This window comes from Silene latifolia, chromosome 2, assembly GCF_048544455.1.
Source record: "Silene latifolia isolate original U9 population chromosome 2, ASM4854445v1, whole genome shotgun sequence".
Taxonomy (NCBI): Eukaryota; Viridiplantae; Streptophyta; class Magnoliopsida; order Caryophyllales; family Caryophyllaceae; genus Silene; species Silene latifolia.
This window is the reverse complement of record NC_133527.1, coordinates 93413323-93557501: the sequence shown is the minus strand read 5'-3', so window position 1 is coordinate 93557501 and position 144179 is coordinate 93413323. Positions and strand designations below refer to the sequence as shown.

The 144179-nt window shown below is 38.9% G+C and overlaps 3 protein-coding genes, 2 long non-coding RNA genes and 1 pseudogene across 5 annotated transcripts; 2 read left to right on the top strand and 4 right to left on the bottom strand.

The window, feature by feature from the left end:
- The first annotated feature begins 36892 nt into the window (after positions 1 to 36892).
- LOC141644941 (small nucleolar RNA R71) lies at positions 36893 to 36991 on the top strand (annotated as a pseudogene).
- Positions 36992 to 37636: 645 nt separating this feature from the next.
- Positions 37637 to 39786, top strand: LOC141629943 (uncharacterized). Its single transcript, XR_012537389.1, has 2 exons — positions 37637 to 37920; positions 39600 to 39786. It is a non-coding gene; the product is annotated as an uncharacterized LOC141629943 (long non-coding RNA).
- Positions 39787 to 75459: 35673 nt separating this feature from the next.
- LOC141642850 (uncharacterized) lies at positions 75460 to 80990 on the bottom strand. Its single transcript, XR_012543475.1, has 2 exons — positions 76553 to 80990; positions 75460 to 75935 (listed from the first exon to the last, which is right to left on the bottom strand). It is a non-coding gene; the product is annotated as an uncharacterized LOC141642850 (long non-coding RNA).
- A 4261-nt stretch (positions 80991 to 85251) lies between these two features.
- LOC141629933 (uncharacterized) lies at positions 85252 to 86476 on the bottom strand. The gene is made up of 2 exons (XM_074442847.1): positions 85784 to 86476; positions 85252 to 85487 (listed from the first exon to the last, which is right to left on the bottom strand). Exons 1-2 carry the CDS (start codon positions 86247 to 86249, stop codon positions 85453 to 85455), a joined length of 501 nt encoding a protein of 166 aa, XP_074298948.1. The 5' UTR covers positions 86250 to 86476; the 3' UTR covers positions 85252 to 85452.
- Positions 86477 to 91850: 5374 nt separating this feature from the next.
- On the bottom strand, positions 91851 to 93459 carry LOC141641095 (uncharacterized). The gene is made up of 2 exons (XM_074449772.1): positions 92848 to 93459; positions 91851 to 92753 (listed from the first exon to the last, which is right to left on the bottom strand). Exons 1-2 carry the CDS (start codon positions 93457 to 93459, stop codon positions 91851 to 91853), a joined length of 1515 nt encoding a protein of 504 aa, XP_074305873.1.
- Positions 93460 to 115843: 22384 nt separating this feature from the next.
- LOC141641094 (uncharacterized) lies at positions 115844 to 118281 on the bottom strand. The gene is made up of 3 exons (XM_074449771.1): positions 117785 to 118281; positions 116721 to 117655; positions 115844 to 116625 (listed from the first exon to the last, which is right to left on the bottom strand). The coding sequence occupies exons 1-3, from the start codon at positions 118279 to 118281 to the stop codon at positions 115844 to 115846; spliced, it is 2214 nt and encodes a 737-aa protein (XP_074305872.1).
- Positions 118282 to 144179: the final 25898 nt, after the last annotated feature.

Here is a 144179-nt window from a genome sequence, read left to right as displayed (position 1 = left end):
ATCTCAATATTCACATCAAAAGACACACCCTCATACTCGCAAAGGCTAAGAGTAATTGGCGTACTCAACCTCGTGTCTTATTTATTGAATACCACACTTTCATACTCACAAGAGCTCAAGAAGATTGGCTCTTCCCACTTATCTTATATATCAAAGGTTACCCCTTCAAGCTCGCATTCATGGACAATGTTGAAGGATTGGTGGGGAGAGGCTACTTTGGTTTCTTTCATTTGCGCAATTTGATTTGCTAACTCCCCGGCAACGGCGCCATTTTGACGTGGTGAGTGTCGTCGTATCTCCCAGTCAAACACATTTATATTCTCAACAAACAACTAGCTAGTGGTTAAGTCGAGGTCAATCCATGGGACGGTGTGCTTTGGGTTCTAAGTCTATCTATCTCAAGTTATGCTAGTGTCACAATTGATTTGGGTTTGTAGTTGGTGAATCTAAGCTAATGCAAGCAATGAAGTAAAACAAACAATAAATTAAGAGTTGTAAACAAGTGACTAAAAGTGCTAGGATATCATAGGTTCATAGGGAATTTATGGGAGTTGATCATACAAACATATTCTCAATTTATAAATCAAGCACATATTGTTGTGATGGGATCGAGTTAGTGTATATCTTACAATCCCTAGGAAGATTTAGGTCCCGGAGCCGAATCGATTAGATTGTACAACACCTACAAGTCGACTTAGTCTCCTCCTATTCAACTTTATGCATGGTCTAATGAGGCTCGAGTTGGTTTATGTCTTACAAGCCTCATTGAAGAGATGGGTGATGGGTAAAAATGCAAGGATTCATAGGCTCACATTTCATCAAACATAACATGTGCATAAGTTACAACCACAACAAGCAAGCAATTTAATTATGAAAACATATTAGATTAAGCATGAATCATTCCCCATGTTTGTTTCCCCTAATTGCCCATTAATCCTAGCTAAAAGACTACTCACTTATTATCAAGTTCAACATGCTAATAAGGTTGTCAATCATATTAACAAAGCAAAACATGATGAATAAATGAAAGTGGTTAACAATAATTAAAAACAAGAGTAAAAGGGAATTATACCTATGAAGATGATTCCATATAATAAAGCAAAGAATAAAAGAAGAGAACTAGATTGATGGAGAGTAGTCAATTCTCAAATAATAACCAAATAATCTTTAATTATCCAATAATAACAATACTTGAACAATGATTAAGGAAAGATTAAAGTGGAATGGTTGAGATTAAACTATCCTAATCTACTCCTAGTCTAATGGTTGTCTCATTGGGATCTCCCTTTGATTATTACAAATGGGGTATATATAGTAGTACATCATTAGGTTAAGGATAGATTAGTAAATAACAATGCTAGGTTTTAAAATAGGGAAATGCAAGTCTTGCGAGGAGATGAGCATATCACGCTAGTGCTGCCACGAGACGCTCGGACCAGGAGGGGAGAAGACGCTCGTCCTCTACAAAGGACGGTCGGATCATAAGGGGAGGATCTGCTCGTTTTGTGCCTAAGCCGCTCGGATTGTTGCACAGTGTGATCCTTGCATCACGGCCTTTAGTCTTGCATATTCTTTATTCTTACTTTGTCGGTCGTCGTTCTTGTCTCTTCTTCATACTAGTCCATCTAAGGTCGTCATCAACTTTCCAATTATGCACGGGAGACGGAAATTCCGCCTCATTGTCCTCTTTCCTACAAGTCATACAAAATGCACTAGGAAAGCAAAATAGAAAGCATTTTACGGATAAAATGGCCATGAAATGTTATAATAGTATGCAAAATAAGTTCAATTAGGGGACTAAATGTGCGCAAATAAGAGTCACATCAGTACCTTACCAAAATGACCCTTAATCATGCGCCTACTTTATTTCTCAAGCCGAAACTCAACATACCTTCGAGTTTCTACCTTATACTCCTTTAAAGAGCTAATGAACTCCAAAGTAAGAGAGGGGTAAGTCAATTCTTCCATCTCAAACAAGGTAGATAACCCCATAGACTCGAAGAATGCTCTAGTTTGATCAAGCACTCTCAACTTTCCTAAAGTCTCTTGGCAAACAAATTTGGTGGCAATGACTTTCTTTTTGCTAAAGGATTCGAATGCATTTTTATGATCATTAGTAAGGAAAGTTACCTCCGGATAGTCTTTGAGTTGCTAGACCTTCGGTGTTGTAGTGGCAACCCCCTAAATGGCCTCAATAGGCTCCCTTGCTTGCTCTCTTGCTTGTTCAACTACCACCAATGCCTTGGATGCTAGAGCTTTTTATCTCTTTGAAAGATTTTGGAACTTTGATGCTTGAGTGTTTCCCTTGGTTCTTTCCATGTTTACTTCTCCTTTGAATTGGTGTCAAGAAACCATTAATATGCTTGATTGCCCTTCATTTCTTCCACTTTCAATCAAATTCTCAATTAATTTGGGGATTTGATAATGTGCTAACCCTAGAAATTTTTGATTGCTTTGGGAAGATTTTGATGTTTGAAGGTCTGATTGTTGACAAAGGAGTGATCTGATTTGAATTTGAGCAAGTTTGAAATGATTGTTGATTAATTTAGTGAGTAGTGTAGGTTTTTGATGATTTGGTTGAGTGTTGCAGTGAGGGAAGGGTGTTTCTGTTTGTAAATAAGGAAAATAGAAATGAGGAATGAAGGAAAGAATCCCATGTTTTAACTGATTAACAGGTAGGGACGGGCGGATCATGCTTTAGAGTTTTTCACTTGTTCTTTGGGGACGCCCGACCTGGCTCTGGCTCGAGCGGGCTGAACACTGGGACACCCGTCCCGGTTCCAGCTCAAGCGGGCTGTAGTGTAGTCCTTGACTTCTTTGTTCTAAACCCCACGAGCTAAGGTCAACTCGTGGGCATCCCTTTTCAGGTATTTTTTATCCTTCATTTCCCATCTTTCCATCATTGGGTTGTGTAGATACGCAGTATCTGCTGAGACTCCAACAAACACCCGATGATTATCGGACTACAACATGTTTTGGGATCGTAGCGTTTGATCGACAGTTTGTGTACAACTTTACGTCGGAAAATTTAAAACGATTTCGAAAACAAAACATTTCTAAACATTTCAAAAATACCTGGAGTGTTTAATGCACGGCGACGGGGTCACGATGACACTAATTAGAGTCAAAACCGACACCGGACCAAAAACCGACTCAAAAAATCAAAATCCCGACTTCAACAACGAGTCAAACCGAGTCAACCACAAAAACAAAATATCTTCAAGCCTTCTATACTAAGTTTTCCCGGATTCATGAATGGTCAAGTACCAAACATGTGACTACAAAACCTAGGATAGAACAAATCATGATTGCGTTTGTTGTGAAAGCGACAACAAAACTCGAAGACCCGCGGCATGGCTCGCGCCTCTTTGAGCAGCCCAGGTGGCCACGTCGCTCAAAACTCACACAACCACTCATTCTCCTATAAATACCCCTCAAATGTCGCCCATTTGAGACTTACGCGAGTGTCCGCCCCCTCTTTTCTCCCTTAAAATTCTCGACTCGACTTCTAAAGTCACAACCCGACGCGTATTTACGACCTACCGACCGTAAATACGAGCCTTACACATTGTTTGGTACCGTCATCGTGCATTAAATCACTTGTCCGACCACTTTGAGCACTACACCATCACTAAACTTCTAAAACACTCTTTTACTTACCAAAACGGTTTTAAACCGAGTTTTTTTTTCGATCAAACAAGTTGTTACACTTACGTCGGTCACTCGCCACAACCAAACATTTAAGTATGAGGGTGTAAAAATCCTCTTTTATTATGTTATCAATTGTTTCATGACTTTAACATGCTAAAACATGCATAACATGAACCAAAACATGGAATAAACGAGCCAAAACTGATTTTTGGTCTGAGGCAGAAGCCCCTTAAGTCGCCAACAGGCTCGCGCCTAAATGGGGTACTCAGACCAGAGATCAACCATGTTTGCTCTCGTCATTTCCCTTAATCCATTTTTCTTATTTGTAATCGGTTTTTACCATTTCAAGTATTTTCGAAACCTTTTTGTTTCATTTCACATGTTTTAACCATAAAGCATTTTTCACCCTTGGTTCTTCATACCATGACGGCTAAATCCGTGTTTCGGTGATAATATTTGGTTAATGACATTTAAGAGGTATTTTAAAACCTTTTATTTCATTTCTTTACATTTTCAAACAAACATATTAGTCACCAACACAAAGTCATCCTTGGTTATACGTACCATGCCGGATTTTAACCCGGGTACGATGATGAGTATCGACTAATTACATTCAAAATGGACTTAAAACAATTAGTCCATAACCATTTTTCAAAACTATTCATGTCAAGCTTGTCAAAACCGAACCCGACACCGAATATTATCAAATAATGATGATTATTCGAGTCTAGTTCTTCAAATCGACAAATGCGGTCTAAACGGCCCTTTCAAAATCAAACCGGGTTCAAATACCCATTTTCAACACATTTCATAATGTTTTCTAAACAGTCAGAACACGGTATACAGCCGTTGGCTAACCCGCGCCTCAAGCAGGCCTTTTCTTTCTCATTTTCAAAACCAGAGGGAGGCCCCTTACACCGCCGGCTGGCTCGCGCCTCTTATAGCCGTCTGGTACATGGCCATTCCCTTCCAGCATTAGTCCAGGACGATCCCGACTCCGGCAAACCCAGATATAGGACGGATCAGACGATTATTCGATTATTCAAAACCATATTTGCAAAATGCCTTACTAAGACAAATGGATCATGTTATGCACCCTAAACCTAATACGGTAAATGGATGTTTAATTTCCGTCTTGCATGCAAATCAATCATTAATCCAACTCGACATCTTATACTTGATACTTGGATTAAATCAACCGACTTAGAAAGCTCTCACATGTTACGTTTAAATCATTGGATGCGCATTCATGCATTTAAACCGTTTTATCAACTTTTGCATTCAACCAACCAAGATCGATCAGTAGAGGCCGCTAAACGCGGGCGGGATTGGGTGTCTGATTAAAGGGCTTCCCAATACGTACCTTCACCTCTTACTCAGAAACTTTGGATAGTGGACGACCTTATCCAGGGTGTACGAGAGTCATTCTAGAGATAGTGTGACACCCCTCGATGAGGTAACTAAATGTGACTAGTAAATCGTGGCGGAAACACGAGATTTTTAAAATTTTTAAGGCTTCTAATGAAGTCCAACGCGAGGCATCACCAACACGATAAATAAGTTTAGTTAGTTAAGTTTAAGTTTACAACACAAGTCTATTTATTGGGGAAAAGATATCCCACGAATCAACATAAGTTAAAAAGTAGGTGAGTCTATTAAATGATAGCTAAATAAGGTCCAAGGTAAGAACTCGCTAGCTCACACGGTCTTGCCCACTTAAGCTTCATCACCAACCTGTCATTCATAATAAATATGAAAGCCACAGTCAGTGGGGAGTAACTCAGGGTTCTCCCAGCCACAATATGTCAAAATACAAGTAATTAAGAATTTAATTAAATAAATAAGCATGAGAGTGAAATACTTACGGTGACGAGAGGTTCATGATTAGTATACAAAATACAATAAGAGTAGTTACGCATAAATGAGAGAAGAATTATTAGATCAAACTGTCACGTATCAACCCGACTCAATTGTAAGACAATTTACAAAGTATAGACTCAAACAAGGCAACCCTCTAGACTCCAACCTCTTGGTAGGACGACGATCATAATACGGTCCTAGTCTAAACCTGGCCAGACTCTCGGGATGGACGACACCCGATTCGACAAACGATACCAAATCGTATCCAAGACTCGAAATATGGTACACCTAACCGTGCCCGAAACTCGAGTAACCTCAAGCGGAACCTTGTCACCTAACCGTGACCCCCGGTCCGAAAAAGGCGGAAGGAAAAGTAGCCCAACTCGGAAACAATGGCACCTAACCGTGACCCAATGTCCGAGGGCAAATAAATAGGGAATGTCGAGTAGTCCCACAATGTAAAACGTCACACTCGGGTCCGAACAAGAACCATAACCATTATGCATGATCATGACATTAATGAGTCTTAAAGTAACCAATTATCGATAGGAAAGAAGATGCATGCATAGCTCAATCATTAATAGAAGTCGCAAGTGAAATAGAACAAGCAGGGGACTCCCAGCAGGGTGGGGCACCACGCCGGGCCACCGGGCCGGGACAAAGATAATACATGTTGAAATTTAATAAAAGACACAGTGATCTCCCAGTAGGTTGGTGACCGCCGCCGGGCCACCGGCTGGGAATACATGCAAACTTGAATTTTCACAAAAACTTACAGGAAACTCCCAGCCGGTCAGTAGACCGGCCGCCGGTCCACCGGCTGGGAATACAGCCAATTTTCAAAAACACCAAAAAACCATCAGTGTACTCCCAGCCGGTTGGCAGACCGGCCGCCGGTCGACCGGCTGGGACTACCTGCTTACGAAATTAAGTCCAAAACTCACAGGAATCTCCCAGCCGGTCAGTAGACCGGCTGCCGGTCCACCGGCTGGGACTACAAACACGCGGGTTTAATGCAAAAACACTTCCAAACCATTTGAAACCAACAAAAATCGTTCCCCATCAATTGTTTACGTATCCTAGCATGCTTCTAACTCGGAAAAACAACATATTTGAGCATGTGAAAGGGTAATTTCGGATTCAAGAGATGTAGCATGAGATTTTCAACCAAACATGTGAGAATTGCAAACAAGCATGATATTCAACATCCAAATTAGCACCAATCATGAAAGATACAACTTTTAACATTCATATGAGATTATAACTACATAAAACCACACAATTTTAACATAAAAGTCGAGTAACCCATCACCGTTACCTTTTTGCACTTCAATCTTCCAAAGACTCGTCAATGATGTAGCTATCCTCCTCCGGGTTGTCCAAGTTCTCCCCTAAACACAAAAATAGAGATATTAAGTCAAGAATTTACATCCTTGAAAGATGATAATTTCGAAATAGAGAGAAAGATGACAACTTTCTTACTTAGAAAGAAGGGAAATGAGAAAAGGAAGAGAATGGCGCGAAAAGGAACGAGATTGGTGAAGAATTGAGTGAGATATGGTGATTTTAGGGTTAGTAAGGGAAGGTTCAACAATGGTGGGGTGGTTGTTGGGAAATTTCAGAAATTACAAGTGAGGGAGATGAAGTTGTGAGGGTTTAGTTGAGGTTTTGTGTAGAGAAAAGAGGGGAAAAAGGCCCATGAGTCAAGTTAAGCCCAATAACTCAAAATGAGTCGGTATCCACTAGAATTTTCGTCCCAAGTCTACTATAACTCGAGTCGGAGAATAATATTATTAAAAATCTACACTATTATTACCGTTACGATATTTTATGAAAATAAGCTTTGAATAATAATTATTTAATAAAAATTACTTAAAAGTTTATTTAAAAATATTAAGAAAGTGCGGGGTGTTACAATCATCCCACCTTTTAAAAAGTTTCGCCCTCGAAACTTGAAACGAAAAGGTATTACCTTACGAAAACAAACTAGGGTACTTGACACGCATGGAAGCTTCCGGCTCCCAAGTCTCTTCTTCTACATCACCACACTTCCACAAGACCTTCACCAAGGGCACCACTTTGCTCCTTAGCTTCTTCTCCTTCTTATCCAAAATACGAATCGGTCTCTCCTCGAAAGAAAGACTAGGCTCAAGCTCGGAAATCTCATTTTGCAACACATGACTAGGGTCGCTAATGTATTTCCTAAGTTGAGAAACATGAAAGACATCATGAACTTTACCCAAACTCGGGGGCAAATCCAACTTATAAGCCACGGCACCAATCCTCTTTGTCACTTCATACGGTCCAATGTACTTCGGACTCAACTTCCCTTTAACTCCGAATCTCTTTACTCCTTTCATCGGGGACACTTTCAAGAACACTTTATCTCCAACTTCAAATTCCAAGGGTCGACGGCGAACATCGGCATAGGATTTCTGGCGATCTTGGGCGGCTTTCATTCTTTCACGGATGAGCTTCACTTGATCAATCGTCTCGGCTAACTTGTCGGGTCCTAGATCACGAACATCACTTGCTTGGTCCCAACAAATTGGACTACGGCATTTCCTTCCATAAAGGGCTTCATAAGGGGCCATCTTGATAGAAGCATGATAACTATTGTTGTAAGAAAATTCCACCAAAGGTAAGCTCTTCTCCCAACTAGAATGAAAATCAAGGGCACAAGCACGCAACAAGTCTTCTAGAGTTTGAATTGTCCTCTCGGATTGTCCATCGGTAGCGGCATGAAAAGCGGTACTCATCAACAACTTACTACCCATAGCATCTTGCAAAGCTTTCCAAAATCTTGAACAAAACCTCGGGTCACGATCCGAAACGATCTCCTTAGGAACACCATGGTAACGAACGATCTCTTCAACATAAGCACTAGCAAGACGGTCTAAACTCCAAGTCTCTTTGATAGGAATGAACCTAGCACACTTGGTCAACCTATCCACAACAACCCATACGGCATCCTTTCCACCAACGGTCTTAGGCAAGGCCATCACAAAATCCATGGAAATGGACTCCCACTTCCACAAAGGAACATCCAACGGTTGTAGCAAACCACCGGGTCTCTTATGCTCAATCTTCACTTGTTGACAAGTAAGACATCTTCCAACGTATGACACAATGTCATTCTTCATGTTAGGCCACCAAAACTGAAGCTTCAAATCTTTATACATCTTGTCTCCTCCGGGGTGAATCGAATAAGGGGATAGATGGGCTTCATCTAGAACTTTCTTCCTCAAGTCAACGGCATCGGGCACAAACATGCGTCCTCGGTAACGAAGGTAACCTCTAGCATCAATCTCACAATCCTTTGCTTTCCCTTCAAGAAGCTTGGCTTGAAAACTTTTAAAGGTAGCATCGTCCACAAGGCTATCTAGAATCTCACGGTGAAGAACGGGCTCGGCAACCATAGCACCAAGATAATCAAAACCACTCTCTACAAGTTGCAAACCTAACTTACGAAACTCGGCACAAAGGTCATCGGGGAGCACACGAATAACACTCAAGGAATGAGTAGACTTCCTGCTAAGGGCATCGGCAACCACATTTGCCTTTCCTTCATGATACAACAACTCCATGTCGTAATCATTCACCAATTCCAACCATCGTCGTTGTCTCATATTCAAATCCTTTTGGGTGAAGATATACTTCAAACTCTTATGATCGGTGTAGATACGGCAATGGACTCCAATGAGGTAGTGTCTCCACATCTTCAAGGCATGAACAATGGCGGCCAACTCCAAATCATGAGTGGGATAGTTCACCTCATGAACTCTCAATTGTCGCGAAGCATAGGCAACAACTCTTCTACTTTGCATGAGAACACAACCCAAACCCATCTTAGAAGCATCACAAAACACATCAAAATCAACTCCATCCTCGGGCAAGGTCAACACAGGGGCGGTAGTCAACCTCTTCTTCAACTCTTGGAATGCACTTTCACAAGCTTCGGTCCACACAAACTTGGTCTCTTTCTTCAAAAGTTGAGTCATCGGTCTAGCAAGCTTGGAGAAATCCTTCACAAAGCGACGGTAGTAACCCGCCAAACCCAAGAAACTACGGATCTCACCAACATCGGTTGGACTCTTCCACTCAATCACGGCTTCAATCTTCGAAGGATCTACCATGACACCATCCTTAGATATCACATGGCCTAGGAAAGACACCTTAGACAACCAAAATTCACATTTGGAGAATTTGGCAAACCACCTTTGACGACGGAGGATTCCCAAAATGATACGGAGGTGATCGGCATGCTCTTCTTCGGACTTGGAAAAGATGAGGATATCGTCGATGAAGACCACAACACACTTGTCTAAGAACTCACTAAAGGTCCGGTTCATTTGGTCCATGAAGATAGAAGGGGCATTGGTTAAACCAAAGGGCATCACCTTAAACTCGAAATGTCCATATCTCGTGCTAAAGGCGGTCTTAGGGATATCGGACTCACGAACGGGGATTTGGTGATAACCGGATCTCAAATCAATCTTGGAGAAAGTAGAAGCACCTTTGAGTTGATCAAACAAATCTTCAATTCTTGGTAGAGGATACTTGTTCTTGATGGTAACACGGTTAAGCTCACGATAGTCAATGCAAAGTCTCATGGATCCATCTTTCTTCTTCACAAAGAGAACGGGAGCACCCCAAGGCGAGGCACTAGGTCTAATGAATCCTTTCTCAATCATCTCATCAAGTTGCTTTCTCAACTCCTTCAACTCGGTTGGCGCCATACGGTACGGGGCTTTAGCAATCGGTCCGGTTCCAGGTACAAGGTCGATAGAAAACTCAACATCTCGCTCGGGAGGAATTAGGGCAATTCTTGGGAAAGACATCGGGGAACTCACAAACCACGGGCACTTCTTCGATCTTTGGTAAGGAAGGGGAGGTAGAAGTCACCACACAAAGAAAGATTTGGTAACCTTTCCTCCTCATACTCATCAACTTCAAAGCGGAAATCAACTTCACACCTTCTTGGGAACGGACTCCTCTATAGGACACACGAGTGCCTTGCGGACTCTTGAGGCGAATCTTTTGGTCTCTACACTCGAATCTTGCATCATACTTTGACAACCAATCCATACCCAAAATTACATCGAATTCCTCAAGGGGAAAACGAAGTAGGTTAGCGGGGAATACGGTTCCCGAAATAGAGATAGGAATGTCGGAGAAAGTGAGGGAACAAGAGAACATTTCTCCGGAAGGTAAGGATATAGAAGTTTCCTCACTAGGAATTGGTTCAATGGCTAGCTTTTCGGAGAATTTGGAAGATATAAAAGATAAAGATGCGCCGGTATCAAATAAAATGAGGCAAGGTTGATCAAAAATTGAGAACATACCCGTAATGATATCGGGATGAGCGGCGGCTTCGGCTCGACTCATGACAAAGATGGTTCCTCTTGGCCTAGCATTTGGAGTAGGGGCATTCTTCTTCTCGGGGCAATCGGCAACGCGATGTCCGGGCTTCTTACAATGAAAGCAAGTCAAGGGCTTGCCGTAGCATCCAACTCCGGGGTGTAGAGCTTGTCTACAATGGTAGCACTTACGGTCCTTCTCAAGTTCATTAGTTGGTGTGGGAACTTGTCCTCTAGGTTCTTGAACTCTTGGTCCTTGTCCTCCATGGTCTTGCATCCTTGGCACAAACCTTCTCTTGTTGGCATAGTTTGGAGTAGAAGGCACAAATGGTCTCTTGCCATGAAAGTTAGAACGATAAGAATGAGAAGAGGAGTGGATTTTGGAATCTTCTTCAATGGCCTTCAAAGAGCTTTCGGCCCAAATAGCATCATCATAGACTTCCACAAAGGTAGTTGAGCTTCTTCTCACCATACCTTCCACCTTAGGATTCAACTTGTTCTTGTAGAAGTAGACACGATCCTCTTCATCTTTCACGAACTTGGAGGCATAATGAGCAAGTTCATTAAACTTGTCGGTGTAGGCTTGAATTGATAGCTTCCCTTGCTTGAATTCCATGAATTCCTTCAATCTTTGTTGTTTGAGCTCCTTAGGGTAGAAGCGAGTCTCCACAAGTGACTTGAAGCGGCTCCAATCAAAGTTGGGGTCTTGAGTAGCGGTAGGACCGGTCAAAGTCCACCACCTATCGGCTTCCTTCACAAGAAAGTGAGAGGCTAATCTCACCTTGTCTTCCTCTCGGGCATCAAAGAGAGAGAAGTTCTTCTCCATATCACGAAACCACTCCGAGAGAGCAACGGGATCCACTTCACCACCATAGGTCTTAGCCTTGTTCCTTGCTAGTTGACTTGCAATCCAAGCATAACTTCCTTGACGGTTAGCTTCGGGTGCAAGGGGAGCGGGTTGAGCATTTTGTTGATTAGCAAGTACTTGAGTGAGGGCTTGCATGATAGCATTTTCCACTTGGGTTGGTCGTGCCATCTTGCACAAGAGCAAACAAGTTAGAACCTAACACAAAACATACACAGAAAGGCTACCAACTTAGGTCCTTAATTCTACCCATCTCTCATTCATTATTTAAGGTCAAGTGAGAATTTTAAGTTGGGGTACACGTGTGTGCGTCGGGAGCAATATATGCTCTGATACCAACTGTGACACCCCTCGATGAGGTAACTAAATGTGACTAGTAAATCGTGGCGGAAACACGAGATTTTTAAAATTTTTAAGGCTTCTAATGAAGTCCAACGCGAGGCATCACCAACACGATAAATAAGTTTAGTTAGTTAAGTTTAAGTTTACAACACAAGTCTATTTATTGGGGAAAAGATATCCCACGAATCAACATAAGTTCAAAAGTAGGTGAGTCTATTAAATGATAGCTAAATAAGGTCCAAGGTAAGAACTCGCTAGCTCACACGGTCTTGCCCACTTAAGCTTCATCACCAACCTGTCATTCATAATAAATATGAAAGCCACAGTCAGTGGGGAGTAACTCAGGGTTCTCCCAGCCACAATATGTCAAAATACAAGTAATTAAGAATTTAATTAAATAAACAAGCATGAGAGTGAAATACTTACGGTGACGAGAGGTTCATGATTAGTATACAAAATACAATAAGAGTAGTTACGCATAAATGAGAGAAGAATTATTAGATCAAACTGTCACGTATCAACCCGACTCAATTGTAAGACAATTTACAAAGTATAGACTCAAACAAGGCAACCCTCTAGACTCCAACCTCTTGGTAGGACGACGATCATAATACGGTCCTAGTCTAAACCTGGCCAGACTCTCGGGATGGACGACACCCGATTCGACAAACGATACCAAATCATATCCAAGACTCGAAATATGGTACACCTAACCGTGCCCGAAACTCGAGTAACCTCAAGCGGAACCTTGTCACCTAACCGTGACCCCCGGTCCGAAAAAGGCGGAAGGAAAAGTAGCCCAACTCGGAAACAATGGCACCTAACCGTGACCCAATGTCCGAGGGCAAATAAATAGGGAATGTCGAGTAGTCCCACAATGTAAAACGTCACACTCGGGTCCGAACAAGAACCATAACCATTATGCATGATCATGACATTAATGAGTCTTAAAGTAACCAATTATCGATAGGAAAGAAGATGCATGCATAGCTCAATCATTAATAGAAGTCGCAAGTGAAATAGAACAAGCAGGGGACTCCCAGCCGGGTGGGGCACCGGCCGCCGGGCCACCGGCTGGGACAGCATAATACATGTTGAAATTTAATAAAAGACACAGTGATCTCCCCGGTAGGTTGGTGACGGCCGCCGGGCCACCGGCTGGGAATACATGCAAACTTGAATTTTCACAAAAACTTACAGGAAACTCCCAGCCGGTCAGTAGACCGGCCGCCGGTCCACCGGCTGGGAATACAGCCAATTTTCAAAAACACCAAAAAACCATCGTGTACTCCCGGCCCGGTTGGTTATAGGACGCCGCCGGTCGACCATTTGGGACTATCTCGCTACGAAATTAAGTCCAAAACTCACAGGAATCTCCCAGCCGGTCAGTAGACCGGCTGCCGGTCCACCGGCTGGGACTACAAACACGCGGGTTTAATGCAAAAACACTTCCAAACCATTTGAAACCAACAAAAATCGTTCCCCATCAATTGTTTACGTATCCTAGCATGCTTCTAACTCGGAAAAACAACATATTTGAGCATGTGAAAGGGTAATTTCGGATTCAAGAGATGTAGCATGAGATTTTCAACCAAACATGTGAGAATTGCAAACAAGCATGATATTCAACATCCAAATTAGCACCAATCATGAAAGATACAACTTTTAACATTCATATGAGATTATAACTACATAAAACCACACAATTTTAACATAAAAGTCGAGTAACCCATCACCGTTACCTTTTTGCACTTCAATCTTCCAAAGACTCGTCAATGATGTAGCTATCCTCCTCCGGGTTGTCCAAGTTCTCCCCTAAACACAAAAATAGAGATATTAAGTCAAGAATTCACATCCTTGAAAGATGATAATTTCGAAATAGAGAGAAAGATGACAACTTTCTTACTTAGAAAGAAGGGAAATGAGAAAAGGAAGAGAATGGCGCGAAAAGGAACGAGATTGGTGAAGAATTGAGTGAGATATGGTGATTTTAGGGTTAGTAAGGGAAGGTTCAACAATGGTGGGGTGGTTGTTGGGAAATTTCAGAAATTACAAGTGAGGGAGATGAAGTTGTGAGGGTTTAGTTGAGGTTTTGTGTAGAGAAAAGAGGGGAAAAAGGCCCATGAGTCAAGTTAAGCCCAATAACTCAAAATGAGTCGGTATCCACTAGAATTTTCGTCCCAAGTCTACTATAACTCGAGTCGGAGAATAATATTATTAAAAATCTACACTATTATTACCGTTACGATATTTTATGAAAATAAGCTTTGAATAATAATTATTTAATAAAAATTACTTAAAAGTTTATTTAAAAATATTAAGAAAGTGCGGGGTGTTACAGATAGGATGCTAAAGAGGGACGATTTCCTTATCTTTAGTACCTATGTCAAAACGCTGCTTTGTGCTTTGATTTGACCGAGGTATAAAGTGGAATTCGAACGGGTTCCAAGCATCCCACAAATGCTTGGTGGCGACTCTGAACATCTCTAATCGTTTCGAGACCCTTACCGAGACGAAACCGACCGATCTAAAAACGATCCGGTCGAAAGCATCTTTACGCCGCCGAGCGTGGCTTTCAAAAAGACCGCTGTATGTCCGCAGATCGAACCGGACCTGCAGGTGGGCCATGTCCACAGATTGGCGACTCCGCTGGGGAAAACTAGGACACTTACGTCTTTGTGATCCCTAGATGGTGAGACTCGAACGAGGTCTTGGTTGGAATGCATTAATTGATATTACGGTCACGGTCGGGTCCCTTGTCTGGGCCCACAACCTAACCCTTTTCGACCAATTGGCTCGTCCCGTCGGCGTGAGTTTTCTCATCCCCGCGTTTCGAATCCCGATTGAGTCAAGCATACCATTGACGTTACACATTTCTGTTTCGTCAAAGAGCTTTTATCACTTTCGAGCACGAGGCTAGGGCACCCTCCTTACACATTTTGTTTGGATTGGTATCCCTCTCGCAATACGGGGTTTGATTGCTTGGTGTGTAACCCATCCTTTTAAGACAAAACCCGTGTCAGCATGATGCATAATATACTGAAACTGTGAGTGCTTATGTGCTACTTGATCCTAAGTCCTTCCGTGTCATTTGCAAACTTTCAAAAACACCATTTTGCGCTGTTATAATGGCCATTTCAAACATCGGTCTTTCGCCGACTGATGCACGCCTTTCTAGGCCGTCGTAATGACGATTTTCAAATCCGTTTTTGTATAACCATTTCAACAAGCCTTTCTAGGCCGTCGTAATGACGATTTTTAAACCCGGTTTTGTATAACCATTTCAACACGCCTTTCTAGGCCGTCGTAATGACGATTTTCAAATCCGGTTTTGTATAACCATTTCAACACGCCTTTCTAGGCCGTCGTAATGACGATTTTCAAACCCAGTTTTGTATAACCATTTCAACACGCCTTTCTAGGCCGTCGTAATGACGATTTTCAAACCCGGTTTTGTATAACCATTTCAAAATCACCCTTTTACGCCGTTATAATCGCCGCGTCTAGACACGGATTTTAACCCGTTTCGCGCCGACAATGGCTCTTTCAAAACCCGAGAAAAGCACACACCCTTTTCTCGAAACACTTTCGGGATCCCGAGGACCGTACACCGTCCCCGAGACCTCTTCAAACATTTCAAACTCGATTTTTAAAACATACAATTTTGAATTTCAAAACCGTCTTGGGAAACAATACACTGTTTTCCGAGCCGACTCAAACTCAAACCGTCTTTTGCAAATAAACATAAGACGACCCCTTTCAACTGATCGACTTGCGGAGATTTCTATCTTCGGAAGCCGCCCACTAAAGCGACAAATGAATCTTTTGAAAATTTCTATTTTCGAAAACTTCAGTCCACCATTCCAATTCCGCCTCGTGTTTATCGAGTCAAAGCAAACGTACTTATGGGTCTTTAATTATGAGTCGTATCACCATGAGACCCGTCCAATGGCGTCGCGCCGTCATGTTGGACTCGTGTCAAAAGTTCGGTCAAACACCGTCACGTCATAAATCGAGTCGGCACCGAGGTACCACACACGGTCACCCCGTCTTGTTGAGTCGATCTTGGTCTCGCCCTCTATGTTGTCTGCGTTCAGTCTTGGAACCGTGTCGGATTGAGTTGTAATGTGAGCCGTTTTTCTGCCTCAGAGCCATGGCCCCGTCTTCAGTTTCGTCCAACAACAACAATGGTAACAATAGAGATGTCACAACTGATCAGCTAGCCAGCCTGCTTACCGCTCTTAAGGTCACCCTGGATCGCGTCGAGACCCGTATCGACGCCCTGGAGAACAAGGAAATTGGGGAACATAATACCCCACCTCTGACTGAGACTGAAAAGAGGCTGAAACGCTTGGAAGAACAACTCCTAGCCCGGGGTAACAACATCGACCTTGAAAATAACCGAAGGTTCGAACCTGTTGGGGACCAGTTACCTGACAGCTTCACCCATACTGATGTGCCTAACTTCAAGGGACTAGAGGACCCACTCAACCACATCCGTGTTTTCAAAGACTACATGGCCATTAAGGGGGTCAAACAAGAACTTTTTACCAGGATCTTCCCATCCTCTTTGGAGCCAATTCCTCGCCAATGGTACTACTCCTTGGACCCGAAAAACCTTACCACCTGGGATGAGATCGCAGTTGAGTTTGCCAAACAGTATGCCGACAATGTCGAGATCTAGGCCAACACCCGTACTCTCGAGGTGTTAACCCAAAACGACAAGGAGGGGTTCACTGAGTTCCTAACCCATTGGAGGAGGGTGAGTACTCAGTTGGTCAGTAAGCCGAGTGAATCAACTCTGGTGGAAAAATTTGTCAACAACCTCCGCCCAGTTTATGCCAACCTGCTGAGGTATCAAAACATCAAAACTTTTCAAGATCTGCAGATTCTGGGGACACGTATTGAGGACGACCTCCGAAAGGGTGTCTTAGCAAATACCACAGGCAGGGGTTATCAAGGATCCACCTCAACCGGATCTCGCCCTTACGGTCAGACAAACAAGATTGATGAGGTTAACCTCGTCGAAACATCTGCCAAGAAAATTGAACGCCCCCAGAGAGTGTTCACCAACATAGGGTCAACTTATGCAAGTGCCCTAAAGAGGCTCATGGACCAAGGGAAGCTACAATCGATCGGGCCCTCCCCGGACCCGGCTGATGCCAAGAAATCCCGATTTTGGAACCCCAATGCCTACTGCCAGTATCATCGAGGGAAAGGGCATGATACCGAAAATTGCTTCAAACTCAAGCACCTCATTCAAGACATGATTGAGAAGGGATATTTGCCTATACCCCCACCAACTAAGCCAAACAACAAGACGAATCCTCTGGGAATTCACGCCATCTCTGACGATGAGCCGACCCTAGACTGCTCTCATCTCATCTTACCAATTGACGACGAGGTGAATGTTCTGGAAAGGGATCCTTCAGACGGGGTGTTCGTATTCAGTGCTGACACTATGCTCACTATGTTTCAGCAAGTTTAGGAGGCCATTGCCAGCCTTTCTGAGAGAATCACCCGACTCGACGACGCCTACTGTCGACTCATCTTCAATCCCCCGGCACCACGTCCGAGGGAGAATTCCCCAAGCATTCAAAACTATCCACCCCAGGACGGATTGCTCCCGCGACCATTCTGGCATAGACCCAACGAAAATCACCTTCAAAATAACCACCTTCACAATAATTACCCTCAAAATAACTACCCCCAAAATAACTAGCCCCAAAAGAATCGCCCTCAAAAAAATATTCCCCACCAGAACTACCCACCGAGGAATGCCCCTCCAAGGTATCCTCGAGACCTTGAAATTAACGGCATATGGCGGGATGATGTTGAGGATGTCTATGTCATCCCAGGAAAGGAGAAGCGGACGAAGGAAATCGGACATCTCACCTGATCCGGACGTCCCTATTAAAATCCGAGCAACCCAACGGTCGTTCCAACAACGAATGACCAAATCGTCCCAGAGGTGGACACTCAACCAAAGGCTCCTGAGAACTCAATACTGAAACAACTTCAGAAAGCAAAGGCCGAGATCTCAATTTGGCAACTGATCGCAACGTCTTTTGAGCATCGGCAGGCCCTGCTGCAGGCCTTGGGGAAATTAACCGTGCCCTCCACCTCTTCTCCAGAAGAAATAGTGGCACACATGACGAGAGACGCCCCTGATCTGAGCAACCCGGTCGTCTTCTCCGACGAGGATATCCCCCTGTTCGGAGCCAACCATAACCCGGCCCTGTACATCACCGTGCAATGCCTCCAAAAGAATCTACCAATGGTCCTCGTGGATGTCGGTTCTGCCGTGAATGTCATTCCTCTCAAAACTGCCCACAGGCTGGGTATTAAGGAATCTGATTTAATCCCAACAAATCAAGGAGTACGCGCCTACGACGGCACTCGTCACAAGGTCACTGGGCTAGTCACTTTAACCGTCGCAACCGGGCCATTAGAAAGACAAACCAGTTTTCAGGTGGTCGACATCGACGCGTCCTTCAACATGCTCCTAGGACGTCCCTGGATTCACGCCGTCAAGGCAGTCACCTCAACGCTCCACCAAAAGATCAGGGTCCCCTTCAACGGGAAAACGATCACGATCCCTGCTTCCCCAATCAAAGCAGTTATGAGAAGAGGGGTACCCTCCCAAGCCATTGAGGAGGACGACAATGAAATGTGGGGTTTCCAAGCCGTGAACGCCATAACTGATGAGTCAACACCCTTCGAGTGTGACCCGTTCACCAACCTCACGATCAACCGTATCATGATGCGTCAGGGTTATTTTCCGGGTTTGCCGCTCAATCCACTAAAGGACCCATTGCCTCCCTTGAAACAGGCTAAGGTCCCCAACATTCCCTTTGGGCTGGGATACGAACCTACCAATGAAGATATCTAGGAGATGAACCTCCTTATCCGAAAACGCAAAAAACACGGAGTTATCCTCCGTCCCTACCACCTGACTCTCAACGGATACTTTGTCCCTGAGGGGGAGTCTGAACTTTACCACGGCTTTCCGGAGCCAATCTATGACTCTGTGGCCAGGGCTAGATACCCGGGAGTGAAAGTCTTCCAAGACTGCTACTTTATCCCCGACACCATCGAAGCTGCATCAACTGAGTCCAAACCGTCACCGTGCCTCGACGGACAAGCTGTCACACTACTCTTTGGGGAAGATAACATCAAACGCCTCGACTATGAGGACATCATCAACATCGCCCTGAAAGACAATCAATTTAATCCAACCGCCTTAATCTCCGATCATCGACCGGAGAAAGCCACCTGTGGTCGGAGGAAAACCATCAAGTGGACCGATCGCCAAGGCCGCATTCTCAAGATAACAACTGGAGAAGGCCCTATGTTCAAGGAGGGAAGTGATGAAGGATCCGAGTCTGAGTCCGAGTCGGAGTCAGAGTCCGTCATAGCTCCTAACACTCCTGAGGTCCCAGTCAAGGTCCCCTTCCCACTGTTTTATCACAAGGTCGTGGCTGATTCAGAGCCTGAGTCTACTAAGGTCACCCCCACTCCCATGAAAGGTGACAACCTGGATCCTGTTCCAGGGGCCACTTCCTCTGTTGTGTTGCCTCTGACTGACCACGAGATGTCTGTCCTTTCCGAGCTTTTCGCTCGTGTCAACTTAATGAACGCTAAGTTTGCTTATAACTCGTCTCAATTTAACTGCAATGCAATTCTGAATGATTATGAGGAATTTGACTTGAGTAACTACCCACCTCACTTAGCCAAAGAACTTGACAAACGGGAAACCAGAACCCCCATCATTGAGGAAACCGAGCCTATTAACGTAGGAACCGACAATACACCTCAAGAACTTAGGATAGGGACAACTCTGGACCGCTCGGAAAGACAACAGTTCATTGACCTCCTCCACGAATACAAGGACGTATTCGCCTGGTCTTACAGAGACATGCCTGGGATTGACAGAGAAATTGCAGAGCACCGGATACCCATCAAACCCGGGGCTAAACCTGTGAAACAGAAGCTACGCCGGATGCATCCTGAGTGGGCCCTAAAAATCAAAGAAGAGGTGGACAAACAGTTCAAAGCTGGGTTCATCAAAGTATCTGAATACTCGGATTGGGTGGCCAACATTGTGCCGGTACCAAAGAAAGACGGACGAATTCGGGTTTGCGTCGACTTCAGGGATCTGAACAAGGCGAGTCCAAAGGACGACTTCCCTTTACCACATGTTGACGTTCTGGTGGACAACACTGCCAAACATGCTCTCCTATCATTCATGGACGGGTATGCCGGGTACAACCAGATTAAAATGGCTGAGGAAGACATGCACAAAACTGCGTTCACTACGCAATGGGGTACATATTGCTACACGGTCATGCCTTTCGGCCACATCAACGTCGGAGCAACCTATCAGAGAACCGCTACCACTCTCCTACATGATATGATGCACAAGGAGGTAGAGGTATATGTCGATGACATGATCGTCAAATCGAAAGAACGGGACGGCCACATCAGTGCCCTCCGGAAATTCTTCGCTTGTCTGTGGAAATATAACATGATACTAAATCCTCAGAAGTGTGCATTCGGGGTCACCTCCGGAAAACTCTTGGGACATGTCGTTAGCAATAGAGGCATTGAGTTTGATCCAACCAAAATTAAAGCCCTTCAACAAATGCCTCGGCCTAAGAACGAGAAGGAGATTCGGGGATTTCTCGGTCAGGTCCAATACATCAGCCGGTTCATTGCCAAGCTCACTATGATTTGTGAACCGATATTTAAGAAGCTTCGCGCCTTCGATCACACCGATTGGGACGACGACTGTCAGAAGGCATTCGACAGGATAAAGGAAATCCTATCCAAACCTCCTGTCCTCATGCCACCTCAACCGGGGATTCCTCTATCCATATACCTGACTGTAACCAACACAGCCATGGGAGAAATGCTAGCACAAACAGTTGGCAACGAAGAGCGAGCCATCTACTACATCAGCAAAAAGTTCATTAAGTACGAGACGAGGTATACCCAACTGGAAAAGACATGCCTTGCCCTAGTATGGTCAACAAAGAAGCTGCGGCATTACATGCTTAACTACTCGGTCCACATCTACTTCAAGATGGACCCATTCAAATACATCTTCGAAAAACCCATACTAAACGGAAGGCTGTCTAGGTGGACACTGATGCTGTCCGAGTTTGACCTCAAGTTCGTACGCCTCAAGGTCATCAAGGGAAGAGCAGTTGCCGATTTCCTAGCAAAAAATCCCGTCAGCGAGGATCCAACGACCGACATATGGTCACTTCCTGACGAAGACATCCTTTGTGCCGACTCTGACGCATGGGACCTATACTTTGATGGTGCATCTAATCTGAGAGCCTTCGGGGTAGGAATCCTTCTAATATCACCAGAGGGAGAACATGTTCCGATCTCGGTCAAGCTGGACTTCGCCGTCACCAACAATGCCGCTGAATATGAGGCATGTCTCATCGGCCTACAAGCAGTCATCACACTTGGCATCAAGAGATTGAGGGTCCATGGCGATTCCTCACTCATCATCAATCAGGTATCCGGATCATGGAAAATCCGATCTGTCAGCCTAGCTCCTTAGCAAGCGAAGATCAGTCAAGAGGCCGAGTTCTTCGACCAATTCGACTACTTCCACTTGCCGCGAGAGGAAAATCAATTTGCTGATGCCCTGGAAAAACTTGTCGCGCTCGTCAACATACCTGACGACATGACATCGATGCCCCTTTGTGTCGAGAGAAGGAGCGAGCCAGCTCACATTTGTGCCATTATCGACGACGAGGAAAGCCATGATGAACCTTGGTACCAAGCCATCCTCAAATACAAAACCAAAAATGAATTCCCTCCCAACTCTGATCAAAGAGAACAAAGAGCCATCCGTTTACTTGCATCACAATTCGTGATAAACCAAAATCAGCTCTACAAAAGAACACCCCAAGGAATTCTCCTCCTTTGCATTGACCATCACAAAGCCAAAAAAGTCATGGGAGAGGTTCACGACGGAGAATGTGGCCCTCACATGAGTGCAATGATGCTTACACGGAAAATCATGCAGCTAGGTTACTACTGGACAACCATGGAAGCCGATTGTCGTAACTACGTCAAACATTGCCACAATTGCCAAATTTTCGCCAACATACAACATATACCACCATCCCTTTTATACACCATGACATCACCCTGGCCATTCTCGACCTGGGGCATCGACATCATCGGGAAAGTCAACCCGATAGGCACCAAGGGGCATTGTTTCGTCCTCGTCGCCATCGACTACTTCACCAAATGGGTGGAAGCACAGTCATATCCAGTCTTGACCGCCAAACAAGTGGCCAAGTTCGTTGAAAACAACATCATCTGCCGATATGGGGTACCCCATGAAATCATCAGCGATCAAGGCTCTAACTTCCGGGCGGAAACTCAAGCCTTGCTGGACAAATACAAGATCAAACGACATCGACCATCCCCCCTACCGTCCCCAAACCAACGGAGCGGTGGAGGCAGCGAACAAAACTCTTGTTACTATTGTCAAGAAAATGCAAGACAACTACCGCGATTGGCCGAGCAAACTCCCATTCGCACTCTGAGGATACCGAACCTCCATTCGAACACCGACAGGCGCCACACCCTTCTACCTAGCATATGGTATGGAGGCGGTTCAACCGGTGGAGTTAGATGTCCCTTCTCTATGCATCCTACTGGAGAGTCAAGTCCCTGAGGCGGAATGGACCCGTCGAAGGTACGAACAACTCACTCTTCTAGACGAACGACGGCTCAACGCGTTGCACAACGTCCAGCTATACCAACGACGTATACAACGGGCATTCAGCAAAAAGGTTAAACCCAGAAACATCCAGGAGGGCGACTTGGTCCTTAAGTCAGTTCGAGCACCATTACCCGTCGATCCGAGGGGAAAATTCAAACCCAACTGGGTCGGGCCATACCTGGTCAAGAAAATACTTTCGGGGGGGCGCAGTGAGACTGAGTGACCTTGATGGGGAGGACTTTACAAACCCGACCAACCTAGACCAACTCAAGAAATACTACCCTTGAACCCTATCAACCAACAACCTAGCCTAGTTTTTGCAACTAGCACCGACCTCAACCCTTTTCAAGTCAAGTTCCTCAATATGTTCTGATTTGAAATTGCATGTTTTATCGAGTCTAAGCTGCGGCACCTTGCCCGTTTCGAATGTCCTTTGATCCGTCAAAGGCAACGTCCATTTGCACTACAAAAACAAAACCTCCTGAACTACGAGCATGGTTTGATTTCACCTCTTCAGGTGAATACGTAGGTAGTCCCTCATATGCCTGAGGGATACAACCACAAAACCCAATTCAAATTCACAAAACATTTCGAACTACGATCATGGTTTGATTTCACCTCTTCAGGTGCATACGTAGGCAGTCCTCTCTTACACAAGAAGGATGCAACCATTCCCACAATCAAAAAATATCCCCAAAAAAAGAGAAAGGGAAAACCATTCCCTTTCCCACCAAATACAAAAACGAGCCTTTCTCCCTTTCCACAAAATACCACTTTCCCAAGTGCAATTGTTTATGACGATTCAAATCGAATTGCCTTCGCAAAATGGATGGAGGGAAGAAGCGTTCACAATTTTCGACACGAGCAATCCTCTTATTTAATTAATAATGGGAGGGATTACAATTTCAACAACAAATAAAGCTCGACGAGTCTACAACTTGTCAAAGCTACAGTGTCAACTAACACACCTCACATAATAAAACTAGCACAAAACACACAATAACTAGCTAGTACAACATAATAAAAACTCACAACAATAATACAACATAATAATAAAGTGGGTAATGGAGGTCTTCACTCTTCTATTCTACCCTTGACTTTTCCTTCGGGGTACATCTTCCCCTTGTTCTTCTTGTTGGCCCGCCTAGCATGGACTTCTTCCTCGGAACGGATCCTCAACGGATCTAAGACGGCGATGGCTTCCGGTCTAGCACAAGACCCCATTTTTGAACCAAGACGAGCCAATGCACGGCCCACCATATTCTTGGGGCCGGAACTCCTCCTCTTCGGTGGTCTCATCACATCGGGGGTAGCTCCATCAACATACTCCTTGAAGAAGGCACGGTTGGCCTTGCCAACCTCTCGATACTTCAAGTCGACAACCTCGTCCTTACGGAATTTGGATCTCTCTTCCAAGGACGGAGCTCATGACCATTTGACATAAGCGGGAGTCACCCATGTCGTGGCGACAGGGTTTGGTACCTCCCAAAGCGGCCAAGTGGCCCACTACCTTTCAAAGAACTCCACAAAATCGGAGTTCCGGAAAACATTCTCTTGGACAAGAGTATCTTGAGCGGGCACCTTTTGTTGACGCCCCATTTGCCTCATGAGCATTTCGGGATAAATGAAGGAAACAACCTTCAAACCCACCACCATAAAAAAACGAGGACTAGCACCCGAAGCGGGCAACCCCGTGAAGGACCTCAAGTGCCACCACGGCACCACCCAACAGATATGAGGACCACCCTCCTCCGCCAATCTTGCAGCCTAATAGGCCTCGGTGGAAGCAAAACTATCCGGGTACAACTTCTTCCTCATGGTAAGGTGACGGAAGGAATAAGAAGAAGAATCAACCGGAGGCTCTACATACCTTAGCCTCTCCAATAGCCACACTTGGAGGATCCTTGGCGATCCGAAAGAGGGAGCTTCTCCACAAGAGTCTTCCTTGTCCAAAGCTTGGATAATCTCTCCAAGCACCAACCATGATGGATCTCTACCATGCTCCATTTGCTCAATCACATGGATAAGGGTCATGCTACCATGACATCTTGGCCCCTCCTTCTTCAAGACATCAACAAAGAGGTACACATGGATAAGGCAAAATGCAAGAGCCCTTCTCCTAGCAACCTCCGAGACATTAGCATCTAACCGATTCGAGAAGATGTTGATAAGAGCCAACATATCCACACCATGTGGAGCAAGAAGAAAGTTGACTTGGCTTGTTGACAAGCCCAACATGAAATGGAATTTCTCCTTGTAGCACAAGCGAGTTGGAGGAAGCACCGGAGCACAACCCGGCCACCCACCAATGGCTCCAACTTCTTCGGCAAGAGGACAAAGCTCACCTTTCGGGAAAACGAAAACATGATGTTTCGAATCCCAAAACCGAGAACATGCTTCAAGAAACGAAGGTTGCACCTTGACTTGACGAAGCACCAACAATTGACCAACTCCCATGCAATCGAGTTGATACTTCTCGGGGGGCGACAAATCCCGGCACCATTGTCGCAATGCGTTCTCGAAAGCATCCATGAAATATTTTTGTGGAAGAAGAAGAGGTTTTGTAGAGATGTTTTTGTGTTTCGGATGCTGAAACAATGAAGCGCAAACGTCCCTATTTACACAAAATGATCAGCGCATTTTTCAGAAAAAGAGGAGAGACGGCTTCCATCGCCAAGATGTCGCGCCTCTTTGAGGCTTCTCCAGGATTCCCGTTGTTGACTTGTCTCTTTCATCATGTGTTTTCTCGTGACACCTCAAACCTCCCGCCGGGCTGCTCGCGCCTCTTCGGGATAATTTTGTGTTTCTTCACACTCACATTTCCTTGTTTTCGCGTTTTACAAAATCCGACACGGTTTCCATGACGCAGCTTTTAACATACGGATTTTTCTTTCTTTTTTTTAAGGGGGGAAGGGCTAGTCGCCCCGATCCGCGACGGATCGTTTCCATGTCAGTCGAAATTCCCAAAATTTTTCGCTTTTTCGCAAAACAAAAATCAAAATCGAATATTGATAACACGACATCAATTTTCCTCAAAATTCAAGCACTCACATATTCGAGTCTTGACCTCAAAAAATCAAACATACTCGCAAAAATCATTTTCTAAAAATTCTTTCCTGACGGTTTGAGTTTTATATTTTTCGAGTCAATTTTCAAAAATTTCGATGTAATTTAATTCACGACACGAGTTAATTGCTCAAATTTTCAAATCAATTCCTTTTGAATTCCAAACGTGACGATTTTGTCACGGAATTTTCAAAATTCGTTTCAAAATTTCAATTTTAATTTCAAGTCATCTTGGTTAATTTTGATTTTCAAAGGCTTTACGTGATTTTCAATCAAATGCTTTTACGTGTTTACGTTTATGCGTATGTGCTATATGTTGCCTGTTTTTCTACACTAACGATGCAGGAACTGGTGCAAAGCAAAAGGAGAATCAACAGCCGACAAGCGCTCCTCCGAAACACAACACAAAAAGCCAAAAATCACAAAACAAACCACAATCCAAAAACACATATATACAAACCGCCTCACGCAAAATGTAAATATGTACAGGCAAGAGTCCAAGACATGGACAAGCTACAACAACTACTCGACGTCTCCCGTCGGACCAGTCCTGGTCTCACTAGGAGTCGCCGCCAACGCAGACACCACCACCAGCTCAGACTCCCTCTTCGGGCAACTCTCCAGCGTCTCACGCTCCATCTCGACGTGAAGCTCCTCCGCTGCAGCCAACTGATCCTTCAGAGAGGCAATCTCCGCGTCTCGACTCCGCAGCTCGTCCTCATGACGCCTCAAGTCCTGGTCCCGACGGAGGATCCCCAGCTCCTGGCCTGCGATCGTCGACCTGGCTGCCTCCAACTCAGCACGGACCCGAGCGAGCTCCACCGGATCCGCTGTGCCCTGCCAAACACAATAATAGATCCTCAAAATCTAAAAACGTGAAATACAACACCAAATATACAAAAAAAAACACACAAAACGTACCTGAGAAAGCCGAGCCTCCCTCGTAGCGGGTCACTAGCGGCGCCCTCGGCGGTTAGCCATCCGCCACAAGTTCGTGGCTACGATCGTCACCTACAAAATAAAAATGTCCTTCAATACAGGCAAAGTATAATTGGAGAAAGTGTTCGTGTCGGGAACTCACCCTCGAACAGTCAACCTCCGGTCCATGCCAAAGATCGGCCACCTCGGCCACCGCGGGCTCGGTAAGCGCAATCGAAGCTCTTTACCACCCCCCCCGAAAAGTGGTCTCCGTCGGGAAAGCTGGGGGCTGAGTCCTCATCAGTGGGTCGACTCCCTGCCATTTTGATCCACATCAAAAATGACAAACCCTCCTATCAAGGGAGGCAATGAAAACAAAGAAAAGAGGAAAACATACCTCGATCGGGTACCAAGCAAGCCTCGACAACCGGAAGGTGTCGTAGTCGGCGTCCCGCAGGAACAACTCCTCACCTCCTCGACCGTGAAGGTGCTCCCCAACCTCATCAGGAGTCGACTCCTGGAACAACACCCCAGGCGGGTCAACCGGCACGACGAAAGTCTCGGTAAAGCACTGGCGAACTAGGCGCTCGCCCAAGTACCAAACCGGCTCAATCGCCGTCTCCAAGTACAGGCGCAGAGAGCTGCGAGGTCGCAAACGCTCCGTGACGGCAGCCGGCACACCCGTGTAGTGCTCCCAAGGCCGTCCGACAAACTGCACTCGAAACAAAGCTATTCAGCTAGCTGGGGGCTCCCTGAGCTACCTAATCATCCTATCTCTAGCTACTGCTATAAAGGAGAAGGGAAAGCAGAAACTTACATCAGCAACCCGAAACTTGTTCACGCGACGCCTGCAGTCCTTGTAAGTCGACTTAGTCGACTTCTTCCGACCAACCGTCCAACCCCTCACAGTAGGGTAAGCCAAGGGAACACCGTCTGTAGTCCCCGGACGCAGAGGAGTGAAGTAAGCATACAACCAAGCCTGTAATCAAACACAGCAAACACAAATTAGCCAATTTCTCAAAAATTGCCAAAATCAAAATAAAAAAAACTACCAAAAAAAAACACACGCTCGTACCTCAAAGATAAGGCTGGGACCAACCAGAGCAGGAGCACTACCCGCTCCCACTGTCTCCGGACGCACCGCCGCGTGCAAGTACAGGGTAAAACTCTCCAAAGCCGGCGTAACCCAGTCAAACCGACCCAAAGCGTCAAGGTCGGCAAGAAGAGGAAGCACCTTGGTCGACAAGAGCTCGCCCTTGTCGCCAAAGTACGTGGCACCCAAGAAGTAACACAACCAGAGCCGCGCCTCCTTCGCGTCGGTCTCAACCTCTGCCTCCGGGCTCGCCAACGGCGCTGGAACAACACCTGCCACCCTCTCAGTGAAGTGGTCATTTACGTAAGAACTCGCAATCAGGTACGGAGTGACGTCGGAAGGCTCCGGCAAAGCAGTACCAATCAAAGCAGTGACCGCAGGAGAGGACACTCTCTCCGGAGTCGCGGTAAACCTAATGGGCAGCTCACCACAGGGAAGGCCGGACACCATGGCAAAGTCCTCTAGAGTCAAGCCGACCTCCCCAAACTCCATGTGGAACGACGACGTCGTGTCCCAGTATCGATCCAACATGGCGCGGATCAAACACAGGTTCGACCTAATCGAGGACCTGTGAATGTCCCGCCAAGCGGCCACCAACGGCCCGAACGCCGACCTCTCTATCAACGCCCTCGACCCAACTCGAAGAACGTCGTAGAGGCCCAAGCAGGTAGAGTAGCCAAAGAAAGTCCTCATGGTGCCGATCTCCTGAAATCAAAAACAGACAACGTCAGAATGCCTATTTAGGCTCGACACTTCAAAAATGAATGACAAATTTCAACCGGGGAATGCGACTCACCATGCCCTCGTGAGCATGGTAGGAAAGGTGTTGGTCCAGTCGAAGCAACAACTGGCTACCGTCAAAGCCCTCAGCCCACTCTGGCGCCGCCCGTAAAAGCAACCCCCGCGGGGCCGTAACTCGCCTGGCTCTGAAACTCGCGACGCCAGCATCATCCTGGGCTGTCTCTGCTCTCCGCCTCTTATGACCGCGAGACTCGACGTGGTGGACAGGGCCCAAGTCAACGACCCTGTTGACGTCGCGCAACGTCCGCCTATTCCCCCGAGGACATCGCTCCCTCGAAGAAACCCTCCTCCCGTAGGTACCCGCCTCAGCCCCAGTCTGAGCTCTACCAGCACTAACAGCCCCAACAACGGGCTCTGCACGCTCCTCGACGGCCCCGGAGGCCCCAGCAGTCTGCTCGGGAGGTCTCTCCTCCTCAGTAACGTCCTCCACAACCACGACGGGCGTGCTAACCGGAGTACTACCCGGGCCCGGCCCGAACAACTCCTCAAAAGTCGCAGCCATGAACCCGGCCTGCTCCGAACACTCTCCTACAACAAAAAAACGTCAGCCGAAATTTCGGCATTACGACGGCATGAAATGGATAAATCCAAAAAAAAACAACCTGCAATACAAAAAACAAGGGGCAATCCCGCCCCGAACCATTCACAACAAACAAACAAAACAACTCGCCCCTCTTTTCAAGCAAAAGACGAGTCAAAACCACAAAAAACGGCATTTCAAGACCCCTACAAGGTCTGCCAACAACCCAAAATACATTCCCGACACAATGGGGATTTTTCTACGGTTCAAAAAGGCAATTCATACGCTAATTTGAGCCCCAAACCGGTCAAAATCCAAAAACGACCGCAAAAAGGCAAACGTGATTTTATCACGCCCCAAGGTGACCTAAAATGCCAATAAGGTCCATTTCAAGGCAAACTGACTCAATTCAAACCCAGACAGGCGCTTATTTGGTCAGACGTAAGACCGTCGCAAAAGGCAAAAATCCAATTTTGCCCACAAACACCCAACGAATGTCCTTAAATGGCAAACACGGGTTTTCCCAACTACAATGAAACCTAGTGGGACCCACTACCCAAGAAAATAAACTTGGCATTGTGAAATGAGATGGTTTCTCGCCTCACTCACGTTTCTCGAGCATAGGGAGCGAGAACGGGAACCAAAATGCAAACTAAAAGCACCCCTATACTCCTAAACAGGTTTCTAACCTAATGCAAACATCAATTTCACTCGAAATTGGCTCAATCAAAACTGCCCAATTCGATTTTTAGGGCAAAATCCGTCCTAATTCGACTAAGCTAAAATCAACAAATTTGAATGGATTCAAGAGGAAATACTTACCTTGAGATGACATTTGTTGACAATGGCACGAGCAAAAGCAAGCTAGAAGGTCCGTTAATGGCGATTTTGGCGAGATTTTGAGGTTGAAGATGAATATTCATCCGCGGCTCAACCTCGCGTCTTTTTAACAGAAAATAGGGAAGCCGGCTTACATCGCTAGGTGGCTCGCGACTAAACCAGGCCTCCCCTTTTCTTTTTCAGCGAAATTTGGGCTTTGGCCCAATTTCCCATGACAAATTCGAGTTTCCATTGACGATATTTGAATGTCGTCATTTCCTCAAAAAAAAGCAAACAAAACCAAATAGTGAAAATTCAAATTCGCTATTTTCAAAAATTTCAAAGCAAACGGCGATCAAAACCGCCAACTTCAAAAAAAATGGCGAAATCAAAATTCGCCATTTTCCACAATAATGGCGAAAAATTCAAAAACCGTTATTTCAAGCAAGGGCGGTCAAAACCGTCAATTTCAAAATAATAGTTGGAAATTGAATTCCACTATTTTCACCACACATGTCAACGGCGGCACATAAACCGTCACTTCAATCAATGGTGAAGATTCCAAATTCACTATTTCCATCAAATGTCAACGGCGGCACATAAACCGTCACTTCAATCAATAGTGAAGATTCCAAATTCACTATTTTCATCAAATGTCAATGGCGGCACATAAACCGTCACTTCAAACGCTATAGCAAACTCAAATTTGCTATTTTCCCTTTCAAAATTAAGACAAACGGTGATCAAGACCGCCACTGCAAATTCAAACCGAATGGTGAAAATTCCAAATTCACTATTCCTTCAAATGCCAGCAGGGGGCTTCCTCGCGAAACCCGCTCATTCCAAAAATAGTGATAGTGAGAATCCATACTCACTATTTCCCCAGCGACATCACGAGTTCGCTACTTTCAAAACAAGCCCATTCGACGCGGCTATTTCCATGGTCCATTAACCGACCCTCACCATTGGCTGGCGAGCCTTTGTCCGCAAGCTTTCAAGGATACATCCCGAAGATGCCTCGGGTACATTTCCTTATCATTGGCTGGCGAACCTTTGTCCGCAAACATTCAAGGATACATCCCGAAGATGCCTCGGGTACATTTCCTTATCATTGGCTGGCGAGCCTTTGTCCGCAAACATTCAAGGATACATCCCGAAGATGCCCCGGGTACATTTCTTTATCATTGGCTGGCGAGCCTTTGTCCGCAACACATCAAGGATACATCCCAAAGATGCGTCGGGTACATTTCCTTATCATTGGCCGGCGAGCCTTTGTCCGCAAACATTCAAGGATACATCCCGAAAATGCCTCGGGTACATTTCCTTGTCTCGGTTGGCGAGCCTTACAATGCACCACGGCTGGCGAGCCCTCCTCACATACGCACCAGAGCTGGCGAGCTTTTGTCCGCAACCTTTCAAGGACATATCCCGAAGATGCCTCGGGTACATTTCCTTGTCTCGGCTGGCGAACCTTACAACGCATCGTGGCTGGCGAGCCCTCCTCGCATACGCACCGCAGCTGGCGAGCATTTATCCGCAACCATGCAATGACATATCCAAAGATGCCTCAGGTATGACTCCTTCTTATGGCTGGCGAGCCTTCGTACGTTGTCTAACGGACTTCAAACGACCCGCACGGATAGTCGACAGACTCTAAACTGTTCCTGTTGGCAGGTCCTTGACTCGTACCCTCGAGTCGCCTTGGCGTTGCCCTTCCCGAAGTCAGGTCCTTGGCCCAAATTCTTTCGAGCCGCCTCGACGTCGCTTGGGTCTCCAGGTTGTAATCTTCGATTGACCTGGGGGCTCTACTTTGACTTTTGCCCTGTCTAAGCCTCAGTCAAAGTGGGGGCTCTTTAGATACCCAGTATTTGCTGAGACTCCAACAAACACCCGATGATTATCGGACTACAACATGTTTTGGGATCGCATCGTTTGATTGACAGTTTGTGTACAACTTTACGTCGGAAAATTTTAAACGATTTCGAAAACAAAACATTTCTAAACATTTCAAAAATACCTGGAGTGTTTAATGCACGGCGACGGGGTCACGATGACACTAACTAGAGTCAAAACCGACACCGGACCAAAAACCGACTCAAAAATTCAAAATCCCGACTCCAACAACGAGTAAAACCGAGTCAATCACAAAAACAAAATATCTTCAAGCCTTCTATACTAAGTTTCCCGGATTCATGAATGGTCAAGTACCAAACATGTGACTATAAAACCTAGGATAGAACAAATCATGATTGCGTTTGTTGTGAAAGCGACAACACAACTCGAAGACCCGCGACATGGCTCGCGCCTCTTTGAGCAGCCCAGGTGGCCACGTCGCTCAAAACTCACACAACCACTCATTCTCCTATAAATACCCCTCAAATGTCGGCCATTTGAGACTTACGCGAGTGTCCGCCCCCTCTTTTCTCCCTTAAAATTCTCGACTCGACTTCTAAAGTCACAACCCGACGCGTATTTACGACCTACCGATCGTAAATACGAGCCTTACACATTGTTTAGTACCGTCATCGTCCATTAAATCACTTGTCCGACCACTTTGACCACTACACCATCACTAAACTTCTAAAACACTCTTTTACTTACCAAAATGGTTTTAAATCGAGTTTTTTTCGATCAAACAAGTTGTTACACTTACGTCGGTCACTCGCCACAACCAAACATGTAAGTATGAGGGTGTAAAAATCCTCTTTTATTATGTTTTCATTTGTTTCATGACTTTAACATGCTAAAACATGCATAACATGAACCAAAACATGGAATAAACGAGCCAAAACTGATTTTTGGTCTGAGGCAGAAGCCCCTTAGGTCGCCAACAGGCTCGCGCCTAAATGGGGTACTCAGACCAGAGATCAACCGTGTTTGCTCTCGTCATTTCCCTTAATCCATTTTTCATATTTGTAATCGGTTTTTACCATTTCAAGTATTTTCGAAACCTTTTTGTTTCATTTCACATATTTTAACCATAAAGCATTTTTCACCCTTGGTTCTTCATACCATGACGGTTAATCCGTGTTTCGGTGATAATATTTGGTTAATGACATTTAAGAGGTATTTTAAAGCATTTTATTTCATTTCTTTACATTTTCAAACAAACATATTAGTCACCAACACAAAGTCATCCTTGGTTATACGTACCATGCCGGATTTTAACCCGGGTACAATGATGAGTATCGACTAATTACATTCAAAATGGACTTAAAACAATTAGTCCATAACCATTTTTCAAAACTATTCATGTCAAGCTTGTCAAAACCGAACCCGACACCGAATATTATCAAATAATGATGATTATTCGAGTCTAGTCCTTCAAATCGACAAATGCGGTCTAAACGGCCCTTTCAAAATCAAACCGGGTTCAAATACCCATTTTCAACACGTTTCATAACGTTTTCTAAACAGTCAGAACACGGCATACAGCCGTTGGCTAACCCGCGCCTTAAGCAGGCCTTTTCTTTCTCATTTTCAAAACCAGAGGGAGGCCCCTTACACGGCCGGCTGGCTCGCGCCTCTTATAGCCGTCTGGTACAGGGTCTGCTCCCTTCCAGCATTAGTCCAGGACGATCCCGACTCCGGCTAACCCGGATATAGGACGGATCAGACGACTATTCGATTATTCAAAACCATATTTTCAAAATGCCTTACTAAGACAAATGGATCATGTTATGCACCCTAAACCTAATACGGTAAATGCATGTTTAATTTCCGTCTTGCATGCAAATCAATCATTAATCCAACTCGACATCTTATACTTGATACTTGGATTAAATCAACCGACTTAGAAAGCCCTCACATGTTAGGTTTAAATCATTGGATGCGCATTCATGCATTTAAACCGTTTTATCAACTTTTGCATTCAACCAACCAAGATCGATCAGTTGAGGCCGCTAAACGCGGGCGGGATTGGGTGTCTGATTAAAGGGCTTCCCAATACGTACCTTCACCTCTTGCTCAGAAACTTTGGATAGTGGACGACCTTATCCAGGGCGTACGAGAGTCATTCTAGAGATAGGATGCTAAAGAGGGACGATTTCCTTATCTTTAGTACCTATGTGAAAACGCTGCTTTGTGCTTCGAATTGACCGAGGTATAAAGTGGAATTCGAACGGGTTCCAAGCATCCCACAAATGCTTGGTGGCGACTCCAAAATATCTAATCGTTTCGAGACCCTTACCGAGACGAAACCGACCGATCTAAAAACGATCCGGTCGAAAGCATCTTTACGCCGCCGAGCGTGGCTTTCAAAAAGACCGCTGTATGTCCGCAGATCGAACCGGACCTGCAGGTGGGCCATGTCCACAGGTTGCACTCCATAGGCTTGGCTAGCCTAGGCAATTGCTTCCCCACACTTAATCATCATACACTACACATTACAAATACAATTATCGACCCTCCCTCACTTTCTCTCAAATAACAAAATTCCTATAACAAAGCATATAAGATGCAATGCAAAAATAATGGAATGCAAAAATTAATTGGAATGCAAGTTAAGAGGTTAGCATATTTACAAATGGTGGTTTTGGGAGGACTCCACCAAACTCTCCTTCATTTTGAGAGGTGTCAAGGGGGCAAAGCACGGGCGTTGTTGATGTTGCTCAACGCCTTATAGAAGTAATCGAAGGCTTGCCCATTTTCATGGTAGAAATCTTGTGTAGACCTTGGTACATAGTTGCTTTCACTAGTGTAGGAACCCGAGTCAATGTTGTGGTGACAAGGGCATACAAAGCCTTGATCTAGGGTCATAGCGTTTCCAATGTAAGGATTAACCAATCCGTCAAACTCATTATCCCATAGACCATTTACTTCCTTTGCTTCTTCCCCCATGTTGAGAGGATTATAAGTTGGAAAGAGCAACTCCTCTTTCTTGTTGTCATGGCCAATGAGACCTTCATTGATACTTGTCATGATGGATGAGCCTTTCAAGCTCTCATTCTTGTTATTAAAAATCCCATGCTCTCCGAATAGACCCACTTCAATATCGTCCACTTCCTTCTTCCAATTGGGCGGTGTTTCCTTGCCCTTCTTGTTAGGATTTTCCTCTTTGACTTGACTTTTGAATAGGGATTCCACTTTCTTCTTTGCACCTTCACGGAAATAATGATTAACCATAAAGCATGGTTCGTGCAAGTTGGGAGCTCTCATAGTCTTTTCAAGATTAAGGGTGATTGTTTCGTCACCAACTTCAAGTGTGAGCATCTCGTGCTTTACGTCAATCACCGCTCTGGTGGCGTGTAAGAACGGTCTTCCTTGAATGATCGGTATATTGGAATCTTCCTCCATGTCAACGATAACAAAGTGCACTGGTATAAAAAAACTTTCCAATTCTCACGGGTACATCTTCCCATACCCCAAGTTGTTTCTTTGTTGTTCGGTCCGCCATTTGTAGAGTAATATTAGTGCACTTGAGTTCTCCCACCCCTAGTATTTCGCATACCAAGTACGGCATGACACTCACACTTGCACCTATATCACATAGTGCCTTGTTGATCGTGGTGTCGCCGATGGTACATGGAATGGGGAAGCTTCCCGGGTCTTTGAGCTTAGACGGGGAATTTCCTTGAAGTATTGCATTAATTATCTTTGTGAATGCGATTGTTTCCAACTTGCTAATGGACTTCTAAGTATTGGCACATGGTTGATCAACTCCAGAAATGGGATGGAAACCTCTAAGTTCTTCACAATCTCCATGAATTTACCAAGTTCCTCATCAAGCTTGGGCTTAGCTTGGCGACTTGGAAACGGAAGTCTAATCACAATAGGTTCTCTTTCGACCTCTTTGGCCTTCTCTTCATTTCTCTTCTTCAATGATTCTTTGGTAGTTGGTTCACTACCCTAGTATTTCTCCTCAATGGTTCCAACTCCTTCCTTTGTTCCATCACATCTCTTGGCTTGACATTTTCCTCAATAACATCCTCTTCAATCGGCTTCTTAGGTCCCTTATATTGTGTACCACTCCTCAAGTGAATGGCATTGATGGTTTCATGCTTTGTAGGAGGATTACCCTGCGGAGGTAATTGTCCTTTTTGCCTTTGGGAACTAGAAGAGGCCAATTGGGTCATTTGTGTTTCCAACATCTTGGTATAAGCAAGGATATTGTTGATGGTAGTGTCTTTGGCTTGTCTATCTCTTTGAATTTGAGTGAAGAAGTCTTGTTGGTTCTTTTGAATTTTACGGACCGCTTTTTGAACATCAAAAACTTGGTCATTGGTTTGATTGTAAGAGGGTTGGTTTTGGAATCCTTGGTTTTGGTTGAAAAGAGATCTTTGAGTAGGATTTCTCATTGGAGGTGGGGTGTATGTTGGTTGAGGATTTTGAACATTTTGGCTTTTATATGAAAAGTTTGGGTGAAAATTGGTGTTTTCATTGTAAAAGTTGGAGTAATGGGTGCCATTCTTGTATGCTTGGAAAGAATTAACTTGCTCATTTGAGCCCCTACACTCTTGTTGATCATGTCTCAAAGTTCCACGATTCTCACATACTCCATTTAGAATAGAAGATGTTGACACCATGGCATTGACTTGTTGATGTTGCTTGTGTGATTGAGAGGCCTCATTCATCTTGGCTATAGTCTTGTCAAATTTCAAGTTTATTGTGTCAATATGGGAGCATAATAGGGCACCCAAATCCGCACTCAATTATGTGACGGAGTCAACTTCATGTCTCCCTCCCCTAGTAGCTTTTCTTGGTGAGAGTTGTGAAACGCCATCTCCTCTATCTTGGCCCAAGTTTGGTTATCATATACCTCGATGAATCTTCTATTAGAACCCATGTTAAGCACATTCCTTGAGTCTTCATACAACCCATTCTAATTAGAAACCATTCGGTTAACCCATGATGAGGACAAGAGCAACATATATCTTTAAATCTTTCTCATGCCTCATATAGAGACTCTTCATCTCTTTGCTTGAACCCGGTGATTTGGGCTCTTAACATGTTGCTTTTCTCCGGAGGGTAAAACTTCTTGTAAAAGGCAAGTGCTAACTTATTCCATGAATTGATTCCAAGAGTGGCCTTGTCTAGGCTCTTCAACCATTGCTTCGCGGTTCCAATCAAGGAAAGAGAGAACAATACCCATCGAATTTGATCTTGTGTTACCCCTGTTTGGGAATTTGCATCACAATAGTCACAAAAAGTCTCCATGTGTAGATGAGAATCCTCACTAGGCATCCCTCCAAATTGACTTCGTTCGACTAATTGTATAAATGCGGATTTGGCAATGAAATTATCGGTCAAGTGGGGTGGTGTTGGAGTACCATTAGGTAAGTTCTCCTCGGTTGGTACGGAATGAGATGAGAATTTAGGCATTGTATATAACACTTCGCGTTTTAGAGCTTATGTATACGTACTACTTGTGGTTGTCTTATGCTTGTGGATGTTGGTTATCGTTACGGGGTGGCGAACTTCGGGACGAAGTTCCTTTTAAGAGGGGAAGATTGTAATACCTCAAATTTTTTAATCGTTTATGTGACTAATTTGTCTTATATTCTGATATTTTATTTTATAAAAGGAAACTAAAAAAAAAAAAAGTCGGTTAAGTCTTTATAGGGTTTAACACCTTATATAATGCAATACTTTCAAGCTTTTATTTCGGTTGCCGCTAATCACAAGTTTTTGTCTTCTCTTATCTCATTGTCTATAATCTGTGATGTCTGCGATGTCTATCTCTTCTTTTTCTACCATGCCACATCAACATCCATTATATCCATCATCATCCTTCAATGCTTCCCATAATTATTGGCCAACCATTCTTGGAATTGTGCTATTATTTTAAAAGTATCGTCGTTTCAACCCATTCTGTTTTTCCAAAGTGACTTGAAGGTCTTTTTCTCCTGCAATAATTTTAGACTATTGAAGGTAATAGGATTATACCGTCCCTATTAATCTTATTATTGTTCAGGGTTGTTTTGTGTATTTGTTTTATTATTGTGAATTGTGTGGTGACGATTTAGATTCATGATTGATTATGTGTATAGTTATATATTTTGTACTGTATTTTCTTTTATTAAATCTTTGTGAGGTGGGTTATTATACTGTCTACTTTATATTTTAGTGCAAATATGAGAGATTTGAATTACTGGAAGTTTGATTAGATCACAAAGAATATGGGTGCCTTTAGAATTAGAGGAATAAGTGGATGATGAACCTAGTGTATTGGATATGAACGTACATGTGTAACTAGTATTGATAGAGCAAAGGATTGAAATGATAATTATTTATGAAGTGGGAATATTGTTGGCAGCATGATTTTTATTTATCGGGAACGGTATTTCAAGATATTGTGTTTTATCGTCGTACTTTTTGACATTGACTCGTGGGTGAGTAGCTTAGAGATTTTTCTAAGTGTTAAGCACGGTTCTTTGAACCTTAACAATATTGAAAGTGAGGTTGAGATTGGTTACTGGTATTGAGTTATGAGGCCATTGTGCCATATTGCGTTTACGGTCCAGAGTGACCCTGGTTATTGAGTTATATTGTGAGACGGAGTAATGAGTTAGACGGAGTAGTGAGTTGAGTTGAGCATATGTTAATTATTGGGTCGAACTGGGGAACGGGCCTGGTGGTTGTCGTGGTGGTTCAGGCGGCGCGTGAGGGGTTTGGGCGAGTGTGAAGGCACGGGTTGTGGGAGTCGGGTTGTTAGGTTGTTCAATGTTTGATTCGTTTTTCTTAATCGTATAATTCGTTTAATCTTTTATTTATCGTATTAGTTATTTAATTTAGTTCCCGAGTCTTTTAAATAATTAGAGACGGGTTTTGAGTCGGGTTGATTAAAATGGAAAACTGCTATATCGGGGAAGTTTCCATTTAAGGAAACTTTCCATTTTTAGGAAGTTTCTATTTTAGTAACCTTCTATTTTGGGAACGGGAATAGTTAAGTAATCCCTTATCATTTATTTATCTTTCAGAGGGCGAATTTGTTGTGGGATATTATTGAGCATCTGTCCATTTGACTGCAGTACTGAGGTAGGGAAATACACTTGACTTATTATCGTTGATGTTGAATTGTGTTGACTTGTTTGTGTTTCATATGACCAAACTGTGAACGTTGACTTGATTCGTGGTTGTTGATTTATGTTATGATTCATATACTGGAAGGTGATTGACTGAATTGATCGTATTGAGTATGTTATCGCAATATTTGGTAACCGGCATGATTTTATGATTGATCAGTTCAATGATATATATATTGTGTTGCATTAATTTCTTTTGAGCATTCATATGCATTGGAGATGGAGGATGTTGTGGTGATGTGGTGTGGTGAAGATGATGTTATGATAAGGCCCAGGCGGGTTCTGCAGGACTTGCCCTGGTGTCCTCATTGCGAGTGTGCGAGATCGGCTACGGTCGATATATAGTCTACCGGGGATCGGTATGGCTGGGTGTTCCGGGTTATGAGATATGAGTTGAGATGGAGATGGAGGTGACGGAGGAGCATGCATATCATATTTTGTTGTTTCATTGTATTCCCTACTCAACCTCGTGGTTGACCCTGTGTATTCGTGAACACCTGTGATGATCCAAATATTGGGGAGCAGATTTGACAGGTTTATCAGATAGTATGGTAGCTTGATGGGCGTGAGACACTGGATAAGAAGACTTAGTAGTTAGATCATCATTTAGAAGATTTTCACTTTTAATTATGTTAGCTCTTTGTAATTTGATGTAAAAGAGGTTTTGTAATAATTAAGTTAAAGTAATTATATAATTTGCCTTGGAGTTTAATTTGTTATTCACTACCTCGGGAAACCGAGATGGTAACAGTCCGGTTTAATAGGGAATTTCTTGCTAAAGGCTCCTTCATAAATCGGGGTGTTACATTGTAGGTTGATTTTGTGGTTGGTTTGGAATTGGGTTATCCTCTCCTTATCTTGCAAAAGGGTTGGTAAACTCAACACTATCCATTTGGATGATACCAATGTCCACAAGTTATTCAATATCCACAATTTTTGAAGTGCGTCTAACGGTCCTTCTAATATTTGTCAAAGTTCTCTCAATTTCGGGATCAATAGGTAAGAGATCGCCTTGTGATCTCCGAAACATGCAAAAAACAAACAAGTAGAAAATAATTAAAACTACTTTGAAGAGATTGACTTCCCCATGGTTAAGAAAGACACAACTAAAAATAACAAATGATAACAACTCAATTGAACATCGTCCCCGGCAACGGCGCCATTTTGATGTAGCTCTAGAATTGTCGTCTATTCTATGCCCTCAAACAATATTTATAATCTCAACAAACTACTCGTAGTAGAGCGGTAAGTAGATGTTGGATCCCAAGGGACGGGTATTGTATTGACTTATCGGTTGTAAATAGCTATGTTTTAGTGTCACAATTTGGGTTAAGGTTGAGATTTGGAATTTAAACTACTTAACAAAGGAAAAGTAAATAAATGAAATAAAAGCAAAGTAAGCAAATAGAGTTGTAAACAATTAATTAAAAGTACTAGGGTGTCATGGGTTCATAGGGGAATCATGATGAGATCACATAAATAAGTTACATAGATGCAAGCAATTATTGTTGTAATGGAATCGAGTTAGTTTATATCTTGCAATTCCTAGGGAGACTTAGGTCTCGGAGCCGAGTTGATGAAAACATTACAACACCTACATCGACTTGGTTTTCCCTATTCAACTATATATATGGTCTAACAAGACTTGAGTTAGTTTATATCTTACATGTCTTGTTGGAAGCATAAGAGAATCATGCTAGGTGGTCAATCAAGCATTTCATCAAGCATAACGTGTGCATAAGTTGAAATTACAACAAGTAAACATTCATATGAACTTATTAAATATAGATCTACCCCCACGAGTAACTCCCTTAATCCCCCACTAACCCTAGTTAGGGATCTACTCACTCATTATCATGGAAAACATGTTAACAATGGTGTCAATCATCGTAACAAGTATAAAAATGATGGAAGAGTAAAGCAATAAGCAATAATTAAGTATGGAGTAAAGAAATTATACCAATCTTAAGATGAGCAAATGGAAAGGAAAAAATAATAGAAGGAAACTTTGATTGATGATGAAGAGTTGTCAATTCTCCAATAAAAACCCAAATAATCTTCAATTACCGAACTAGATCTAAGAATTCTTGAACAATAATTAAGGATTAAAGTATAATTAAGATAATTAATGTCTAATCTCTCTCTAATTTCTAATTGACTTATATAAGCAATAATTAAGTATGGAGTAAAGAAATTATACCAATCTTAAGATGAGCAAATGGAAAGGAAAGAATAATAGAAGAAAACTTTGATTGATGATGAAGAGTTGTCAATTCTCCAATAAAAACCCAAATAATCTTCAATTACCGAACTAGATCTAAGAATTCTTGAACAATAATTAAGGATTAAAGTATAATTAAGATAATTAATGTCTAATCTCTCTCTAATTTCTAATTGACTTATTTTTTAATCTAATATTACAAAGGAGTATTTATACTAAGTACAAGGATTCGGTTAACTAAGGGCTGAAATGACGATTAAGCCCCTTAAATAAAGTTCAACGCCTTGCAAGTCCTAGCTTGGGACGCACGACCTCCTTCTGATGGACGCTCATCCTGCACTGAGGGACGCTTGTCCAGCCTTGGGGACGCTCTGGCTGAGCTTGGGGACGCCCGTTCTTAGCATTGGGACGCCCGTTCTGAAGTGCAGTTTTCTTTCTTCTTTCATTTGGCTTCACCCTACCTCGTGGGAGTCCTTCAGGGGTCGTGGGGGTCCTTCATCATTGCCCATTTACTTGTTTTATTGACTTAGGCTTTTAGTATTGGTCCCGTTCTTGTTGCTTGGTCGTTAGATTCGATCAATTTAGCTCCGTTTTGCTCCTTTTTAACAAGGCTAGCACTCCTCTCCTACCAAGGGCACAAAACCTCATAGAATACACATAATAGGAAGCTAAAGATAAGAAACGACCCTAATGCATGCTAGAAAGTATAGGAACGAGGCTAGTTAGGGGACTAAATGTGCATAAATACGAGTCACATCACCGGCATCACCCATCTATGGGTCACGCAAGTGTCCCACACCAAAAGGGATGTTTCTAACCTAATCCAATGGTTGGACACCATAGGATCTAAAAAATCCGATGGAGTTTCCTTCTCCAGACCAAAAGCTCGGACGATTGGGGGGGGGGGGTTGCACTCCTTGGTTATAGGCTACCTCGTGCATGTCTCTTAACACGAGGTTAGTGTTCACTTGATGGATGAGGTACGACATGGGGTAGTTGGAATCGAAGGTGGGTTGGTTTTGGCCAAAGTTCGCGGCTTAAGGTGGAGGCATCATCGACGTAGATATAGACATAGGGAATGATCTAGGATCTCGTTCAATGAAAGCACGAGGTGAAGAAGGAAGTGGAGGGGTATCTCGTTCCATAGTCGCATCGTCAATGTCAAAAAGTTAGGCTACTAGGGATGGTGTAGCGTTAGGGACAAGGGCGAGGTGATCCCGCTCTCTCAAGTGTGAACTCGGGGGTAGTCCTCCGTTGGTGGGGAACCTTATATGCCAAGGTCCGTTTACCTTCCAAGAAGAGGTACCCTCCTCCACCCCGTCAACAATCCGAGACTTACTTTTCAACCACGCAAGGTCGAAGTACACTACCTCCTTAGACATATATAGGCGTGTCCACCGGCCGCGGCTCATAACCAACCAAGTTCTTAGCTAACCGAGTCACCAAGGCCCCACAATCTAAGAAGCACTTGTACGGTTCGGTCATCCTCTCAAGGGCAAGGCACACCATAGATACGACGTTAAAGTAGAAACGCTCTTCATGGCGGGGCTTAAGGTAAGAACTCAAGATTAACAGTTGAGTTTTCCCGGGTCCCTCTTCCCGTAAAGGAGGTTGGTCAAGGAGCGCAAGAAGACTTTTAGGACGGGATGCTTGACATCACTTTTTTTCATGTTACTCACACCGGTCTTTATTTTACTCGTATATGAAGCAGGGGCTAAGGGATTTGATCAATCGAAATTTGAGGCAAATTCTTTTAAAGAAAGGGGATTTGCAATAGGAGTTGATGCATTGCATTTTTTTTTTTAGCCAAGAGAACAAGCCATGAGACTATCCAAAAACAATATCTTTTCTATAGCATTCTGCCAGAATTGAACTGTGGATTGGTTGTATTCAAATGCTCATATCTTGAGTTTTACTTCGCTAAAAATTATGTTCTTTATATCTATAAAATCTTGAGAATGTCAGCATTCTCATGGACTTAGAATGGTCAAGTTTAACTGATTATATTTTGTCCAACAAGCCCCTAAAGACCGGCACGATATCATGTTTCAGTTGCACAGTTCTGACCTATCAGTATTAAAGGGATCATATCTCTTAAACCAGGCAACACCTTGACATGATTCCAATTTTAGATAAAATCTAACTCATTTAGCTTCAATTTGGATATTCATGGGCTCTATATTTCAATCATATCATAAAATTATGAAGCCTGCAAAATGACAGCAGATACTGAAATGCTACAGCATAGTTCAGCAGAGACACGATGCCACTCAAACCTTCATATCCGGAGTTCTAGGCCATGTTTATGTGTGTTTCTTTTTTGGGGCGATAGCTAATAGATACAAAATGGTACAGCTTGAGGCTTTTAGTTCCAAGGTGTAACACCCCCATACTCCAAGTGCCTTACCAGGACCACTCAGGTATAAGGATACTACCATCTCGGTTGCCCGAGGTACTGAATATCATAAGACAATAAAGAAACGTACTTTTAAAGTATTTATAGATTAAGTGATTACATGTTCAAACCAAAACTAATAAAAGGAATTACAAGGTTCTCATACGGTCTACAGCTAAAACTATCAAAGCTACTAGACTTCATCTGACACAGCGGAAGACTTCTAACTGCCACGTGATGACTCATCCCAGCTATCCCATACGCGTCATATCACACACCGCTCAATAATCGCTCACCACCCCGAATGGATCACCACAGTTTTTAAAACATTTAAACGGGTCAGTACTAATCACACAATTCAATACATATATCAACAATAAGATAAAAGATGACTTAATGTCACACACACACAACCAACCGGTTCCAACCATCTCAATCATTGATCGTCCTTTGGACCAGCCCGCCGATGGGGGACCGCACTGCCGTTCCCACCTAAGCCCCGCTCATCATACCGAGCGATAACCCTGTCCCATTAATGTGCACATCCCCTCCCGTGGCGGGTTCCACGAAGGGCGAAACTAGGGCGTGAAGTCACTCCCGCAAGTGACCCCACTCAGCCGAGAACGCATCTCGAGAGCCATAGACAACCAATCACAATCACAATCACAATCATCATATCAAACAACTAACTACAACACATCACCAATATCCCATTATGGGACTAATACCGAGTAGGAAATCCTACCTGGAAAGCACAACACGCAGACGGTATCTCACGGTTGTATCAAAACGGCTCCTCTACGAATTCTCCTCCTATCATACAAACACATAAAGACTACACATCACAAACTACACACCAAAACCCCCAATTCCTAAATTAGGGTTTAACCAATCTTAACAAAACATTATAAAAACTATATTAAAAGCTTACCCTCGACGCAAGGAATCCAACGACACGAAAAACGACAAGAACCGACCGTCGAACTCCGGAATTGCTAAGAATGCGATTAGGAAGATGAACTGGTCGCTTTCTCTCTTAAACAGGGTTTTAGGTTTTGTAAAAGTGATTTAAAACAATGACGACTATGTTTAAATACCTTAATCTCATAATTAACAAAACCCGAGAAAACTCCCCGTAAACCCGGACACTCGATCGAGTACCCAAGGTACTCGATCGAGTAACCCCTTACTCGATCGAGTACCCCAGCTACTCGATCGAGTACCCAACAGGTAAGAAACTATTCTAAAACGCAACTTACCCTTACTCGACAGAGTAAGGCCTACTCGATAGAGTACCCAAAGGCTCATAAATACGGAGTATTACAGTCTTCCCTCCTTAAAAGGAACTTCGTCCCCAAAGTTCAACCCATACATAAAAAACAACCATACAGACTCGACCAAGACACAACAACTTAGCTAAGGACTCAAGAACTCGACCGAACATAGAACATGAACTCTTAACACCCACTCCACCAACTATGTTTACTTCCACAACATGACTCACTATATCGTATCTACCACATATATATCTCTCACGACACCAACTCCATACATAACCAACTACCATCCTCTAATGCTGCTAGCTCCATAATATCATCAACTATCAAATCCAATACCAAGACACTCATAGACATCAAACGGGATGTTACATTCTACTACCCTTAAAAGGAACTTCGTCCTCGAAGTTTACTCACACTCGTAACCTCATCATCCAACTGTCAATACTAGCGAAATATTCTCACACTCCTAAACATCACGCTACTACAAGCACGGTCATGCCCTTTAATAAAATCACCCACAACACGAATCGATCTTTTATTCTACATCAAGATTCAATTTCCGAATATATTACCATATGTACAACCATCAAAAGCTGTTTTATCGCATCCTACTCCTCTTAAGACAAATGTTACGTCCTCGTAACTCACTAATACCAAACCATATCTATATCTCATTACCCTCTGTACCACCACATGTCAAAGATAACCGTCTATAAACCAAACACTCACCATTCTTATATCCAAGGCTCCCATACATAAACATTTCCCATTCCTCAACTCATTCGGCAACAAGACCTAACCTATACCATAAACTCGTAGCAAATCACCATACCCACTCTTCATTATTACTGCCAAACAACATACCTCTCTATGTAAGGCACTTATCTCCCAGAAGCATAACTCACGATCCGCACTCGTTACGTACACGCACACTAGATCCTCAAATTCTTTCTTTCATTACCGCAAAATTCATACACAACTTATCATGACACTAACTTCCCCAACACCCTACACTCATTGTCTCAACACAAGATTATGAACTACCTGCCGCTTTCAGATCATTACAACACATGTTCCACGAATCATTTTCCATTACCATGTCTACCGACGTCTCATCTGAAAACAAGATCAAAATTACTGCAACAACCTCTCACAATCGTGTCCCATCAACAGATTATCACTATCCCATGACAACAACGAAACATATTACAACTCTATTTCATATCATACTCTACCTCATTCCCGACTTAACCTGGTAAAGAAAACATGAATAAATAAGACAACTGTCTATCAGCACAAACTGAAACTCACAGGAAACAACAACAAATGAAACAACAATCTGTGTATAATTGGTATGTACTTTCGAAACCCGAATCATAATCATCCCGCCTACTCCACCACAACCGGTGACGGCATCACAACACCGCCACCAACAGCCACACCGTAGTGCGAAAATACCCGCATCACAGCACTATGTACCGTGCCCGGATCACCACCCGAGGCACCACAACCACACCGATAGACATCACAACTGCATACAATTCCCATAAATACTGACTTAGCATAACTTCTCAGACAAGAAAAACTTACTCAAATCCACTTTATTAAATCACCACGCAACATATTATATGGATAAACAGATAAGCATCTCATGAACATCCTCTCTGCCATTTCCCGGAATACACATGTGTTATCAATACACATAAAATTATAACTAGCCATGTCAAATCAATCAATTATTACCTTTTTGGATATCATTAAATTAAATTACCGTGTCCAACATATATATTACCGAACATTCATAAAACAATTTTATAATTATCATACCATACCACTTCTTGTGAGGTCAGAACCTCACACAAACATTTACACAAATCACAGACCCGTAATCACAACCAACTAGTCAATCCTGACCACGTAAGTCACCACTCGAAAAAGGTTACCTACCGCCCGAGTTTAACTCATATGCCCCACATAACATATTCCCCCATTCGCACAACCATCACTTCCTGCCAAATATAATCACACCTTCACTATTCAACTAATAGCGTCCGCCTCATCTAACCACATCTTATACCCTCTCACAATCATACACAACAATCAGGTCCCTACCAAATTAACCTCTTTAGAATTGCTACCTTTCTAATATTCCATCACTCTTAGCCATTAGTGATAACACCACAACGCCACCATTTGCTCGTATATCAAATCTCTTACACTCATTTCAAAATAACATGGTTTTTCTACCATTTTTGGTTAACATTGCAAATAACGAACATCAAACCCATCCACAAAATTACCTCAACATTATTCCCAATGCTATCTTATTTGTATTGTCATCCAACTCTCCACCAAATATCTCGTATCGTGCCAATACTCCACCAACTTCTTACTCCCTTAATTCCTCGAAACTCATTACCAATCATGTTGCCCTGAAACTCCTATATAACCTTTAGCTAACATCCTCGTGATACCATCACATATTTCGATGATTTCTCATCTTTATATCACATAGCTCCGGTGAACATTTTCCTCAGCTTACTTTTATCCTTCTTTTCTCTTTACACTCAATAATACCAATTAATAGTTCAACTCCTTATTCCTTCTAGCTAACTCTTTAGAAATCTGGTTACCCCTTCGTTGCTCCACAACTTAATTCCATTATTTTCTACCGACATCATCTCACTCTTTCTTACCATGGATCTTCTCTTATTATGCTATCACTCATACTTGCCACTAATCTATCCATAGAATCAACGTTTAATGTTCAAACAATTGCATCCCCCTTTTTACGTCTCTAGAAATCAGAATTCATTTAATACCGTTAATTACCCAAGGAAATCACACAGTAGTTTCATCTTTTAATAAACCAAACCTCCCAAACTCACTCACTGTCTACAAATACACCTCGTGACATGTCTCCACAAAGTTCACTATATATTACTCTTCTCAACCCCTTTAAACGAACTTTCACTACATAAATCCATAACCCACACGACTCCTAACCATTTCCCTCCTTAACTCTTTACACATCTCAAGCTGCCACTATCCACATTCTTACTTTCAATCTTTTCATTCTCACGTTCATTATACTCGCATCATCCCTTGCCTATATTCACTTATTTTTACATTACTCAACACACAATCATATCACTCATCCCGTCTCGCAAAACGTGCGCCATGCCTCAAAAAACTATACCAATCTTCCTTTTCTTTTTCCACCATCTATCATAATCACATATAACTCATGTCCTCCCCACCGAACTCATACTCATCATAGTGCCACTCTTTACATCATAAGATTGGGTAACTTACGCTTCAGGACCAACACATACGTAAAACAATGCATAAAGAAGTAATACAACACCTTTGAATTAAACATAATATGCAACGAATGTCAAAAGACAAACATATGACCCAAAATACGCATATGACCTGCACAGACCCCACTCGATCGAGTACCAGAACCTACTCGATCGAGTTGAGGCAACTCGATCGAGTGCCCAACATGCTCGATCGAGTGCCCCGACTCTTAACCCAAACGGACCTTCGATCTCGACTTACTCGACCGAGTAGCCCGGCTACTCGATCGAGTGACCCCATACTCGATCGAGTGCCCGAGGTACTCGATCGAGTGCCCAAAAACACGATTCTTGTCAAAATAACGACAAGTACCCACTCGATCGAATCAAACCCACTCGATCGAGTCATGCAGACTCGTGAATACTACCCGAATGTTATCTCACATACCATAATGTACTATGCATTCATTATTATTTCAACATTATGATTACAACTACGCATTCAAATCTGCGCGACTCCTCATACAATTAACAAAATAATCTACTTCGTGTTATCAAGTGCCACGTTATAAACAACCATCATGCTTTTCATCCAATTCGTTATATAAAACACATATCATTGAACCTCTATTCTTCATGTTACTACTTACCAAAAGTCAAACATTACCATCTATCATGCTCATATAACATTCAACTTTCAATCATGTATTACCCGCATGTTTTAAATTTTCATAACTTTTCATAACACAAACCACACCCATACACTACAAATCCTATTTCCATGTTGCTAATACAACAACATTACAAATCCACTTCATCACACATCATCATATACGAACTACTTTCTTTTTCTACCATATCATTCATCATTCTCATATACTTTTCCAACGATTCCAACCAACATGTCAACCAACTATCATTCAACATGCTTTCAACAAACCATATACAAAGACAATTAACCTACACGTCGCACATATACACACGGACTCCACGTTCCCATACCATGTGATTGGCTTAAGTATCATGGGGCCAAGATTTTGAAGTGAGGGCGCCTACTCACCCAAAACCTAGCATCATCGGTAGGGGCTCCCATTACACATACACCAGGTTCATTTTATTAGACTCCCTATGTTCATTATGTTCATTTGTTACAGGTTCCAAAATCGTCGCTCAGATACCATTTGTAACACACCCATACTCCAAGTGCCTTACCAGGACCACTCAGGTATAAGGATACTACCATCTCGGTTGCCGAAAGTCGAATATCATAAGACAATAAAGAAACGTACTTTTAAAGTATTTATAGATTAAGTGATTACATGTTCAAACCAAAACTAATAAAAGGAATTACAAGGTTCTCATACGGTCTACGGCTAAAACTATCAAAGCTACTAGACTTCGTCCGACACAATGGAAGACTTCTAAGCGCCACGTGATGACTCATCCGGCTATCCCATACGCGTCATATCACACCGCTCAATAATCGCTCACCACCCCGAATGGATCACCACGATTTTTAAAACATTTAAACGGGTCGATACTAATCACACAATTCAATACATATATCAACAATAAGATAAACAGACAGATTAACTGTCACACATACACAACCAACCAGTTCCAACCATCTCAATCATTGATCGTCCCTTTGGACCCTACCCGCGATGGGGGACCGCATGCCGTTCCCACCTAAGCCCCGCTCATCATACCGAGCGATAACCCTGTCCCATTAATGTGCACATCCCCTCCCGTGGCGGGTTCCACGAAGGGCGAAACTAGGGCGTGAAGTCACTCCCGCAAGTGACCCCACTCAGCCGAGAACGCATCTCGAGAGCCATAGACAACCAATCACAATCACAATCACAATCACAATCACAATCACAATCATCATATCAAACAACTAACTACAGCACATCACCAATATCCCATTATGGGACTAATACTGAGTAGGAAATCCTACCTGGAAAGCACAACACGCAGACGGTATCTACAGTTGTATCAAAACGGCTCCTCTACGAATTCTCCTCCTATCATACAGCACATAACGACGACACATCACAAACTACACACCAAAACCCCCAATTCCTAAATTAGGGTTTAACCAATCTTAACAAAACATTATAAAAACTATATTAAAAGCTTACCCTCGACGCAAGGAATCCAACGACACGAAAAACGACAAGAACCGACCGTCTGAACTCCGGGAATTGCTAAGAATGCGATTAGGAAGATGAAGTGGCTGCTTTCTCTCTTAAACAGGGTTTTAGGTTTTGTAAAAGTGATTTAAAACAATGACGACTATGTTTAAATACCTTAATCGCATAATTAACAAAACCCGAGAAAACTCCCCGTAAACCCGGACACTCGATCGAGTACCCAAGGTACTCGATCGAGTACCCCCTTACTCGATCGAGTACCCCAGCTACTCGATCGAGTACCCAACAGGTCAGAAACTATTCTAAAACGCAACTTACCCTTACTCGACAGAGTAAGGCCTACTCGATAGAGTACCCAAAGGCTCATAAATACGGAGTATTACACAAGGTATCAGGTATTTATGGGCACTGCAAGTAGACACTGAAGCTGAGAGTGCTGCTGAATTCCTGTTAAAGTTGAGCTATGTAAAATGCATTATTGTCCTACCAGAAAGTCCAATCTTCCGTCCTAAAAATGATATCACATGGGGTTATAATGTTCCAAATATAATAGAGGTGACAAGATGGATATGTTATAAGGAGTTGAGCTGAAGAATCAGAAATGAGAAGGAATGCACACAAAACATGTGGTCCTCACTTTGTCCTTTTCCTAAACATGACAGTTTGGGATTAATGGTCTGAACTACAGCCATTTTAAGCATGACCAAAGACAGCTCTTACCTGCAACAATACCTACTCCACACTTCTTCAAATGAAGATGAAATAGGAGCCTCATAACTACCAATCACAACTCACCTTACTCTCCAAGTTTTACACTAGTTTATTTCTTATTATTAGCATTACATTGTACTATTTAATTCTCATCCGTTGGATGATGCTAAGACCTCCTTTGCTGGCACTTTTAATCTTTGGAATCCCTACTTGTATTGCCTATATAAAGTCTTGTTCCCCATTGTAAAAGATAGACTTTGAATTAATGAAAAACACTTTGCTTGCGCAAAACTTGATTCCTTCGTGGGTTACTTACTTTCTTCGTGGACTCCCTTAATCTCGACCTTTGTGGCATGATTAAGAAAACGAGTTAAGCTTGCCTTTGTGGATGCTTAAGCTAGTTACTATCTTTACATTTGCTGAATTTTATTTTGTTCATATACAACCAGAAAACCGTCTCACAATAACAACACATTTTCCCTTGTTTGAATTCTGTTTTTTATTCCGTTAATATCAGAATTGTTGATCATATTTACTCTTGAAATTAATCCACTCAACTAGTCATAAGTTTGCAAATTATATGCTCCAGTATAGAGGTGAAAATACCTCGAGGTTTTCATGTCTTTCTCAATCTTGTCATGATGACCCCCGACTCGCTTACCCACTCCCAAGTGGTCGGCAAAGGCATCACTAGTTAGGTTAAGGTGGTGTTTTTGAGCCTAAAGCTCACGGCATGGGCATCCTCATCATAAGTGAAAGAGCTCAAAAATTCGAGAGTGAGGTTATGGTAGCTTATTTACCCTAGGTTGTACAATCTAAGGAGAAATCAAATTGGGGAAAAATGAAAGAAAATGAGTATACTTACATTGTCAAATTAGTGGTGGTGAATGAAGAAAAGTGGAGTAATGGGATGAGTTCTAAGCAATAAGAGTGCAACAATGGGGGGTTTTTGTTGGGTTTTTGGTGAGAAAGGAGATGAAGGTATAAAGATATGAGGATAAGAATGAATTATGGAGGAAAGAGAGCTTTTAGTAGAGTAACCTTCACATATGTAAATGTACTCGGTCGAGTGCCGAGTGCACTCGGTCGAGTACAACTCTACTCGGTCGAGTGGACGGCCTACTCGGTCGAGTGACGTTTTTCATAAATGTACCAACTTCTGGATTTGTCCACTTGGTCGAGTCAAGGGTCCACTCAGTTGAGTGACAGTTTACTCGATCGAGTTGGTGCTCGTACTCGGTCGCGTGATTTAGTTGGGTCCGAAATTCTCAACAAAATTTGATCAATGGAATTCCTGCAATAAAACAAGAGGTTCGGGAGTCCACCATCTATCGGTGACTCATCCCGAGTTAGCTCATACGGCATTATACTCACCATCCTAGATATACTACTTTCGTTCTCGTATTTACTCCACTACGATAATCTATATTCATACTTCCAACGATGGCATTAGCAATTCTAGCACGCATAAGATGTCGGTATATCAAGATTCGGGACTAATACCCCTCATGCATATACACACCACTATCATATCCGAAACATACTTTACATATAGTTCTTTCATTCAACTCCCACGAGTTATCACATTCTATATTACATACAAACACACTATAGGAACGCGTCCTTAACCACAACATATATGCTACCATATCGTGATTCATATAGCGTTACCCATACTCATAACCACCCATGTACTGACCAACTGAGACAATAGGCACTAGTTTTGATATGAGGGTGCCTACTCATCCAAAACCGATCTCCTATTGTACTCATATCGGGTTCATTTTATTAGACACTCCTAGATTCATTTTTATTCATTGGTTTAGGTTCCAAAATTGTAGCTCTGATACCGCTTTGTAACACCCCCTTATTACCCGGCCATGGTAATTGGGAGATGTTACCATCTCGGTTTTCCCGAGGCGCTGAAATCGGAGTTGAAATTAAGAAACAATTAACATAAATAAAGTATTTAGTGGATTACATAACCATAATTGAATAAAAGAAATAAATGATACAACTCATGACTACTATACTATTCTAATGAGATGACACTCGGCTCCAAGTCCAAAGCCCGTCCCGTCTCCCATGTGACACCAACTCAACCTGTATTCGACCTGCTCCTCATATAATCGGAAATATCATATGAATCGACACAGGCCACCCCCCGGAAATAGGTGACAATAACACAGGCACACAACACGTCAGTTTCAATAATTTAATATGAGACACAACCTAATAAATAAATATGCAACATGCCAAAATGTCAATGAGATACAATCACTATGTAGGTACCGGGACACGCCCAGATGTACCCATAACCACTGATGCCATGGACACGCCCACGACACCGCACCTCACATAAAGGTAACGGGACACGCCCAGACTTACCAGGTCTGGAAGCCAACCGGAACCCCTACTAGACGTCGAGTCTCACCCACACGCGTCCCTCCGTACTCAAGCCATTAATGTGCAAGTCCCTCATGGAGTGGGAAGCTCCAAGAGGTGACTCAAGTGTAAGACGGTCTCCCAAACGTCATATATCTTCTCAACAACCAAGTACCACCACCAATGAACTCCAATACAACACAACAATAACCACACATGGAAAACGTAATACAACACCAAATATATGACTCATCGTGAACTCAATCTCAACATGTTATGGATACTAAATCGACTTACACATGCAATGATAATGAAAGACACACAAATATGTACACTGAATATTGAAACCAAGTAGGATAAACCTACCTTTTCGTATTCTTCAGAACCCACTTCAATCCGACTCGATTTCGTCTCATAAAACCGTCTCATCCTAAACAAATCATATAACACTATCACAATCCATTATAAACTATAATACAATATGAAACCCCTTATTATTACCCACTAATTACCCATATTACATATGTTAATTACTAATTAATATCCCTAGTAAGAACCCCCAAAATTGAGATTAACACAAGACAAAGGAGAAAGGTGGGATTTCGACTTACAATGGTAGATCGGGGATTAGGAGGGTTGGTCCATATTTAATCCAAGTTTGAAGGTTATGGGAGAGGTTTAGGGAGAATCTTGAGAGAAGGGAGAGTGTTTGTGATGAAGGGGAAGAAAGATGAAAGGGATAAGAGGTTTGGATAAGATTTAATCCCGAAATATGATTTATCGTGTGCTACACAGTGCCACTCAACCGAGTGACCGGTTCACTCGACCGAGTGCCACTCACTCGGTCGAGTATATGCTTTACTCGACCAAGTGCCAACCACTCGATCCGCTGGAAGCTCTACTCGGTCCACTGGATGTTAGGTTCATATACCTATTATTAGACGTTTCTAATGGTGAACTAATTAACATTTTAATATGATTTCTTTAAGATCTAGTGGATGCATAACTAAAGTAAGAGATGAAAAGAAAACAATGTTCCTTACATAAAATGTGGTTCGAAATTTTGGGCACAAATAAGGACACCTTCCTTATTTGTTCTTGAGCTTAAATGTTATGGACGATCCTCCAAAATCTCAAGTGTAGAGATTCTCCTCTTGTTTTACCCAAAACAATAACCCTTAATGCTAATATACTAATTAACTAGATTAATATATTAGATATCCTTAATAATTCTAATAATATTTGTATTACTACACTAGTAATAATGTTATGTGATATTAGAATTTGTTGAACAATTAATCAAAGTTTCTAAAACTATTTTAGAGAGATGAGATAATAATGTGAGAATGTGAATAATTGATTAAAAGAAAAATGAGAACATTTTTCTCATAATAAAGAGGGGAGCCGGTTGGGGTGGTGTCCCAAAGCCAATGCATGGCTTCCTCTTTTTCTTTTTCTCTTCTCTAAATAATAGGTGTGTAAGGCTAGGGTAATTAGAGTGATGATTATGTTTGCCATTCAAAATTAACAAACATAATAAACCTCATTCTCCTCTTTAAACAACTGATGCCCTACATAAAATGGACTCCATTTTATTTTGTGATTTTGTCAAATGTCATTTGTTAGGTCATGTGTCACACACCATGCCCATATCTATTTTTAATGCATATTTATCCAAATAATATCATTTCATAATAAATTAATCACACATGACAAATTAGCTAGTAATTCATGATCACAAGTATTTAAAATGGTTTATGTTAATATGTTCTACACATTTTGTAATCATAATTAACTATTCATTCTTATCTCAATTGTTTCATAAACAATAATCAATTTTTTAGTAATGAAAACATTTTAATTACTAAAATGAATCTTATTTAATCAAATTAAAATAAGATATAAATATTTTCACTCACAAATAAATTGTTCAATTTTAAGGAATTGATTAACTTGTATCCATATACAATTAATCAACTTATCTATTAAGGGAATTGTCCTATAGGTGTGACCTTAAGGGATCAACTGATCACCACCATCAAACGACCGTAATGTCAAACTCTAGTTAGCCAATCATTACCGATTAATGTTGATCAGTTGACTATATTATTGAATCATCCCTTACGTATTTTTATCATGAAGTTTAAACAAGTGATCACATTATTGTTGAGGACACTTATTCCAACAATCTCCCACTTGTCCGAGACAAGTGTGCGTCACCTATTCTCTTGTCCTATTACAATCTCCCACTCAATGCAAGGTGTCTTGCAGGTCGTACTTGCATTTGATCATATCTTGAGTGGTTTCCTCGATCTAGAGAGTAACTGTCTGACCGGAATTATCTACCATAGATACCTTCCGAGCATGGTCACGCACTTTCAGTTCACTACTCCTCGAGTGGCCCTGGGATTTTAAGCAACCCTGACAAGGGGGTGGACAATTCCTATCGCACTATTCCCTTTGTATAGCCACAGTTCATCATGACCCAAAACATACTCATTTGACTACAGTTACGACAGTCGTAGAGTATAAATCAAAGCCAATCAGAAACTTGTGCCAACTTGGGCGAATAGGCTCTAGTCAAAAGAATTGACTCATAAGAATACTATAGTAGCTCTCGCCACGACCAGGCTTTATGAATTTCCAGAGCTCTATAAGCAGTCATTGCCTGACAGAGTGTCTCATACAGTCTGTCTATATGATCGACTAGTCATCCCATATAACCCCATAGCACTTGAACTTGCCATCAATCGCATCACACTCTAGTCACTTCGAGACGTCACCTCCTATAAGTAACTAGGGGCGCATACTATGTCAATCTAGTTCACTTCAATGGGGTTCAATATTGTCTCAACAACCCATTTGGATATAACAAAGTAATGGATGAGTTTAAAGAATCTCGAACGATAAATGCGATTATCATATATGAATAGTCAATACCTTATTATTACTTCATATCTTATAATCTATAGTGTACATTTTACACTAGATAAATTGCAATAAAAGCTTGGTAAGTGGATATACCTTGTATCCATACGATCCAACTTTATGAATTACTATTTCCTTCTATTCAATGTTATTTCTAATGACATGAATTTATCCAAGTTGGCGTTTAGCCTTCTTACTAGACTTGGGCTCTTATAATTTTAAAGATGCTCCCACTGTTATCGTATAACTTGTGATAAAGTCTTGGTAGAGGGATCTACTCTTAGTCCCTTATATTAACCATCTTATCACAATGTACTCAGATTCTATTTGTAGAACTTGCAATGGTTGAAACTAAAACATTTTTCTAGTCACTTACTCCTAAGTCAATAAAATAAGCCTAGGATTTCGATAAATCCTTATAGGTTTGGAAACTAGAGTTTGTGTAACCCTTCAACACACAACTTAGTATGTCATCCAAACTTAAGAACAAATCCTCAATTCTCCTCAAGAATTTTAATGGATGTTCTTGAAGGCTTTCAAATGACCTTCATTCGAATTAACTTGTTATTGACTTATCATGCTCCAAGCATATGATTCATCAGGGCATGTGCATATAATGGCATACATAATCGTTCAAATGGCGGAAACATTAGCAATTGATCTTATATGATCAACAACTCATTAGGTTCAGTGAATGACTATGACTCTATCATAGTAATTTCACTTTCATCAGTATGAATAACCTACTCAACCTTGTTTATATTAAATAGATAAAAATCTTATCAATACAAGATACTTATCTAAGTGCCAATTTAAAATTCCTTATATCATAATAGATTTGGAATTTTAGAATGCAATATGTCAACTTTCATTGAGAATTGAAAACCAAAACCCTCCCTGATATATGGTAGTGTTAGTGTGTCATCCTCAATGAATAATATGACATCAATATGGAAGACAATTTCTCCCACTGAATTTCATGTCTAAACGTGGTAATTTTGACTCCCACTCAAATCCATGTATATACATGGTTTCTCGACAACTCGAGTGACAACCATTTTCGCATCACATAATTGAAATGATCATTGTAATCATTAAGTGTTAATTAAAACCTTGTGCTTATGTCGTATACACACCCCTTTCTAAATACCTATTTAGAAATTTGGTTTTAACATCTAACTTGAACATACACACTATGAGGTGTAGCAATGATAACATGGATCTTAGCATAGTTACATCTTAACTTAGCTTTGTAGACATCTTTTAAGTCTATCTATGCAACCCTAAGCAAATTTATCCTTTTGCACAGATTTCACTTTGGTTCATACGGCTCTTATGTAAAATAGAATTGAAATTACTTGATACAACCACTTCACAATCTTATTATATGAAGAACATTTTCTTTTGGTCTCCTCACTCGTCTGAAGATTTTCCTAAGAAAGCTTTCTTTTGGTCTCTTCACATGTCATGAGTTTCACTTAAGAACGCTTTCTTTTGGTCTCCTCGCTAGTTCCTAACTAGTTGTATGTTTGTTGCTAATTTTCTCCCACTCTATCTTTTGAAAAATACATCTATTTTTCTCGAAATATAGCCTTATAAGCAACAAACAATTTTAGACTTATGATTGTGAAGGAAGGAAAGAAAAAAAAATATCACATATGATAACCTTAAATGATGATTCTTTTGTAAAGACATTATAATCTAGCTTCAAAGTAGACTAATCCTTATAAAGTAAAGGATTGGACTCATATCCATGTCTCATACAATTTTAAGGTCTTAAGCCCTCCCATAGCTCGTATGGAGTCTCATAAGTGATTACAAGTCATAGTTATAAGTGGCGTAGCCAATTGGTTTATAAAATTCCCTATGTTGAGTTCAAATAACTCTATTATGAATTTACAATCATTCTTTCTTATATCAAATAAGATGTGATATTAAGTCTTAAAAGCATAAGTGAGAATCAAATTCATGGCTTATGTACTTATTACAATGATCCAATCGTTGTAATTCTTTTATGATTAACTTAAGTCAATATAATTTATGTTTTGATGTAAAAAGTGTATAATGACTAGTTTTAGAACGAAAAATTTCCATAAACCGAGTGACTTGGGTTGAAAACCAAGTCACTAAAATTCAAATACAACCACTTGTCCTTGAAGATAAAAGGAAATAAACTAATTTCCATTTCTAACTAGGAAATTAAGAAGAGTTCTAAAACAACAACTTCAAAATACAACAATAAAAGGAAGACTATCAAAATAAAGGCCAAGCTTCCATAGGTCTTCTACTATGGGCGGCTACTCTAGCTTCCCTTGAAGAACCTCCTTAGGCTTGCTTGTCTTTGCCTTTGTCTTTGCTCGGATGCCCTTAAATACAAATAAAAAGGGTAAGAATCACAACTTGTATCCAAATACCAAAGCTGAGGTTGAAATCAAAACATAAATGACAGGGAGAAATATATTTACCTACTGGAACAATCTTTCCAGTTTTGATATCACTAAGATACTTCAGGCAATTCCTCTTCCAATGTCGTATGCCACTACAATAATGGCATTTTTCCTCGGAAGTAGCACCCTTTTTAGAAGAGCTTTTCTCAATAGCTTTTCCTTTTCCCTTGAAGGGAGTGGGTTTCTTGCCCTTTCTAGCACTCCACTTAAACTTCCCTTTGCACTTATTGTTGATCATGAGCACATCCTTGGTTGAGCTAACATTTAGACCCATGTCTCTCTGATGTGACTCATATTTGCGCACATTTAGTCCCCTACTTGAACCCATTTTGCATATTATTATAGCGTCCCATAGCTATTTTACCCGTCAAATGCTTCCTATTTTGCTTTCATATTGCTTTGTGTTTGATTTGTAGGAAAGGAGATAATTAGGCGGAAAATTCCCGTCTCTTGAGCCTATTCGGAAGGACATTGATGATCTTGGTTGAAGGGGTATTGAAGGAAGGGCAAGAACTAAAGACCAACATTGGAAGAATAAGAAGTTTGCGAAGGGAAGGATTCTGAAAAGGAATCCGAGCGTCCAAGAAGATAAGACGCTCGTCCCAGGAGCCCTGAATCCGAGCGTCCCAACCACTCAGCCGCTCGTCCCTCCATGCAGCAATCCGAGCGTCTTACCTCTTGGACGAGCGGACCGTGTGTAATACTCCGTATTTATAAGTCTTGGGGTACTCTATCGAGTAGCCCTTACTCTGTCGAGTAAGGGTAAGTTGCGAGATAAAATAGTTTCTGACCTGTTGGGTACTCGATCGAGTAGCTGGGGTACTCGATCGAGTAAGGGGGTACTCGATCGAGTACCTTGGGTACTCGATCGAGTGTCCGGTTTTACGGGGAAGTTTTCTCGGGTTTTGTTAATTATGCGATTAAGGTATTTAAACATATTCGTCATTGTTTTAATTCACTTTTACAAAACCTAAAACCCTGTTTAAGAGAGAAAGCGACCAGTTCATCTTCCTAATCGCATTCTCAAAGCAATTCCGGAGTTCGACGGTCGGTTCTTGTCGTTTTTTCGTGTCGTTGGATTCCTTGCGTCGAGGGTAAGCTTTTAATATAGTTTTTATAATGTTTTGTTAAGATTGGTTAAACCCTAATTTAGGAATTGGGGGTTTTGGTGTGTAGTTTGTGATGTGTAGTCTTTATGTGCTGTATGATAGGAGGAGAATTCGTAGAGGAGCCGTTTTGATACAGCTGTAGATACCGTCTGCGTGTTGTGCTTTCCAGGTAGGATTTCCTACTCGTTATTAGTCCCATAATGGGATATTGGTGATGTCTTTGTAGTTAGTTGTTTGATATGATGATTGTGATTGTGATTGTGATTGTGGTTGTGTTTGTTGATGGTTCTCGAGATGCGTTCTCGGCTGAGTGGGGTCACTTGCGGGAGTGATCTCACGCCCTAGTTTCGCCCTTCGTGGAACCCGCCACGAAAGGGGATGTGCACATTAATGGGACGGGGTTATCGCTCGTATGATGAGCGGGGCTTAGGTGGGAACGGCTGCGGTCCCCATGGCGTGGTGGGTCCGGTGGACATCAAGTATTGAGACGATGGGAGTTGGTGGTGTGTGTGTGTGTGTGTGTGTGTGTGATTCAGCATGTCTGTTTATCTTATTGTTGATATATGTATTGAATTGTGTGATTAGTATTGACCCCGTTTAAATGTTTTAAAAGCGTGGTGATCCATTCGGGGGTGGTGAGCGATTATTGAGCGGTGTGTGATATGACGCGTATGGGATAGCCGGGATGAGTCATCACGTGGCTGTTAGAAGTCTTCATTCGTGTCGACGAAGTCTAGTAGCTTTGATAGTTTTAGCTGTAGACCGTATGAGAACCTTGTAATTCCTTTTATTAGTTTTGGTTTGAACCTGTAATCACTTAATCTATATTTACTTTAAAAGTACGTTTCTTTATTGTCTTATGATATTCAGTACCTCGGGCAACCGAGATGGTAGTATCCTTATACCTGAGTGGTCCTGGTAAGGCACTTGGAGTATGGGGGTGTTACACCGTGGCGCCCTCAGCAAAGATGCTCATCTTTCAGAAATACTTGCGATTGCCTGCTTAGAACTTAGATTTGTTAATTACTAGTTTAGCCATAGTTAACCTAATGAAGCACTACTATAAATACCCCATTTTGATGATAATCAAAGGGGGCTTCCACATTAGAAAACTCTCTTGGATTAGATTAGGAGTAGATTAGTATAGATTACTCTTTAACTTTCCACAAATTTCACATTATTCTCTCCTTAACTATTGTTCAAGTTTATTACTTTTGAGTAATTGAAGATTAATGGGTTATTATTGGAGGATTGACAACCCTTCATCAATCAATCAAGTTCTCTTCTTTTATTCATTGCTTTATTATTTGCATCATCTTAAGTTTGGTATAATTCCTTTACTCTTTACTCTTTATTGTTTATTTCTTCATTCTATTATAATGTTTATACTTGTTGTGATGATTGACACCACTAATAACATGTTTTCCATGATAATGAGTGAGTAGTTCTCTGGCTAGGATTAGTGGGTAATTAGGGGAAACCAACATGGGATTAGGCATGCTTAATTTAATATGTTTTCATAATTAAATTGCTCGCTTGTTGTGATGTCAACCTATGCACATGTTATGTTTGATGAAATGCTAAGCCTATGAATCCTTGTATTTATAACCATCACTTACCTTTTCAATGAGACTTGTAAGATATAAACCAACTCGAGTCTTGTTAGACCATGCATAGAAGTTATTAGGGGGAAGGTAAGTCGACTTGTAGGTGTTGTACAATCTAATCGATTCGGCTCAGGGACCCAACACTTCCTATGAACCGTAAGACATAAACCAACTCGGTTCCTTTACAACATTAATTGCTTGCAACTTTGTAAACATGTTTGTATGATCAACACCATGAATCCCCTATGACCCCATGACATCCTAGTGCTTTTAGTCATTTGTTTACATTTCTTAGTTCATTGTTTGGTTTACTTTATTGCTTACATTAGTCTAGGACACAACTACAAACCCCATCAATTGTGACACTAGCATAAATTGAGATAGATAGACTTAGAACCCAAAGCACACCGTCCCATGGATCGAACTCGACTTAACTACTAACTAGTTGTTTGTTGAGAATTATAAATGTGTTTGATTGGGAGACCCGACGACATCTAACCCGTTACTCTCTCGGCTTGCACATGCAATTTGTGCAATTCATGGAAAGAAGTCTTCATATTTTTCATATTGTAGTTTACCCTAAACTGCACATATGCTTTGACTTTGTTTAAGGAATGTAGAACTCGGTCTATAACGAGTTGTTCGGGAATGTCAAACCCTTGGATTTTAAGAGTCTCAACAAGCTCAGTCAACTTGAGCACATGAGGGCTAACCTTTTGGCCCTCTTTGATGTTGATCTCGAAACACGCGGAGGCCGCCTCATATTGGATGATCCTTGGAGCTTGCGAAAACATGGTCACAAGCTTGGTGTAGATCTCATAGGCCATGCTCATCTTAATAGCACTCCTTTGAAGAACGGGTTCCATAGAGAAAATCAAGACGTTCTTGATTGCGGCCAATTCTTTTTGGTAGGCCTCATAGGCTTCCTTTACGGCGGAGGTTGACTTAGTAGTAGGTGTAGCGGGAGCGGCTTCGGTAAGGTAACGAAGCTTGTTGTCACCATCCACGGCCAAGCGGAGTTGCGCATCCCAATCGGCAAAGTTAGATCCATTCTTTTCAAGTTTACATCGATCCATAAAGGATCGGAGCCAAGAAGCATTGGGGAGTGGTGGAGCATTTGCGCTAGTTGATGCGGATGAATTTGGAGTTGTCATTTCTAACTAATCAAATTGACTACAAAATAGAAAATGAAGGAATTATTAAACATTTATCGTTTTAATAAAACTTTTAAACATTTTGAACAAGTCTTAACATTTATATAGTGACCTTTACCCAACTATAATAAATGATACCGAGACCCAAAATTCATATTAACTTGGATGTGAGCCAATGGACCCTCTACACCTTTACTAATATAACTTGGTGGGTTAACCCTCTTAACCGATTCTACAATTAGAACTCTCGGTCGATGAATTTACGTTAAGTTCATCTTTAGCCCGAACCTATTGCGGCTACGGTCGCAAATACTTTCGTCGAGATCAACCAAATTTTCGAAGTGTAATAACTATTCATTACCCCACTTACCCAACTTCAATTGAAGCACCCCGAAAAATCGTATTGTACTCCTTATGAAATTGAGATTCATGGGCTCCTACTATTTGGTAAGACTAAGTCTCAATCTATTGAAAGTAAAGGTCTTGTCAATTTATTATCTATCAATTTTAAGTGAGCTATAAGTCGAATTATCAATAATCATAATTGATACGGTCGAAGACTCGATATGATATGCATGTGTTGTTATGGCGATTTGGCAATGCATGCAACATAATAAAAGAAATGCAAAACAAAATAAAATTCCTAATATGGCCTTCCTAAAATAGAAAATCAAATAATCTATTACAAATTCGGAAACCAACTCCTTTGGTCTCTTGAATCTTCAAGTGACACGCCTCCCAAGAACACTGTCTTTGTCGGAACGCCTTTCCGAATGGCACCGTCTTGAAGAAACTCCGGAATTACAAAAAATAATAAAATACATAGCTATTCTTATTATACATTTGTAATATGAAAAACTAGTAAAAATAAAAGTGATACGAGATCACATTAAATTACAACCGAATCAATATCCCCTTACATTACGGGAAATATCGATTAAAACTAAGGCCATACTAAGATAAAATTACATAATTCAAAATTACATAAATAAAATATGACATTCAACAATGAAATATTCAGCATTATAATATGTATCTAACATGCCAAATTATGTGCCAAATCGCCCTATTTAACTTATATCATACATATAACCCGGTTTTATGGAAATTCACGATTTTTACCTTATTAAAATCGCTAAATAATACTAAAATCTAATTTTAGTCCAAGGTAATTATACTAACTCTTTTAGGACTCAAAAATTAGTCATTACTCAATTTTTGACAATAATTCAACTTGATATAATATTTATGCTCATTTTTTACCCTAAAATAATAACTTTTATGAAATTAATCCAATTTAAATTACACTAATTTCAAAATTTGAATTTTAATTTTTTGAAAATACTGGAATATATCCGTGACACTCATAATGTCAAAAATTATGGTTTAAAATTTTTGCATATATTTCGAGAAAATGTAGTTGCGATTTATCGGTTTTATCAAATAAAACATCTAAAGCATATGAAAATTAATCTAATCAATGTTTCAACTTTAGATATGATCAGTGGGATATAAATGCAACCTAAAATAATTTCCCATGCCATGTAATTCGTTTCAGCTATTTATGCTAAAATAGTCACTATTTATGTCATTTTTACACTAAAAATTCATAAATCATGTAAAATGAATCAAGTTCATCTTAAATTTTTACACACAGTGAGTAAAATGTTCATGTGACAACATATTAAAATTCATGGCCTATTTTTAACCATTTTACCTCCATTTAATCCATTTTTATCTCATAAAAATCATAAATCATACAAAATAAATCAAATTTATACGAAATTTTACATACAATAAGTAAAATGTGCATAAGATGTCATATAAAAATTTCAAGGTTAGAAACTAACTCTAACCATTTTTAGTATTTTAAATACCATTTTACCCATTAAAATGTAATAAAATCCCTAAAAATCATTAAAATAAGCAATAAAAAACCATAAATCATCAAAATGACCTAAATACATTTTAGGACCAGAATATACAACATGCAAGATGATTTCGTGACATTATCTAATAAATCATAAATTATTAGTTTTAATTAAGTTACTTATAACTCGAAAAAACTATAAATCAATTATGCATGCAACATCCTATGCTCTGATACCAATTGTTAGGTTCATATACCTATTATTAGACGTTTCTAATGGTAAACTAATTAATATTTTAATATGAGTTCTTTAAGATATAGTGCATGCATAACTAAAGTAAGAGATGAAAAGAAAACAATGTTCCTTACATAAAATGTGGTTCGAAATTTTGGGCACAAATAAGGACACCTTCCTTATTTGTTCTTGAGCTTAAAACTTATGGATGATCCTCCAAAATCTCAAGTGTACAGATTCTCCTCTTGTTGCACCCAAACATATAACCCTTAATGCTAATATACTAATTAACTAGATTAATATATTAGATATCCTTAATAATTCTAATAATATTTGTATTACTACACTAGTAATAATGTTTTGTGATATTAGAATTTGTTGAACAATTAATCAAAGTTTCTAAAACTATTTTAGAGAGATGAGATAATAATGTGAGAATGTGAATAATTGATTAAAAGAAAAATGAGAACATTTTTCTCATAATAAAGAGGGGAGTCGGTTGGGGTGGTGTCCCAAAGCCAATGCATGCCTTCCTCTTTTTCTTTTTCTCTTCTCTAAATAATAGGTGTGTAAGGCTAGGGTAGTTAGAGTGATCATTATGTTTTCCATTCAAAATTAACAAACACAATAAACCCCATTCTCCTCTTTAAAAAACCGATGCCCTACATAAAATGGACTCCATTTTATTTTGTGATTTTGTCAAATGTCATTTGTTAGGTCATGTGTCACACACCATGCCCATATCTATTTTTAATGCATATTTATCCAAATAAATATCATTTCATAATAAATTAATCACACATGACAAATTAGCTAGTAATTCATGATCACAAGTATTTAAAATGGTTTATGTTAATATGTTTTACAACATTTTATAATCATAATTAACTATTCATTCTTATCTCAATTGTTTCATAAACAATAATCAATTTTTTAGTAATGAAAACATTTTAATTACTAAAATGAATCTTATTTAATCAAATTACAATAAGATATAAATATTCTCACTCACAAATAAATTGTTCAATTTTAAGGAATTGATTAACTTGTATTGGTATACAATTAATCAACTTATCTATTAAGGGAATTGTCCTATAGGTGTGACCTTAAGGGATCAACTATTCACCACCATTAAACGACAGTAATATCAAACTCTAGTTAGCCAATCATTACCGATTAATGTTGATCAGTTGACTATATAATTGAATCATCTCTTACATATTCTTATCATGATATTTAAACATGTGATCGCACTATTGTTGAGGATACTTACTCCAACATTGGAAGTCTACTTTGTCTAGTTTAGATCTTACTTGGTCTAGTGCACGATCATCCTTTGCTTTCGATACATGGGGTTCTCTCACGTGTCTCAAGGTCCTTTGTGAGTCCCAAAATATCCGAGTATTATAGTATGGCTCTTCTCCCGCGTTTAAGTTTTTCAAAGATGCGTTTTTTGCACAAAAATGGCAAAATCATCTTAATTTCTATGGGAAGGTCTATATGCCCGAGTTGGTTCAATTCTATACCACGGTGAAGGTTAATGTTCATTCCGGCTCACTCACGGCTGTGATTTACAATAAGCCTTTGTGTCTTAGTGTTGAAAGTGTTGATAGGATATTGGTAGGATGTTTGAAGTACCAACAACCGGTTTGTCAAATTTTCCTATGGGTGGTTGGCCTACTATTGACGAGATTACATCTTTAACCGTAACCAAGTTTCTAAGTCCAAGTGCTAATTCATGCAACATTCTCTCGGCTAGGGAACTTAAAATCAATCATAGGTTCTTCTTTAATTTCATTTATCGAACTTAGATCCCTTGCAATAGAAGCCGTGGGAAATGCTCTGTATTGGACATGTGGTTGATTTATCACATAGCTAACCATTTGCCGATCAACTTACCCGCTTTAATGTTCTTTCACATTGATCATATTGCCAAGATGTTGAGAAGCGTAAGGTTGATAGTGCTATGGTTTTAGCTTATGGAATGTGGTTGTCTTTGATCTTTGAGAAGATGGAGATTGTTTACTCGACATGCTTTGGGGTTGATAACCTTTGTGATTCAATTACTTTGGGTATGCTCTCGAGGATGTTCTTCCAAATCAAGAATAATAAGCTTGCTCGTAGATGGTCGGGTGGTAAGGCACCTAATGTTGGCTCTTTATCAAGTGATTCCGCTTCTATGACACATCTCATCAAAACTATGAAGGAGATGATGGATCTCCAACGCACTCGAATGGATGAGATTGCAGGTTTGAAATTAGAAGTGGCGGGATTGTGTGAGGACCTAGCCGAGGTAAAGGGTCAAAATGATGAACTTGTGAAAATGGTTCGTGGTTTGGTGGAACAAGGCGAGTCCGAGGAAGGTGATGACAATGCCTAAACAACTTACATAACCTAAGCCTACCCTAACCTTTTACCGAGCCCATGCCTAGCCAAGATCAAACAATTCCTATCATTTTGATCACTTCGTTGTTATGTTTAATAATTATCTTTTATTCTCTAATCGGTTGTGTTGTTAACTGTTGAACAATTTATTTCCTATGACTTTAATCTTTATGTGCTACATTTATCGTATTCTTCCTACTTGATGATGTCAAAAGGGGAAAGTTGTTAAAATTATGCAAGTGTGATCTAATGACTCTTAGGCTTGCATACACCGTAATCGTGTTAGTTAAAACGATTAGAAGTTCTACTTGGGCTAATTAAAAATTTGACCAAAGTACAATGATTATGTATATGTGATGCCCGTCGTTGTGTGCACCAAAGATAAAATTTATAATACCTATTAAAACTAACAGAAGCTAGTGGTAACAGGGTCGAACCACAGGGAGGCGGTGCAATTTTTAGTTGTCTAATTTTAAGTCCAAGGTAACAAATGTGGGGGTTTGATTTGATTTGTTCTATACTAATGACAATAAAGAACAGTAAACTAAGCTAATTGATGAAAACAGATATTAAAAGGGTGCTAAGATGGTCGGTTCACTGTAGTTTCGGCGGCATTATACTAGGTAGGTCTAAAACAAACACGTGAGACGGGAAAATAAAAAGTCCTCTCGGTCCACTCTCACAGGTAGCATCTTTCGATCTCGCTACAGGTCCCTAATATCACTAATGCTAACTTTCGTCGTGAAAAGTGACTAAAAAGGCTAAATTAACTTATCTCTCGATCTCATTAATCTAGTCGACTTAATTAGGTAGGCTATCTCCCTTCCCTATCTTTCGATCTTTTTTGAGTCGGTCAAATCCTAGACATTCAACTAGTCGCGTGCACTCAATTCGTCAAACATGGCAATTAAATTAATTAAAATGAAACTAATACTCACGTGGCCAGTCGATCGACCATGGCGCGATTAGGGCTTCCTAATTCTAATGCCGCCTAACCTACAGTTCCTCTACATCCTAGCACAAGGGGTTTAGCTACTCATACTGGAAATAATAACAACAATAAAATTGACTAATAAAACTACAGAATTCATGATTAAAACGGCTAAATAAACGATTAACATAAGACGATAATTTCGGCTTCGGGAAACTAATCTAGAAATCCTATACTATGAATGACAATAAAGCAATAAAACTGAAATAAGAGCAGAAGAATACCGAATGGAATTGCATAATAATGATCCCAAAAACCGAATGCAAAAGTAATTGTATTGAAAACGAAAACAATATTTAGAACCCTAATTACTGATAATAGAACTTGATAAAAACTAGATAAAAGGGCTCCCCTTATGCTGAAAACTAAAGTTACGTTATATAGGAATACAACGTAGTTCTTATTTCCTAAAACCTAATTACCATGGGCTTTGAAAATCTCGTTCTATTAATTCACGTCTGAAATAGCGGCTTGGTCGATCGGCCATGCAAGGCAGTCGATCGACTGCTCTTCGCTGAACAGTAGCTACTGGAACTCGTGATCTGGTCGATCGACTAAGGGCAGCGGTCGATCGACTGAAGTAGCTGGTAATCTGCTTCTAATTCTTCATAAAATTATCTTTCAGGCCTCGAAATGCGCACCAAGCTCGTTCCTTGAGTAAATACTTCACGTCAAACGCAATGCAAGATACTCGGGGACGGATTTGGCTCAATATCTACTCATTTCCGCATAAATCTGCAATATTACATAAAAATACGAAAGTAGACGAAATGGGGCAAATAGTAGCTTAACCTACACAAATGAGCTCTGAAATGCGTGTAAAATAGGGTGTAAAACATCATATTTAGGACACGCATCAAACTTCCCCAAACCAAACCCTTGCTTGTCCCCAAGCAAGAACTAGACTCGATCCTAAAACCTAATGGAACGCGTTCAATCTCAGAGCGAAATGCAAACTGTAAAGCCAAAACCAATTTAATGCATTAACCAACAATTAATTAGCAATGTGAATCATGCAAACGAGTTATGTAGTCGTTAAAAACTGTTGAACCGTCAACTGTAGAGACTTATCAAATTGGACTCTCACGGGTCGCTCAGATCACTCAAAAAAAATACAGGTGAGTATATGTGAAGTTAGAAAGAATTCATTTTGTAGTGACACTCACCTAACTACGACCTCCTATAAGAACATGCCTGCAATCTAATATGAAAGTAATCTCTACAACCGTACATATGCATTCCAACCAAACAAATGACCATGACACATGCCGAGGTAAATTTGGATATGTGAGGTAATAGGTAAGAAGAGGCAAAACATTTATGGAAATGTGGAGGTATAGATGATCAAGCTAGTACCTAAACAAAACCATATGACAATATCCAACTTCTTGCTCAAAATCTTCAATCGACACGGTGCTATTAGCAAGCACAGAACTCACAATCTCCGTAATAATTAATCAACTCCCCATATGATACAAATGCAACATGGGAGCAAAAATCACCATATAATAAAGACTTTGAATTATGCGAATTGAGTTTTTATTTTTTTTTTCGAGCTTCAGTCGATCGACCAAGATGATCAGTCGATCGACCACATCTACAGTACAGCACTCTTTTTTTATCTTTTTCGAAACATTTTTCTTCTTTTTTTCTTTTGTTCCTTTCTTCCCTTTTTCATCTTTTCCCAACATCATCTCAAAATGAGCATTAGCTACCAAAAATAAAGTAACAATCCCAAGAACGTAAACTACTAGCTTGACAAAGGCAGGCTAAATGTAGGATGTAATTAACGGGACAAAAAGGCTATTTTTGGCAGTGTGGAGCTTATGGGTAAAATGAGAAAAGGGGACCTCTACCACATGTGTCAACTAACCACGAACCGAAAGCATACAGGTATTAAGCAGATCAAGTTCATATTTATGCATATTAACGTAACATGTCTCATAAGGAGTACTACTCACAATCCTAGATAAACTGGTCATGAATGACACCAGTTATAGGCTCTAAACCTCAAAAAATGATGTAGTTTGCCAAAATTTTAAATCAAGTCTCAAGTCCAGCAAAATAATTTAACGAAAACTCGTAGATATGCATATATGATTCTACTAAAAACATGTCAATTAGCAAGGCTTAGGCATAAAACAGCTGAAAATGCAATGTCATCATTGAAATACTACCGTTCCGACTCGACCTACATGCTAAAATAAACGTGCAATTTTTTGAATTTTTTTGAATTTTTAATTTTTTCTGAAATTATTTTTTTGTATATATAAGGGAAAATAAATAACAAATGCAAGACAAAAATATAAACGTGAATGCAAGCAAATGAAATGCAACGCAAAGCCCTTCCCCAAACCAAATCACACAATGTCCCCATTGTGCAAAATCATATAATGAAATTAAAGGAAAACGGGAATTTGCGATAAATTAACTAAACAAAACATGAAGTAAGAACTCGGAAACTCACAAGCCTTTAAGCGCAGCAAAAGGAAACCTCCTCAAACCAGCGTGAGCTAGGAGGTTTCAGTAGCTAACAGTGCTACCAAAAGGTACCTGAAAAGACAAATAATACCACGCAAAAATCCGAGAAAGCGATGTGGAAGCGGTAATCATGTGCAAAAATTAAAAACGGAAGAAAACAGAAATATGTCGGAAAATAAAGAGGAGGGAAGACTCCCTTAATTCCGTAAAACGACTAAACACAGCAGGGGAAAGGTCGTGAACAGGTACAGCAGCGACAATGATCGATCGACCATAGCTGGCAGTCGATCGACCGGAATGAACAGGAGCAGAAGCTCCTTGAAGTCGCAGCTCAGTCGATCGACCATAGGGGGCAGTCGATCGACTGGGAAACCTGCTGTAACTTTCTGATTTCTTCGAATTAGCTCGATAACTTAAGCTAACAAGGTCTATAAACCTGCAAATACACATAATAACACGCCCAAAATTGCGCAAAACCTAAAGTAACTGTATAAAGTGTATAAAATCCTAAGCAGACTTATAAAATGCGAAGTCTCGCGCACACAAAAGCAATAAAAAGAGTTTAACGAAAGCAATAAAATGTTTGTGAAGCATGTGATCAACTAATAGTTGATCAAGAACGGCCACAGAATGGCCCACTTGGTCGGCTTCTGGCTACAAGAGGTAGCCTCTACAGTACTCATCTTCTCAGCTGCACTTTTCTCAACTCCAACATCCGCTAAACTCAACGGATCAACGTGTCGGACATCTTCCCACTCAATGACCTCCTCCAGCTCGTCAGAATCCAAATCGGAATCCGTCACTTTGACTGGCTCATCATCGGGCTCCTCGTCCGTGCCATAGCTAAGGCATCCTAGACCACCTCTTTGAACGATTGGCTCCCTCACAGTTGGAGCGACATGTAGCTCTTCCTTCCCCAAACCAGCTCCTACAATATCCAAAACAGAAGAATCTTCCTCCAATTTGCTCCAAATCTGGGGCGGAGGTGTTATAGAAGAAACAGGCATATCAGGAAGCACAAATAAGATTTCTTTTCAGAAACCGTATTACAAGTTACTGGCCACATGGGGTCTTTCTTCTTAGCTGTCTGGGCAAAGACAATGGAATGTTTACCTACTTTGAAGGTCAAAGTTCCCGAACCAACATCTATAACTGTACCAGCAGTGTGCAGAAATGGTCTACCCAATATGATAGGAATGTGGGCATCCTCATGCATATCTAGTACAACGAAGTCAACAGGGAAAAAGAACTTTCCTATTTGCACGGGAATGTCCTCTAAGACTCTTATAGACTGGACCGCAGATCGGTCAGCCATATGTACTGTCATGTTGGTAACTGCAAACCTAGTCAATTTCAGCTTTCTAGCAAGACTCAAAGGCATTACACTAATACTGGCTCCTAGGTCACACAAGGCCTTTTCAATAGGAAAGGTGCCAATATTACATGGGACTGAAAAACTACCTGGGTCTTCTAGCTTATGAGGTGCAATATGGGTCAAATAAGAACATGACTCATCAGTTAGTGCGACAGTATGCACAGTGTCAAGTGACTTCTTTTTAGATAAAAGTTGCTTCATAAATTTCATGTAAGCAGGCACTTGATTAACTAATTCAAGAACAGGAACTTGTACGTTTAAGCTACGAACAACATTTTCAAATTTATTAAACGATACTTGTTCCTTTGTCGGCACCAATCTCTCCGGATAGGGGGCTGAAAGAAGTAACATAGCCCTCTCCTCTAGGTCTCTCATGCCGGCGTCAGTGGATTTAGGCTGAAAATCCACGACCTTCTCTTTGTTGTAACTCGAACCCTCTTCAGACCGTCTCAAAAATGAGCCATTAATCGTCATCGGGTCATATTTTGGAACCGGGACTGACCCATCAGCATTTGGGTCTTGACTCAATATTTTTGGAGTTGTCGTACCCCGAAACAAGTGATGCCTCAAGTTATTAGGCATTGGAGGTCGAAAACATTCACTATCCGCAGCACTGTCAGTCGATCGACCAGGTTGGTCAGTCGATCGACTGACTTCTACAGGACCAGAAGCTACTGTTTGTCGCGGACTGGTCGATCGACTGGGTATATCAGTCGATCGACTGATATACCTGGTAATCGTCTTTTTCTTTCCACTGTTCGCTCCAGCTTTCTTCTTACTCGGTTCCGCCTCATCTTTTTCAGTGGCTCCCTCGACCATAGCAGGCCCATCAAGGGTAGCCCCACTCCTCAAAGTAATGGCATTAAGGGTCTCCTTTTGGTCAGTCTGAGTCGGTAAATGTCCTAGAGCTCGCGTTGTATTCTTGCTTGCCAATTGAGCAATTTGGCTTTCCAACATCTTCATCCCGGCCTCTCTATCTTGAGACTCTTTCAGCAACAAGTTTTTCAACTCATTGAAATCAGAACTTTGGGATTGCTGCTGCTACTGAGGAACATACGGAGGCTTTTGGTACGGCTGTTGCTGCTTATGAGGGGGCACATAATTCTGCTGCTGCTGCTGCTGTGGAGGTTGAGTCGGATTCAAGACATTTTGGCTACTCCACCTCAAGTTCGGATGGACATTCGGCTCATAATAAGTGTTTGTCTGCCTATAATGTTGAAAGGCAGCACAAGACTCATAGGGATTAGGACAGTTGTCTGAAACATGTCCTTCTCCTCCACATCTCTTGCAGACGAAAGGACCGTCTGAAACAGCATTCACATGATAGATCCCTCCGTTTGAAGCACCTCCCAACTCATACTTATCGAATCTCGCCGTGAGAGCCTCTAATCCAGCTACAGAAGGGGATTCGGCACTCCTCCTTTGATTTCCTCTAGAATTCCCATACTCAGCTTTATGGGTGGCCAAATCATCAATAATTTTCCACCCCTTAGTCTCTCCAACATTCTCCTGGAACCTGCCACTAGCTGCCGCATCCAGGATAGCTCTCTGATCGTCATAGAGCCCATTATAGAACTGATTGTATAGGCTCCACTTTTCAAACCCATGGTGCGGAATGGTTCGCACCAGCTTCTTGAAACGGACCCACGCCTCGTGAAAGTTCTCATCCGGACCCTGTTTAAAGCTCGTGATCTGAGCTCTAATGGCATTAGTCTTCGAGGCAGAGAAATACTTCTTGTAGAACGCTAGGGCCAAAGAATTCCAGTCAGTGATCCCATTAGCAGCTCGATCCAGGTCTCTGTACCACTCCCTTGCAGCATCACGAAGGGAGAATATGAACATAGTTTCCTTCACCTGGTCCTGGGTCACACCGGTTGGTGGGGGCATGGAACAACAATAATCAATGAATGTCTCCATGTGCTTAGCTGCATCTTCATTTGCAGCTCCCCCGAATTGGTTTCTCTCAACCAAGTTAATATACGAAGGCTTCGGCTCGAATTTTCTGTCCTCCCCGGTTAATGCGAATCCTTTGTAAATATTCGCAGCTGTCGACTCAGAGTGACTGGATATACTCGCTTCTTCAGCCATGACTGGAAAATCTGGACATGTGACGGTCTCAGCTGAAGAAGTGGAGACCGGAGATGAATGTGGATCCTCCTCAAATAGCTCGTTCTCGTAGTAACTAGACAGAGTACTCAGCTCTTCTTCTGTCGGCAATACTCTAGATGATCGTCTCAACTCACGCAAAGTCTTCTCAATCTCAGGATTGAACGGTTGTAATTCACCACCCTGTGACCTGCGCATAAGAAAAAACTATAAGTAGAATATGAGAATAGTTTAAGGAACAGATGTCCCTTAAACTAAAAGAAAGACTAAAAAAAATAAAACAACTAATAATTTTAAACAATTTCCTCCCCGGCAACGGCGCCAAAATTTGATGCATGTCGTTGTGTGCACCAAGGATAAAATTTATAATACCTATTAAAACTAACAGAAGCTATTGGTAACAGGGTCGAACCACAGGAAGGCGGTGCAATTTATAGTTGTCTAATTTTAAGTCCAAGGTAACAGATGTGGGGGTTTGATTTGATTTGTTCTATACTAATGGCAATAAAAGAACAGTAAACTAACCTAATTGATGAAAACAGATATTAAAAGGGTGCTAAGATGGTCGGTTCACTGTAGTTTCGGCGGCAGTATACTAGGTACGTCTAAAACAAACGCGTGAAACGGGAAAATAAGAGGTCCTACTCGGTCCACTCTCACAGGTAGCATCTTTTGATCTCGCTACAGGTCCCTAATATCACTAATGCTAACTTTCGTCCTGAAAAGTGACTAAAAAGGCTAAATTAACTTATCTCTCGATCTCATTAATTTAGTCGTCTTAATTAGGTAGGCTATCTCCCTTCCCTATCTTTCGATCTTTTTTGGGTCGGTCAAATCCTAGACATTCAACTAGTCGCGTGCACTCGATTCGTCAAACATGGCAATTAAATTAATTAAAACGAAACTAATACTCACGTGGCCAGTCGATCGACCAGGGAACCCAGTCGATCGACCATGGCGCGATTAGAGCTTCCTAATTCTAATGCCGCCTAACCTACAGTTCCCCTACATCCTAGCACAAGGGGTTTAGCTACTCATACTGGAAATAATAACAACAATAAAATTGACTAATAAAACTACAGAATTCATGATTAAAACGGCTAAATAAACGATTAACATAAGACGATAATTTCGGCTTCGGGAAACTAATCTAGCAATCCTATTCTATGAACGACAATAAAGCAATAAAACTGAAATAAGAGTAGAAGAATACCGAATGGAATTGCAGAATAATGATCCCAAAAACCGAATGCAAAAGTAATTGTATTGAAAACGAAAACAATATTTAGAACCCTAATTACTGATAATAGAACTTGATAAAAACTAGATAAAAGGGCTCCCCTTATGCTGAAAACTAAAGTTACGTTATATAGGATACAACGTAGTTCTTATTTCCTAAAACCTAATTACCACGGGCTTTGAAAATCTCGTTCTATTAATTCACGTCTGAAATAGCGGCTTGGTCGATCGACCATGCAAGGCAGTCGATCGACTGCTCTTCGCTGAACAGTAGCTACTGGAACTCGTGGTCTGGTCGATCGACTAAGGGCAGCGGTCGATCGACTGAAGTAGCTGGTAATCCGTTTCTAATTCTTCAGAAAATTATCTTTCAGGCCTCGAAATGCGCACCAAGCTCGTTCCTTGAGTAAATACTTCACGTCAAACGCAATGCAAGATACTTGGGGATGGATTTGGCTCAATATCTACTCATTTCCGCATAAATCTGCAATATTACATAAAAATACGAAAGTAGACGAAATGGGCAAATAGTAGCTTAAACTACACAAATTAGCTCTGAAATGCGTGTAAAATGGGGTGTAAAACATCATATTTAGGACACGCATCAAACTTCCCCAAACCAAACCCTTGCTTGTCCCCAAGCAAGAACTAGACTCGATCCTAAAACCTAATGGAACGCGTTCAATCTCAGAGCGAAATGCAAACTGTAAAGCCTAAACCAATTTAATGCAGTAACCAACAATTAATTAGCAATGTGAATCATGCAAACGAGTTATGTAGTCGTTAAAAACTGCTGAACCGTCAACTGTAGAGACTTATCAAATTGGACTCTCACGGGTCGCTCAGATCACTCAAAAAAAATACAGGTGAGTATATGTGAAGATAGAAAGAATTCATTTTGTAGTGACACTCACCTAACTACGACCTATAAGAACATGCCTGCAATCTAATATGAAAGTAATCTCTACAACCGTACATATGCATTCCAACCAAACAAATGACCATGACACATGCCGAGGTAAATTTGGATATGTGAGGTAATAGGTAAGAAGAGGCAAAACATTTATGGAAATGTGGAGGTATAGATGATCAAGCTAGTACCTAAACAAAACCATATGACAATATCCAACTTCTTGCTCAAAATCTTCAATCGACACGGTGCTATTAGCAAGCACAGAACTCACAATCTCCGTAATAATTAATCAACTCCCCATATGATACAAATGCAACATGGGAGCAAAAATCGCCATATAATAAAGACTTTGAATTATGCGAATTGAGTTTTTCTTTTTGTTGGCTTACTGCTTGGAATGATTATTGTGCTCAGTTTAACCCTAAAGGGGAATTTGATCATTGCCATTCTCTAGTGACTGCTGGAGCACAAGGAGATGTGAAGAAAAGAGCATTCAAATTTTTTTAATATGTGGTGTAGAGCTCCTAAATTTGCTCAAACTGTTCAAGAGAATTGGGATATCCAAATTGCTAGAACAGCTATGTTTCAGGTTTGTAAGAAATTGAAACTGATGAAACCTGCTATAAAGAAGTTAAACTGCTCTTTATTCTCAGACATTGAAGGAATGTTGATATTGCATATAAAGCCATGATTGAAGCTCAAAACAGTTACAAGGGGATCCTTATAATTGTCAACTGATGGATAAGGAGAAACAAGCACGAGAATCTTACCATTTATTAGCTATATCTAGAAAGGAGTTTCTTAAGTAAAAAGCTAAATGTGCATGGGTAAGAGATGGTGATGCAAATACTGCTATGTTCCATCAATTAATCAGGAAGAGACAACTACATAATAAGGTCCTTCAGATTCAAAATGGAGATGGGGAGGAATGGAAGGATCCTGAAGAGATTCTGAGGGCTTTTGTGGATTAATATCATCAATTGTTAGGTAGTAGTTCAGCAACTGAAGATGTTTTGAAGCATGATGCTGAGTCTGGGAATAGAATTAGTAGTTTTAGTTGGGATGCTATATGTATAATGCCAAGTGAGGAGGAAATTAGGGCTATTATACATGCTATTCCTAATGAGAAAAGCCCAGGGCCAGATGGATATACAAGCAAGTTTTATAAATCGACCTGGAATATCATCAAAAAAGACATTTGTGCTGTTATATAAGATTTTTTTTTATCAATGACAAGCTTCTTCAGCAGGTCAATTCTACTAATCTCATTCTCATTACTAAAGTAGATGAGCCAAAACATGTTAATGAATTTCGCCAATAGCCTGTTGTAATGTGTTGTACAAGATTATCTCAAAGCTCATTTGTGAGAGAATTGCAAATTCCTTGCCTGAAGTTATTAATCCTGCACATAGTGCCTTCATTAAGGGGAGAACTATACTTGGTAATATTCTGATTACTCAAGATCTGGTAAGGCTCTATACTAGGAAGTGTGTGTCCCCTAGGTGTTTGCTAAAAGTGGACCTCATAAAAGCTTATGATTCTATTGAATGAAATAGTGTGAAACAGATGCTTGAGTGCTTAAACTATCCTCCTAAGTTAAGTGACCTTATAATGCAATGTATAAGCTCTCCATCTTTTTCTATTGGCTTAAATGGTCAAACCCATGGCTATTTTAAGGGCAAGAGAGGGCTCAGACAAAGGGACCCAATTTCTCCTTTGTTATTCATTATTTGTATGGAATACTTGTCTAGATTAATAGAGAAAGTGGTTGAGCTCCCGGGATTTTCCTATCATCCACTGTGTAAGAAGATGAAGATGACACACCTAATATTTGCTGATGACTTATTACTCTTCTGTAAAGGTGATCTCAAATCTATTACCATTCTTGTGGAAGCTTTTAAGGTATTCACAGCTACTACTGGTATGAATATAAGCTGTGAAAATTGAGATATCTATATGAATGGGGTGGCAAGTGAACTTGCTGAGTCTATTCTGTTGGAGTAAGTGTCCCCGACAATAATGCGATCACAATTGTCGATCATATTGATCACATATTTAAATCTCATATCAAGAATACGAAAGGGATGATACATAACATATATAGTCAACTGGTCCACACATATCGGTAATGATTGGCTGGCTAGAGTTTGACATTCTTTAATCGTCTTGACGGTGGTGATCAGTTGATCCCTTGAGGTCACACCTAAAGGACGATTCCCTTAATTGAAAAAAAGGTTAATCAATTGTATGTCGATACAGATTAATTAATTCCTTAAAATTGAACAAATTATTATCATAAGAGAGAAAATTACATCTTATTATAATGTGATTAAATAAGATTTTATTTAGTAATTTAAGAAGTTATATTACTAAAATTAATCGGTGTTTGCGAAACACGCGAGATGAGAATGATAAGTTAGTTATAATTACAAGATGTTGTGAATTATACAAACTAGTATTTAAATGACCATTTTATGAGAAAGTAATTTTGAATTACTAGTCAATTTGTTAAATGTGATTTATTTAATTTGTAAATGATATTTAATTTGTTAATTATGCATTTTAAATTAAAACATGACATAAGACATGTCACATGTCACATGACATACAATTGTACAATTGACAAAAAAATAAAATGGACTCCATATTACACATCAAAACCGAAATTGGTGGGCAAATTTTAGAAGTTTTGTCTTATTTATTTGTCTTATTCATTCGTTATTTACAATGACTTGATACGATACGATAGACGAACTACACAATTTGTCTTGTGAAGACAAAAAGGAAACAGAAAAATGGTCCAAAACCACTTAATCCCACCGGTTTTTGGAGAGAAATATAGAGAGATTTTTCTCCATAATTCATTCTCTCATGTTTTATGAAAACCCAACAACCTTCTCTCTCTTGTTCTTCATAAAATCAAGTTTTATGAATCAAATTTGTACAAATCAAACACTAATAATACTAGTAGTAGTATATGAGTATTAAGTCGATTTTAAGGTAAACCACATTATAAATATCTAAGATACATGTTAGTTTGTGGGATTTTGGGATAGTCTTGGGTGCTACTTATTGGAGGCTTCTATTTTGAAGTCATGAATGTTCATCCATTATTGGAAAATTTCAAGAACTAATGAAGGAGATCTTGTTGGTGCCCATAAAACCGAAATCATATAACAATGATTTCTTCTCTTATCTTATTTATGTTTGCATGCATAAGATCTAAAATTTATTTTATGACTAAATAAATTGTTTCATATATGAATATGTAAATTAATGTGATTAATAATTTCTAACATATTCTTGGTGTAACTGGCTTTAAAAGAGGTGAGCTCCCTTTTAAATATCTAGGGGTTTATATATCTCATAAGATGTTGACTAAGATTGATTGCAACATTCTAGTGGATAAGATGCTTGTTAGAATTAGAGGATGGAATAAAAGAAAACTCTCATATTCAAGCAAGTTGGTCCTGGTCAAGGCTGTACTAGCCACTATACACAACTATTGGTCCCAGTTTTTTGTTTTACCTATTGGGGTAATGGATAGGATTCAAGCTCTATGCAAGAATTTTTTTATCGGAAAGGGGTGAATCTTATTCCAAAGCTCCATTGGTAGGATGGAATGTTCGTTGCAAGGGTAAGGATTTAGGAGGGCAAGGTCTAATTGATAGTAGAACTTGGAATCTTGTTGCCATAGGAAAACTAGCATGATGGATTCAATTGAAAAAAAGATTTGCTATGGATTCGATGGGTGGATAGTATATATCTGAAGGGAAGGCCCTGGATGAATTATAGTTCAACTCCTAACAGCTCTTGGGCATGGAGAAATATTTGTGATGTTAAAGACAAGTTTAAAGAAGCATATGAGACTGGAATGCGGCAAAATGACACTGATGCATACACTATTGATAAAGGGTATGACCTGAACAGAAGTGATGATCAGAAAGTAACTTGGAAAGCTATGGTTTGGAATAAGTACAATGTTCCCAAGCATATGTTTATAATGTGGTTGATTCAAAGGGGTAGACTGCTTACTCTAGACAGATTGGAAAAGATGGGTATTTGTGAGTCTGTTATGTGTTTCCTATGTGACCAGTTTCATGAATCTCACCATCATTTATGTGAAGATTGTCCTTACATTAAAGCCTGCTTTAGTATCCTTCATGTATGGCTGAGAATTGAAAATAATGGATTGCAAGCTGGAGAACTTCTGCTCAAAGACAGAAGACAGCCCATGCTGATAAGAATGTTGAAGTGCTCCATTGTAGTGGCTCTCTACTATCAAATTTGGATGGCTCAAAACTAAAAGAGTGGAAATGTATGTCCCTAGGCCTGAACTGCTGCTTCGTAGCATCAAAGTGGATGTCAAGTTGAGATTAAGTATGACTTTTGTAGGTTACATGGAGCATAAGATTTTGGACTGGTGTAGGAACAAAAGCTTGTATTAGATTACATCAGTGATGTAATAGACTAAGGTTTGGAATCTGCAGAATGGTTGTAATGGTGTACTTGATTGATGATTAATATATATACTCACAGTTCCACAAAAAAAAAAATACATATATGAAATTTATCTTGAATTTAAATTGTATACAAAAATATATTTTCACAAATTTTAAAATTTATAATCATGACATTGTTTATGAAGAACTCTTTTATATGAGCATTAAGATTATAATAATATATATTTATTTACTTTAATACTCCCTCTGATACGGTCAATTGTTGTTTATTTCTGTTTTGAGGTATCTCACTTAATTGTTATATATTTCTATTTTGGTAAAGGTTAGACAATTGGACAACTGGATTTGTAATATGGGTAAGTGGACTTGTGAGAAAACTCATTACTTTACCCATATGTTTTTTTTTTTGAGGAACTGTACTCATATGTTTTTCTTCTTTTTCTCATTTCCTTATTTTTTATGTCAAAATAAATAAATAATACATAATTAGGATGCGACGTAGGGAGTGGCAATTAACATAAAATTAGATGTTTTGAAATATTAAAATGACAGATTGAAAAACATAAAAAAAGTATTTCACATGAAGGTACATGTAAGAAAATACTCCATATTTGCGTTGGTCAATGAGATTGAGGTGAGTATTAGATACTCCGTAGGTGGAAATGAACAGAGTTTCTTTTGTTATTTTCACAGAAAAAGAAAATCTAATTAGTTAAAAAAATTTCGTGGCCTTCTTACACCTAAACCTTTATAATATTTTATGTATTGTATTACCTTTAAGTATGAGAAGAATTTTTCAACCAATAGTTGCTTACTGAAGTACATCTACTTTGTTACAAAGGTTAGTTAGATGGATAATAGCGACAAGTGTACGAACAATGGACAATGCCTATGTGCAAGTTTTTGTCAAATCCATGTACTCCGTATGATATTAAAGATGCCATAGATGTTTATGTGTTGGAGTAGTATTGTCAATTTAGAGGTGGTAATTGGGTAAGTTGAATCGGGTTTGGGTCAAGATAAGTCGGGTTGATTTATATTGGGATCCGGTCATATCGGGTAGCCTATCCGATCCTTTTAAGTTGAGTCGGGTTGGGATCTGTCATTTCGGGTCAGATGATGTGTAGGGATGGATTCGGGTCGGATTATTATCGGGTCTAGTTATTTTAATCGCATTAAATTACTTCAATTTTTAACCTATTAGAATTAGTTTTTCGATCATTGTTTGGTTTAGTTATTTCATTATTAAGTCAAACTCAGCACTAAATAACTTTCATTTTGATCAATATTAAGTTTAATAATTGTCGGCTTATAAACTTTATCGGGTCAATACCGGGGTCGGGTTCAGATTGGTGGGGTCGGGTTTGAGCTTGCGTCAATGATTATCTGGTCGTATTAAGTTACTGGTGAAGACGGGCAAGAGTACACAGACAAAAGAATTGTGAAGATTGTGTTATTGAATGAATGAGAACTTGTTACAAGCTACGTTACTTATACACCAAGAAGATATTTACTTACCTAATACTATGCCTACAAATAAGGCTAAAAGATATACAATAAACTAAATATGGTTAGCATATTATCTACACAATATTCTTCAATATTCTTCAATACTCCCCCTCAAGTTGGAGCACTTGGTAAGCTAATGCCCAACTTGGAACGTAAATATTGAAAAGCTTCTCCGCCTAATGCCTTTGTGAAAATATCTGCCAGTTGGTCTTTACTTCGTAGGTAAGCAGTTGAGATGGTCTTATTCAAAATATGATGTCGTACAAAATGACAGTCAACTTCAATGTGCTTTGTACGATCGTGAAAAACGGGATTCTTAGCAATATGAAGGGCCGCCGTGTTATCACAAAATATTTGAATTGGAGTATCATGTATGATGCCAAGTGAACTTAGGAAAGACTTTAACCAAATAACCTCACTTGTCACGGCTCCCATGGCACGGTATTTCGCCTCTGCGCTTGACTTCGCTACCGTAGTTTGCTTTTTAGCTTTCCACGAAATTGGGGAATTTCCCAATGTAACGAAATAGCGATCAAGGACCTCCTCGTCAATGGACACCGTGCATAGTCGAGTCCGAATAGCCACGTAGTAATAAGTCATTATCTCGCCAATAACAATTCCCTTTCCGGACTTCCTTTAAGATACCGAATGGCTCTCAAAAGCGCATCCATATGTTCACGTCTTGGAGCATGTACAAACCGACTTAGAATGTGAACCGCATACACCAAATCCGGCCTAGTAATTGTCAAATAGATGAGTCTACCCACTAATCGTCGATACACCATGGGGTCTCGAAGTAATTCACCTTCGGCCAATGCTAATGAATGGTTCGGCTGCATGGGCAGTTCTGTTGGCTTAGCTCCTTCCAATCCCGCCTCTTTTATAATTTCTAGAGCGTATTTTCTTTGACTAAGAAAGAGACCTTTCGAACTACTTGCAACCTCAATTCCAAGGAAATATTTAAGCCGGCCAAGGTCTTTGATACCGAAACTTTTGTTAAGAAAAACCTTGAGACGCTTACTCGCCTCTTCATTATCACTAACAATTATCATGTCGTCGACGTAAACTAAAACTCCAATGAAAACGCCATCCTTATTGAAAGTGAATAATGAATAATCAGCTAAAGATTGTATGAACCCATACCTCGTCAATGAGTTGGTTAATTTAGCAAACCAATTTCTCGATGCTTGTTTGAGTCCATATAAAGATTTTCTTAACTTGCAAACTTTATTTGATCTGCCATTTTCGAAACCCGGTGGCATCCTCATGTAAACTTCTTCCTCTAAATCTCCGTGAAGGAATGCGTTATTTACATCTAGTTGTGTGATGTCCCATCCTTTCGAAACAGCAACAGCAAGTAAGCAACGCACACTCGTCATCTTCGCAACGGGTGCAAAGGTCTCATGATAATCAATTCCCTCCACTTGTGTGTATCCTTGTGCGACAAGTCTTGCCTTGTATCGTTCAATAGACCCATCCGCCTTATACTTCACTTTGTAAACCCATCTACATCCAATTGGTTTCTTACCCTTTGGAAGTTCAACAATCTGCCATGTGCCATTGCCCTCAAGGGCATCGAATTCTTTACCCATGGCTTCCTGCCACTCTCGAATTTTTGATGCCTCATTATAATTTCTCGGTTCACGGATTGCATCGACTTTTGCCAAATAGCTCCTGTAATTATCAGAAAAATAATTGGTAGTAACATAATTAGCCAAAGGATATCTAGTACCTTTCTTTGTGGATGTCGATTGAGGTGAATGAGCAGCAGCAACAGTGGGGTCTATGATTCGTGTGGACTTGCAGTAGTAATCTTTCTTCCAATACGGATCAAATTTAGCACGCGCACCTCTCCCTTCTGGCTCGTGTGCGTGCACGTAACCAGAATCTGTTAGCAGCGCCTTTGTTGGTCACGTTGGGAGCGATGGCAGTGGTATCATTTCCTGCAATTGGTCCGTCTGATGCATCCTTTTCAGTCCCGTGTTCAGTGTTGGGCGCACTGTTGAGCTCGTGTTCAGTGTCATTCGCAGCAGCAGTAGTGCTCTTGTCATCCCTCATTTCTTCTTTGTAAGTTCCTAACACCATCATCAATTTCATCAACAAACTCATCCACAACGGCTGGCATTTCGGGTAAATGACTTTTCTGAGTGTCGGGTATGTTTTCCTGATTGGCAAAGTGAAAGGTATGCTCATAGAAAATGACATCCCTTGATTCAAAAATTTGATTTTTCTTTATGTCATAAACTCGCCACCCCTTTTTGCTACCGGGATAACCTATGAAAATGCATCTTTTGCCTCTTTCATTAAATTTGTCTTTTGGCTTATCCTTATTATGGGCATAACAAATACTTCCAAAAACCCGAATATTGTCAAAACATGGTTGCTTTCCATACAAAATTTCAAAAGGAGTTAACCCATCGAGGATGCGGGTGGGTGTTCTATTTATTAGATATGCAGCGGTTAAAACACATTCTCCCCAAAATTTAATGGGTAAATTCCCTTGAAAACGAAGAGCTCTAGCTTTTTCTAGGATGTGCCTATGTTTCCGTTCCACCCTACCATTTTGTTGTGGGGTGTCGACTTGGCTAGTTTGAAAAAGCATACCATGTTCGCTATAAAAGGCTTTCATAGTATTTGATAAAAATTCCGTCCCATTATCGCTTTGTACTACCTTAACTTCTTTACCAAATTGGGTCATTGTCATTTTGCAAAAATTAATCAAAAGATCAGTGACTTCTCCCTTGTCACGCATTAACTTGACCCAAACAAACCTACTTCTATCATCAACAATGGTAAGAAAGTACTGTGCTCCCGACAAACTTTTAGCATGATATGGTCCCCAAATGTCACAATGTATAAGAGCGAATAAATCCGTACTTCTCTTATTATTTAATTTGAAAGTAGAACGAGTTTGTTTGGCCCGACAACACGGGTCACAAATATTACTAGAATTCCAAGACAAATTAATACCAACTAAATTTGAGAAAAGAGGTAAGATACTGCTAGATGGGTGTCCAAGACGTTTGTGCCACAAAGTCGAATTCGCGCCATCAACATGAACTTGTGCTGCCACATTTCTTCGTTCACCCTTGAAATAATAGACCCCATCACTGTGCTCACCCCTCCCAATCTTCATCCTCGTAGATTGGTCCTGTATAACACAATGGTCATTATAAAAAGTTACAACACAATTATTTTACGTAATTAATTGTTGTATCGATATTAAATCACATGTTAACGAAGGCACATAAAGGACGTCTTTAAGAATAAAATTGTCACTTAAAATGACTTTCCCATGTTCTTCTGTCACAATTCGTGACCCATCAGGAAGACTCACGGTCGATTTCGCACCACGCCAAATATCATCTAGCAATTCTCGTCTACCTGTCATATGATGCGAACATCCGCTATCGAGTAACCAATGACCATGATTATCGTTATCCATACCTGATTTTGATTGACTACCTTCACTTTTATTGCTTAAAAGTGACCTTAATTGAGCCATCTCATCATGTGTGAATCCCTGCTTTCCATCGTCACTGGTTGTTGTCGCGGCGTTGGCGTGCTGACCCTGTCCACCTCGGCCTCGGCTGCTCTTCCCACGGCCTCTGCCACGGCCATTAATTTTGAGTTTCTCCCAACATTTGTCCTCGGTGTGCCACAATTTGTTGCAATACGTGCAACGGATGACAGTGACTGCATCTTCCTCCTTATTCGGTTCAGAAGTACGAGCAGAATTACCCGTTACTTGTGCGGCCATAGCTGCTTCCATGGTCTCCTCTTTAACTTTAGTCACCATTCGATGACGTTCTTCACGCAAAACCAAGGCGTATACCCTGCTCAAAGAGGCAATTTCATCCTCCATTAATAAATTGGATCGAACATGTCCATAGAGAGTAGTGTCAAGTCCCATCAAAAACTGGTGTACTTTTTCTTCCTCTCGATCTTTAATAATTGCAGCAGCCGCGCCACAAGTGCATTTGGGTATCTTCGTGTAATTTCCGAGTTCATCCCAAATAGCCTTGAGTTGAGTATAATACTCGACTACGGATTGATTTTTCCCTTGTTTGCACTCATTTAAATCGGATTTTAGTTGATGAACCCGTGGTGCATTCCCGGTGGAATATCGATCACGTAATTCTTTCCAAATTTCAGCAATGCGGAAAAAGCTATACTTGGATGAAGTTTCGGATTGATTGAATTTCTCAACCAAGCTTTAATCATAGCGTTGCATTGACGCCAAGCAACGGCCTCCATGGTCTCAACCGCACCTTCCGCCACATCTGGCCTCTTTACGGTTCCCTCGATGAAACTCAATTTATTTTTAGCATCGAGACCGTTACGCACCGCGTCTGCCCATAGTTGATAATTGTCTCCATCGAAATGATTTGCGAAAGAGATAGATTAGGGCTCTCACTCGGGTGTAAATATAGAGGCGAAGAAGGGGGTATGTGCTCTTGTTTTGGAGTATTTTTGTTGTCTGTTCCTCCCGTCATTGTGATAAAGGAAAAGGAATGTGGAAAAAAAATGGATCGAAAAAAAAAATTCTACTCTGATGCCATGAAGACGGGCAAGAGTACACAGACAAAAGAATTGTGAAGATTGTGTTATTGAATGAATGAGAACTTGTTACAAGCTACGTTACTTATACACCAAGAAGATATTTACTTACCTAATACTATGCCTACAAATAAGGCTAAAAGATATACAATAAACTAAATATGGTTAGCATATTATCTACACAATATTCTTCAATATTCTTCAATAACTGGCCATCGTCGGGTCGGGTTAATTTCCGGTTGCAATATTCTTGAGTTTAGTCGTGTCGTATTCGAGTCTGGTCACTTGGATCGGGTAAGACTGGCGGCTCTAATTGTCATACAACCAGCATAAGTAACCTAAGTACAGTAAGTGGACTATACATCTGATGTACGTAGTTTCTGAGCATTAAGATAAAGTTTTTGAGCCTTGTTTTAAAAATTATGAGTTTTATTATAAAGTTTTTGAGTTTATTAATTTAAATATTAAGCTAAAAATAAATTAAAATATAACTCAAAAACATTACATATAAGCTTAGAAAAATTTGAGTTTTGACGTCAAAAACTAACGTGCAACTTATAAACTTTATAAGATTAGAAAAAACACAAAAACCCAATTATATACGGAGTATGATATAATACATCTGATGTATAATTCTTTTTTTAAATTCTTTTTCTCTAAGTAAAACACTAAAGTATACAAGTTGTATATCGGAGATGAATTAGAGCAAAGGAGAATAGATGTTCTATGGAGTAGTAGTATAATCTATGGAACATCTATCTTAAAACTATGAGATTGTTTCGAGACTCTAAAACGATAATCTTGTGGAAGAATCTGTATAAGGAGATCAATGTTAAAATCTTGAATGGTTAATTGGCTTAATTTTTAACTTAAATCGGGTTGCTTATATTTTACGGCTTGAGATCTTTTTTTTTTTTAAATGTGCACTATTTATGTTTAGGCACTTTAGTTTAATCCAATTTGATTAATTAAAAGATCTAAGAATTCATTCCGGATGGTAAAACATCGACGATGTTTTAGTAACTATCGACGACGTTATCATTTCAAAAGACGATAGTACCCTCCCTCTCTCACTAACTCACCCTTTACCTCTTTAATTCAAAAACCCCAAAAATACAACTCATGTTCCACCACCACCCCCTAGCCGCCAGACCATACTACCACCACGCCACCACCAACTCCCGTCCAACAAATAACGTAAACACAACTAAAGAAGTACGTCCTTTGATCAAATTGTGCTCCAAATTGTGCTTTAGTAATTACTTCTTCAACTTGGTAATTCGGTTTGCTTGAGTAATTATGAGATCCAAGTTTTGTGTTTTCTCCAAGAACTCAAGTATTGGAGAAATTACCAAGGTTTTACCTTTTTACTTTTGTTTCATTAATTATGCAAAATTGAGCAAATTTATGATATTGGTTTTTGATAATGTCGAATTGGGGTGGTTTTTGTGTCGATTTGGATGGCTTTAGGTGTGCTGTGGTAGTCGAATTTGGGGAAGGAGGGGATGGTCATGGCTAAACGTTGAACATTAACAATGAACCATTTGTCCAAGCGTTGATATTCAACGTTTCACCATGGCCAATTGTTGAAGTTCAACGTTTGGCCCATGGTGCAAAGTTGATATTCAACATTTGGCCATGGTTAACGTTGAATATCAACATTTGTCCCATGGTTGATTGTTGAACATTAACTTTTCGCCATGGGTTGGATGATTTTGAATGTCCACTAAATTTCGCAATGTTTTGTCTAAATTAGTTATAACATGTCGTAATTCAAGTAATGAATAGAATAAATGATTTGGAAAAAAAATTAATTTCAATTAACGATGCGATTAATTTTTTTAACGTATCGCTGATTCGGCTTCTGCAATGCCAATCGAAATTCTTACTTTTTTTTTATTTTCTTAATTTACTTGGTTTTAGGAGATTTTGAGTGAAAAAGGAGTAGAGAGAGAGTTTGTTTATTGTGTCAAGGATAATATCGTCTTTTGGAATAATATTCCCCCAATTCCTTTCTATCATCGTTTGAGGTTCTGAATTTGGCTTCCTTGAACAAAAAATCATTTAATGATGCCAGTTACCAAAGTACGGATGTTAATAAAAAGGGCTTCAAGTCCTAAATCACATGATCTGATGATTATCACTATCAACCACCGAGAATGAAGGACGGTGCTCTTAACGAACACTACTAATGTGCATATGAAGTTGCAATTATCGACCCAGCTCGAAAGCACGACACACCCAACACAAATTCACGTTAGCAGGTTAAGATTAGGACCGAATTAGGGTTAAATTCTTTTAACACAAACCTAACACAAATGACTCATTTATTTGATTGAATGATTCATAAATGGGATGTGTGGACTCCAAAATTTGTACTAGTATAACTTTTCAAAGCCATAAGACACATCATTCATCACTTTTTGGCTAACACGTTATATAGGAAAGTTGGGTTGATAAATATAACGTGTTATACAGGATAAGTGGGTTGACAAAATACATGCTTAACGATAAATGTGTTCAACACATAGGATAGGGTTAGGGAAAAATAAGTGGACGGGTTAGAGTTGAGCCAATTGACACGTATACGTAAATTGGTTGGGTTTGGATTGGAAGGATAACAACTTATTTAGAGTTGACACAGACACGAACCCATAACACAACCTATTTGCTAGCTCTAGATGAAGTCATGGAGGTGATAAGGAAAAATTAAGTTGAAGTTAAAGCTAAGTATTAATTACAGGATAGTTTAGATAAATGGATATCCTATATAAGTATCATTTCTCATAAATTCTATTAGAAAATGTCTGATTTTGATTAGTAAGTTTTGATTAGTAAATCATAAGTCTCACTTCTTAGTAATCAACTTTAAATTTAACCTCATAGTAAATATCATTTCCATTTTTGTAAGTTACAATTTTACTAACAAAGGCTAAACTAGCTGACATCGATAGATAATTACTAAGATTATGTCCTTTTGGATTGAATGAAGCTAAATTGAACTTAAGTGAATTAAATAGAACTGAACTGAATTGAAATTTGTTGAGCTGAATAGAGTGAGAATAAGTTGAGCTTAATTAAACTGAAATGAGCTGAATTAGGAGGAAGAATAGTTGAAATTAAAAAAAAAAAAAAAAAAAAGGACCTAATTGTTGAAAACACATTCTTGGTAGAAGAATAAACATAGAGAAGATATTACCATTACCATTGGTTGATTTAGCCCCAAACTCTACATTTAATATCCGAGGACACTCAGTTAGCATAAGATAGCAACTCTATGAATAACCCGTGATGTGAAATAGAACTGTCTGATGCAAAACACGTCCATATGCAACACGCAAACAATCCATCATCAACTTGCATAATTAATTCCGCCTCTTGATCATGATCACGATCATTAATTATAAAGTTTTGTAATTGTTATTGTTGGTTGGCATGTCAATTTTGTAACCCCTACTTTGTGACTTTTCCCTTCCTTCTTGCTAAAAATATCCAACTTTTCTTAATGGAGAAATCTATTAATCTTAAGTCTATTAATCCTTTTGCATATATTATGACGATTAGGCGGGCCAGACACTTGATGAACCGTCTTTTTTTAAATCTATATAATAATTGTCCTAGAAACTATTTTAATTGGGACACCACTTATTTTAACGGACATGCTATTTCCAACACAAATTTTTACTAAATCCCGCACAAATTTTCCGCCTTTCCCGACTTTACCCCTCCCATTCAAACACACAACCCTAGAATAATTTAGTATAGAGAGATAGAGACTAGTAGTGCGATGGCGAAAAACGTAGGGTAACTGAAACAACGGTGCGGCCCACAGTACACCGGCGACAACGCAGCCAACAGGACACCGATGACAGAGCGGGCCCAAAGATTCACCAGTGATGACGATGACTTATGGCCAATAACCTCAGGAGACGATTCTCGGCCGCAAACCACCACCGGCTTGACGCGCGGGGACTGGAGAGGGGAGTTAAGTCAACTTGCAAGGGTTGGGGACTGTGGTGGGATCGACGACATGACTGTGACGGTGACAGTTACCAGGGGCGACAAATCGAGCTCGATACCACCGATTCGACGCGCAGGAATTCGGGAGTGGAGTCAGGTAGATGGGCGGGAGTTGGAGAGAGAGGTGCGGTTGACGAATCGGCGGCGTTGGGGATGAGGAAAGGGGAATAAGGCTGGGGGAGGGGTGGTTAGGGTGGTCGGGGGAGGCGGTTGAAGGAAGGCTGGTCAATGGACGAAGCGACCCATGAACAACTCTAATAAGAATATCGTTGAGTTTAAATTAATGAACCACTCTAATCTAACGGGGGTATATACATATTAATCCACAACAGGGAGTATCTTTTTTCCAAGATGACAAGAGATGAAAATTGATCAAAGTAACTCATTTTAGGTTAAGTTCAAATCAAGTTTAATGATCCAAATTTATAAATTTGAATTTTTCTAGACATGATATTGCTTCAAATTAATTTAATCATGGCTTATTATTGTTGAATTTTAAAAAAAAAAAATAGGAAGAAACTAGAAAAAAGGAGGGGGTAATAATAATAATAACTAGTTTTGAAACCCGTGAAGAATCACGGGTCCTATAAAAATTTCCTTTTTTTGTTAATACTACTTCTATAAAACAGATTTTTATTTAGAAACATTACAGACGATAAAATAGGATGGAAATTATGAGATTGAACATAATAACACAGTAATATAAACAATAATAATAATACTAGTTTTAAACCCGTGCAAAAAATGCACGGGTCGTAACTGTAGGCGCTATTATTGGATACAGGAGCATGTAAATGAACGTGATTAAATGTGCAATGCGATGAAAAATGTAAATAGTCCATAATTTGATATTCGACTTAATATAATTGAAATTACTAATTACTACGAAACGGAAAAAGAAATATGCTACAAATGTTATAGTACTAATGAAACTTTACAAATATTCAAAAAATTCTGTGTAAACTACGTTGGTTGTCGTATTAGATGTACGCTTGTTATTGTCGCAAATCAAAAGCTTCAGGCCTTGTTTGCTTGTAACCCTGGATATCGCGACATATAGCTGTCCATGACTGAAGACCGGTCTTGGTAGATAAATGCTCACTTGAGATAAGGACTGGCCTTGACTTTTGTTTATCGTCATTGCAAAACAAACAGCAATGGGAAATTGCCTTCTATTGAAGCGAACTGGAAATTTACTGGAATCTGAAGGCGTAAGTGTAATGCGGGCAATATGCACTTGATCACCTTTATGACTACCAGTTAAAACTGTACATCTAATTACGCGAGCCCCTAAATTTGTCACTATTAATCTGGTGTCATTGCATAAGCCACGTGATTGATCAATATTTCTAAGCAACATAACCATAGCACCTCTTTTCAATCTCAATTCATGGTTAGGGAGCCCAGGACATTTAATACTGTTCAAAAATTCTGTGGAGAAAAGGTCACGCTCACCTATAGTTGCATCATCTTTACTGACCTCATCAAAGCTTAAGTAAAGTCTCTCTGGCCCATCAATAAGTGATAACACATAATCATTTACATCTTCAACTATTTCATGAGTCGGTGCGAGTATTGCCCTTTCCTGAAGATAATCAGGGTCCCATAACCGATTTTGAAGAGCAGGATAAGTGATACCTACTATTGAGGCAATTGGATTTGTCACGTGTTGAATAAGTACATCGTCGGGGAACTCTATGTCAACTTCACCATCATTTGGACCCCCGGCCAACCCATCAGCAATTTCCAGAATCCACTCCGAGAATTTCCTTATCTCATCTACATTAGTTTCTGCACTTCCGACTTCTAAGCGCATATTTCTAGTCAATTTAAGCACCTGAAATTTATGACACGTCTTTAAAAATAAAAAGAAGGTAAAATGTTAATGAATATAGTTTTAATACCCATTTGTTATAAAGTTTTGAACATACCTTACATGAACTCCACAAATATGACGAACAAAGAGACGCATGCACAATGTCAGCTCTGCTACCTTTTTGAACAACTGGCAGTGTTTGCCGAAAATCGCCACCAAAAACTACCACTTTACCGCCAAATGGTAGTGTTGCATTACGCGCATCTACAACACGCATCACGTCTTTTAAACTTTTATAAACGGCCTCGAAGCTATGTTTATGAGTCATCGGTGCTTCATCCCATATAATGAGCTTCGCTCTGATCAACAGTTCTGCTAAATCACTACCAGGTTTAATTCTGGGGCAAGTGGAGTTCTCGGTCACGTTTAACGGAATGCTAAGTCTCGAGTGCGCTGTTCTACCACCAGGTATCAACGTTGCTGCAATTCCGCTAGATGCAACGGGCAAAACAATTTCATCTTGACTTCTCAAGGTAGCACACAAAGTTCGCCATATGAATGTTTTACCAGTCCCCCCATAGCCATACACAAAGAACATCCCTCCTTGATTAGATGCAACAGCTTCCATAATTTGATTATAGACCGACCTCTGTTCATCAGTCATTGAAGAGAGTTGAGAAGCGTGTTCTGCCTGCAACGATTCTCTGTCATAAGACAACTCATCCATGACCAGCGTGTTCCCGTGATGTGACGTTGTCTATGTATCCGGTAGGGGCATTCCTTCAAATCTTGCTAAGCTACTCCCATTTAATTGGAGTGATTCTTCGATGTCGATCAAAGCATAATTTTTCAATTCCTCCTCGGTTAGTTCTAAACCTGTAATGATTTTTGTAGTGTCATCATAACCTATTATTAAGTATTATGTTATATTTTTACAAAGATGCTTGGGATGTGATTGGGGATGAGGTTTGTGCTGCCATTATTAATTTCTTTGATTCTGGTCAGCTGCTTTCTCAAGTTAATGCTACTGTCATCACTTTGATTCCTAAAAATGATAGGCCAACTAGTGTAGTGCATTAATGGCCTATCTCTTGCTGTAATGTACTTTATAAAGTCATTTCCAAAATTTTGTGTGCTAGGTTGGCTTTGGTATTGCCTGATATTATAAGCAAGAATCAAGGGGCTTTTTGTGGGGAAATGTGTCCTCAACAATAGTGCGATAACATGATTTAAAATATCATTATTAAATCTCATTTCAAGAATACGGAAGGGATGATACATAATATATATAGTCAACTGGTCCACACATATCGGTAATGATTGGCTGGCTAGAGTTTGACATTACTGTCGTGCGACGGTGGTGATCAGTTGATCCCTTGAGGTCACACCTAAAGGACGATTCCCTTAATTGAAAAGGTTAATTAGTTGTATACCGATACAGATTAATTAATTCCTTAAAATTGAACAATTCAATTGTAAGAGAGAATATTGATATCTTATTGTAATGGGATTAAATAAGATTTATTTTAGTAATAAAATGCTTTGTTACTAAAATTATTTATTGTTTGAGAAACAATAAAGATTAGAATGAATGGTTAATTATAATTACAAGAAGTTGTGAATTATAATTATATGACCCATTTTATTTATGTGATCAAGTATCACTAGTCAATTTGTTGCATGTAATTTAATTAATTCATGAAATGATATTTATGTGATAAATATGCATTAAATTAATTAATAACATGTATCATATAACATGTGACATATTGTGTGACAAGTGACAAATTGACAAAATAAAATGGTACTCCATTTTATATATGGACCGAAATATTGTAGGTAGTGGAGGATGATGGGTGTATTATTTTAATGCCTAAAATTATTATAATCATACCTATTATTACATAGCCTTACACCTACAATATTGATAAGACAAAAAGGAAAAGCAAGATGCTCTCCCTTGGCCTCTAGCTAGCCGGCTCTACTACTCCATTTAGAGGAGTTTTAGTTCTTTTATCTTATTATTCTTACACTACCATTCAATCCACATGCAAATGTTCATGTATATTCTCTCTTCTCTCTCTTTAAATCTTCATCAAAAGGGATGAATTTTTGATTCAAATTTGTTCAAAAGATTACTAAAATTATCAATGTTGTATATGAGTATTAGTAATCAATTTTAAGGTAAACCACAATATAAATATCTAGTACATATTAGTTTGTGGGTTTAAGGGATAGTCTTGGGTGCTACAGTATTGGAGGGCTTCTATTTTGAGGTCATGTATGTTCATCCAATATTGGAAAGCTCAAGAACTAACAAGAAGGAGATCTTGTTGGTGCCCAAATAGCCGAAATTCATATGGTGAGAAAATGTTTTCTTATCTTCTTTTATTTTAGTTTGCATGCATAAGATCTAGAATTTATTTTATGACTAAATAAATTTGAAACATATAAGAATATGTTAAATATAGAGATATACTTTTCCTTCAATCGGTATCATGAGCACAAGGTTGTTTGCATGCAAATCGGTTATTGTTTTTCCGAGTTATATGATTAACAAACAAAACATATAAATTTGTGTTATTATGATATATCACGAAAATAATTTATGCATGTTAAAGTTTCTGATCCTAAAATGTATTTAGGATATTTTGGTTAATTTATGGATTTTGTTGTTCATTTTATATAATATTGGCATTAAAATGTGATTTTTATGATAAAAATGTCATTTTTGGACGAAAATTAGCTAAACTTCGAATTTTCTAGTGGTTTTTGGATATGTTTTCACATATATTTTTTTTAGTTGATCTGGAAATTTTCATAATTTTATGAGTTATTATGCTCGAAATATGGATTTTTCATTTTAAAAATCGAATTTAGATGAAAAATAGGTTAATATGAGAAATATTTCGAATCTGGTCATAGAAATTTAGTATGTTGTCACATGCAATTTTACAAGATGTGTGTAACATAATAGGCTATAATGAAGTCTTCATGCATGATTTATGGAGTTTTGATTAAAAATAGCATAAATAGTGACTTAATTAGTGAATAATTGCTAAAACATACTTCATGACTAAGGAAAAACTTCACATGTTGCATTTTATTATAGTTTTCAGATCTAAATTTGAAAAGTTGATGTATATAATTTTTCTCATGTTTTTATGATTTTTATTGATAATCCGATAAACCGCAACATTGTTTTTCCCGATAACTTTCGAAATTTTTAACCTAAGTTTTTGAACATTATGAGTGTCATGGTAATTTTCCAGAATGTTCATGAGTTTAAATTTCAAATTTCAAATTTATTTGAAATTTTGTGATTTATTTGAAGTTTATAGCTTTTTATTGTTATTTTAAGTCCTTTTATGAACAATAATAAGAAATATGAGTTAATTATGGTCAAATGGTTAGTGGAGACTAATTTTTGAGTCCTAAGAGGTTAGGGTAATTAACCTATGCATAAATATGAATTTATATAATTTTGGTGATTATAAAACGTTGAATCACGCAAATCCGTAAAAACCGTGTAATATACGATATTGGCTCCTTAAAGGCGATTTAGCATAAAATTGGGCATGTTCATACATATTTTAATGCTGCATTTTATTTATGATTGTCATAATTTTATTTTATGTAATTTTTGAATTATGTAATTTTTACTTAGTATGGCCTTAGTTTTTAATTGGTGTTGCCCGAAATGTATGGGAATATCAATTCGGTTGTAATTTTATTGTGATCTCGTATCACCGTCTTGTAATTTAATAGATTTATTTTCTTATAGTTACAAATGTATAATAGGAAATTATGTAATTTATTATGTAATTTTATTCATTTCGGAGTTCCCAAAGACGGATTTCTTCAAGATGGCGATACATAAAGACGGTGTTACCTCGAGATGCGTGCCACAACCGAAGTTCAAGGGACCAATGGAGTTGGTTTCCGAATATGTAATAGTTAATTAGATTTTCTATTTTAGGAAGGCCATACTAGGATTTAATTTATGCTTTGCATTTTATTTATATGTCGCATGCATCGCTAAATCGCCATAACTAAAACATGCATTATCATTTTAATCGAGTATATCGACCGTGTCAATTACAATTATCGTAGTTCACCGCTTTAGTTCACTTAAAACATGATAGATAATAAATTGACATGACCTCTCGCTAAAAATAAACAATTGAGACTTAGCCTTACCAAAGAGTAGAAACCATGAAAACCTATTTCGTGAGGGAGTGCGCTCGGCCACACCGGGGTACAAACCTTGTTACGTAGGGGAAGTGGGTGATAAATGTCTATCCACCGAATTCATGTTGATAAGGGATGTATCGGCCACACCGTGCCCAAGTTGATGTGGATTTGGATCATGGACACATTTATTCGAAATTTGGGTTGAACTCAACAAAAGTTTTTGATAAGGGATGTATCGGCCACACCGTGCCCTTGTCGGATGTGTTTTGGGCTAAAGATAAATGTTAATGTAATTTTATCGACCAAGAATTCTAAAAGTAGAATCGATTAAAGAGTTAATCCATCGAGTTATATTGATAAGGGATGTATCGGCCACACCGTGCCCAAGTTAATATGAATTTGGATCTTGGAATCATTTACATAGTTGGGTAGAGGTCACTATATAAATGCTATACTTATTTACAAGTATTATTAAAACGATAAATGTTAAGTTTTCCACTATTCCGTTATTATATTGTTCTATTTCTTTACCACAATTCATATACGATATCATTTCGATTTTTCAAAACCTCCATTAAAACATCGTAACTAAAGACAAATATGAATTTGCTTATAAAACCTCAAATGAACCATTGCTAAGGATCTCTTTTAAAGAGTATAGATAAAGGTTATTCATTATCAAACAGGTTTTTGATTCTTGACTAACACATCTACTTACAATGGATTGTTATTCATATACTTAATTGAATTAAGTACCTTGAAGCGATAAATTGTTTTGGTAACTAGATTTGTTGGAAATCAAAATTGACCAAAATAACGCAACCACTTCAATGAAAGTTTTAAGACTAAAACAAACAAATGAAGAGTAATATTCATGAATTAAATTTTGCTTCTCAAAGCAAAGACTCATTGAAATAAGTGGGAGCATTCTCTTAAACCGTTAAGATGAGGACGAGGTTCAAGAAGTAAAGATTATAATGGAATTGATACAAGGTAATGTTAAAGGTAAAGTTGTTGAGAATGACGATACTAAACCTATCAATCCCGACCGATAAGTTTCCATTGTCTTAAATGTTGGACACGAGAAAGGAAACTACCCCAAATTATTGAATAATCAACAAGTTAGTTGTGGGACATCTAATTGAACCTTCTTCTTTAAATGTTTATTTGATTAAATATAAAATTTTGCTAGTACTACTTCATCAATATTAGAAACCAGTGGAGGCTTTCATCATTATGTTTGATACATAGGATGATTAGAATATGACGACTAGCAACATCGAACTCGAGAGATAGAGTCATTGTGTACTAAATCTAGTTTTCGGGTTTGGAGTTGTACTTAATTGTGACTATTAAGTACTTAAACTCTAAATTAGAATACAAACTTGTTAAGATACAAAAGAGGTTTCACTTTTGTGACCCTATACACCACGATTTGATGTATGGCTAGCCCATTATCAAGGTGATAATATTCTAAACCAAACTAGAATGATATATCATGAAGATGATGCAAGACTCAAATTGGTAACCCAAGATTAAACCTTAAATTCTGGAATGATTAACGCAAAGAGTTATCGAATACTCTTGAAACCATTAGATCTTATGGTATATGCGTATCTTGTATTCAAAGCAAGATGTCTCGTGCCTTTTGATTGAAAAGGAGATCGAGGTTGTAAATCATTGATCCAAAATAGGTTGATCAATTTCTTTTACCAACGATTTAAGTTGACGCTAATATGTTCACTTAATAAGGTAAATAGAGAAATCTTTGAAGAAGTTCAAAGTGTTCAAAGAAGCACGATTTAGTCGTGATGGGATTATCAAAGTGAAGACTTTGATATAAGCCAAAGGAAATGTGATATAGTATCACAAGATAATCTCTCTTAGCACGCATTATGGAATAATGTGTGGTTGGATAAGAAATCAAACGCTATTCGATATGGTTTGGACTTCAATCAAGTTACTTTGAGTTACTTGATCCTTTTGGGGATTTTATCATTTTGTCTAGATTATCTTTCCACTAAATCTAAAACGATTCATATGAGATATGAAATGGTAGGATACCATGTTTGTAAGTTTTCACAAGAAACATATGCTCATTTTTCCCTTTTCAATTATCACGAGTACGACGGGTTTGAGGCTCGTGAAACTGTCTTTCTAAAAATACAAGTTTATTTCTAGAAGACAGAGTGGGAGAAATTATTCAAGAGCCACAAAGAATGCCACAGAGAATGTTATGTCGCAAGAAACTGGTCTTTCTTGGCTACATGAGACGTTTTGTGTAAGACATTGTTTCTTCAAAACCTAGGAGGTTAAATTCGTCACTTGTTAAAAATGATGAATTCATGCTACTTTTAAGAAAGTAAAAAGCTTATAACTTACAAAGAAATCGTTTGATTCAAAGTTGATTACTTCTAGAAAGTAATGAACATATGACTTACATAAAAGTGTTTAAGTCACAACTCAATACAAGGCTTAGAGCCATGAAAATCCGAAATAAAAAGGCTTGATTAGTGACAAAGGGTTTTTGTACTAATAAAGAGAGATTTCAAAGCTTGGTTGGTGGCAAAGTGTTTTGCGCTAGTTTAAATGCTTAAGTCTATTTGGATCTTCTTAGAGATTGTGTTTCATTATGAAATACATAAGCAAGTGAATCTAAAACCCACTTCTTCAAAAGAAGGAATGTATTCAATACATGTCATGAGTTTTATAGATTCTTACAATCCTAAGATAATGTGAAACTTAAGAGAGGATCTTAAGTAGGACATCAATAAGTTGGAATCAATGATTTGATCATGTTATAAAACTTTTCTCGATAAGTCGAGAAGTTGTTTTTATACATGAAGTTTAGTGGGAGTTACGGTAATTTTAATTAGTCTTATATGTGGATGACATATTGATCATTGCGAATGATTTAAGACTTTTGGAGTAATATAATACATCTTTAATATCTAGATTTATGTAGATAAATCCACATGATATTAGCGTCAATAAGAAGTCTTATGTTGATAAGATTCATGACTAGTTCAATTAAATTGAACATATTTGATTGATTCCATTTGCTTCATTGCCGGATCAATTAAATAAGTAATGATGTATAACACTTCATATACTTTGAGTATGATGAATTGTTTTCAAAATCGAATTTAAGTAATCTTTACCAAGTAAGCCATAAAGATTACCCTTAAGTGCTTGTAGAAGCATTAAGGAAGTAAAACAAAGTGTTTATGATGCAATTTTGTGTAAGGGTGTTACACAAGTGACAATTGACAATTGAGATTGCGCATGGTTTCCGATAAAACCATAATCAAAACACATTAGGATGGTTAAGATACCATTGTGACTATGTTAATTAAGAAGTAGATTTTCTAGAATCGTTCTAGGCAATAAAGAACAATGAGAGATATTTATAATGGAAATTGAGTACACTTGCAATCATGAGATGTGCAAGAAGGATGAGTCCCGCACACTGTGAAAACAGTGGGAGCTATTCTTAGGCTAGAGGGCTTATGTCTTGATTGGATCTCGACAAGTACTCAGAAAGTTTTGTAATGCAAATGTATACATTACAAAGGAAAACGAATATGTAGTAAGGTTAAGTAAGGTACAAGAAGTTGATAAAACCTACTAACCAAAGCCTTCTCATAAGCTAAACATGATGAGTCATGTCATTTCAATTGAATTGAAATGAACAACTACATACAAGATCAAATTAGATTATAGAACATGAAATAGTAATCAGGCATTGACTATTCATATGTGATAATCGCATTTGTCGTTCGAGTTTTTACTTTAAAAACTCCTTTTATACTTTGTTACATCCAAACGGGTTGTAGAGACAACATTGAACCCCGCTAAAGTGAACACGGATTAGCATTGTATTCGCCCATAGTCACTTGTATGAGGTGACGTCTCGAAGTGACTAGAGTGTGATGCGATTGATGGCAAGTTCAAGTGCCATAGAGTCATGTGAGATGACTAGTCGATCACAGAGGCAGACTGTTAGGAACACTTTGTCGGGCAGTGACCGCTTATAGAGTTCTGGCAAATTTATATAGCCTGGTCGTGGCGAGAGCTACTATAGTATTCTTATGAGTCGATTCTTTTGACTAACGACTGTTCGCCTAAGATGGCACAGTTTCAGATTAACTTTGATTTGTGTTACTACGACCTTCGTAAATGGGGTCAAATGGGCATATTTTGGGTTATGATGGCTGTGGCTAGTCGAAGGGAATAAGTGCGATAGGAATTGTCCACCCCCTTGTCAGGGTTAAAACAATATCTCAGGGCCACTCGAGGAGTAATGAACTGGAAATGCGTGGCCACGCTCGGAAGGTATCTATGATAGATAAATCCGGTCAATCAGTTATTCTCCAGATCGAGGAAGCCACTCTCGATATGATCACTTGCAAGTATGACCCGAAAGACACCTTGCATTGAGTGGGAGATAGTAATAGGACAAGAGAATTGGTGATGCACACTTGTCGAGGACAAGTGGGAGATTGTTGGGAAATGTGTCCTCAACAATAGTGCGATCACATGATTTAAAATATCATTATTAAATCTCATTTCAAGAATACGGAAGGGATGATACATAATATATATAGTCAACTAGTCCACACATATCGGTAATGATTGGCTGGCTAGAGTTTGACATTACTGTCGTGCGACGGTGGTGATCAGTTGATCCCTTGAGGTCACACCTAAAGGACGATTCCCTTAATTGAAAAGGTTAATTAGTTGTATACCGATACAGATTAATTAATTCCTTAAAATTGAACAATTCAATTGTAAGAGAGAATATTGATATCTTATTGTAATGGGACTAAATAAGATTTATTTTAGTAATAAAATGCTTTGTTACTAAAATTATTTATTGTTTAAGAAACAATAAAGATTAGAATGAATGGTTAATTATAATTACAAGAAGTTGTGAATTATAATTATATGACCCATTTTATTTATGTGATCAAGTATCACTAGTCAATTTGTTGCATGTAATTTAATTAATTCATGAAATGATATTTATGTGATAAATATGCATTAAATTAATTAATAACATGTATCATATAACATGTGACATATTGTGTGACAAGTGACAAATTGACAAAATAAAATGGTAGTCCATTTTATATATGGACCGAAATATTGTAGGTAGTGGAGGATGATGGGTGTATTATTTTAATGCCTAAAATTATTATAATCATACCTATTATTACATAGCCTTACACCTACAATATTGATAAGACAAAAAGGAAAAGCAAGATGCTCTCCCTTGGCCTCTAGCTAGCCGGCTCTACTACTCCATTTAGAGGAGTTTTAGTTCTTTTAACTTATTATTCTTACACTACCATTCAATCCACATGCAAATGTTCTTGTATATTCTCTCTTCTCTCTCTTTAAATCTTCATCAAAAGGGATGAATTTTTGATTCAAATTTGTTCAAAAGATTACTAAAATTATCAATGTAATATATGAGTATTAGTAATCAATTTTAAGGTAAACCACAATATAAATATCGAGTACATATTAGTTTGTGGGTTTAAGGGATATTCTTGGGTGCTACTAATTGGAGGGCTTCTATTTTGAGGTCATGTATGTTCATTCAATATTGGAAAGCTCAAGAACTAACAAGAAGGAGATCTTGTTGGTGCCCAAATAGCCGAAATTCATATGGTGAGAAAATGTTTTCTTATCTTCTTTTATTTTAGTTTGCATGCATAAGATCTAGAATTTATTTTATGACTAAATAAATTTGAAACATATAAGAATATGTTAAGTATAGAGATATACTTTTCCTTCACTTTTGTCAAAGGCAGAAGTATTCTAGAAAATATCCTTATTTGTCAGGATCTGGTTAGAATGTACAATAGAAGGGCAGCTTCTCCTAGATGTATGTTTAAACTTGACCTCCAGAAAGCCTATGACTCCATTGAATGGGGGTTTCTTGAGCAGATGCTTGCAGCTCTTAACTTTCCTGAGAAGTTTAGGCATCTGATAATACAATATGTGATCCGGACGATGTCGTCACTCATCCAATCAAACACATTTATAATACTCAACAAACAACTAGTTAGCGGTAAGTCGAGGTCGATCCATGGGACGGTGTGCTTTGGGTTCTAAGTCTATCTATCTCAATTCATGCTAGTGTCACAATTTGGTTGGGTTTGTAGTTGTGTTCTAGACTAATAAAAGCAATAGAGTAAAACAAGCAACAATAGGAAAGATGTAAACAAATGATTAAAAGTGCTAGGATATCATGGGGTCATAGGGGATTCATGGTGTTGATCATACAAACATGTTTACAATCATAAGCAAGCAATTAATGTTGTGGAGGAACCGAGTTGGTTTATGTCTTACGGTTCATAGGAAGGGTTGGGTCCCGGAGCCGAATCGATTAGATTGTACAACATCTACAAGTCGACTTACTTTCCTCCTATTCAACTTCTATGCATGGTCTAACAAGACTCGAGTTGGTTTATATCTTACAAGTCAAGTTGAGTAGATAAGAGATGGTTGTAAATGCAAGGATTCATAGGCTTGGCATTTCATCAAACATAACATGTGCATAAAGTTGACATCACAACAAGCAAGCAATTTAATCATGAAAACATATTAGATTAAGCATGAATCAATCCCATATTGACTTCCCTTAATTACCCACTAATCCTAGCTAAGTAACTACTCACTCATCATCATGGGAAACATGTCATTAATGGTGTCAATCATCACAACAAGTATAAACATGATAATAGAATGAAGAAATGAACAATTAAAGATTAAAGAGTAAAGGAATTATACCAAACTTGAGGTGATCCAAATAATAATGCAAAGAATAATAGAAGAACTTGATGGTTGATGGAAGGTTGTCAATCTCCCAATAATAACCCAATAATCTTCAATTACCCAATAATAAACTTGAATAATAAACTTGAACAATAATTAAAGAGAGATTAATGTGTAATTTGTGAAAAGATTAAAGAGTAATCTATTCTAATCTACTCCTAATCTAATCTAAGGAAGGATTTTTCTAGCTAAAAAGATGTATCTTTTGATTATTACAAATGGGGTATTTATAGTGGAAATTAGGTGAATGCATTTAGGGTTAACTACGGCTAATTTAGTAATTACACTTTTGAGTTTTAGAGCAGGGAGGAGCCGGTATTTTTCGGAGGAAGGGCTTCTTTCTTTGTAGCTTGGAGAAGACGAAATTGTCTTTGTGCAGAACGTGCGTATTGGAGTCGGGACGGGCGGATTCTGAAGATGCAATCCGGGCGGATTTGGGAGAAGACGGGCGGATTCTAAAGATGAAATCCGGGCGGATTTGGGAGAAGACGGGCGGATTCTCCTCCAGTGAATTTTCTTGTTTTTCCCAGCCAAAAGACGGGCGTCTTGGGGAAGACGGGCGTCTTCTTCTCGGGACGCGCGGATTCCCGAACAGCTTCTTTGTTTGACCTCGGATTGTAAAACGGACGTCATTTTCTCATCCGGACTCCTATTGGAGTGATTCAAAAGCCTAGATCACTTGTTTTTTCGACGCCGTTCCAACTAGCATACTTTCATAGCCAAAGGAGCAGCCCTTGATTTGCGTTCCGAGCAATTTTCTTCATGAATGGCTTCCTTGCTTTTCCTCCTTGCTTTAAACCTTATGACCTTTCTATATACTCTTTATTCCTACATACTTGGCCATCATTCTTGCCTCCTCTTCATACTAGTCCATCTAATATCATCAATAAGCTTCCAAATATGCACGAAAGACGGGAATTTCCGCCTTATTATCTCCTTTTCTACAAAACATATGAAATGCGATAGAAAAGCAAATAGGAAGGTTTTGACGGATAAAATGGCCATAGAATGTTATAATAGTATGCAAAATAGGCTCAATTAGGGGACTAAATGTGCGCAAATAATGTTCACATCAAATATCCCCAAACCGAACCTTTACTCGTCCCGAGTAAAGAGGTGACTAAAACTAGACCTTTATTTAAACTAACCTAATAACATGACCGATATGAGACAATTAGCGGGTCTCACTCCGCCCCTTCAACTCACAACAAGACAACCATGAGGTAGGATGCCTTCTTGCAAGGCAAGGTGGGTCTTGCCAAAATGGCGACACATCCAATCATTAAGCACACAAAATCAAGTAATGGATGCATCTACAAAAGAATAGCCACTTTCCTCATCTAAGTGGCGGAAATTATCTACAAGGGAAGCAATTCAAGGGTACACACTCCTTCATAGATACAATTTCTTCAAACTACTAAGCCTAGAAGGATACCAATAAATCACCTCCAAGTTGTGTCAAGCTAGGGTACCTTTGTCCTCAATCGTTAAATGTTTTTGTCAAGAATAGACTCCCTATGGCGTTAGAAACACTGGAGGATCGCGGAATTGCCTAGACAAGAAGAAGGGTCGTCCCCTCTCTACCATGCACAAAAATGGATACGATGGATAAAGGGATCGATAGATATTTGAGTTTCATTCGGTAGTTTGCTTTGTTTTTGTTTTTCCCCCCAATTTCTTTTGGCATTTTCATTTGAGAACACTTTCTTTTGCCATTTCTTTTTGATTTTTGGCAATTCAATACTTGACAACTTTCAACTTTTCTTTGCATTTCTCTTTGAACATTTTCAAAGTCACCCCATATGTAGGGAGGGTGGCTTATATTTGAAGCTTTAGGAGTTCTATTTTTGCTCCTCTTTTCATTTGATGCATTTTTTTTGCAAACTTTCTTTCACTTTTCATTTCATTGAACTCAAATTGATTTCTTTTTGTGCCCATTCCCTTTGATGACAAAAATGTGGTAGAACATGGATGAATGATGGTTGCATGGTTTCAAGGGTCACCTTGGAATAAACGGTAGCCAAGGAGTTATCACACCACAAGGTACTCTTGACTAGGCCTTAATCCATGGGTCAAGGGATACTAGCATGACACATCCTAGGGTGTTTTACAAGTATTCTAACAAGCAAAGTGTTAAGAAGAAAAGGCATCTACTAGGGCCTATATACACTTGTCAAGCTTCCCAAGTAGACGGTTTCACAAAATTTTTTCTAACATGCAAACTACATGCCATGATGCAACTAGCATTTATACAACCTAATGCATATGATTCTACCAACTAATATGACATGTAATCTAAATGCAAGTCCTAAATTCACATTGTTTATACCGCATCAATCAAAATAAAGCCACATAGTCATTAACATAAAGAGGAAAAAGGAGATTGAAAAGATCATACCATGCGGTCTTCAATATCCTCATGTCTCGGATGTGGCGTAGTCGATCAATGTGAATAAGGATAGACAAACATAATATATACAACAATATATACATGACTACACTACAAAGGAAATGAACATGTTTTTGGGTTTTCAATTTTTCAAATTTTTATGGTTTTTTTTTTTGTTTTTATTGAAATTAAAAGACATATTTTTGTGATTTTTCGAAATTTTTCAATTTTTATCATTTTTGGAATATAAAATCCCATCCCTCACTTTATTTTGGACATTGTCCTCAATGTACATGTAGGAGTAGGAATAAAAAGGAAATACATGTTGTTGGATTTTTGATTTTTTGGAAATTGAAGTACAAATGCAATGATACGGTATGAATGAATGCATGCTCTAACTAAATGCAATTCTATATGACATATATAACAAATGAATGCAATCTAAACTATACTATATGATGCATGATTTCTAGTAAATTATTTTCACCTATGATCAAACCTCCCCAAACCGATTTAAACACTATTTCTAGTGTAGAAATGAATAGGTTTGGCCATTAGTAACTATGCATGAATTCTGATCTACATGCAATTATCTATATGAATTATATTACAATGCAACTATACTATGAACTAACTAATGTAAATGTAATATGAAATATAATACAATTGCAAGCTAAATGTATATGTATATAACTAAATGCAAGTGGAAATGTAATGCAAAGTGAAAGGAAAGGGTATCTTACAAATGGTGGTTTGAGGTAGGACTCCACCAAACTAGTTCAAATTGTAGAAATTCTTGTCCAAAGAGCTCAAGGCTCTCAATAGAAGATCAAAAGCTTGTGAACAAGCTCCAAATAAGCATAAGTATGGGTTGCTCCATTTGAACATGAAATTCGGCCAAGGAAGTTTGTCATATATCTTTTCTTTCACCTTGTCCTTGGCACTAGAGCTTTCCCAATGCTTCAAAGTAATAAGCCCATGATTCTTGTCAACACTAGGTATGAAGTATGGTTCATGTCCATCCGAAGACTTCCACTTACCACCTTCTTCTTCAATATTGGTGACGATGATAGCATTTTGATTATTCAATCCTTCCAAGGTAGAAGGAGAATTTTCATAACATTGATGATCGAGCTCCTTAGAAGTTGGCATTGTGGATGCCAAATTTCCACAAGTAGCCTCACGAGCAATTTTCTCTTTGAGCTTTTTCACCAAGTACCTCTTGTAAGAAACTTTGGCCTTTTTAAGAAGGTCTATCATATCCTCTTCAATGATCATTGGCTCCATGATAGGTGCCAAGTGGTCTTCATGAAGAATAAAGGAAGGACGTTCTTCTTCATGATAGGTGTGGACAAGGCCCTCGGGAACTGCGTCCGCGGGATCCACACTAGGCATAATCGACTCGAGGTTCTTTCGAATCGAATTAAGACATATTAGAGTCGCCACCAAGTTTTTTGGGAACTTGGAACCGTTCAAGTCAACTTTACACCTTTCATCGAAAAGCATAAAGCCAATCGACTACGAGTGATTAAAGATAAAGACTTGTACCCTATATCACTCGATTTGAATGACTCTCGTAATCCAATGGTATTTAGACGGATCCACAAACCATAGATCTTGAGTAAGGGGTGAGGGTACGTGTTGGGAAGCCCATAAGGACACCCAACCCCGCCCGTCAATAACGGCCTCTACTAAGTCAAGTATGGATTTCAAACAAGGTCATAGCTACTACGATATATGAAATGCAAACATCGTTTTAACCCTAACATGTGAAGTTTCTATGTCGATTTAGATGCAACTAAACTAACTTTGTCAAAGTTGTAATTTAGCATGTGGGTTGATTGATCTAAGCAACATATAAACGAAAGCAAACAAGGCTTAGGGGAATGGGGAGCCGTTGGGATCTACCTATTACAAACCAGGCATTTCATGCCGACACAACAATAAATTAAAGATACAACTCGATCTAAATACAATTGCTACATACGTAACCATACACGACACATTACACGGCCAATCGGCCTAGGAAACCGCGCACAAGAGGGGTGGCCCACGGCTTACATGACTCACGGCCTTGGGTCACTCCTCGTGATGTGTGCTTTCACTTAATCTCATCGAATTAGACATAGGGCTACGCACCAAAGCATGCATTAGCATAAACCGGGCCATGTTGCTTTAAACAACATGTGATTTACTACGCTCTTACATGCATTGGGACACAACCATCTAACCAAACAAGACTAAGGTTTTTGAAAGAGGTTTTGACTCGATAAAGGGAAACTAACTTGAAAATTACAACTCGATGAACAAACGATAAATTACAAGTTATAAAGCGATAAAGAACAAGCGATTCATAAAACGGACGAAACCAAAAGGACCAAAAGACACGGCCAAATCACGGCCAAACCAAACACGGCTACCCTAGGTCCTAGGTCAGGTTCATTAGTTAGATCAAATGATTGCGAAACGAACTCGAAACAAATTAGAAAACTAGTTGAAAACGACGTTGATCGGTTGAGATGATGTCGTGCAAAGGGGCATTCTACACGGCCTAAAAGGGGTCAAGTTAGGTCAAATTCGCTAATTAATTTAACTCATCTAGTGTCAATAAGAAGGTGCTAATCACGCACTCTCATACTAGCGAGAAATTATGTGAAAGAGAGATGCATTCGATTGAATTACATAATTGTTAGTTGATTTTAAAGCTTATGTCGAAGCCACCTATCGTGTCTAATTAGGTTATTAAATTGATCTAATGTCATCTAAATAAGTTATATGCTAACAATTAGAAGTCATATTAACATGTAAATGGTCCAGGGGTAGGTCGAATCACACGAGAGAAGAGAGGGGTCAAAAGCGAAGAGCGAAGTCAGAATTCGTTTTATTAATGCCCTACCTTGAACACGAGGATATGTAAATGAGACGGGGGTGTACGACCGACTGATATAGCGGTTTCTTTCCTATCTCAAGTCAACGCGGGTGTTCATGGTGGTACTTTAACTCATACTCGGACTAAACTAGTTTCATAGTTAATAAGAATAAACGATAAACCAAAACGATAAACAAAAAAACGAACTATAAGAAAACAAGCATAAAAAAACGAAATAAAAGGGAGAAAGAGGAGGATTTGATGCACCCTCAACCTACATGTATCGTTGACACCGTCTTGGGTCGTAATCGATGGTAGATTTTATCTCGAGAGGCCGTCGTCGACGAAGGAACAAAGCAACAACACGTTTTTTTGCAAATCTGGACAGCAACTTTCAAACAGCGATTTCTCTCTCGTTTCACGGTGAAAATTAGATTTAAAATATGTTTTGAAAACTAGAAAGAGAGGAGAACAGAGATCTTAAAACAATCCCTGCTCGTTTTGAGTTATTGGGCACGAAAAACGAGCACAAACAGAACTGGACAGACAGGAAAAAGCCGCGAAAACAGAGTCTATAACACTCTGTTTTTCGAGAGAATTCGTGTACTCTCAAGGGCAATTTGGCTCGTAAATCTTTGTCTAATGTGTAGATGGATGTTGTATGGTTAATTAGGAACAAGAAACTCGAGTTTTGATGGAGGTTTGAGGGAGGAACGAATTGTTTTTCGAGGAGGACACACAAATAGTTTCAGTTTGTATGTCGGTTTTGTGGAGGGTTTTTGAGAGGCAATTAGGGTTTGTTTCTGAAGTTTAAAGCTTGTGAGTGAAGGTAGGATGTATGTAGAACTTAGAGGAATGAATGTATGGTGAAGGGGTGGTATTTATAAGGAGTTAAAGTAGGGTAAAAGAGAGGGAGAGGCAGTCGGGCCTGCTCACGCATAGCTGCTGTCCAGCAGCTTTTGTGAGGGTTTGAGAGGGGTTTTCTTGGTGATTAAGCTAGGGTAATATGGGTAGGATACTAGGGTATGGGTTAGGGTTAATGGGTACGGGTTTTGGTGGTATTTGGAGCGGGTTTTGGGCTCGGGATTTGAGCTGCAAAACAGGGGGGCTGCTCGTGTATATGCGGGCTGTTTGGAGGGTGTTTGGGATGGAATTTGGGCCGTGGTTATGGGGGTTCGAACTGGGTTGGATGGGTAGAGGCTTAGGTTGGTTAGTGTACTCGATATTCGTGCCAACTCGTAAAGAAAACGGGCCCAAAAACCGAGCTAAAATCGAGCTCAAAAACATGCTTTTAAAACGAGTTTTTTTTCGCTTTTAAAATCGATTTTTCAAATCAATTAACACACTAAAATAAATGATTTTTCAAATCAAATATATTCATAAAATGATTTTTCAAATCAATTATTTATTTTATTTTCAATAAAATAAACTTGGGAAAATAAATTCAAAATAAAATAAAATAAATTGAATTCACCTAAAAAAAACCATAATTTAAATATCATTTAAAATAATAAAATGAACTCACTAAAAAACATTAATTTAAATTAAATTAAAATTAAATTAAAATGAATTCACTAAAAAAACATTAATTTAAATATCATTTAAATTAATAAAATGAATTCACTTAAAAAAAACATTAATTTAAATATCATTTAAATTAATAAAATACTTCATCGACGGCGCCCATTCTACATCGTAAAACGAACCCAAATAATGACAATGACAACTAAAAAATACATGTGTCCTATCATCATCGGGTGTTTGTCGGGTTCTCTATAAATTCAAATATCGACGGATACGGGTATCTACAATAGGGTATCTCAAATGCCTCAAGGATAGGCTCCTCAAGCAAGGTGATATTGTGAGTCCCTCCTCTAGGCTCATCATCATTGTTGCTATCTTCACATGAATCATAAATGGGGGCTTTATTTAGCTCCTTTTTCAAAATCTCAATGTTCACTTCAAAGGACACACCCTCATACTCACAAAGGTTAAGAGTATTTGGTTTGCTCAACCTCATGTCTTCCTCATCGAACACAACACTTTCATAGTCACAAGAGCTCAAGGAGGTTGGCTCTTCCCATTTCTTATCTTCCATATCAAAGGTTACTACTTCAAATTCGCATTTGTGCTCAATGTTCAAAGAACGGTGGGGAGTGATTGCTTGGGATTCTTTTAATTGGGCAATTTGAATCCCCAATTCCTCTCTTTGGATAACAATGCCTTTAAGAACATTATCTTCTTTTCGGCTCTCTTTTAGCATTTGTTTGAAGAAGTTTTGTTGATCTCCCATCATTTGGAGAATCATGTTTTGAATGGGTTCATCTTTTTATTGTGGGTAGGTGTGAAAGTGGTTGTTTTGTGGCAATTGGAGTTCATTGTGAAATGGGTATTGGGTGGGTGGTTGTTGTTGATATTGGGTGTGGTGATTTTGGTGGGAAAAATTGGGGTAGTGCTTAGGATTTTCGTTGTACAAATAATAAGGTAGGTTTGTGTTAACTTGCTCCTCAAACTCCCCATACCCATAGTCATACTCAAAAGATCCACCACATACTCCATATGTCAAGTCTTGCATCATCATGGTCAAGATAAAGATACAACTACAAACATGGGAACTAAACAAAAACGGTAAGAACAATCCTTGAGGAACAAGTTCCTCAAGGTGAAAGAAAAATCAAAATAGACAAACAAGTAAGAACTTAATCACATAGCACCATCCCCGGCAACGGCGCCATTTTGATGTGGAGCGATTTTTGATCCGGACGATGTCGTCACTCATCCAATCAAACACATTTATAATACTCAACAAACAACTAGTTAGCGGTAAGTCGAGGTCGATCCATGGGACGGTGTGCTTTGGGTTCTAAGTATATCTATCTCAATTCATGCTAGTGTCACAATTTGGTTGGGTTTGTAGTTGTGTTCTAGACTAATAAAAGCAATAGAGTAAAACAAGCAACAAAAGGAAAGATGTAAAAAATGATTAAAAGTGCTAGGATATCAAGGGGTCATAGGGGATTCATGGTGTTGATCATACAAACATGTTTACAATCATAAGCAAGCAATTAATGTTGTGGAGGAACCGAGTTGGTTTATGTCTTACGGTTCATAGGAAGGGTTGGGTCCCGGAGCCGAATCGATTAGATTGTACAACACCTACAAGTCGACTTACTTTCCTCCTATTCAACTTCTATGCATGGTCTAACAAGACTCGAGTTGGTTTATATCTTACAAGTCAAGTTGAGTAGATAAGAGATGGTTGTAAATGCAAGGATTCATAGGCTTGGCATTTCATCAAACATAACATGTGCATAAAGTTGACATCACAACAAGCAAGCAATTTAATCATGAAAACATATTAGATTAAGCATGAATCAATCCCATATTAACTTCCCTTAATTACCCACTAATCCTAGCTAAGTAACTACTCACTCATCATCATGGGAAACATGTCATTAATGGTGTCAATCATCACAACAAGTATAAACATGATAATAGAATGAAGAAATGAACAATAAAGATTAAAGAGTAAAGGAATTATACCAAACTTGAGGTGATCCAAATAATAATGCAAAGAATAATAGAAGAACTTGATGATTGATGGAAGGTTGTCAATCTCCCAATAATAACCCAATAATCTTCAATTACCCAATAATAAACTTGAATAATAAACTTGAACAATAATTAAAGAGAGATTAATGTGTAATTTGTGGAAAGATTAAAGAGTAATCTATTCTAATCTACTCCTAATCTAATCTAAGGAAGGATTTTTCTAGCTAAAAAGATGTATCTTTTGATTATTACAAATGGGGTATTTATAGTGGAAATTAGGTGGATGCATTTAGGGTTAACTAAGGCTAATTTAGTAATTACACTTTTGAGTTTTAGAGCAGGGAGGAGCCGGTATTTTTCGGAGGAAGGGCTTCTTTTTTTGTAGCTTGGAGAAGACGAAATTGTGCTGTGCAGGAATCCGTGCGTATTGGAGTCGGAACGGGCGGATTCTGAAGATGCAATCCGGGCGGATTTGGGAGAAGACGGGCGGATTCTAAAGATGAAATCCGGGCGGATTTGGGAGAAGACGGGCGGATTCTCCTCCAGTGAATTTTCTTGTTTTTCCCAGCCAAAAGACGGGCGTCTTGGGGAAGACGGGCGTCTTCTTCTCGGGACGCGCGGATTCCCGAACAACTTCTTTGTTTGACCTCGGATTGTAAAACGGACGTCATTTTCTCATCCGGACTCCTATTGGAGTGATTCAAAAGCCTAGATCACTTGTTTTTTCGACGCCGTTCCAACTAGCATACTTTCAGAGCCAAAGGAGCAGCCCTTGATTTGCGTTCCGAGCAATTTTCTTCATGAATGGCTTCCTTGCTTTTCCTCCTTGCTTTAAACCTTATGACCTTTCTATATACTCTTTATTCCTACATACTTGGCCATCATTCTTACCTTCTGTTCATACTAGTCCATCTAATATCATCAATAAGCTTCCAAATATGCATGAAAGACGGGAATTTCCGCCTTATTATCACCTTTTCTACAAAACATATGAAATGCGATAGAAAAGTAAATAGGAAGGTTTTGACGGATAAAATGGCCATAGAATGTTATAATAGTATGCAAAATAGGCTCAATTAGGGGAATAAATGTGCGCAAATAATGTTCACATCAATATGTTACTACCCCCTCTTATACCTTGAATCTAAATGGCTCCCAGTTTGGATTCTTTGCTGGCATGAGAGGGTTGAGACAAGGTGATCCTATCTCTCCCCTTCTCTTTTGTCTTTCTATGGAGTATTTGTCTAGGGTGATGAATTATGCTGTGGGTGAATGGTATTTCAAGTTTCACCCTCTTTGTAAGTCCTTAAAGTTGACTCACTTGCTTTTTGCTGATGACCTCCTTATGTTTTGCAAAGGGGATCATCAGTCTATTATGCTGATCTTGAGGGTGTTGGCTACCTTTACTGCTGCCTCTGGCCTAAGGGTTAGTGTTTCCAAATCAGAAGTAGTGTTTAATGGAGTGACTGAGGTATTGAGACAGGATATTACCTTTATCTCTGGTTTTCAGGAGGGTGTACTCCCTTTTAAATACTTAGGGGTACCTATTCAGTCTGGAAGATTAACTAGACATGATTGTAATATCCTTGTGGAGAGAATTGTGGCTAAAATTAGGGGAATAGGAGCTAGGAAGTTAAGTTATGCTGGCAGGATTATCTTAATTAACTCTGTGTTTAACACTCTACATAATTACTGGTGCTCAATTTTCCTATTGCCAAAGTGTGTTATCAAGAGGATTGAAGCTCTCTGTCGAAATTTCCTGTGGAATGGTGATGCTATGTATGCAGAGAACCCCTCGGTGGCCTGGGGACGGTGTGCATTGCGCAGTAAAAAAAGAGGGGGCTTGGGTGTTAAGAATGGGGTGTGGAATATTGCAACTGTTGGTAAGTTGGTGAACTGGATTTATACAAAAGCTGATCGATTATGGGTGCTTTGGGTGGACCATATCTATATGAAGGGTGCTGACTGGTATACATATTCACCTCCACCAGACTCAAACTGGAACTGGAGGAACATATGTAAGGTTAAAAATTTGTTAGCTGCTGGGTACCAGGGTAACCAATGGAACTCTGATGCCAGAGGTTACTCTATTTCTGCTGGGTATCAATGGCTACAGGGATCACACCCCCCTGTGCCTTGGTACAAGGATGTTTGGGATAGCTGGACAATACCCAAGCATTGTGTTATTGGTTGGCTCATTCAGAGGAAAGCTCTGAATACTAGAGACAAATTATTTCAGCATGGGATTAGTGGCAGCAATCTTTGTGTGTTCTGTGAGCTTGTTCCAGAAACCCATGATCACCTCTTTTCGATTGTATTTTGAATGGTGATTAGCTTAATTGAACACTAGTTACATATGAGGTTTCAAACTCCTCCTGGTCATTGCCCTACTGTCAGGAGGAAAGTTTGGAGAGTGGTTAAACTTTCCTGTTGGTATGTCCTATGGATGGAAAGGAATACTTGCAGGATTGAACTGAAGCTTCGAAGACCTGCGTTGATTGTTTCAGAAATTCAGAAGACAGTTCAGCTAAGAATTCAGCAGAAAATGTCTTCTATTATTCAGCAGACGGATAGTGTTTGGTTGAATAGCCTAGGTTTCAATAGTTAAGATGTTTCTTGTTCCTTGTTATGGCTTAAGTTGATGAGAATGTATTCTTGTATTATCCTTTTTATTAATCAAAGCTTACATTTTACCAAAAAAAAGTATTATGTTATATTTTTGATATACATACATAAAAATTATAATAACTAACATCATGTGCAACGAATATAAATTAAACGAATAATAGATAAATCGTCAGATTTAACGATACATGGGTTATGAAAAATACTGCGTTGCCTGCGAAGGATATAATCTGATAGAAGAGGCCATGTTTGCTCCCAGACTCTGATTGGCATGGCCAACGTCCCACTTAACAATAAAGTCGCAAAAATATTTCTAAGATAAAATCCGGACCCCCATTCGCTTGCTTGCTTTATCGGATCAATGTACTCTCTGTCGTCACCGATTAAGCCAAAAGCATAACACGCTTCTCTATATGTGGGATAGGGAACGTCGTTCACCGTTCTTATGTCCTCATAGCTTTTAGGCCCCTTTACATGGTTCAACATCATTCTCATATAATATAATTCACCGCAAGTCGGTGGCACATGTTGCAACCTGCCTATCTTAAAATTTCTTTCTCGAAGGCACCACTCTCGCTTGCCTTTATGCCACACAAATTTAGTCTGGAATTGACAGTACAATAGTTCTTTAGCTATCTACAACTCTTCCATGTCACTACTATTAATCTTCATCCAAGATAAAAACTTTGACATTCCCATTGATGATTTACCTACGACCTCGTCAATAGGATCTTCATCATTAAAAAAGACGCTTTGTTCGCCAGGAAGGTGAAACTGTAGCCTTTTGACGCCGGGAGTCCTATGATGAATGTCAAATGCAAATATTCTCCATGTAGCCTCACATGCTGAAAGGTACCTACAATCGTAGAACCGTTTAATTTCATCTACCTGTGAAGGATCTTCCTCATTGCGGCGTCTATAAGAAGACTGCATTGTCACTCGATGAGATCCTTTATTTATGTACTTGAAAAGATATTTGATTGCTTGCGACTGGTTACACCACTCCACGTTGATATGCGCACGATACTTCAATAGTAATTGTGGATTATATGGAACAACAAATCCATTGCCAAGTTCCACGTCGTCCTTAACTATTGTTGGTCCGTCTTTACTTCTCTTATATACAAGATAATCGTCTTTGTCGACAGTTGTTCTTTCGATACAATTTTTGGGAAAATTTTTTGAGCATTTATACCCAACCATGCATGGTGATTGCAGTCTTGCAGTCCCACAGGGTCTGTGCATCATGTGTGTAGCAACGATAGCATGTAGCACAGGATTTGAAACGGGATCAGGGATCTCCGCAGAAATGATTTTATCGATATCTGCAGCCTCGGGAAACTTATCTTCTCGATGTAGGAACAATAGGATATGAGCATGGGGAAGACCACGCTTCTGAAATTCAATTGTATAGACCGCTGTGATAGAATTACGTAAATAATTTAGAATATATAATACGCCATAATAGAATATGTATAAAAATATTAAACACGAAAGGTGAGTTAGTGCGTACCTGCTCTAACCCTACTAAATATATGACGCTCTTTGAAATCAATCATCAACTCATCAAGCTTAATCTTGAACACACGACACAAAATATCAGGACGATCCTCGGGATTCAGACCCCTCTTACTAACAAACCGGGTGATTTCTGGCCACTTGGGATTACATGTAAAAGTGATAAATAGATCAGGATAACCGAACCACCTACAAATGGTCATTGTATCAAGGTAATTCACTCTCATGTAAGACCCACCTCCCACGAAAGAAGGGGGAACAATTAAACGACTGCTGGCGGAAGATGGCTCAACGTCCCCTTGTTCAACAGCTCGTGAAAGAGTATTGTAATTTTCCACGCGAAGTAGATCCTGCTTGAAGCGCACAAACAATAGTCTATGAGCTTCAACCGTTGTATATCCATCAACTAAGAACTGCTGAAAGAGTCTACGGGCTAATAACAATATTGGGTACTCCATAGACAATGGTCTATCCTGTATACGGAATGCAAACCACTCTCTTAGTGTTAATTTGTCACGCGGATTTTCAGATTGGCTAATCCCAAGAGATTCACCGTGAAGAATTCCCAATCGATAACCGTCTTCCCCACATGGAAATAATAACGGATATTTTAGGGCCATGTATGACGGGTGTAGCTCAGATATACGTTGTAACCTCCCGCATGACTTTTGAACAATAATATCTCGTTTATCCATGTTTGGATCTAAATCACCCTCGATCAACGCTGCTACCTCTGAAGCCGTTGGGCAATTATATGTTCTCTCGTCTGTGTCTCTTCTAGAGATGAGTCTGATACTCACCTCAACGTCTTCATTCGAAGACAATCTATCCCTAGCCATCCTAAAGTTCTTTGCAACGGGATTTTTCTCATCGACCATCTTTTGCAACGATTCTATCAGATCATCGTCAAATCTATTCGGAGTATTTTGGCTGCATTGACAATGAATTAATAATAAGGTAATTTGTTTTTCAATTCCCTAAAATAAATAGTAAACAATCGTTATTTTCAAATATGCGTTAAATTGAGATTCTAACATATTTGAATCGTATATCCAATACCTGAGTGCGGTTTTTCGATTTTCAACTTCTTCTTCAGTGTCATATATGTATAACTGACAAAATTTAGGCATTGTTCCAGCTGACGGCAACAGACTTCTTATTCGGTGGATGTTTTGGCCTCTCATCCTGAATGTGTATGGACCTCGACCTTGATTGACGGAGTGATCAATCTTGCCACCCATGGATGTGAAGGAAAACATTGCGTTATAAGCTCGAATATTCTCAATAAAACGATTACTTAGGCGATGTTGTTTACTTAATAAACACTTTAGGAGTTGAGGCGGTTCTTTTAAATGTGGCAGCACAACTTTGCCATCAGAGCAACACAATGAGAACTTAGGGCATCTAGTACCCCTTCTTTTCTCCTTTCTTTCTTGATACCACATTTGTGCTCCACATTTCCTGCACTCGTATTCCGGGTCTCCAATATCCCAGTATCCTTCAAGAGCTGATTTATAAATGTCACCGTAATTTGAAAACGTTAAATAGAATTTCATATAACTATTTAAATTAATTTGTAATACACCGATATGTCATTAAACAAAATAACCTTCGTTGATCAGATGGGACGATTGATTTGGTCGACGTCGGGAACATTCTCCATTTGACCGAAATGAGCTTATTTCACGTCGACCGAGTAATTCTTGATATTGAAGAATTGAATTATCAAAATCATCATAAGTTTCACCGAAGTCTGAACATAATTCTCTTACTAATCGCTCGACGACATCTGATTCACCAATGTTACCTATGTTGTTACGTTATAAACAACGGATTACGATTAAAAGCACACACCAACTAAAACTAATATGCATATTTGAATACTTATTATAATAAAAATATATTATAAATTTTTTTCAAATAAAATACGCAATAACTATTATTTTTAATATCAAATCTTTTATAGTACATATTAAAATTATATATATTTGCTAATAAGGTTAAGTAAACTTACCTTGATCGATCAACTGAGAAAAATGAATTTCTTCACTGCGGGGTGCTTGCTCAGTTTGTGGTATCGAAGGACTAAAATCATCATAAGATTCACCAAATGTGTCACATAAATCTCTTACTAATCGCTGAAGGACATCTGGTGGACTATCGTTACCTATGTAGTCATGATATAAATACGATTTAGGGTTTAGATTGTATTGTCAGAATGATAAATATTTTATTTATAATCACGGTCTTTTACGAACCTGCTGTGTTAAAGGTTGTCGTATGATCAATATGAACGTTGGCAGGTGATGACACTCGTCTTACTTGTCGTCTTGTTCCACCTAATATAAAATAAGATGTGAATATTGGACAACATTAGTTTTTCTTTGTATAAAATAATAGATAATATATACGGGTATTATCTCACGCGATATAAAAAGAAATATAATAAACTATATATTACGATTTTTTATTTTTTAAAAAAAGGATATACCGGGTTTGTGCCTTGATTTTGTTATTCGTCTTACTTATAACAATATATTACGATTTTTTAATTTTTTAAAGGTATATAATTAGCAATATATTACGTTTTTTGACCAAATTATAACCAAAATATCTTATATTTTGCCCATAAGCATGTTAATGAATTGGGCCGTCAATTTTTTTTATTTGTGTTGGGCCGGTGTACTAACATGTCTAATTGGGCCGGTATTGCCTTGTACACGCCATCCATATTACACAAACCCTATAATATAAATACCCTCTCCCTATTACACAAACCCTATTTTTCCTCCAAAATTCACGTTGTCCCTCACTCGCCTCTCTATCTCTCTAAAATCCGTCTAACTCGTCCCCTTTTATCTCTCTATACTATATTTCCTACTAAATTCATTCAATTAAAATCATATTTTATCAAATTATACACTATATTTCCACCGTTTCATCATCATTTATCAAAATTTGAAAGATATATCATAAGTGTTCATAATTTTCAAGTTTTATATGGTCTTCGACATCGTCATACTGTTGTTTGTGGGTTTATATTCGCTGATCTTCAAAGTCGTCGGGTTAATTTTAGAGCGACTTACTTTGGTACGGTTTGATTTACGGTATTTTTCTTCTCTTTTTTTTTTGTTTTGTTCATATTTATGAATCATGTTTTCATATCTGTTTTGAATATGATTAATTTATGTTTTTTGTGATTATTTTCTTAGCAACCATTGAAATTCCTTATATTTGATGAATGAGTTGTATTTGTAATTAAAGCAATAAAAAAATTTCTGGGTATTTTTTGATTTTCAAATCCATACATTAATTTGCATGTTGTTTTTATTCTCTATTTTCGTCATAAAGGGGCTATTTTTTCGGTTTTCTGGATGAATTTTCTGGGATTGTAATTTAATTTCTGGGTTTGAAGTTTTGTTTCTGGGTTTAAGGATGAATTTCTGGATATCAAACCCAGAAATTCATCATTCAAATTCAATCCTTCATACTTCAACCTAGAAAATCAACCCTAAACCCATAAATTTGAAGCCCCAAATCCGTACTCACCCCAACCCGAACCCAAAGTCAATCTTAAACCCGAATCCGACTTTGACCGTGACCCGAATCCGACTTTGACCGTGACCCGAATCCGACTATGACCGTGACTCGAATCCGGGTTTGACGTGACCCGAACCCGGGTTTGACCATGACCCGAACCCGACTTTGACCATGACCCAAACCCGGCTTTGACCATGGCCCGAACCCGGCTTCGACCATGACTGTAATACTACGGTTTTATGAGCCTCTGGGTACTCTATCGAGTAGGCCTTACTCTATCGAGTAAGGGTGTGTTGCGTTTTAAAAATATTTTCTGACCTGTTGGGTACTCGATCGAGTAACCTTGATACTCGATCGAGTAAGGGGGAACTCGATCGAGTACCTCAGCTACTCGATCGAGTAGCCCGGTTTACGGGTAATGTTTTGACGAGTTTTATTAATAATGCGGGAATGATATATAAGGCTTTCGTCACTTTTCTCAAAACACTTTTACAATCTAAAAACCTTCAAGAGAAGATTAGAAGTTACGTTGAATCATTCTCGCCGCATTATTAGCAAATCCCGGAGCTAGAAGTGTCGGATCCTGTCGTTCTTTATATCTTTGTGATCCTTGCGTCGAGGGTAAGATCTACGTACCGAATCTGTTATATTTAATTAAGTTTCGATAAACCCTAATTTTGGGATTGGGGGTTTTCTATGTTTATGTTGATGTGGTAGTGAGTGTATGGTTATGTGTATAGGAGAATGGTTCGTAGAGGAAAGGTTTTGAGATAGCTGCTAGATCGTCTGATGATTGCGTTGCTTTCCAGGTAGGGTTTTCCCTACTCAGTATTAGTCCCATGATGCATGGTTGGTGTTATGTGATTGTTGAATATTATCGTATTCGTATTGTGACGGTTGTTGGTTTTGATTGTTGTTTAATGGTTGTGATTGGCTGTCTCTGGTTCTCGAGATGCGTTCTCGGCTGAGTGGAGTCACTTGCGGGAGTGGCTTCACGCCCTAGTTTCGTCCTCCGTGGAACCCGCCACGGGAGGGGATGTGCACATTAATGGGACAGAGTTTTCGCTCGGTATGATGAGCGGGGCTTAGGTGGGAACGGCTGCGGTCCCCATCGGGGTGGTGGTCCAGTGGACGATCGGTGTGACGGAGATTGATTGGAGTGGGTGTGATTGTGTGTGTGATCGTTTGAGCTGCTTGTTTACTGTGTTGTTGGTTATATAAATTGTGTGATTAGTACTGACCCCGTTTAATGTTTTAAAAACTGTGGTGAATCATTCGGGGGTGGTGAGCAGTTAATGAGCAGGTATGATATGACGCGTATGAGATAGCTGGGATGAGTCATCACGTGGCAGTTAAAAGTCTTCCGCTGTGTCAGACGATGTTTTATAGCTTTGATAGTTTTAGCCATGAACCGTCTGAGAGTCTTGTATTTCTTTTTATCAGTTTTGGAGTTGGTATGTAATCACCTTAAACATTATTTACTTTTAAGTATGTTTCGTTATTGTCTTATGATTATCATTGCCTCTGACAATTGAGATGGTAGCACTTCCATGCCTTAAGTGGTCCTGTTAAGGCACTTGGAGTATGGGGGTGTTACAAAATGGTATCAGAGCGACGATCCTGAAACCTGTAACCAATGAACCTAATGAATATAGGGAGTCTAATTAAAATGAACTCGGGGTAGAAGTTGTAGGAGCTAATGCAAAAACTTGGGAGACGTCCTAAAGTCGCGAACTCGCCCTACAATTTTGAACCGGTCACCATGGGATATGAGTCGGGATCGCTATGTGTTTATCTTGTGAATTGTGTATCTACATAGTGATGTGTGACATGAATCAGTGGATGTACGTATGTGGATATTGGGGAATGTGTAGAAAAGATGGTGATGATGTGATTTTGTATGTTGTTGGTTGAAAGCATGTCGCATGATAGTTGGTTTACAATGTTGGTTGGAATTGTTAGAAAAGTGTATGAGAATGATGAGTAATGTGGTGGAAAAGGGAAGTAGTTCATATGTGATATGATTATACATAATTTTGTTTGTGTAATTTTATATAATGATTTCTTATACATGTCTACTATTGTTCATATGTATATGTTGTATGAAGAATGTGGTGGAAATGGATGAATTGATTGGAAAAGATGGAGTGGCAATTGCATGAGAATATGAATTTTGTGATTATGAATATGTTTAGGTGACGAAGTGTATTTGTAATATTGTTGTATTAGTAACATGGAAATAGGAGATTGTAATGCATGAGTATGTTTTGTTTACGAAAAGTGATAGAATAAAAGCATGTGGGTAAGTCATGATTGGCAAGTTAAATAAATTATTTGCATGATGAATGTTGTTGATTTGCTTTCAAAAATAGTAACATGTGATTGGGGCTGCTGTTTTTATGAGTATTGGGTTGCTTTTGTTTACCTTGTTGTCGTTTAAGTTGTTTGGAAGTAAAATCAAGTAGTTGTGTTTTTCGATTATAAAGAGGTTGTCTTTAAACTGATATAACTCGATATGTATAAATGATTTTGATGTTATTCCAATTGGAGGTGATAGCTTGTTCTTTTACGATTCTAACGATAGGTCACACGCCCAAAATGACCAAGAAATGAGTGAGTTATGACTATTTTACGAAAACTGGACAATGCTCAGAATTGCGTAAGGTACTCGATCGAGTAGCCTTGGTACTCGATCGAGTAGTCGGCACTCGATCGAGTACGTTAGTTACTCGATCGAGTAGCCCTGGTGATTTGTTTTACGTTCTTCTGACCTTCACCTACTCGATCGAGTAAGTCCCTTACTCGATCGAGTGGCCGGTACTCGATCTAGTAACCCATGATTCGGGTCATATGTTTATCTTTTGAATTCGTTGCATATTATGTTTAATTCAAAGTTGTTATTTTGCTTCTTTATGCATTGTTTTACATGTATGTTGGTCTTGATACGTAAGTTACCCAACCTTATGGGGTGGTGAGTGGCACCTTATGGTGAGTATGAGTTTGGTGGGAGGAGATGAGCTATATGTGGTTGTGATAGATAGAGGAAAAAAAAAAGGAAGATTGATAAGGCTTAATTGAGGCATAGAGCATGTTTTGTGAGACGGGATGAGTGATATGAATGTGTGTTGAGTAAGGTAAAAGTGAGTGAATGTGGACAAAGGGTGATGTAAGTTTAGGGAACGTGAGAATGAAAGATTGAAATGAGAGCCGCATATGGTGGTAACTTTGGATGTTTAAGGATTATGAAGGGAGGTAGTTATCTCTCAGTTGGTTAAGAATATATGTAATGGGAAGGTCGTTATAGGTAAATAGAAAGAAATGGGGTATAAAGAGCTTAGATTGAGTTATGCAGCGATGTGGGTTTGTGGATAGCGAGTGAGTTTGGGAATTTGGTTTATCAAGAGGTGGAACTAATGTGTGATTTTCTTGGACAGTTAACAGTATGAAATGAGTTTGGGATTGAAAAAAAAAATGGAGTTGACTGACCGTGTAGATTGATTGGTGATAAGTGAGAGTGATAGCATGATAATAGAAAATCCATGGTAAGGAAGAGTGAGATACTATCGATAAGAAATAATGGGATTTGAGTTTTGGAGCAAGGAGAAGGTAATCGGAGTACTAAAGAGTTAGGAAGAAGTAACAAGGAGTTTTATGGTTAATTGATTTTGTCGAGTGTAAAAGAAAAGAATGAGGAGAGTAAAACTAGGAAAATGTTGACCAGGGTTATGTGATATAAAAGAAATAAGGAATCGTCGAGATGTGTGATATTATCATGATGATGTTAGTTAATGGTTATATAGGAGTTTCAGGACAACATGATTAGTCGTGAGTTTCGGGGAATTAAGGAAGGTAAGAAGCCGGGTAAAGAATTTACACGATATGAGATTTTTGGTGGAAAGTTAGATGACGATACAATTAAGGATAGTATTGGGAATAATGTTGAGGTAATTTTGTTGATGGATCCGATGTTCGTTATTTGGGATATTAACCAAAGATAGGAAAGAAATCGTGATGTTTAGAGATGAGTGTAAGAGGTTTGATGCCCGGACAGCGGTAGTGTTATGGTTTGTGACTAGTGGTAAAGCGTGATGGTATATTAGAAAGGTAGCAATTCTAATGAGGTTGATTTTGTAGAGGCCGGATTGATATGTATGGTTGTAAGAAAGTATAAGATGTGGTTAGATGAGGTGGGTGCTAATAGTTGAATAGTAATGGTATGGTTATACTTGGCATGAGGTGATGGTTATGCGAATGAGGAGCATATGAGTTAAGCTCGGGCGACAGGTAACCTTTATCGAGTGGTAGCTTACGTGATCAGGACTGACCAGTTGGATGTGATTACGGGTCTATGATGTGTATAAAGGTTTGTGTGAGGTTCTGACCTCACGGGAAGTGGTATGGTGTGATAATTATAAAGCTGTTATCTGAGTGTTCTGTAATATATGTTGGACACGGTAATTTAATTGAATGATATTAAAAAAGGTAATAATTTGATTGGTCTGGCATGACTGGTTATACTTGTATGTATTCATGATATATGTTATTCCGTGATGTGGTAAGGGGATGATATTCATGAGGTTATTATCTGTTTAATTCATATAGTATGTTACTTTGTGATTTAGTAAAGTGGATTTGAGTAAGTTTTTCTTGTCCAAGAAGTTATGTTGAGTCAGTGCTTATGGGATTGTGTAAGTTGTGATGACTATCGATGTGGTTGTGGTGCCTCGGGTAGTGATCTGGGCGCGGTGTTTAGTGTTGTGATGCGGGTATTTTTGCACTGCGGTGTGGCTGTTGGTGGCGGTGTTGTGATGCCGTCACCGATTTTGCTGGAGTAGGCGGGATGATTATGATTCGGGTCTCGAAAGTACATACCTGTCATACATAGATTGTTGTTTTGTTTGATGTTGCTTCCTGTGAGTTTCAGTTTGTACAGATAGACAGTTGTTTTGTTATTGATGTTTCTTACCAGTTAAGTTTTGGAATGAGGGTAGAGTATGATATGAAAGAGAGTTGTATATGTTTTCGTCGTTGTCATGGTATAGTGACATTCTGTTGATGGGACACAGTTGTCAGAAGTTGTTACGGTACTTTTGATCTTGTCTTAAGATGAGGCGTTAGACATAGTCATGGTAAGTGATTAGTGGAACATGTGTTGTACTGATCTGGACGCTGCACGTGGTTCATAATCAGATTTTGGGACAGTGAGTGTAGGGTGTTGGGTATTAGTGTCATGTTAAGTTGTGTATGAGTTTTGCGGTAATGAATAAAAAGAACTTGAGGATCTAGTGTGAGTATACGTAACGAGTGTGGATCGTGAGTTATGCTTTTGGGAGATAGGTGCTTTACATAGAGAGGTATGTTGTTTTGCAGTAATAATGGAGAGTTAGTATGGTGATTTTGCTACGAGTTTTATGGTATAGGTTAGGTGGTGTGCCGAATGACTTGAGGTATGAGAAATGTTTTAGTAAGAGAGCCGTGGATATATGCATGGTGAGTGTTTAGATTATAGGTGGTTATCTTTGACATGCGGTGGTGATGAGGATAATGAGACGATATAGCTAGGATTTAGTATTAGTGAGTTACGGGGACGTAACATTTATCTTAAGAGAAGTAGGATGCGATAAAAGAGATTTTGATGGTTGTGCATATGGTGGTATATTCGCAGTAGAGTGTTGGTGTAGCATAAAGAAGGAAGTTGTATATTTTGTGGTTGATGTTGTTAAAAGGCCATGGTCGTGCTTGTAATAGTGTGATGTTTAGGAGTGTGAGAATATTTCACTAGTGTTGACAGTTGGATGATGAGGTTATGAGTGTGAGTAAACTTCGAGGACGAAGTTCCTTTTAAGGGTGGTAGAATGTAACATTCCGTTTGATGTTTGTGAATGTCTTGATATTGGATTTTCTAATGAATAATATGTTACGGAGCTAGCAGCGTTTTTGGATAGTAGTTGGTGGTGTTGGGAGTTAGTGTCGAGAGAGAGTATGATGTAGTTGATACGATATCGTGAGACATGTTGTGGAGGTAAGTATAGTTGGTGGAGTTGGTGTTAAGAGTTCATGTGTTATAGGGTGAGGTTTTGGTTTTAGTCTTAGTTGCGTTGTTGTGTCTTAGTCAAGTTGGTAGGTTTGTTTTTATGTATGGGTTGAACTTCGGGGACTAAGTTCTTTTTAAGGAGGGAAGACTGTAATACTACGGTTTTATGAGCCTCTGGGTACTCTATCGAGTAGGCCTTACTCTGTCGAGTAAGGGTGTGTTGCGTTTTAAAAATAGTTTCTGACCTGTTGGGTACTCGATCGAGTAACCTTGATACTCGATCGAGTAAGGGGGAACTCGATCGAGTACCTCAGTACTCAATCCAGTTAGCCCGGTTTACGGGTAATGTTTTGACGGGTTTTATTAATAATGCGGGAATGATATATAAGGCTTTCGTCTCTTTTCTCAAAACACTTTTACAATCTAAAAACCTTCAAGAGAAGATTAGAAGTTACGTTGAATCATTCTCGCCACATTATTAGCAAATCCCGGAGCTAGAAGTGTCGGATCCTGTCGTTCTTTATATCTTTGTGATCCTTGCGTCGAGGGTAAGATCTACGTACCGAATCTGTTATATTTAATTAAGTTTCGTTAAACCCTAATTTTGGGATTGGGGGTTTTCTATGTTTATGTTGATGTGGTAGTGATTGTATGGCTATGTGTAGAGGAGAAGGGTTCGTAGAGGAAAGGTTTTGAGCCAGCTGCTAGATCGTCTGATGATTGTGTTGCTTTCCAGGTAGGGTTTTCTCTGCTCAGTATTAGTCCCATGATGCATGGTTGGTGTTATGTGATTGTTGAATATTATCGTATTCGTATTGTGACGGTTGTTGGTTTGATTGCTGTTTAATGGTTGTGATTGGCTGTCTCTGGTTCTCGAGATGCGTTCTCGGCTGAGTGGAGTCACTTGCGGGAGTGGCTTCACGCCCTAGTTTCGTCCTCCGTGGAACCCGACACGGGAGGGGATGTGCACATTAATGGGACAGGGTTTTCGCTCGGTATGATGAGCGGGGCTTAGGTGGGAACGGCTACGGTCCCCCATCGGCGTGGTGGTCCGGTGGACGATCGGTGACGGAGATTGATTGGAGTGGGTGTGATTGTGTGTGTGATTGTTTGAGCCGCTTGTTTCTTGTGTTGTTGGTTATATAAATTGTGTGATTAGTACTGACCCCGTTTAATGTTTTAAAAACTATGGTGAACCATTCGGGGGTGGTGAGCAGTTATTGAGCAGGTATGATATGACGCGTATGGGATAGCTGGTATGAGTCATCACGTGGCAGTTAGAAGTCTTCCGCTGTGTCAAACGATGTTTTATAGCTTTGATAGTTTTAGCAATGAACCGTCTGAGAGTCTTGTATTTCTTCTTATCAGTTTTGGAGTTGGTATGTAATCACCTTAAACATTATTTACTTTTAAGTATGTTTCGTTATTGTCTTACGATTATCATTGCCTCCGACAACCGAGATGGTAGCACTTCCATGCCTTAAGTGGTCCTGGTAAGGCACTTGGAGTATGGGGGTGTTACAATGACCCGAACCCGGCTTTGACCATGACCCGAACCCGGCTTTGACCATGAACCAACGTCAAACATGAACCCGAACCCGGTTTCAACCCTGACCCAAACCCGAGTTTCATTTATTTCATTATGTTTAGTTTTCTTTGTCTATCTATTCACTGTAATATGATTTAACAGCCTATTATTACTGTTGTGTTTTTGTAGGGTTTTGTTCGACCATGGAATTTCACTTTGGATATTTATTAGCTGATTAAATGCGGATTATTCAAAGATTTTGAATTTATTATATGAATATTTTGACCAAAAAAGCTAAGTATCTCTACTCAAGGTTATAAAGTTTCTGTTCATATTGTTGTGCATTTATATAAAACAATGGAAACGTGAATAGTGCTCAAAATAATTAATTAAGTAAACAATGTTGCAGAATCAAATATTTCAGTAAACATCATACCATAATATTTAATCTATTCAAAATAATCGAATTATGGATTAGTAGACATAACCATTAATCACTTACGTGTATTGCGTTCACTTCGTCTCTTTTCACCCGATTTTGAACAACTTCCTCTTTCCATGAATAATTTTTTTGTTAACAAACTTTTAAAATTTATTTTTTAGAAATACTTTTCTATGTGATCTGATAGGCTTATTTATATTTTTTGTTGGCAGTTACCTAACTATGGTAGTTACATAGTAGTGCCTTGTTTTTAGGAACATAGTGTTGTGTTGTGTGCTGAATAGAATGTGGGGGTGTCATTAATTAATTGTTATACTATTATTTTCTATTAATTATCTTTTAAAAAAATAGTTGGCTGTTAAAAGAAATGATTTTTAATTTAAACAAAAAATTTAAACAAAAAGAACGTATATGATAGTTACTTGGTAGTGCCTTATTTGTAGAGTAATGGTGTTGTATCATGTGCTAAAAAGATAGTGGGTTATAATTAATTAATTAATTATATTATAAATTTCTTTGTTTATAAATTTTTTTTCTTACTTTTAATTGGTGACATAAGGTGTGAGTATTATCAAAGATAAACCATTTAGTCAACTGTCGTTAATAAAATTAGTAATAAATAAATTCATCAGTCACTTGATATGTATTATATTTTTTTTCAAGGTGTGAGTATTATCAAAGATTAAAGTATTAGTTTTATTATTTTTTATAATTAAATGTATTTAAATAAATCAGTCACATGAGGTAACGTTATGTAATATATTTATTTGGAGGTGTTGGTATTATTAAATAAATTCATCCCTCGTTTATTATAATAAGTAATTAGTAATAAATAAATTCATTAGTCGTTTAATTTTAATTCAACTTATGTCACTTTAGTTTAACTAAAATTAATTTTCGTTAGTAATTATCACGATTTTAATAAGTCATTGTCTGTTTGCGAGCCAACTAAGTCTCTTCAGCTTATTATTTGAATTTAAATCAATCATTGCCTGTTTGTCCCACTTAACCAAGTTTTTTCAGCTTCTTATTTTAAGTAGAATTAAATAGCTTAATGGACCAAACATAATAAAATCAGAATTTAGTTGTTGTAAATTAATTTGAAATGACATACAATGATTAATCTTTGCAAAAGTACTGAAGTGAAATACATAAGTACTAAGGCGGCCTTTAGTTAACGTTACCTAGTTCATCAAATCTCGATGATGAATGGTCAGTGGTCTTATACACCAACCTGAGAGATTGTATTTGTAATTTACATATTGATTGGTTATTTATATTTTTTTGGACTATTTGGGTATGTAATTTATTTTATTTGGACTGTAAATAATTTTCATATTCGGTTTTTGGATATGTAATTTTTGTTTTTGGACTGTAATTTTATATTTAGTTTGGTTATTTGGTTGCTAAAATTTCAATTTTGGGTATGTTATAGTGGACTGTAATTTATTATTTTGAATGTGTAATTTATTGATGGATTGTAATTAATTTCAATATTGGCTGTAATTAATTTCAATATTAAAAATGTTTTCTCCATATGTAATTTTTGTATGTAGACTGTATTTAATTTTATTTTTTTGGCTACGTAATCATATATCCATATCATATCATTTGTATACTATATAGTTTCCCTAAATATAGTTTCCCTAAAATAAATCTACAAACGTGATAATAGAGGAGAGAGAAGAATTAATTACCTAATGAGGAGAGAGGGAAATTAAACATATAGGATTGAACGTGGGTATAATTTTCCCAAAAATGCTGCAGCCAATAGGAAGCTTAGAAAGGCTGCAGCTTTTATAGATAGGGGATGAGATTAGTGGGGAATAGAGGCACTATATTTGTCGTTAAAATGTGGGTCTTTGTAAGAGATACAAAAAAAAGTCTAATCATGAGTAACTCTTCTTCTCCTCTTCTATTAACAACCTAGTAAATTAATGGGATTTATGCATTTAATAAAAAGTTTTTTTTGAATGTATATGCTGAACGGATGATGTTGCTCATGCTCTGGTAATTCATGATTTATGCTAACTCGTAAATTCAGTAATGATTTGCATTCTCAATTCATCATACTCAAATTAAATAGTCTAATTACATGTATATAGACATAAGTTGTTTATATGGAAATCAATGATTAATACTTATACATGGGTTATGTATTATGTAACTTCAAGATATTGGTGCTCCGGAGATTGAGGACTTTCTTAACCGCCAATTTACCAACGGCGGTCTAGTTTTCTCCTTCAATAGGTAAAAGAAAAATAGTCAAACAAAATGGATGAAGTAAGACTAATATAGTAATTCAATACATTGAATACGTGTCTCTTCATTTCAAATTTAATTATCATTTGATGGTTTTTGTTTTCTCTTATAAGAATTATCCGTCAATGTTTTGTCGATACTATCACTACAACTAAAAGGCCAAGAATAACTAATAGGCTACAACCCTTAGCATAATTATTGGAACAAAAATAGATAGGCTAATATCAATTAAAATGATCAACGACATAAAAATACATCCTCAATATAGTGATTACTCCATTCAAGAGCTTCAGATTTAATCATCCATATGAACACATCCTCTAACATCAAATATCGCGTTAACTGATATTGAACTAATATATGAAATAAAAAATTTGATAATTTTTAAATTGTATTTTGTACACACCGATTGTCATGTATTAATAATTAAAATAGAAAATCTCCCAAAAAAAGAAATTCCAAGAAACAACCTCTTAAAAAATTCACATACTTGTCGATTGTCATTTACACGTATTGATCTCCAAGTATGCCAGGGGTATAAAATATCACGTGGAATTAAATTAAATGCTAATGCCATGTGGAATTAACTTAAATGCTTTAATCTAGCCTTTTAACTATACTAGTGTAAGACCCGTGAAAATTCACGGGGTTGTTTAAAATTTTTAGAAATCACATTAGTTTACTAAATTTTAAAAACAAATGTAGCACATTGAATTTATTTATTTTAACATTTTTAAATGTATAATTAACACGCCTATATATGTATATGCTTTTGTTTCCACGATCCTGCTCAGTATACTTTATTGACTTATCTAATCACTACATTTACCATTTACGATGATTGTTTTAAAATTGTGATTAAAATAAAATTTAGCAACTTGATTATGAAACGCATTCCCGGCTCCCGTTTCTAGGTACAATTGTTACTTTACCAATATTTCTACTTTATTTATACCTGCCGACACTCCTGTTAATTTTATTATTATTATTATTGTTATTACTGTTATTCTTACTAATCCTACAACCAATATTAATTCTACTATTTATCTTGTTATTATGGTTACTTTCGCTCCTCATCGCTGATATTACTGTTACTTTTGTTACTCACTTTATTGATTATAATTAATCCCATGACGAACGTTCAATAATAAGCTAATTTCAAATTGTAAGGATTTTGAGTTTGAAATAGAGCTTAAATGTGTTTACAATGAATGTAAACATATAAAAAGAGAAAAAATGATTTAATGTTGGTATCTACTTAATCTAAAATTTTTAACCTATAAATATTATTATTAAAATATTAATGCCTCGTATAAGATCCTAAAATATACTTCGTCTAGTTTTGTCACCCCGACCCTCCTCGACATATTTTATTTTGTATGAAACAGAGTTGCATTAGTTGTCTAATTCCTACATTTACCATTTACGCACTATACTTATTTTAAAACTATGATTAAAATCAAAATAAAATTTATCAAGTTGTTGGTATAAATGTTACTTTTGTTACTCACTTTGCCGGTTATAACTAAAATCATGACGTGTGTTAAATAATGAGCTCAGTTCAAATTATAAAGATTTTGAATTTGGAATAGCGTTCGAATTATAAAGATTTTATCTTAGTATCTAATTAAACTAATTTTTATGACCTATAAATTTATTAAAATATTAATATCTATATATTATATTTGTACTATTATAATTATATAGATTTTAAAGAAATAAATAAATGTATACTTTAATTTTACGAGTTGTGTTAATATGAAAAATTTTAACCGATTCACTAATATCTATGTTCTCTTTGAAAAATTTCAATTAAAATGTGAAATACAATTGTAAATTATGAAAATTTTATGTGAATTTTGGTAAGTTAGATCTTTTTTTAGTTTTTTTAGCTCATCAAATTGATACCATCGTTTTAGTATCAAAAATAATATTTATAACCTAAATACTACTAACAGAAGCTAGTGGTAAGCAGGGTCGAACCACAGGGAGGTAGGGAATTATTAGTTGCCTATATTTAGTCTATAAGTGATGTGGGATTTGATTTTGAGCTATAACTAATGAATGAAAATAAAATAAATCTAAAATTAAAGCGAATAAATATGCGAATAAAGTAAAAGGATGTGGACAATGACTAAAAGGGAGCTAAGACGATCGGTTCACTGCAGTTTTGACGGCGGTAATGTAATACTACGGATTTCTTAGGCTTGTACTCGGCCGAGTAGTGTAGGTTGTGTAGTCTGTTTGGCTACTGCCGAGGAATACTCGGCCGAGTATGATGAATACTCGACCGAGTAAAGGATACTCGGCCGAGTATACTCTATACTCGGTCGAGTATCCGGCCTGGCGAGTAATATTTCAGCGGTTTGATTCGAGAGTAATTAGGGATTATATATTCGATAATCAGTTTCTAAAATGTTATTTGCACACCTAATCAAACCTACGACACTCTAATAACTCCCAAATATCTCCTCTGTGTGTGTGGACATCGTAGCTATCGCATTCAATCTTTCATTCTTTCGCGGTAAGTCTTTATCCCTATGTTGTTGATGATTAATTCTAAGGTTTGTCTTTATTCATGAATTGGGGGAAATGGGGTTTTACAGTTAGTGATTGGAATTATATGATTGTTGTTGTAGGTGACGATGTGGTAATTGTTATGCATTTGTATGGTTGATTACAGCGTAAGAGGATTGCGAAAAGGTAGGGTTTCCCTACTCAGTTCTGTTTAATTAATTTGAGATGTTGTGATTGTACTGTGTATAATTGTTGTTATCTGTTGATCATCGGAGGATCGGTGTTGTGGTGACGGTGTTGGTGTTGGTGTGGTTATGTTGTGACGGTTGTGGTGTTGTGACAGCTGTGATGTTGTGTGTGATTGTGGTGGAGTCACTTGCGGGAGTGGCTTCACACCCTAGTTCGCCCTCCGTGGAACCCGTCACGGGAGGGGATGTGCACATTAAGGGACATGGATTGTTAGTCGCTCGTTGATGAGCTGGACTAGGTGGGGATAGGCTGCGGTCACCCACTGGTGGCGAGGATTACCTGTTGCGATGGGTAATCTGGCAGGGCTACACACTTCGGTGTGTAGTCGGTTACTGTGTGAGATCGGGAGACCGGGGATGGAGGATGATCAGCCGGTTACAGTTATTTGTTTGTCTTATCTTGATTGAACGGTACTGACCCCGTGTTGTTGTTGTAAAACCTGCGGTGATCCATTCGGGGATGGTGAGCAGATTGTGACAGGTAATGCAAATGTTAACTATGGGACAGTCATGGGGAGTCATCACGTCAAGTCTAGCTTCCGCTGTTATGAGTTTAAATGTCTTAGATTTCATTTGTTTTGAGTCCTTGTACTTTTATTTTGAGTTGGTCTGAGATAATGTAATCGCTAACTCTTTATACTTTAATAGATGTGTTTGTGGATTGTTACTTTTGATATATACTTACCTCGGGTAACCGAGATGGTAACAGCCTTTCATGCTAGGGTAGTCCTTGGTAAGGTACCTTGGTATGAGGGGGTGTTACAGGTAATCCTAAGTAAGTCTGATAAAAATCATGTAGATGGGCAATTAAGAAGTCCTCTCGGTCCAACTTAACTAGAAGCGCCTTTCAGCCTATGCTACTGGTCCCTAGGTCTCTCTAATACTAGCTCTCGCCCCGAAAAGTGATTCCTAAAGCCTAAATTACTTATCTTTCGATCTTAACGTAATTTAGTCGTTTCAATTATTAGTTTATTTCCCTTCCCTATCTCTCGATCTTCTGGGTCGGTCAATTCCTAAGTATTTAACAAGTCTCCTCTCGGTCTCGTCGTTAATATTGCAATTAAAACATTAAAACGGTGCTAATCTAACACGATGCAGTCGATCGACCAGTTAAGCAGGTCGATCGACCAACAGGTACATTCGATCGACCAATAAGGTAAGTCGATCGACCATACCCCGACTCAGGTCTACCTATTCTACGCCGTCTACACTGCAGATCCCCTCACATCTTAGCAGGGTGAATTTAGCTGCTCATGGTAAATTTAACAACAACTACGAAATTGATAACAACAATTAAAGAAGGCATAATTAATGTAATTGAATATTAAACTTGCAATAATTGAATTAAGGGTTTGGGATGCTATTCTATCAATTCTAATGTAACAAAAGAATTAAAGTAAACTGAAATTAAAAGAGGATTACCGAATTAAAAAGGGCAGGAAGCAATTCCGAATGCAAAAAGAACTTTTTTTTTGAAAACTAAACTAATGAATGATAATTGAAACACTTAAGTTGAATCTGTAAAAGGAGGTCTTTACTGAATTCTGATCCCCCTAATTCTGATGAATGAGGTCACGTTATATAGGAGTTTAACGTGACTCTTATTTCCTAAAACCTAATTGCAATGGTCTTCTAATTCTCGTTCTTTTAATTTTACGTCAGAGTCGTGGTGTGGTTGATCGACTACTGGGACCAGTCGGTCTACCAAAGGTGTTGTACAGTAATGCATTCTGACGAATTCTGCAGCGCGTACCAATCTTAAAATGGCTGCCATTTCTTCGTTACTTGGTCAAATCAGGTGTTCTACGCGGCGTTGGAAATCTAAGAGGATAAGCTTTCACCTCCAATTAGAATCACTCGATTATCATATCTAGAACTCGAGATATAGCCATTTTAATCAGTCTGCAGTAATGTGAAGCGATTCTTTGCTTGTTTAAGCTTTGCAATTTGTACCCAGCCATGCTTTTGCTATCTTTAGACCTTGAAACGCATCCTAAACTTCAAGTCCGAGTCAAATCTTCATGTCCTTCCTAATCTTAGCTCTTGGGGCCAATATTTGGTCCATTATCTACCCATTTCTGCAATAATCTGCAATATTACATAAAAACACGAGAGTAGACGGAAATAGGGAATATAGTAGTGTAAACTACATAATAAGGCTCTGAAATGCGTGTAAAATAGGGTGTAAAACATTATATTATAGTCACGCATCAAACTTCCCCAAACCAAACCCTTGCTTGTCCCCAAGCAAGAACTAGACTCGATCTTAGAACCTAATGGAACGCGTTCATTCTTAGAGCGAAATGCAAACTGTAAAGCCTAAACCAGTTTAATGCAACAATTGACAATCAACTAGCAATATGAATCATGCAAATGAGTTATGAAGTCGTTAAAAGCTGCCGAACCATTGACCGTAGAGACTTATCAAATTGGACTCTCACGGGTCGCTCAAATCACACAAATAAGCATAGGTGAATATATGTAAAAGATAGAAAGAAGTAATTTTATAATGACTCTCACCTAACTACGACCTATAACAACATGCCTACAATCTAATATGAAAATTATCTCTACAACCGTACATATGAATTCCAACCATTAAAGAACATGACACATGCCGAGGTAAATTTGGATATGTGAGTGTTAGATTCATTAATCACATTAATTTACATATTCATATATGAATTAATTTATTTAGTCATAAAATAAATGTTAGATCTTATGCATGCAAACTAAAACTAGATAAGAGAAGAAATCGTCTTTCTTACTTTGGGATTTCAGATATAAGGGAACCAACAAGATCTCCTTCTTGTTAGTTCTTGAGCTTCCTTATAATGGATGAACAAAAGGTCCAAAACAGAACCTCTCCCAAAAGTGAATACCCAAGGAAACCTCTTAATAACTAATATTATTTTGTACTAGAAATAATACAAGTCTTACTTAAAATTTGACACAAAATAAATTGTATTTTCTCTTGAATGGAATATTTCGGTCAAGAGAGGAGCTTTTGTGAGGTTTTTATTTCTCTAAAAGTTTCATAAGATGTAGAGAGAATAGTTATTTCTTACACTAGAAATTTTTATCATCAAAAAATGAATGAATAATGGAGAGGAAAATCTCTTGGCTTTTTACCATGCAAAACCGGTTGGAGGGGAGGAGAGTGCCCAATGCATGAGCTAGTTTTTCTACACAAGAAAGAATAGGTATGGAAAAAACTAGTTTATCTGTCTAAAAAAATCGAAAAATATGAGAGAGAATCAGGAGAGAGAAAGCTCTGAAATCTAGGGTATCGTCATTGAATCTTGAGCGCAGCCATGGCAGTAATTCATCAATTTGCTTCGAAAAATTCACAAAAATCTAAAAATACTCACGTTGCTGGCTCATCTTCAACATCTAAACAAAATAATAAGAAAATTCCTTCTTCTGCTGATGCTACGAAAGAGAGGAATGTTAATGATATTACTGTTATTGCTCCTTATGACCTGGAAACGTTGGAAATAGATGACAATGATGAAGGATGGCGTATTCAAGGGAAAAAGAAAGCAACTTTGGAACCAATTGAGGAGGAACCAGGGGATTTGATGCAGATTCTACCAGAGGATGTTCAGGAGGAGCTTGCTTACTGGAAATCCTCGGTATACTGTTTCATTCTTGGGGCTAACCCTCCTTGGGATGTAGTGGAAGGCTTCATTCGACGCATCTGGGCAAATTATCCTATCGATAAGGTATCATTCTTACCTGATGGGATTTTTCTCGTGCGTTTTAAGAACGCTGCTGATAAAGAGATTATCCTTAAGCAAGGACATTTTTTGTTTGATAATAAGCCGTTAATTGTGCGAAGTTGGCATGAAAATGTTGTTCTTACTAAGGAGAATGTGATGAATGTTCCAGTATGGGTTAAATTGTTGGATTTACCCTTGAAATTCTGGGGTAAAAGTTTGCCTAAAATTGCTGGATTATTGGGAAAATTCCTTCATTTGTGACACGACTCGAGGATAAGACCAGATTAGGGTTTGCTAGGGTCTTGCTTGAAGTTCCCTTTGGTAAATCTTTGCCTGGGTCTGTTAAATTCCTTGATGAAGATGGTCATATAGTGAAGATAGTAGTTGAATGTGAATGGAAACCCGTAGCTTGCTCTGTTTGTGGGGGCACTGGGCATGAAAGTGCTCAGTGCAGGAAGCCTGGACGAAAAAAATCCAAGCCTCCACCTCCTTCGAAACAATGGGTTGCCAAGAAACCTACTGTGCTTATACTTGTTGCCCCTAACACTCCTCCAGTGGTGGTGGTGCCTCCCCCTGTTAAGCCTGTGACTCCAGTGACTACTCCTGCTTCTGCTGAACCTAACAAAACCCCAGAGGAAGTGCAACATCGTCTTCAAGTCACTTGGAATAAGAATGGCTCGTACAGACAGGTGAATACCCCTGCTAGACCTGGTGTTACTCTGAGTAGGCAAGAAATTATAAGAGCAGGCAAGAGTGCTGCCAATTTCAGTCAGTATACTTTTGTGGATGCATTGAATAATGCTACACCTAAGGTTGGAATTGGTACAAAAGGTAGTGTGTTACTCCCATCTGGGAGTAATGCATAGTTTTGGCTTCTGGAATGTTAGGGGGCTTAACAGTTTGACCAAACAAAAGCAAGTGAAATGGTTCCTGCACCATAATCAGGTTGGACTGTTTGGCCTCCTTGAGACAAAGGTAAAATCTTTGTCTCTAAATGCTGTTAGATCAAATATGTGTGATGGTTGGTCAATTTCTACTAATACTTCTTGTCACCCTGGAGGAAGAGTCTGGGTTTTGTGGAATCCTCTTATTTTTCATGTCACTTTTCTTCATTACTCAGCACAACTAGTTCATATGCAAGTTACTGAATTCAGTTCTCAATTTGCTTTCCATTGCTCCATGATTTATGCTTTTAATGATACTATGGACAGAAAAGCTCTCTGGTCTACTCTTTGTAACCTGTCTGATAGCATTAATACTCCCTGGGTTTTGTGTGGTGATTTTAATTGTGTGCTAAGCCCCACTGAAAGATTAGGGGGGATAACTACTCTGGAAGAAATGGATGATTTCCAGTCTTGTGTGGATTACTGTCATCTAATGGATAGTCCTGCCACTGGTTCCTTTTACACATGGAACAACAAGCAAGATATTGCCACTAGAGTTTACTCAAGGCTGGATAGAGTTCTGGTTAACCAGAAATGGCTGGTTGAGAGGGTGGATTCTTATGCTCACTTTCATAATGAAGGTTATTTTGATCACTCACCCTGTATTATTCAAGATTCCCAACATGCCTTTGTGGGTAGGAAAAGTTTCAAATATTTCAGCATGTGGAGTCAGGTAGATGATTTCATTCCTTGTGTGCAACAACATTGGACTAATCTTCTGCAAGGTACCAAAATGTATGTTCTTGTGAAGAAATTGAAGAGTCTTAAGCAGCCTCTAAAACAATTGAACAGTCAATTGTTTGCTGATATTGAAAATAGTGCTGCTCATGCCTGGAAAATTATGGATAATATTCAGTCTGATTTAAAGCTTAACCCTCTGGATGCTACTCTTATTGAACAAGATAGAGCAGCTACTAAGACTTATAGAGATCTGCAAGCTGCTTGTGATAGTTTTCTAATGCAAAAATCTAAAGTTACTTGGGTCAACAATGGAGATGACAATACTAAATATTTTCACAGTGTGATTAGGGGAAGGTGCACTAAGAATAAAATTTTTAGAATTGCAGATGTGAATGGGAACATTCACACTGAGGGTGATCAAATTCAGAATGCCTTTCTCAATTACTATACTCAACTGCTTGGGTCTTCCACTGCCACTACTCCTGTCTGTGCTTCAGTGGTGCAGCAGGGTAAAATTTGTACCCTGGCTCACTGGGACACCCTGTTGCAGCCTGTCACTCCAAAAGAAGTCAAAGATGCAATTTTTTCTATCCCTGGGCACAAGGCCCCAGGCCCTGATGGATTCTCCAGTTCCTTTTATAAAGATGCCTGGGTTATTGTAGGGGATGAGGTCTGCAATGCTGTATTGGATTTTTTCCACACTGGGAAATTGTTACAACAGGTTAATCATACCTTTATTTCTTTGCTCCCCAAATGTGAACTACCTTTGAATGTGACACAGTTTAGACCTATCTCATGCTGCAATGTGATTTATAAAGCTATATCCAAGATTCTATGTACCAGATTGGCTGCCATCTTACCTGAGATTGTTAGTATCAATCAAGGTGGTTTTATTCAAAAAAGAAATATCATTGAAAACATTCTCATCTGTCAAGATATTGTAAGATTATACAATAGGAAGACTGTGTCCCCTCGTTGTTTGATGAAGATTGATCTAAAAAAAGCTTATGATTCTGTGAATTGGGAGTTTATTGAACAAATGATGAATGCCTTGAATTTCCCTCCTAAGTTTACTAACCTGGTTATGGTTTGTGTAAGAACTGCATCTTACTCTCTGGTTCTTAATGGTGTTAGCTTTGGTTTCTTCAAGGGAGCTAAAGGGTTGAGACAAGGGGACCCCATTTCCCCCCTCCTCTTCACCATCACCATGGAGTATCTTACCAGGGTTCTTTCTCATGTAACCAGCATTTTAACCTTTAGATTTCACCCTCTCCGTGGTCATCTCAAGCTATCTCATTTGATGTTTGCTGACGACCTTCTTATGTTTTCTAAAGGTGATACTAAGTCCATTATGATCTTGCTTAGGGCCTTTGCCACTTTCTCTGCAGCCACTGGATTGCAAATGAACTCAATGAAGTCAAATATCTATTTTAATGGAGTTCATCCTTCAGTTAAAGCTGATGTTTTGCAGGTTTCTGGTTTCATGGAGGGTACTCTCCCTTTTAAATATTTGGGAGTCCCAATTACCTCTGGCAGGCTCTCAGTCAAGCATTGCTCAGTTCTCATTGATGCTGTCACTGCTAGAATTAGGGGGTTTGGTGCCAAGAAGTTATCCTATTCTGGCAGATTAACCCTTGTTAATTCTGTGCTTTCCTCTCTTTATGGTTCTTGGGCTACTATTTTTGTCTTTGCCCAAAGGAGTTCGAGAAGAATTGATGCATTGTGTAGGAACTACCTTTGGGATGGAACTACTGAGTACATAAGATCTCCTATGGTCAGTTGGGAGAAAATTTGCACCCCTAGAGCTGAGGGTGGATTAGGGATCAGAGATAGTTTCTCTTGGAACTATGCTGCTATAGGCAAACTGGTTTGGTGGCTGTATACTAAACCAGATAGCCTTTGGGTCAGGTGGGTACACCATATTTATATGAAAGGTACCAGTTGGCATTCTTATTCTCCTAAAGCTGATGTTTCTTGGAGTTGGAAAACTATTTGGAAAGTTAAAGATAAACTGGCCTCTGGTTATATGTCTGGTCAGTGGACTGCTTCTCCTGCAGGTTACTCCATTTCTAGTGGTTATCCGGCCGAGGCGAAAACACACTCGTGGATTGGCACAAACCAAGATATGGAACTCTTGGTGCATTCCAAAGCACAATTTCATTAACTGGTTGATAGCTAGGGAAGCATTGCATCTTAAGGATAAACTTTACCATTTGGGTATTATTCAAGATGATTTGTGCTTGTTATGTGGAGCTGCTGCTGAAACACATGGACACTTATTTCAGCAATGTCAGTATACTTGCCGTTTATTGCAGCTGGTGAAGACTAAACTTAACTTAGCCATGCCTAATGTCAACCTGCTAGTTTGGATTTCTAGGAAGCCATGGTCAAGTGTAAAGAAGAAGGTAGCCCTTGCTTGGGTGCAAGCTCTTTTCTATGAAGTTTGGATCCAAAGGAATAGGGTGCGAATTGAAGGCAGTCTGATGCATCCTAATTATGTCTTGGATAAAATTAGTGCCTTGTTGAAATTTAGATCTTTTTCTTGGCAAAAATGTAAACTTAGTTTGAATGAGGAGACTTGGCTTAATTCGATCAACAATGGTTGAATTTCCTTGTTTCCCAAAATTGAACCGTTGTGGTTGTTTGTAATCGTTTGTTTCATTCTTAATGAGAAGCTTACCTTTTACCAAAAAAAAAAAGAATAGGTATGCAAGGCTACTAGTTAGTTTTAATCATTGTGTTTTCCACTTAAACTAAAAACACAATATAAACCTTATACTCCCTCCATATTTTCGGCACATATGGCATAAAATGGAAGGTCCATTTTATTTTGTCTTTTGTCAATTGTGACATATGTGACATGTTACCTGACTTGTGAAATTGTAATGTATTTTTAACATATTAAAAATCAACATACTCATAAAATATGTCATATACAAAATCGACTAGTAATTCGTAATTATTTGTGCTAAAATGGTTTATCAAATTATAAATTACAACGTCTTGTATTTATAATAAATCATTCATTCAATTTCAATTTCAATTGTTTCGTAAACAATAATTTCATCTAAGAAATAAAACAATACGATTACTTAGACCGTATCTAACTTAATCGAATTACAATAAGACACGTTAATTTTACTCACAAGATCATCCGTCAATTTTAAGCAATTTAATTAACTCGTATCGGCATACGATTAATTAAATAATCAATTAAGAGTATTTCCCTATAGGTATGACCTAAGGGGATCAACTGATCACCACCGTCGCAACACAGTAATGTCAAACTCTAGTCAGCCAATCATTACCGATATATGTGGACCAGTTGACTGTAAAATATTACATCCCACATGTATTCTTAAAATGAGATTTAAACATGTGATCATCATGATCGACAGTTGTGATCGCATTATTGTCGGAGGACACATATTCCAACAATATCCCACTCAATGCAAGGTGTCTTTCAGGTCGTACTTGCAAGTGATCATATCGAGAGTGGTTTCCTCGATCTGGAGAATAACTGATTGACCGGAATTATCTACCCTAGATGCCTTCCGAGCGTGGCCAAGCATTTCCAGTCCGCGAGTTGCCCTGAGATATTATTATAACCCTGACAAGGGGTGGACAATTCCTATCGCACTTATTCCCTTCGACTAGCCACAACCATCATAACCCAAAATATGCCCATTTGACCCCATTTACGAAGGTCGTAGTAACATAAATCAAAGTTAATCTGAAACTGTGCCACCTTAGGCGAACAGTCTTTAGTCAAAAGAATCGACTCATTAGAATACTATAGTAGCTCTCGCCACGACCAGGCTATATAAATTTGCCAGAACTTTATAAGCGGTCATTAGCTCGACAAAGTGTTCCTAACAGTTTGCCTATGTGATCGACTAGTCATCTCACATGACTCCATGGCACTTGAACTTGCCATCAATCGCATCACACTCTAGTCACTTCGAGACGTCACCTCATGTAAGTGATATGGGCGAATACAATGCTAATCCATGTTCACTTTAACGGGGTTCAATTGTCTCTACAACCCGTTTGGATGTAACAAAGTAAAAATCAGTTAATAATAACTCAAACGACAAATGTCGACATCACATTCGGGTGGTCAATACCATATCACAACCTTGTGATGTATATTGTAAGTGTTTAAACACTAGTTACTCGCATCATGTGTTTAACATACCATGTGTCCATGTGTTCAAACTCTTGAATTGCATTTTCCTTTATTATCATGTTTGTCTCACATAGCATCAATCTTACCAAGTACATATCTAGTTTTCCAAACTAGGTACAGGTTCTTTACTTTGAGAGAACTTTCTTGTTGTTTATCGCGTAACAAACGAATTATGGTGGATGACATAACTCATACTAGTCAAATGTTCTTCCAACTCATAATGTACTAGGTATATGTTTTGTAGGATCTTGTAACAATTGTCAAGATGATTAGCCTAGCGCTTCTCATAAGTCCTAGCAATTTTGAAAATACTAGTTTTGAGTAACTTCTTACTATAACCAAGTATCTTCTCAAACTTCTTATTTATCCTTTTAGCTTAAACAACTTAGGATTTTCATAAATCCTTACGCACTTTCGAACTTCAATATGTGCAACGTCTTGTCACATAACAAAGTGTTCTGTCAAACACTAGAATTGCTCATTAATTCTTCTCAAGAATTCATGACGATTCTTCTATGGCTTACCAATGACTCATCATGCTCTTAAGCATATGATTCATTATAGGACGTGTGTATGATTATTCTAATGGCGGAAACATTAGTAATCTTTAATCATGTGATCAATCATTCTTAGGTTCAATGAATGACCATGACTGCTTATGGTAATTCCATTTTCATCGATATGAATAACCTACGTTTCTCGTTGATCTGATGTGTATATCTCAATGCCTATCCAACATCCCATGATGTGATTGGATTCATCTTAGTCCATTTTCATCCAGAATTGAAAACTCAAATACTTCTTTGTGAAAGATAGTACTAGCTCGTCATTCTCAATGAGTAATGAGTTATAAATTTTACAAGATGATTGCTCCCACTAAATTTCATGTCTTCACATGATAATTTCAAACTCTCACTCAATTCCACATGTTTCGTATTTGACTACTCAATCAAAATATTTCAAGAATTGAAATCAATTTTACTTTGCCAAGTTATTAAGATAAAACCATATATGTTCCCAACATATCTTTTCAAAATACCTATTTCGAAAAGGTTTCAACCTTAAACTTATGGAAATAGATTTTAATCACTAACTCATTCATTTCTATAATGATGCATAGCAATGTCATTATTTAAAAGTAAAATCCCATTTAATTCACGTCCTTCAAAATACCTCTTTTGGAAGGAGGTTTAACCATTTCATTTTCATAATGAGGTTAAGTAATGACACTAGCGTGGTTAACAATTAACTTAGCTTTTGTAGACATCGGCATATCTTTCTTTGCAACTTTTAGTCATAAATCTCATTTATATTCAAAGATGCAACTTTGTTTCATTTAGGCTCTTA

Bases quoted from the DNA above. Each gene is read 5' to 3' on its own strand.
- LOC141629933 (XM_074442847.1), bottom strand. From the start codon at position 86,249: ATGGGACTTGACACTACTCTCTATGGACATGTTCGATCCAATTTATTA. The intron at 85,488-85,783 runs GTATGGATAACG...TGTGTTATACAG, and splicing joins AGGTAGTCAATCAAAATCAG to GACCAATCTACGAGGATGAA.
- LOC141641095 (XM_074449772.1), bottom strand. From the start codon at position 93,459: ATGGATGAGTTGTCTTATGACAGAGAATCGTTGCAGGCAGAACACGCT. The intron at 92,754-92,847 runs GTATGTTCAAAA...CATAAATTTCAG, and splicing joins ATTTGTGGAGTTCATGTAAG to GTGCTTAAATTGACTAGAAA.
- LOC141641094 (XM_074449771.1), bottom strand. From the start codon at position 118,281: ATGAAATTCTATTTAACGTTTTCAAATTACGGTGACATTTATAAATCA. The intron at 117,656-117,784 runs GTATTGGATATA...TTGTCAATGCAG, and splicing joins AATCGAAAAACCGCACTCAG to CCAAAATACTCCGAATAGAT. The intron at 116,626-116,720 runs GTACGCACTAAC...ATTCTATCACAG, and splicing joins ATTTAGTAGGGTTAGAGCAG to CGGTCTATACAATTGAATTT.